The 121,675-nt window shown below is 43.6% G+C and overlaps 14 protein-coding genes and 2 long non-coding RNA genes across 16 annotated transcripts; 11 read left to right on the forward strand and 5 right to left on the reverse strand.

Annotated features, from left to right (window-relative positions):
• Positions 1 to 255: 255 nt before the first annotated feature.
• On the forward strand, positions 256 to 10,788 carry LOC114428819 (brain-enriched guanylate kinase-associated protein-like). The gene is made up of 6 exons (XM_028397542.1): positions 256 to 385; positions 1,944 to 2,105; positions 4,098 to 4,164; positions 5,171 to 5,278; positions 5,515 to 5,595; positions 8,734 to 10,788. The coding sequence occupies exons 1-6, from the start codon at positions 288 to 290 to the stop codon at positions 10,144 to 10,146; spliced, it is 1,929 nt and encodes a 642-aa protein (XP_028253343.1). The 5' UTR covers positions 256 to 287; the 3' UTR covers positions 10,147 to 10,788.
• Positions 10,789 to 12,337: 1,549 nt separating this feature from the next.
• LOC114428843 (retinol dehydrogenase 14-like) lies at positions 12,338 to 23,205 on the reverse strand. The gene is made up of 2 exons (XM_028397576.1): positions 22,805 to 23,205; positions 12,338 to 13,140 (listed from the first exon to the last, which is right to left on the reverse strand). Exons 1-2 carry the CDS (start codon positions 23,156 to 23,158, stop codon positions 12,529 to 12,531), a joined length of 966 nt encoding a protein of 321 aa, XP_028253377.1. The 5' UTR covers positions 23,159 to 23,205; the 3' UTR covers positions 12,338 to 12,528.
• Positions 23,206 to 24,497: 1,292 nt separating this feature from the next.
• On the forward strand, positions 24,498 to 27,894 carry LOC114428849 (uncharacterized). Its single transcript, XM_028397581.1, has 7 exons — positions 24,498 to 24,685; positions 26,158 to 26,427; positions 26,543 to 26,675; positions 26,771 to 26,946; positions 27,031 to 27,146; positions 27,285 to 27,314; positions 27,512 to 27,894. The coding sequence occupies exons 1-7, from the start codon at positions 24,628 to 24,630 to the stop codon at positions 27,560 to 27,562; spliced, it is 834 nt and encodes a 277-aa protein (XP_028253382.1). The 5' UTR covers positions 24,498 to 24,627; the 3' UTR covers positions 27,563 to 27,894.
• Positions 27,563 to 29,923, forward strand: LOC114428832 (brain-enriched guanylate kinase-associated protein-like). Its single transcript, XM_028397563.1, has 2 exons — positions 27,563 to 27,602; positions 28,115 to 29,923. The coding sequence occupies exon 2, from the start codon at positions 28,170 to 28,172 to the stop codon at positions 29,277 to 29,279; it is 1,110 nt and encodes a 369-aa protein (XP_028253364.1). The 5' UTR covers positions 27,563 to 27,602; positions 28,115 to 28,169; the 3' UTR covers positions 29,280 to 29,923.
• A 1,554-nt stretch (positions 29,924 to 31,477) lies between these two features.
• Positions 31,478 to 42,316, reverse strand: LOC114428841 (retinol dehydrogenase 14-like). The gene is made up of 2 exons (XM_028397574.1): positions 41,916 to 42,316; positions 31,478 to 32,280 (listed from the first exon to the last, which is right to left on the reverse strand). Exons 1-2 carry the CDS (start codon positions 42,267 to 42,269, stop codon positions 31,669 to 31,671), a joined length of 966 nt encoding a protein of 321 aa, XP_028253375.1. The 5' UTR covers positions 42,270 to 42,316; the 3' UTR covers positions 31,478 to 31,668.
• Positions 42,317 to 43,468: 1,152 nt separating this feature from the next.
• LOC114428850 (uncharacterized) lies at positions 43,469 to 47,319 on the forward strand. The gene is made up of 9 exons (XM_028397582.1): positions 43,469 to 43,577; positions 43,732 to 43,798; positions 45,272 to 45,541; positions 45,657 to 45,789; positions 45,885 to 46,060; positions 46,145 to 46,260; positions 46,399 to 46,428; positions 46,626 to 46,716; positions 47,183 to 47,319. Exons 2-8 carry the CDS (start codon positions 43,741 to 43,743, stop codon positions 46,674 to 46,676), a joined length of 834 nt encoding a protein of 277 aa, XP_028253383.1. The 5' UTR covers positions 43,469 to 43,577; positions 43,732 to 43,740; the 3' UTR covers positions 46,677 to 46,716; positions 47,183 to 47,319.
• On the forward strand, positions 46,845 to 49,270 carry LOC114429032 (brain-enriched guanylate kinase-associated protein-like). Its single transcript, XM_028397879.1, has 2 exons — positions 46,845 to 46,851; positions 47,183 to 49,270. Exons 1-2 carry the CDS (start codon positions 46,845 to 46,847, stop codon positions 48,391 to 48,393), a joined length of 1,218 nt encoding a protein of 405 aa, XP_028253680.1. The 3' UTR covers positions 48,394 to 49,270.
• Positions 49,271 to 50,589: 1,319 nt separating this feature from the next.
• On the reverse strand, positions 50,590 to 58,159 carry LOC114428842 (retinol dehydrogenase 14-like). Its single transcript, XM_028397575.1, has 2 exons — positions 57,806 to 58,159; positions 50,590 to 51,392 (listed from the first exon to the last, which is right to left on the reverse strand). Exons 1-2 carry the CDS (start codon positions 58,157 to 58,159, stop codon positions 50,781 to 50,783), a joined length of 966 nt encoding a protein of 321 aa, XP_028253376.1. The 3' UTR covers positions 50,590 to 50,780.
• Positions 58,160 to 59,446: 1,287 nt separating this feature from the next.
• LOC114428857 (uncharacterized) lies at positions 59,447 to 59,985 on the forward strand. The gene is made up of 3 exons (XR_003669614.1): positions 59,447 to 59,458; positions 59,584 to 59,672; positions 59,772 to 59,985. It is a non-coding gene; the product is annotated as an uncharacterized LOC114428857 (long non-coding RNA).
• Positions 59,986 to 59,989: 4 nt separating this feature from the next.
• On the forward strand, positions 59,990 to 69,852 carry LOC114428847 (uncharacterized). The gene is made up of 8 exons (XM_028397580.1): positions 59,990 to 60,051; positions 66,643 to 66,709; positions 68,182 to 68,451; positions 68,567 to 68,699; positions 68,795 to 68,970; positions 69,055 to 69,170; positions 69,357 to 69,386; positions 69,584 to 69,852. The coding sequence occupies exons 2-8, from the start codon at positions 66,652 to 66,654 to the stop codon at positions 69,632 to 69,634; spliced, it is 834 nt and encodes a 277-aa protein (XP_028253381.1). The 5' UTR covers positions 59,990 to 60,051; positions 66,643 to 66,651; the 3' UTR covers positions 69,635 to 69,852.
• Positions 69,853 to 75,448: 5,596 nt separating this feature from the next.
• Positions 75,449 to 78,007, forward strand: LOC114429033 (brain-enriched guanylate kinase-associated protein-like). The gene is made up of 2 exons (XM_028397880.1): positions 75,449 to 75,533; positions 76,688 to 78,007. The coding sequence occupies exons 1-2, from the start codon at positions 75,449 to 75,451 to the stop codon at positions 77,875 to 77,877; spliced, it is 1,275 nt and encodes a 424-aa protein (XP_028253681.1). The 3' UTR covers positions 77,878 to 78,007.
• Positions 78,008 to 80,065: 2,058 nt separating this feature from the next.
• LOC114428856 (retinol dehydrogenase 14-like) lies at positions 80,066 to 88,297 on the reverse strand. The gene is made up of 2 exons (XM_028397589.1): positions 87,886 to 88,297; positions 80,066 to 80,868 (listed from the first exon to the last, which is right to left on the reverse strand). The coding sequence occupies exons 1-2, from the start codon at positions 88,249 to 88,251 to the stop codon at positions 80,257 to 80,259; spliced, it is 978 nt and encodes a 325-aa protein (XP_028253390.1). The 5' UTR covers positions 88,252 to 88,297; the 3' UTR covers positions 80,066 to 80,256.
• Positions 88,298 to 89,475: 1,178 nt separating this feature from the next.
• Positions 89,476 to 92,920, forward strand: LOC114428846 (uncharacterized). Its single transcript, XM_028397579.1, has 7 exons — positions 89,476 to 89,781; positions 91,251 to 91,520; positions 91,636 to 91,768; positions 91,864 to 92,039; positions 92,124 to 92,239; positions 92,426 to 92,455; positions 92,652 to 92,920. Exons 1-7 carry the CDS (start codon positions 89,724 to 89,726, stop codon positions 92,700 to 92,702), a joined length of 834 nt encoding a protein of 277 aa, XP_028253380.1. The 5' UTR covers positions 89,476 to 89,723; the 3' UTR covers positions 92,703 to 92,920.
• Positions 92,921 to 98,449: 5,529 nt separating this feature from the next.
• Positions 98,450 to 100,878, forward strand: LOC114429034 (brain-enriched guanylate kinase-associated protein-like). Its single transcript, XM_028397881.1, has 2 exons — positions 98,450 to 98,534; positions 99,689 to 100,878. The coding sequence occupies exons 1-2, from the start codon at positions 98,450 to 98,452 to the stop codon at positions 100,876 to 100,878; spliced, it is 1,275 nt and encodes a 424-aa protein (XP_028253682.1).
• Positions 100,879 to 102,850: 1,972 nt separating this feature from the next.
• Positions 102,851 to 110,360, reverse strand: rdh14b (retinol dehydrogenase 14b). Its single transcript, XM_028397572.1, has 2 exons — positions 109,960 to 110,360; positions 102,851 to 103,653 (listed from the first exon to the last, which is right to left on the reverse strand). Exons 1-2 carry the CDS (start codon positions 110,311 to 110,313, stop codon positions 103,042 to 103,044), a joined length of 966 nt encoding a protein of 321 aa, XP_028253373.1. The 5' UTR covers positions 110,314 to 110,360; the 3' UTR covers positions 102,851 to 103,041.
• A 3,656-nt stretch (positions 110,361 to 114,016) lies between these two features.
• Positions 114,017 to 114,531, forward strand: LOC114428858 (uncharacterized). The gene is made up of 3 exons (XR_003669615.1): positions 114,017 to 114,096; positions 114,181 to 114,296; positions 114,477 to 114,531. It is a non-coding gene; the product is annotated as an uncharacterized LOC114428858 (long non-coding RNA).
• Positions 114,532 to 121,675: the final 7,144 nt, after the last annotated feature.

A 121,675-nucleotide genomic window follows, 5' to 3' on the forward strand; every position in this document is an offset into this window, starting at 1 on the left:
AATGCTGTTTTAAGCTTTTCTTTTCCTGCCAAGGACAAACCTATCTGGGATTCTTGCCATTGAAACGTTGCAAAATGTCAGCAACATCAGCATTTTTATTATCGACTTTGCCCTTCAAACAGGATCCCTACCTGTAGTTACTAATAGTTACCAACCTGTCTGTTTGCTTTGTTTGGCAGGGTCTCCACAGATAGAGCATTCAGTAACTCCACAGGCCAGACTTAGCTGGTCTCCTTTGGAAAAACTAACATACATGCCGGCTCCTCGTGGTCAAGCCCTTTAAACACATGAGAGGGAAGGAACACAGGCAAACCATGAAAAAGATATACATTGGCAAAACCGCCTTAAAAGTCCCCCGAAATGGCGGCAAACATCCAAAAAAGAGGTAAGAGTGAATCTCTCAGACACCATCTTTCCATCCATCCTCGTTTTTATATCTGTTTGTCCGTTCGTCCGCCCACGAGGCGTCTCCTCTCACCGTCCGACGGTGCTAAAGCAGCCTCATCTCGCCTCTCAAAGCCCAGAAGTCATGCTGACTCGTCATCTCATCTCACCGGAATGAAAACACTCATTATGTCTGACTCAGCTCCTGTTCACAGAGGAGGTCACTAATGGGGGGGATTTTTTTTTCATCCTGGGAGCTACTTCACGTAAATTCATCCTCTACCACAACAAACACCTGTATTCCCCTGGTAATGCCTGCCAATCAGGAGGTGAGGAGGTGGGGGCTGCTGGATAATGCAGCACTCAAATGCCATTCAGTCAGTGGAGACATTCTCTGAATCACTCTGTAGGCAGGTATCTTTTTTTTACTCGCTTAGTTGTAGATAAAGAAGCAAAATATCAACATAATTCCAAATCCAGAATGATGTTGACATTTCTGATGTCCCTTTGCTTCAATATTCTTCATATTTAGCATTATTTAAAGGACTTGTACAAGAACACATGTAACAGAGCTGAGCTGGAGGCAAATATATTCAACAATAAAATCAAATCAACAGCATTTTGAGGAGGTTGGGGTGGATGGATGGGTTAAAACATCTAAGATAGGCAGGAAATGTTTATTTTACCAAACTAGTTTTGTAAAGTTTGGATTGACCTGGTCCACTTTTCATCTCATCAATATTGTCACACAGGCTAATGAGATGGAAACTGGGTGATACCTCTACTTACTGACCTGATAAAAAAAAAATCACTAAAAGGAATTTGTCCCTGATTTAGTTTCTGTCTGTCTCAGTCCCCACCTTCCATGTCTATGATCCTGTTAAAAGAGAGACAAAGAGAAGAAGTGAAAAGAGCAACGTGACCACATCTCCATCCACTCAGTGCTATCTGTTATCCGGCCTGCAGATAGAGTCATTACCCTCCTTCCTCCATCTGTCCGTCAATACAAGGTCCATTAAGCCCAGCCGCGCACACTCAGATCTATCATGGCAAACAGACATTTCCTCTTTTACCACTCACGCTTGCCCTTTTAGTAGATTGAAGCTCAGGTAATGCACATACGGTACTCTAAAAATAGTCGTCATTGTGCTGTCTTGCTGCATTACGCGTGGGGGATATCACTGTTGTGTAAATCTGAGCCTTCAGGGTCTATTGATATGATGTATTAAGAGTTCATTGGTGCATATTTCATCATAGATTATGCCCTGTCTTTTCTTTAATGGGACCAGTCTCACTGCTGATTGGGTTTCTGTGATGTCCTGCCCCACACTCAAAGGTCTAATGACTTAAACCAGCACCTTGCCTGCATTCGTAAATAGAGACCTGTGTTTTGGCCCCATGTTTTCTTCATACCAAGCACTTTTACTGCTTTTACCACCCTCTCATGTTGTTCTCATCACAGCCATTCCAGGGGTGCATTAACAAGATTTGTAGACCCTTATAAGACTTATAAGGCTCATTCCCGACCCAATCATCTGTTGCATGTGTATGTGTTGTAGCTCATTGCTGGAGCAAAAGGAGGACTTACGGAAGAGGCTTTCCTACACAACACACAAGCTGGAGCTTCTGCAGAGCGAGTTTGACTCCACGCGACAGTACCTGGAGACAGAGCTGCGGCGAGCACAGGAGGAGCTGGACAAATTTACTGATAAACTGCGCAGGTAGTGCACACTGTACAACACTCTGTGATAGGTTATTCTGGCTTCTTGTTTCACACAAAGAAAGAATGTAGAAGCACCTGAATGAAAAGCTGTCAAACTCACACAAATGTATCAATCACTCCTAAGAGCACATGATGTTCTGTCATACAAATTAATACAGTCAAGAAAAAATCTAATGGAATCAGACATTCAGGTTTTACATCCATTCTTTTCACATTATGTCTGTGGTGCAAAGTGCTGCAGTGATTTTTGGAAACTCTGCATTTACCCATGGGTGTCTGCAGTTAGCCAGACTGGAGTTCTGGTCTACTGAACAGAAGCTTTAAAACTGTGCAGATGAAATATACTGAGGGTGTTTGGGCAGGCTACCCTTGTAGCTTTAATAAAAGCTGTTATGTAATAGCTCTCTTGCTGCTAATGAGGATCAGCTGACTATTTCATACAGATTCATCTTTAAAAGCAAATTGATAAACCAAATACTGACTAACAGCTCAAAGAAATCAAAGGACATAGTTTTCCTATAATTAGCCTGATATGAAAATAATTCCAGAAAACATCACTTGTGAGTACTGGTAGAAAAGAGGAAGCATGCTGGGAAACTTTGGTTCAAATGTCTTACGAGCATTTGGTTACTAGGACGTCCAGGAGGGTGTAGTGGTTTTTGAAAAACATGCTTACACTGCTAGAACTGAAGAGATGGAAAATAACTTCAGGCCATTTAACCAAAGAGAAAAAAAACACATGGATCAAGAACAGTACCTTGGGGTACTCTGTGAAAGTCTTAAAACAATGTTGTGCTTGTTGTTACTTCACCTAATGATGGACTGTATAAAATAACATTGAGTACTGAGATGTCAAATGAGTGAAAGTCATCTACACACACCTCACAGCACGAGGAGTACCTGTGGAATCTTATGACTTCTCTGCATGAAGCCAGCTTTTAAAGACAGACTCAAAACTGGAGGAATAAACTTTGCCAAAGAACATGAAAGGAGGCCAGATAAATATTGGCTGCAGAGTCTTTGGTCAGATGAAACCAAAACAAATGTGTTTGGATAAGATCAGGTCCAGACTGTTTGATATGGATTTGGCCAAGACAAGCAGAGACCTGTAAGTGTATATTGAGAAATATGATCCCAAGTCCAGCCTCTGCAGATCCCCTGACTTCAAGGGGGGGAAACCCTGCTGCAGAGAGTAGCTGAAAATCTGCTTCTCCATAACCAAACTGTGTGTGCAGTTATCAGACATATTCATGAAGTGTGGATGTATGCAAATATTTCCATTTTCATAGATGAGGGAAGATTTTTAAGGTAGAGTATTAGAAAAAAAAACACATCAATTTTATGAGTCATCGTGGAGCAGTTTTATATGTCATTAAACTTGTCTGGAGGGGGTCTTCACATAATTATAATTAGGATTATATCGAGACCGTCAATACACATATAAACCTGTGGAGAATAAGATAATCCAGTTCATGACAATGTAATTTATCAGGTCAGCAGCAGAGGAATACATTATTTCTCAACTGATTATAAAACTGTATCATTTTGTTGTTTCTTGTAATTTTGAGGCTTGTAAGCTCAAAACATCAGTCTAATTAGATTCTTTAGAGGGATGTTTTCAGACCTCAAGAACTATCTGAATTTAAAAAGACAGTTTTTTTTTTACATTAATTAATTGTGATCCTTCAGACTTATCTCAGGACCCCAGGCTTTGGAAGTGTTGCATTATGTGTCTCTTCCTCATGGACAATAACAACACACTGTTATGATATCAGCAGAGTGAGGGTCCGTGTATAAAAATATATGACAAGCAACGCTCATAACTCGGATTAACTAAAACAGCAGCATGCAACTCACATGTATACTGCTGAGCCTGCTTATTTTAAGTCTTCTGTAACTGTATATATTATATATAATGTTATATAAATATATGTATGTATTTACCCACCATTATCTGCAAGTGAGCAGTGTGGTTTATTGTGTTGTTCAGAATACAAAGCGGCTACTCAGCACTGCAGAGGATCAACCAAGATCTGGAGGAAAAAATTCACAGAAATGTAAGTTTCTGTCTCTGTGTGTGTGTGCACATAAGTGTGCGGTTAAGTACCTGTAGACGCAGGACGAAAGAAGCATGTAAGCAAGTCATGGGGTTTAGAGATGGTACAGAACACTGGGAGAGCCACTTTGAATATGAATGCCCTGCTGTTGGTTCCACTGACGTTAATTATGGCTTATTACAATTGGCTGTCCTCCTTCCAGTGGCAGACTGATAGCAAACCCATTGTTCCTCAGTGCACGGCACCTCACTTCATTTGTCAGACATGGCTTTCACTGTTGGAAAGATACAATTAACTAGTCTGCCGAAGAACACTGTATGACCATCAGGTGTCTTTGGTGTTGAATAGACGGTTGAAAACTCTCATCGAATAGGTTTGTTACATCACAGGATAATAATCATTGCCATGATTACAATGTGAGATACCAGGTACAGATAATAAGGAGCTGAAGGTCACCCTGCTTTTTGCGTAAAGAAAATTTTTTAAATAAAGCCTGACAGCTGCTTTTTCCCCTCGTGAAGTGTTCTCATCAGCTGTTATTGATTCATCTCACGTAAACCCTCCTCAAGGGTGAGAGAGGTGCTGAGTAAGTCTCTCTGTAATCGTAAGGCTTGTTTACTCCAGAGGTGCCACAGACCCATCTGACCCCGTGGCCCACACAACTACAGAGAATGTAATTACAAGACAGATAAAAATGGTTTAGCGTCTGCGCCTTTACTCACACCATTTTTCCAAACAGTCAAACTTTTGCACAGCTGCTATGTATCCAAAGAGCACGGCCAAAGTTGGTTTTACTGACTGACAGAACCTCTGATGTCATGGTTTCTCACTGGCCAAAACAACACATACAGCATTTTTTGATACCATGTATCACTACTGGCCTGCTTACTCTGAAATTGTTTTACTGTCTCCAACACCAACAGTGTGTAATAATATAAAAATGTGATTTGATCAATTTTAATTTTGTCTTAATGCTTGTAATGTCTAAAACTCCTGCTGTGGTCAGACGCAGCACCATGATGATGAAAAGCGAGCTCTCAGCAGAGAGATCATCGTCCTCAATAACCACCTGATGGAGGCAAAGCTCACCATCGAGAAGCTACAAGAGGACAACGTAAGTAGGAGCACAGTGAGAGTCACGCTGCTCGTGCTGGTGTTTCCTCATTTCTGTTAAGCCAAACTGTCCTTCACACCATTAAAAAAGTTGTAAATTTTCTGCTCATAAATTGCTGAATGGTTGCTGTTTGACTATTCTCACCTTGGTGCAAATAGTATTTAGTAATAACTGATAATCATCATCATTATCATCATCATCAAATTTCTTGTCTTATCTTTTTTTTGTTTCCTCAGGATGTGTACAGAAAAGACTGTAATCTGGCTGCTCAGCTTCTCCAGTGCAACAAGTCTCTTTACAGTCCCCAGCTCTCTGAGGTGAGCTTTTATGCTTTCACTGGATATAATCCTACTTTTTCCTCTTGAATTCGCTGCTGCTCTTTACCCTCTCTAAAAACATAGTTCTACTCCAGTTTTTGGGGAGTTTTCATTTCTATCCCTGGCAGTTGAAATAAAGCAAGAACCATAAAAGCTTCAGGCTTTTTGTGCTGACATTTGAACCCAAAAAAAGCTGATAATTTTTCAATATAGCTGTAGCAAGGTAAAAAAGGGAGAAAGCTCTGGTGAAACAGCAGTGTGGATAAGTGGTGAAGGTGTGACTGGTGTCTGAGAGGCTGAATTTTCAGGTCATGATGTGAGAAAGAAGAAGAAATGTCTGTCTCGACTGTAACAGGAAGGTCATCTTGCCCTTTGTGAGTCAGAAAAGAAGAGACAAGACTTCCTGCACTGTGGGTCACTGCAGGAAGGACTGAGATTGAAGAATTAAAGTTTTTTGGGGGGAGCTCCATAACCTTCACCTGAGTAAAATGTAAGAGGAGGCAGGTTACACAAAGTTGGCGGATCTAAGCCTAACAGGCCTGTTGAAATATCTCCAGTCTGGACATGCATACTAACTTTATCTGCACTAGTCACCTCTGTGATCAGCATTGGTTCAGGTTGAAACTAACAAGTGTACAATAGGCTCAGCAGATAGATCCACTGATGATCAGATGACTAACGGAGAAGGAAGACAGCTCTTATCTCTTATCCTTTGTCTCCGATCTTTGATGATGTTGATGATGATGATGATGATGATGATGATGATGATGATGATGAGTTGAACATTGATGAGACATTTCGAAAAATCACTGTTTGGTGGAGGTGTTAACAGGTCAGATGGTTCTGAAATGTGAGTGCACTGATGTATGTAGGGTGTCAGAGTAGGTCAGAAACCAAATGCTCAGTCTTGTGGTTTAAGGGTTTGTTGTTTAACGTCATATTTAACAACACACCTAATCTATCAGGCTGTCACATGATTTTGCTTCCACACAATGTGTTTCTCTCCTTAGATGTATGGTTGTGGTTATCACCACTAAGATGCATTACTGCCACCTGCTGCTGTAGTCACACTGCACCAGGTTTGGTCATAATAAAAGTTCGATTAAGCATGAAGCAGCTTTAAAACTACTTCAAAGCACATGGTGAACAAATGTGAAGGACACTCAGAGGAGGTAAAACTACAGTGTGTGGCAAAATGTAAATGAAAGCTCCACTGCGACCTCATCTTACCATCCTTTCTGCTGCCTGTGAAAAGAATGCATGGGGATATTGATGAGTGTTTTAACACTAAGCCAGCTTGGTGCCACTTTCCGCTGCATCAGCTGTGGCAGGCCCATGTGTCAAGAGTAGATTTTAAAGCTGGAAATCATCCATGAGGTCAAAAAAAAGTCATGAAAGGAAATATCAATGCTAACTGCATTTGGTTGCGCAGGACGCTAAAATATCTATACACATATGCAGCACAAACAACGCATGCATGGCCGCCCTGTGTGCCGTATAGGATCAATTATAGAGTGCAAAACTGCTCTGCCAAACATAATGGAGGTCAGAGGCTATACATGCACTCCTTGTATGTCCAGCAGTCTGCTGGTGCTGTGGGAGGGGGCAGATCGAAGGCATATTGATGAATGGTGCTGCAGCATTTTGAAAGGTGCACTGGCTCTCCAGCGTCTGCTGAAGTGCTTCAGTTGTTTGTTGTTGCTGCAAAACAAGCAGAGAGGAGACATAGTGACAGCACATTTAAACACTAACTCAGGGCGATCCTACAATGTGTGGACAGTAATTAAGTGGCATTTAGTTTGGCCTAAGTTGTAATAAAAACTGTTACGATAACATGTCTGTTCATGTTCTCTATAGTGTCTGTTCCCCATCTACAAAGTTATAATTAGCTTCTCTTTCATTGCCAATTAGGAACAACTGGCTAGATTCCTGTTGATTATGTGCTGCAGTTAGCTTACTGCTTGTTGCTATGGAGAAGCAGATAGTGGTTGGAGGCTCTTTTATTGAGAAAGTCTCGAAATAGAACAACGTCTTTCATATCTGAAGAAGGCAGCTCAGTTTGCCGTCTTCTTCACACTCACGTTCCTGTCCTTTGTTGAGATTTTCATCTCGTAAAATGACACTTTTTACTGTAAATGTGAACACTATTATTGTACTGAAAACAGGTACATACAATATTTGCATGTATGTGTGTACATTTATAGGCTCCCCTAGAGTAGTAAGTGACACACTGACACACATATTGCAGTGAGGAGAGGCAAAATCAAAGATATGAAGCCACATACATTACATTAAATGAACTGTAGTGTAATGGGAGTACACCGTTCTCTGCTAATTAAAATGTTTACACTGTGCAATTTTGGGCTAGTGTAATGCAGACGCTGTCAGTCCTGAGCGAAGTGTGGTCCTGGCTCACGCTGTGAGACACCAGCAGCCGATTCGTATCATCTGTGACTGAAAACAGCCTGTGGCGAAATACTGTCAGAGTCAGAAGACCAAATTCTCACAATGTGGCTGCTTCCACCAGCATGATTTATTTATAACCAAGTCAAGTTTACATCCATGTCTGTCCAGACTCATGAAATGTAGTGAAGTCTTTGGAGCAATTTAATGAAAGATTGTTATTGCATATCAATATGACAACATAGTGAGATTGACTATGACGATGATGAGCGTGTAAGATTTTGTCATTGTCATTCAGTTTATCTACAGTATTCTTTGGTTTTGTTTTGGCCTTTGACCAACAAATTCTGCTCAGTTTATCCCTGATACAAGTGAAAATCTGCATCTTATTCAGCCTTTCTAGTGAACCACATCCATGAGTATGGGCTGTATGGACAGACATATAACCACAAAAACAGTACATGGTCTGCACTTAATTCCTTCACTTTTCTTCCTCTCCTACTGGTGCTCAATTTACTTCACAGTATTTGTCATTTACCCACTTACACTCAACAAACTTCTGGTTCATCGTCACTGTTGTCCATGGACAGAGAAGTGTTCAATCTAAATCATTATGCATTGTTAGTACACTATACAGCAAACTGATACATGACACAGATGATTTTATTAAACCTAAGTGTAACATGCTATAAACTCAATTGTACACATTTTCTCTATGTTCTCCAACACTTCTAGCTGCCTGCTGATTTCCAGGAGCGACTGACCATGCACCTGGAGGAGTCTCCTCTCTGTCACACCTACACTGACTCTGTCCCAGCCTCTCTCATTGCCAAAGTGCTCGAGAAGCCAGACGAGGCTTGCAGCAGCAGCCAGGCCTCGCGCTCCCCGAGCCCGCAAGCCCAGGAACATGCTTTTATTTTGGAGAGCCTGGGTCCAGGAGAGCGTCTGGGGCTCCGCGCCACCTACAAATCTGACCTGTACAGCAGTGACACGGCGCTGTACTGCCCCGATGACCGCCACCGTGAGAGGAGGCCCAGCATGGATCTTCATGGTCAGAGGAAGCTGCTGTACGGGCCACAGAACTCCACTGACAGCAACCCGGAGGAGGGCTCAGTGGGGTTGAGGGCTGGTTTCTCGCAAGAGCACTTTGCCAAGTTTCAAGCCACACTGGGTGGAGGCTCCAGCTCCTACTCCAGCTTCAGTGGAGGGGGCTCTGAGGACAAAGGCAACGGCCCACCTAGCAGTGCAGCCTCGTCCCCACGTCATCACACCCTCTACATGGACTGGAGAGATTCAGGGGACTATGAGAGAAAGAGTGACTCATCCTGGGAGAGGGACAGTCCAGGGGTCTTTTCCAACGCTCATCCCTTCCAACAGACGGAGATGAGCCACCACCAGAATGGCAGCTCGCCGGTCTACAGCCGCACCATGTCCTCCTGCTTCAGTGAGCCCTATGAGCCGCTCCCTCCATCTTCTTCTCCCAGTGTGGCCTATGGAGACAGCCGGCGAGGCAGCACGTTAGCCCCTGAAGAGGAGGAGCTGATTGGCAGATGGAGACAGCTCAGTGTGGAGGACTTGAGTGCCCACACCTACCGCAGCCCAGGACGGGCCTCACCTTACAGTTTCTCAGAGCAGCACTTCTCGGTCCGTCCTGCCAAGATCCGGCTCGGGCCGCTCTACAGCAGTTTCCAGGAAGGAGCTGACTACTACCACCAGGGAGCAGGTGTCATGGACCCGGTGTGGGTGGCTGCCAGTCCTAGCCCCGAGTGCAGCCCAGGGCTCAGGCAGGCGCACAGCCAAGCCCACCTGTACCGGGCCGAGGACAGCCAGGGGTCAGAGCATAGCCTCTACCACTCAGGGAGCTCCAAAGACAGGGAAGGCAGTGTCGCAGCTGGAGGCCAGAGCACGGAGTATGTAGACCCGAGCCCCAACAGCTCCACAGAGTCTCTCAACCAGAGGTCCCTGGAGATGGCCGCGGAGCTGCAGCACTATCAGGTGGAGATGCACAGCCTGCCCGCACAGGCAAGCCAGTCACCACCACCAGCCCCGCCCCCACCTCCTCCATACAACCAAAAATTTGGCTCTCTAGGACTTTCCAGGAAGGACAGTCTGACGAAAGCCCAGCTGTACGGAACACTTCTGAACTGAAGGACCGTCCGATCAGGTGAAACGTTTGATAGGGTTGTAGAGGCCCTGGTGTGTGTCCAGCTACACCTTCTGTTAGTGCAGCCATTTTAAAGAGAAAATGGTCTGAATAGCAGCCAAGAGCCAACAGGTTAAGTATCATGAACATGTAAGTATGGCATCATTTAAAGGCATCGATTGTATGGCAGTGGATGGCAACTGTTTACAAATACAAATGTCCAGAGGAAATAAGTCATAGTAAGTGTTGGTTGTGGGGTCATGCAGAGCTCAAGGAGCCCTTGAAATTTGTAAGAATGTGTATGCATTAAAATTACAGATGTACAAATATATACTAACTTAAAATTGAGTGATATATTTTGTATGTAGCTGTTCAAACAAATCATACAAGTAAAAATCTTCTCAATAATCCTGTATATAAATTCAAATCTGCCAATGCTGTATTGGAGAACTCAAGAGAGGTATTTGAATTTAATTTGACACTTCAAACTGCACATACATTTTGTTATTTTAATTGGCTTTCGGAGATTATACATGAGTATATAAAGTGGAGGGGAAAAACAATCAAATCCCTTAAATGATGAGTGAGAAACATTTTGTTTTTCTTCTGTTAGCTGAATTTGACAGTATTGATGGGTGTGTTTTTATTGTTATTGATGGAACGTTTTGAGGTGTAAACCGTCAGTATTACTTTATTTTATTCTCTCTCTCCCTCTGAGAGGTTTTCCTGCCCCCGCCTCACCTCACCCCACCCTCCCTGTTCTACCTCAGACTTGGACACCCCCCCCCCAAACCAAGCTGCTGTAACCCTGTTTCTTTGACTGCGATGCATGTTTATATATTTTGTTTGTTTTGTTCACATAATAAAGCACAAATTATAACTTTAAGCACCTAGCCTTTGTTTTAATTTTTCCATGTTTTCATGGTGTGACCGCATCCTGACCAAACAGAATGTCGGTTTGGGAGTGAGACCACCCCTGGTTGTGTTGTTTACAGTTGTTGCTACTGTCTGCTGATCCACAGCATTGAGATGACTGTCTGAGCTGAGAGGCAGACCTTTCATCATTGAGATTGCTGCGGTGTGTACCTGCTGAGTCACTATGAAGCACTGTGCTCTGAATTTAAAAATAGGTTAGTAGAGAAGGGTTTTTGCAAAGATCAGCACACAGGGAGAATGTTTGCTTGTGTCATCACTAAGGAAATACTACAGTAGTTGTATTTGTGACATTACAGACACGCATTATCAGTCTTATGCAATAAAAAAACACTGCAAATGCCATTTTTTTTGAAAAATGACTGAGAGACCTGGTATTCTCTTTTTTATGTCAAAATTAGTGCCGTACCGTACTTCAGCCTTTAAAATATGTTTTTCAGTTAACAGAAATGTTGTTTTTTTTCTATTGTTTGGGAAAAAACTTTATTGTACTGTTTTCTTATTATTTATAGAGCAGAAAATAAACTGATTATATATGAGAATATGTTCTCATTCACTCCTACGCATCTGAATGTAACGCCAAATGCTTTGTCTCCTCTCTCCTTCCTGAGCTATACTTGTCAAAGATCTGGCCACAGGGGGGAGCCACAGCACTGCAGAGAAGGTTCACTGATCTGCAACGTCAGTCTTATTGTTGTAGCTCATCCAGACACAGCAGCAGCAAGCATTTACACTTCAAACACATCAAAGTGAGGAAGCTCCAATGTACCACCTGTCATCCCTTTACACTGCAAAACACATGCTAAAGTATGCACAAATTTTGGCTGCAATGCACAAGCAATGATGTGCCTGCAGCACCTGTGGCAGAGTGCACATCATGGCTAAACAGGCTACGGTGCAAGATTTAGCTGTGTTTTCATTGGAAGGCCAACAAGCTGCAGGAACTATAAAAAACTATGACTTGAGCCTAAAATATTCACTGCCATTTTGGTGCTATAAATGGTTCTGCCATGTGTCCAGGACATTCACCATAAGCCTAAACACCAAATTAGCAAACTTTTAATGATAAATTTCTTGTGTCTTTGCAATGAAATGTTACTAAACTCTATTTAGTGATGAGGTGAAATTAGTTTTACACATCTTACAAGATCAGTGCCTTTTTATACACCTATACCACCAGTTCCACACATACTATATACATACTATATGTATACTGAGTGAATTTCTTAAATGTTGTGCAAAACAAAGACTCGTGTTTCAAGGTTGTAGGATGAGGGAAATCTGGAGATTTACTGAATGTCATATTGTGATGTCTCAACCATCATCTTTACAGGCACGTGCTGATACAATCTCAAATCATCTCACTGCAATGTAGCACTCTTTCTCACAGACACCTCAGAATCAAACTTGGCACAATTCATCACTCAGTTAATAAACAACATTTCACCAACTATCTAGAGTCCAACCATCCTCCTGCTTATGTCCCACAGTTTCTTGGCTGCCTGCTCATCTGTAGCTTTAGGCATTAGCTCCTCCTCTGTGCAGTTAGCGAAGCACTTCCCTGACACTCCCTCCACCTCAGGGGAGCAGGCCAGATAGAGAGGAGTCTGGGCCCCCTCCAGTGGACTCTTGAAAAAGACAAATGATGCGAGGTGGAACAGGGGCTTTGCCAGGAAGGGGATTTGAACATGCCTGCCTAGTCTGGTCCTCACGATGCCTGGTGTTAGAGCGTTAACTGTGACCCCCGAGCCCTCGAGCTGACGGGCCAGCTCGAGTGTGAACAGCAGGTTGGCCAACTTGCTCTGGCTGTAGCAGGCAGCCTTGTCATAGTTATTCTCGCTGTTCAGGTCGTCGAAGTTGATTTGGCCGTGCTTGTAAAGTTTGGAGGAAACCACGACGATGCGGCTAGGAGCTGATGCTTTTAGGATGTCTAGCAGAAGGTGAGTGAGGAGGAAGTGCCCAAGGTGATTGACACCGAGCTGCATCTCAAAGCCATCCTTTGTCTTTGTGTAGGGACACTGGTAGATGCCTGCGTTGTTGATGAGCACATCAATCTTCGATTCCTCCTAAGAAAAACACACAGTAAGTAACAGTGTAAGAGAGGTTTCATTTAAAATTCAGCCACATGTATCACTTCAAATATTCTATCTTTGTCTTATATCATGTTTTATTTATTGTCTTGAACAGCTGACGACATATTCACAGCAGCTGAAGAACTTAACTAAATTCTGGCACATCATTCACTGGTAGGACATTGCAGCACCTAAATGACCTGTCATGACCTCCTCTGTATCAGAAAAGGCTTGAATGAACTTGTCACCTCTCATGTGAAATGACCAGAGCTGAACAGCAGCCTGTAAACAAACCAGCTAACACACATCAGAGCTCTAAAGTCTGACACATTGAAAGTGAGACACGCTCACACACCACACATGACATTTCTCATGTGGAGAAATGATAAACTTTGCTGCACAGAGGGTCGCTACCATTATGTTTGTAAGGGAGCGACAGGACACAAGGGTGCGTTATACTAACAGGGAAACACTGTTGTAGTAAGGGGAATAAGAAAATAATCTTAAGTGTGCTGTTACTGTCCTCATCCTTATTAGTTTACGCTTACCCTGCATCATTATTATGAGGGAGATTTGCCAGTCCTTTGTCTCTGTACATGCTTTTGTAATCCGTTTCTAATCTGATCTGTTTTGTGTAGTCTTTCCCCTAAAATCTGAAGTCCAGCTGATGGTGTAATTGGGAATACAGTGACGCAGTGTGGTAATAGATATAAAGCTATTTTGTTATAATAATCTGTTAGTGTCAGCCTCTTAGCAAGCACCTTACCCATGATTTTGGTCTCTGCTGGTAACAGATACAGGGCGATATGAAGAGACTAAAATAAGGGATCTCGACCAGGCTTTGGGATGACACTGATGTTAGCGTTATAGAGGGACGGTGGTAACATTGGAGCATTCTGGAGCTCTCACAAAGCACGTCTACGTCACTTGCACCCCCTGCAGGCCTCCTCGCATATAAAAAAATGAATACAAGGTTACATTTTAATAGTGTTTTAATGGTGTCTATGGACGACAAGTCCTTTGTGCGTGAAGTCTTTGAAGGGGCGGAGACACATGTTGCCAACATGCCTTCGATGATCTCATGATCCGATACTCTATGACAGGGGTTCTCAAAGTTTTGATAGCTGAGGGCCAATTTATGAACCCAACATTGGACTGAGGGCCGCCAAAGAAGAACAAATGGAAAAAAATTAAAAAAAATACATGTGTAATCATTTAAATGACCAGGTTGCATCTCTGCAGTTTACATTTATTGGTCTGTATCCAGTAATGTGCAAAAAAAGCATATGGGGCTAAACCTGAGAAACACTGTAATGCACCAAAAATTCCTCCTGATTAGGGCTGGGCGGTATGACCAAAATTCTATTATCAGGGTATTTTTGCATGCATGACGTGTTAACTGCATTGATTGTGAGAAGAATTACTGCAATAGAGTGGTTACTCTATTCCAGGTCATGAGAATTGAAAAAAAAATCCACATTAGTGTACAGCAGGGCTGTGGGTTATTACTTAATATCAAGTAGCATCGTGATTACTTGAGGTTTTTCCTCAATTACGATTAAAGAACGATCATTTTTATTGTTTTAAAAATAATTACAAATAATTGGGGGGGGGGGGGGTAGTTAAGTTATACTCTGCTTCACTCGTGGCTTCGAGTAAACGCAGACTAGATGGAGACGGAGTGACGTGACAGAAGCTTGTTAAATACTCCACAAGGACAGAAAAAGTCTGTTTGTGTTCCTGAAGTGGCAGAAACATACTTTATGAGAAACGAGTGTGCAGAACCGCTCATACGGCTCCACTGCAACGGACGCAGCGTCACACACACACACACACATACAGGCTTTGATGCTGTTTCGCTGCCAATTATCGGCAGAAGCAGCAGTTCAGGTGAACATGTATGAAGCGGAAATATTTGTTAAACAGACAAAGCCGTGAAATACCAAACAGTAGCAACATCGTCCTCCTCCGCGTCAAACATGTTTGTTCAAGTGTTTTAACCACTGCTTCAGCCGCTGTTCAGCGTCTCCAAAAGTCTCCAAAACCTGTATGTGTGTGTGGCCGCGATGTGCGCTGAGAGCCGTGTGACGTCCCCTCACCAACAACTCCACTAATACCTGTGCTCTGCCCATGCGCAACAATTTACAACCGTGCTGAGTTCCGGACTATTTAGGCCTGTGTCGTCAGTATATGAAAAAATCATATCATAACACAAATTCACATCATTCCGCACATTGAGAACCTATGCTCTATGATGTCTATGATGTCAAACTCGACGAGTTTGTCATAATCACCTGGGCAACCACAAACAAGCAGCAGTGTTCGAGAGAATTCACACAGCACGAAGGTCAGTTCAAAAAATTATTATTATTATTATAGTCAGAGGACCGGTTCTACTCCAGTTAGAAGAATGCTGCTAGAGAAAGGATACCAACTAACATCGATTTCTTCAAACTACACAGTGGATAAAATGCTTGGAGAAGGCACTTATGGATATGTAGTTAAATGCCTGAAGTCAGCAACAAATCAGATGGTGGCTGTGAAAGTAGCAAAATTCAACAAAGGGGCACAGAATGAAGAAACCATTTTGAGAAAGCTGCAGGCTTTTGACGAATACTTCAATGGGATTGAAAACTCATTTATCCACCAGGACTATATCTGTCAGGAATTTGAACTGCTAGATATTAGCCTGAGAGAGTTCATCAGGACAAGGTCACGAGTTTCGCTGCCAGAGATTCGGAAGATTCTACACCAGGCAGCTAGTGCTCTTCAGATTCTGAAGAACTTAGGGATCATTCATGCAGATCTCAAGCCCGATAATATCATGATGGTAGACCAAGCCAAGCAGCCCTTGAGGATAAAAATAATCGATTTTGGCATTTCTTTAGAAACGTCAAAAGCAAAGCAGGGTTGGCTCATTCAGTCCTTGTGGTACAGGGCCCCAGAGATCATGTTGGCATGCCCCTTTAGTAATGATGTGGACATGTGGTCTCTTGGCTGCATAGCTGCTGAGATGTTTTTGGGCTTTGCACTTTATAATGGGAACACTGAGTATGACATGCTTTGGCAGATAACCCAAAGTCACGGTCCATTTCCAAAGGCTTTCCTATCCAATGGATGGAAGACAAACACATTTTACAAGCTGGATTTGTGTGACTCTTTAAATCTTATGTCACCAGTAGAATTTGGAAACAATTTAACTTGTTTATTCGATGGCCACAAGTTCCTGGTGAACCCAAGAAGACACAAACTAGCCACCAAAGCAGAACTCTGTGATGCGACAGCCTTTCTGGACTTGCTCAGTAGCATGCTAACAATAGATCCCAGTACAAGAATTCATCCAGCACAGGTTTTGGAGCATTCATTTATCACTATGAAACAACTGATAGCCACATTTGAGACAAGTCCATATGTGAAGTGTAGTGCTCTCCTAATGGGCGCATCCTTGACAGCAATGACAAAAATGTGGAAAGATGCTACTTCTTCTGCGAATGTATCCGAGCCATGTGCTATTCTAATGGGTGCATCCTCAGATCAAAACAAAATGCATAAGAGCAGAGACAAGAGATCAGAGACCTCCACAAACAGCAAGTTCTCTTTAAAAAGAAAGATGCCATCCACAATTAGAGAGGAGAAAACCTCTAAAAAGGCACCTGTCTGCCTGCACAAGCCTGGCAGAAATATGTCAGAGTTCTCCCCAAAGGCGAAGAAGAAGAGGATGTCTACAGAGGCAGAGGAGAGAAGGTTGACAGCAATGACAAAAACGTGGAAAGATGCTACTTCTTCTGCGAATGTATCCGAGCCATGTGCTATGCTAATGGGTGCATCCTCAGATCAAAACAAAATGCATAAGAGCAGAGACAAGAGATCAGAGACCTCCACAAACAGCAAGTTCTCTTTAAAAAGAAAGATGCCATCCACAATTAGAGAGGAGAAAACCTCTAAAAAGGCACCTGTCTGCCTGCACAAGCCTGGCAGAAATATGCCAGAGTTCTCCCCAAAGGCGAAGAAGAAGAGGATGTCTACAGAGGCAGAGGAGAGAAGGTTGACAGCAATGCCAAAAATGTGGAAAGTATCTGCGAATGTATCCGAATGTCAAAGCCAGACATGTCTTTGACATATCATTTTTGGCATTGCTGTCAACCTTCTCTCCTCTGCAGAATGTCAAAGACATGTCTGGCTTTGACATTGTTTATAAGGTTAGATGTTTATTAGATGTCCATCTACAGTCTATTAAACTTCATCTACTAAACTCGCATCTGTCAAATTTTAATGTGTTTTTTTTTTTTTTTTTTTAAAATTGGTCCAAGAGACACTTTTGCGCATCTTGGGGTGATACATATGTGTGCCAATTTTTATGATCCTACTCAAAACAGGACAAGGGGGCAGGCAGAATTTGAATTTGGAATGTATGGTATACAACAGTGTAAGGCAGAACATTTCAGTAGCTGTGGTTTATCATCCACCATCAGATCCCGTCACTATTTAAAGTCAATGTAAACAGACTACTTTAATTGCTCGAACCTTTAAGTATAAGACAGTAGCCATTGTGGGAGATTTTAACAGACAGTACTGACTACATTTTTTAGTGACCACGAGGGTATTTTGTGTACTTTTACAAATGCAGATCTGTAAAAAGAGCAGTGATAGTATGGTTTATGTGTTCGTGTGTTAAGCTGTCAGTTGACGAGGATAGTTGATAGGGTTTGACAATAGGGTTGGGCGGTATTAAGGTATTAAGGTATACCGGCAGGGCACACAGGTAGTGACTTACCACTTATATCTTATATAAGTAATTACAAAATGCTGCTCTCTTAACATGATAAAATTGCAAAAACAAACAGAAACACATCGGGACTGGCTCATACCAGTTTAATACCACGGTGAAATTTGAAAAAAGTCTGTTCGCTATATGCGTTTGTAGATAGCCGAACAAGAGTTGTCCAGAGCTGCAAGAATCAAACAAACATCTTCCTCTTGTGTCACCACGGTTATGGAATAGATCAATAGAGATATAAAATTAAACTGTGACTTGTAATATAAATGAACCTTCTCCTATATACTAATTATAACTGACTGCTGCAATAATACGTTAGATTCTTAATGTACAAATATACAAAGGACAGCACATGTAAAAGAAATGAGTGTGTTGACAAAATGACAAAACAGACAAATATCAGGGTTTTTGATATCATAGAAAATTTGAAAATACATGTTTACTAACCTACACTAGCTTTATATGAGTCTTAGCTTCCTTTTAATGCACAGACTCCTCACTCGATCCCAGTTAGGTTCCATTGCTGGAGTATTAAATGGGCAGTTTCACCTCTTTAAGGCAGGGTTATATGAAGTGTGATTGCAGATTGTTATGTTATGGGGGGAGTTTGGACCCAAATGCAGACGCGGAGACTGAGGTGAACTAAAAGTGAGCTTTTAATAAAGCCGAAATGGCAAACAACATAAAATTCTAGAATGCAAAGTACAAATCAAAGGTGTAAAAAGCAACTAACTAAACCAACAAGAAGAAACAAGTAAAAAACAAACCAAACCTAACAGAGAGCCAAAAGGGATGATGGGAACACACACACAACACGCCATGGATAAACGGACGGACTAACAAGAACAAAGGGGAGCACAGGACTTAAATACAGAAGGGTAACAAGACACAGGTGAGACACATCAGGGTGGGGCAAGCAATCCTAAAGGCGGGAAACACAAGGAAGTAAAACACACAGGAACACAAGGGGAAACATGGACTTTCAAAATAAAACAGGAAACACAAGACACAACTGCAAACACACAGATCACAGACTCAGGGCAGGAATGAAAACTAAACAGAAAACATATCAAGAAACACAGAATCCTAACAGTACCCCCCCCCCCCCCCCCCCCCCCCCTTCAAGGGACGGATCCCAGACGTCCCAGGGAAAAAAAAACAAGTCACAGCTGAGCCGGGAGGGAGGGGGGAGGTCCGGAGGAGGGATCAAAACAAAACCACAAGGATCAGAGTTCAAACAAAAGGGGACCCAATGGGCAGAAGTTCAGGAAGAGGGAAACGAAGTTCAAAGTGGCCACTGTGAGACCACAGAGTCAAAAACGGCCAGGGGGCCAAAACAGTCAGGGGCCTGGGACTCTCTGGGTCCCGGCAGAAGCCCAACAGAGGCAGGGAGAAGGGCAAAAGGGCCAGTGGTGGCAAAGTTATGGGCCCTCCAGGGTCCGGTCGGAAGACCAGCAGGGACAGGGAGGTGAACCCTCCAGGGTCCGGGCGAAAGACCAGCAGGGACAGAGAGCTGAACCCTCTGGGGTCCGGTCGGAAGACCAGCAGGGACAGAGATCTGAACCCTCCGGGGTCCGGGCGGAAAACCACCAGAGATGGAGACGCGCACCCTCCAGGGTCCGGGCAGAACACCAGCGAAGACGAGGAGGCTGGCCCTCCAGGGTCAGGGCAGAAGGCCGGCAGAGACGAGGAGGCTGGCCCTCCAGGGTCAGGGCAGAAGGCCGGCAGAGACGAGGAGGCTGGCCCTCCAGGGTCAGGGCAGAAGGCCGGTAGAGACGAGGAGGCTGGCCCACCAGGGTCAGGGCAGAAGGCCGGCAGAGAGGAGGAGGACCCTCCAGGGTCCAGGCAGGAGACCAGAGCCGAGGACCCTCTAGGGTCCGGACAGGAAACCAGAACCGAAGACCCTCCAGGGTCCGGACAGGAAACCAGGGACGAGGACCCTCCGGGGTCCGGACAGGAAGCCGGGGGCGGAACCCCACCAGGCTCAGGGCTGGGACCCTGAGCTGAGGGTTCATCGAGGCCTGGGCTGGAACCCAGGGTGGAAGACCCTCTAGAGTTTAGAAAAGACACCCCCACAGTCAGTGTCAATGCTGCAAATGTTCCAAAGTATAAAAAATCCACATTCTCGGCGGATAAATCCTTGGAGGCAGCACCGAAACACCCACCCTCAGGTGGTGCAGGAGTAGGCAACGTCATTTGGAGTCCGCCCTCTGATGGAGCGGGGAGGAGCGACGTCGTCTGAAGTCCGCCCTCTGGCGGAGCGGGGAGGAGCGACGTCGTCTGAAGTCCGCCCTCTGGCGGAGCGGGGAGGAGCTCTGACGGAGCAGGGAGGAGCGACGTCTTCTGGAGTCCAGCTGGCTCCACTGAGGGTGAGGATGTGAGACTACCAACTTCTGCAGAAACCCACGAAGGAGGAAGTCCAGTTGGCTCCATAGAGAATGGGGGGCGAGCCCCCGTGGGACCAGGGGATGAGGAGACGGAGGCCACGGCTGGAGATGCAGAAGACGCTGGTGATGGCGAGGATGTCGGATCACCAGCTGACACAGGAACACACAGTGTAGACCCAACCGGCTCCATAGAAGGCTCAGGATCACCGGCTGGCACGGGAACTAACGGGAGGAGTTCAGCTGGCAATGGCGTAGACTTCAGCCCACCAGCTGACACTGGGACAGGCGGGGAAGGGAGTCCAGCTGGCTCCGCTGAAGACGAGGAGGGAGCCTCAACAGGGTCAGGGGAAGAGGTGGCGGAGAATTCAGCTGGAGCAGGAACAGACAGGGAGGAGTGAACTGGTGGACATGAAGATGTCAGACTACCAGCTGCTGCAGAAACCCATGAGGACGGTAATCCAACTGCCTCCGTTGAGGACGAGGGGTAAACCTCGACAGGGTCAGGGGATGAGGAGACGGAGACTGCAGCTGGAGCCGGAGCAGGAACAGACAGGGATGGACCGGCTGGTTTGAATACAGGCTGGGTGAACCAGGGGGGAAGCATTGGGGCCACTGGCGTGGGGAACCTCTCCATTTCCTCATATGCAGGTAGGAGCAGGTCAATAAGCCAAGGCTTATCCTCCAAAGTATCGATTATCCGGGTAGATAGTCTCTCCTTTTCGAGGCATAGGTCCCCCAGCAACTGTAAAACCGAAATCCGGTAGGAGACCCACTGCCGGGTCTCCTGACTGGGGGAGGGATCAAGGAGTCCACCTCGTCCACCTCAGCTTGGAGGAATCTCCACTGTCTTTTGACAGCCTTCCAGGCTGAAACACAGTCTGCTGGGTCCATTTTATGGTTAGTCCGTTCTGTTATGTTATGGGGGGAGTTTGGACCCAAATGCAGACGTGGAGACTGAGATGAACTAAAAGTGAGCTTTTAATAAAGCCGAAATGGCAAACAACATAAAATTCTAGAATGCAAAGTACAAATCAAAGGTGTAAAAAGCAACTAACTAAACCAACAAGAAGAAACAAGTAAAAAACAAACCAAACCTAACAGAGAGCCAAAAGGGATGATGGGAACACACACACAACACGCCATGGATAAACGGACGGACTAACAAGAACAAAGGGGAGCACAGGACTTAAATACAGAAGGGTAACAAGACACAGGTGAGACACATCAGGGTGGGGCAAGCAATCCTAAAGGCGGGAAACACAAGGAAGTAAAACACACAGGAACACAAGGGGAAACATGGACTTTCAAAATAAAACAGGAAACACAAGACACAACTGCAAACACACAGATCACAGACAGGCAGGAATGAAAACTAAACAGAAAACATATCAAGAAACACAGAATCCTAACAGTGATTTTCAAAAAACTGTGCTGCTCCCAACGTCTGTAGCAGCAATCTGACCTTAACGTACAAACTATAGTGACAGCAAGCTGAAAATACCTTATGCAGCAAAAGTTCTTTAAAATGGATTCATGTACTAAATTAGTCATGGTGACAGTGATACGGAGCCCCTCTGATGACATGGTCAAAAAGTAAATAAATCGTGGCCACGAAATATGTATAACATGCACACGAAATACTAATTTGTGGCCATGAATTAGTGTTGTTATTGACGGGGTGCATGGGAGCAGGCTGCCCGGCCAGGGAGCACCCTCCCCGGGCAGCAGGGAGCAATCAGTGTCCCTCTCTGGGGAAATGTGCTGGAGCACTGGGCAGCTCCAGCACATCCAGGAGCTCCAAGAGCGCAGGGGAGCGGGGTCCCCAGCCAGGACGCACCCTCCCCGGGCAGCAGGGAGCGAACTAGTATTTCGTGGCCACAATTTATTTATTTTTTGACCATGTCATCAGAGGAGCTGCGTACAATGATGAAAATGCTGAGCAACTTAAAAAGTTTACTGTAGTAGTGCCTTGCTGTGTCAGACGCAACCTAGACTTCAATATCTAGCTGTTGACATGTACGACTGTAATGCACTGGAGCAGGTATGTTTGCTTAATGATAGTGATATCCTGATTTTTCTCTCACACAAGTTATTTTCAGTAGTTAACTACTTCTAACACTTCCGTGTGTATCTTTTCTTAGGCCACATGGTTAGTTGTCTGTGAGACATCCTATTAGTTTGTATGTGAAACATCTCCGCATGTGACTAATAAACAGGTCTAGAAACAAGAAAGATGCACACACACAGTAATGTGTTGGAACTGATGGCATGCAACTGTCTAACAAACCTAGTTTTTCCTTAAATGTTATTTTTAGAGTACTTACTTTGTACTTTTATACTTTAAAGCATCTTTCAAACCCCATGCTTCTGTACTTCAACATGAGTAGAAATGTTTAAATTTTTAAATCCCTGTGTCTATAGGCTACTTCCAGCTTTTTTAAGAAGCTAGTTTCGGGGATGGGCCGCACACCCGCGCCCCTTCCCATTCACTGACTTTGTTAATTTCCTCACAGAACTCTCGGACAGATTTTAAAGAAGCGAGGTCCAGGTGTTTGATGACCACCTGTCCGTGCTCTGGCCCCGCTTCCTTCTTGATGTCCTGGGCTGCTTCTTCGGCGCTCCGCAGGTCCCGACAGGCCATGATGACCCTGGCTTGGAGCTTCACCAGCTCGGCGGACACGGCTTTCCCTATCCCGCTGTTAGCCCCGGTCACGATGACCGTCTTTCCTCGCATTGTGTCGGCTGGGTACTGGAGCAGCTTGACGGCTTTCTGTTGAGGGAATAAACGGCGCAAAAACAGCAGGACCCCACCGCCGACTACAGCGGCGATTAGCACCGCAATAGACATGGAAGCGGGGACTGGAGACAGGTCAGCAGCTCGCTGTGTTGACAAGTTCCAGACGTACCCCGGAAATAGTTATTGCGCAGACTCGTTAGCTAAACAGTCTGCACTGCATTATTAACTGTGTTTTTTAAATGACGGCGAATGTTTGAAACGAGCACGACTATCATTGTTGAGTATCATAAGCACAGAGAGCAGTTTAATGGTGAAATAACAAGCTAATAAGGCTAAGCTAGTAACAGCACAAAACTACTTCCGGGGCGGCATATTTCCATAAGAGAACCGTAATACACGATGTGCCAACAGAAACATTACACCCTTAATTAAGCCAATAAAAAGTGTTAATGCTTTTGGATATTTGCTCCTAGTAGCGAGTTACTAATTTTTAGATAATATAATTTTAATTGTATCTACGGCTGCTTTGATTTTCATCGCTGATCTACTTTTGTTCTTCTTTCTTATTCCTCTAAATTATAAACATTGACCACTAGGTGGCGCTATAAAAAACCCCACAAGAGAAGAGCACCAAGGCTACAACAGGTTTAGTTTCCCATCATCTATGGGCTTACAAAGGCAAAGTGTTCCAGAGGGAGGTTAAATAGCTTTTGCGATATGGAGTCTTGGTTGTTAAATAATAAATTCCCGTACATGTTTATTAACTGATTAATTCAAGGAAGAGGAAGAATATGAAGAAGTAGGATTAATATATCTTGTCAGAAAGTCATAGATTAATTTAAAATATGCACAAAGACGGACAGGAAAAAATATATATAGTTATAGTTACCCTAAAGTCTTTAGTCTTTAGGGTTTCCTCGTTAGAATCAATTTACTGTAATAGAAATGAACTCATTCACTGAATTATTCAGAGTATTCACTCCTCCAAAGCCTTCTTAAAGAGGCAGTTTAACCAAAATCAAATATTTCTTGTGTGTGTGTGTGTGTATGTGCGCGCTGCAGTGCTATGTATATATCTGTATGCTTTTAAAGATACGGTGTTTGTCAGAGTTTTATTGAATGTACAGAGAGACTTAATCTAATATTACACAGTAACATTCCCCGGAAATCTGATGCACACTGAAATATTCCCGTATGCATTAGCTACCTGCTGAGAGCTCATGCTTTCTCTGCACTGAAACGTGCGTCATTGATTAGTATTTCTTGCCTGCTTGTAGTGAGCCGCGTCAGTAGAGCTTTCGTGCTGCATTCACGTCTCTGCGGTAATAAACAGACTCGAACCAAAGTTTGCAGCCTTGCCGATGAATTTCTTCATTTCCCCCTTTTTTCCGTTTTTCTTCTTGTTGCTGTGTTTCCAGTTGAGTAATACCACCCGTTTATTTCAGGCTGTGCTTCCAGTTCCAGCGTCTGCCGTTACAGACTCAGGCTTTATTTGACGTTATGTGCAGATGAATATCTCGCAGCTCCAAATGTATTTTAAAGGACCGTTTCTTCTTCTGTTTTGATTATAGGGTTTAAGAATGTCTATTTTCTTAGTCCTGTGTGTCCTGGCTACAGTCTCATCCTGCTGTGCGGACGGTAAGCAGATCTTTGACACAATTCACGTCTCTTGAAATGTGATAGAAAGTATACTGTGAATTATGCATTCTTACTTTTTGGTTTTTTCATTTTCTGGTTTTGGTTTCATTTAGGAGCTCAACTCACCAACAACAAGCACTTTAAACATATTATAAGTTATTCTAACCACCACCACCAAAACTCCTTCAACATCTATACTACAAATGTGCATTTTATTCATTATTAATACTTCATACGCCGTGTGGTAATTTAACAGTGATTTTAAAATAATGTATATATAATAACTGTCCTATCTGAGACTAAGGACTTTGCTCTGTAAACATGCACCTAACCTGGAGATAGTCTCTTTGTTTCTATTTTAAATATCATTATATCTTTTAAAATCATTGTTTGTCGTTGTTATTGTATGACTGGACTTATGTTGCACAAAGGGGGATGAGGTAGAGAGTGGTAGGAAGAGGGCTGCTCGACAATCAGAAAAAATAGATTATTGAACAAAAATAGTGAGAATAGTGGTCAAAGTGTAAGTGATGGAGAGAGCAGAGCAGCAGGAATAATTCAGCATGGAGACAGAGCGTGAGTGAACAGGTTTCACTACTACAGACAGACAGACACTTTGACTTGTTACAGCAGGAACATCAGCAATGGTAGTATTAACAACATAACACCACATTCCAGTTAGGTGAGCCGGTGATGCAGGATACCTTAATTACTCACTGTCTGCTGAGGCTCTGTGGGAAACATTAACCTAACATTAACCCCAATACATGTCACACATCAAATAATGAATATATGCTATTTCCTTCCAGGGAAAAGTTTTACATTTACGATGTGGTACATGTTCTGATTGAGTGATTCTAATGACTCCCAGAAACTCTGCCGGTTTTTGGATGGGTGAGCAGTGCAACATTTCCAGTAAAGAAAAACAACATGGGAGAGTGTGTTTAGTAACATTACTGCTGCTGAGAATATGTGGATTAACCTTTAATTAACCTAGTAAAATGAGCTTCATCGATGGTGGCTAGACGATAAGTAGAAGAAGAAGAAGATAAGATGTTAGCACAGGAACAGAAAGCCACACATCATTGCAAGATACAGTTTACATGGCAGTTACATACATGCTGTAAAAACCTTTTTTGTTTACTTTTTTTTACATCAGACATTTTGTTGAGGTCAGCATTTAAATCTCGAACATGTTAAGTTGTTAAACCACATCATCGGTATTTCTGTAATGTCTCTAACTGCCAAAAGGGGGAGACATTAGGGAGACTTTACTGTTTAAAGGTCTTCCTTCATACCCAACAAATCTCACTCAAGACCTAACTTCCCAATTAAATTCTAAAAGGGAAGGAAACACGAGACAGCTATGTCACATGACTCCTTTTGTTTCCAGTGTTCAAGCTAAGCTAACACGCACAATTCTCTGTATGTTAAGCTGCTACACCATTGAATAAACACATCATTGTCTGCAGGCAATCATTCCAGCACCTGCAACGTTGTCCCTAAAGATCAGTACATTGACTTCGGCTCCAGCATAGACATCATGTGCCAGACTTCATGTGTAAATGGCAAAATCTACTGGACGCTGAACAGCAGCCCCATCAACGAAACCCTGTCTGTCCGAGTCAACTCCACACACACACTGCTGTCGCTGAGAAACTTCAGGCAACAGAAGGCAACAGTGCAGTGTCACAGTGAAGACACCAAACAAATCCTCGGAGGCACCATCATCAAAAGCATCCGTATGAAGTCACTTTCTTGCAGTCACAGAACTGGCTGACACTATTGTACATAATATGGAAATAAATCCATATCATGTTTAACAGTATGTGACACGTTTTTGCTTTTTTTTCACAGCGAAACCCACAAATATATCATGCCTATTACATTATGGATATCAGTCTTCTTCCAATCTGCTCCCACCGTTTCTAAATTGCAGCTGGAAACATCAGGACCCTCCTTCACTGAAAGTGAACTACACTGTGCTGTGGTAGGGTTTTCTTTTCTTTTGCTTTCTTCACAAATGCATGCATCATTTTCTCATTTGGCTGTAATTATTCTATCAAACGTGTTCATTTCTTTCAGTGTCTCTCGTTCAGGCAGTTCAAGAAAGACAGTTCATGACGCTCATGACATACAGTTCATTCGCAGTGAAGGCCAATACGTATTTATCAATCAGAATTTTACCGTTACTGTGAGAGCTAAAACTGCAGCCTGGGAGACTGAATCCAAGTCATATTCATTTGATCCATATCACATATGTAAGTATAACATTGTATAGAAACACATGTTTCCTATTGATCTCTTTGTGTTTTAATGATGATGCCATGATTTTATTCCCTCAGTTAAATTGAGCCGTCCAAAGTTAGAAGCAGTAGCTGCCTCCTCTTCTAGTGTGCTGGTTAAGTGGAGAAAAGGGTTTCTTCCAAAGACGTGCCACTGTCAAGTCAAATACAGCAAGGTATGTGGACAACATCTACCTGCCTGCTGGTCTGTCTGCCTGTCTGTCTGCCTGTCTGTCTGCCTGCCTGCCTGTCTGTCTGTCTTTACGCTCCTCTCAGCTGATTTAGGTCATGTCTGTTTGCTTTTTCTCTTCCAGGTTCTGTCAGCAGTTGAAGGACCTCCAGAGGTGAAGAGACATTTTTTTATTCCCTGGCAGATGTGTGGGAGTGTGAACGTGCAACACATGATAGCCCGGCTGGATTAATGGATAGAGTGCTTAGCAGTGAAATGAAGCACAAATTGATTTATATGTAATATCATCCTAGGTATTGACTTGTATCTGAACTGACTCTTCTCTCTGATATCTTTGTTTTTTTTTTATAGTGGCTTCTCAATAAAATGCTGAACTGCGAACTGAAGAGAATGCAAATGTAACTATTGAGCCAGGAGAAGACTGTACTGACCAAACTCAACAGTAAGCACAATCAAAGCTGAAAAACTCTGCACAAGCTGAGACTGAACATTTAAGATATTTGAATTTCATGCTATAAATATATTCTTAAAAAGTGCACTGAATAATTTCTATGCATGACTTACATAGACATGACAAGTGCAGAGATAATAGTGTTATATTGACTTGATAGAGTCATATTTCCCACCTAACTCGTAACAGTCTACGAGTACTCGTTTACGGGGCATAATGAAACCACAGAATCATGTCTTTATCAGTGATGACTAATAGGACTGTGAGCACATGTTTTCAGTTCATACTATACGATGCAGGCTGTTTTTCTTTAGTTCTGGGTGTGAGCAGTCATTTTGGCTCCAGATTTTCACTCAGTATTCATGGTGAAAATAATTCATTATTGTTACAATATCTATAGAAAAATGAGAAAAGAAATTTTAGAAACTTTATTACTTTATCCAATGATGATGTGTAGGAGAGCGTCTGGGGCTCCGCGCCACCTACAAATCTGACCTGTACAGCAGTGACACGGCGCTGTACTGCCCTGATGACCGTCACCATGAGAGGAGGCCCAGCATGGATCTTCATGGTCAGAGGAAGCTGCTGTACGGGCCACAGAACTCCACTGACAGCAACCCGGAGGAGGGCTCGGTGGGGTTGAGGGCTGGTTTCTCGCAGGAGCACTTTGCCAAGTTTCAAGCCACACTGGGTGGAGGCTCCAGCTCCTACTCCAGCTTTAGTGGAGGGGGCTCCGAGGACAAAGGCAACGGCCCACCTAGCAGTGCAGCCTCGTCCCCACGTCATCACTCCCTCTACATGGACTGGAGAGATTCAGGGGACTATGAGAGAAAGAGTGACTCATCCTGGGAGAGGGACAGTCCAGGGGTCTTTGCCAATGCTCATCCCTTCCAACAGACGGAGATGAGCTACCACCAGAATGGCAGCTCACCGGTCTACAGCCGCACCATGTCCTCCTGCTTCAGTGAGCCCTATGAGCCGCTCCCTCCATCTTCTTCTCCCAGTGTGGCCTATGGAGACAGCCGGCGAGGCAGCACGTTAGCCCCTGAAGAGGAGGAGCTGATTGGCAGATGGAGACAGCTCAGTGTGGAGGACTTGAGTGCCCACACCTACCGCAGCCCAGGTCGGGCCTCACCTTACAGTTTCTCAGAGCAGCACTTCTCGGTCCGTCCTGCCAAGATCCGGCTCGGGCCGCTCTACAGCAGTTTCCAGGAAGGAGCTGACTACTACCACCAGGGAGCAGGTGTCATGGACCCGGTGTGGGTGGCTGCCAGTCCTAGCCCCGAGTGCAGCCCAGGGCTCAGGCAGGCGCACAGCCAAGCCCACCTGTACCGGGCCGAGGACAGCCAGGGGTCAGAGCATAGCCTCTACCACTCAGGGAGCTCCAAAGACAGGGAAGGCAGTGTCGCAGCTGGAGGCCAGAGCACGGAGTATGTAGACCCGAGCCCCAACAGCTCCACAGAGTCTCTCAACCAGAGGTCCCTGGAGATGGCCGCGGAGCTGCAGCACTATCAGGTGGAGATGCACAGCCTGCCCGCACAGGCAAGCCAGTCACCACCACCAGCCCCACCCCCACCTCCTCCATACAACCAAAAATTTGGCTCTCTAGGACTTTCCAGGAAGGACAGTCTGACGAAAGCCCAGCTGTACGGAACACTTCTGAACTGAAGGACCGTCCGATCAGGTGAAACGTTTGATAGGGTTGTAGAGGCCCTGGTGTGTGTCCAGCTACACCTTCTGTTAGTGCAGCCATTTTAAAGAGAAAATGGTCTGAATAGCAGCCAAGAGCCAACAGGTTAAGTATCATGAACATGTAAGTATGGCTGATCATTTAAAGGCATCTATTGTATGGCAGTGGATGGCAACTGTTTACAAATACAAATGTCCAGAGGAAATAAGTCATAGTAAGTGTTGGTTGTGGGGTCATGCAGAGCTCAAGGAGCCCTTGAAATTTGTAAGAATGTGTATGCATTAAAATTACAGATGTACAAATATATACTAACTTAAAATTGAGTGATATATTTTGTATGTAGCTGTTCAAACAAATCATACAAGTAAAAATCTTCTCAATAATCCTGTATATAAATTCAAATCTGCCAATGCTGTATTGGAGAACTCAAGAGAGGTATTTGAATTTAATTTGACACTTCAAACTGCACATACATTTTGTTATTTTAATTGGCTTTCGGAGATTATACATGAGTATATAAAGTGGAGGGGAAAAACAATCAAATCCCTTAAATGATGAGTGAGAAACATTTTGTTTTTCTTCTGTTAGCTGAATTTGACAGTATTGATGGGTGTGTTTTTATTGTTATTGATGGAACGTTTTGAGGTGTCAGTATTACTTTATTTTATTCTCTCTCTCCCTCTGAGAGGTTTTCCTGCCCCCGCCTCACCTCACCCCCCCCTCCCTGTTCTACCTCAGACTTGGACACCCCCCCCCCCCCCAAACCAAGCTGCTGTAACCCTGTTTCTTTGACTGCGATGCATGTTTATATATTTTGTTTGTTTTGTTCACATAATAAAGCACAAATTATAACTTTAAGCACCTAGCCTTTGTTTTAATTTTTCCATGTTTTCATGGTGTGACCGCATCCTGACCAAACAGAATGTCGGTTTGGGAGTGAGACCACCCCTGGTTGTGTTGTTTACAGTTGTTGCTACTGTCTGCTGATCCACAGCATTGAGATGACTGTCTGAGCTGAGAGGCAGACCTTTCATCATTGAGATTGCTGCGGTGTGTACCTGCTGAGTCACTATGAAGCACTGTGCTCTGAATTTAAAAATAGGTTAGTAGAGAAGGGTTTTTGCAAAGATCAGCACACAGGGAGAATGTTTGCTTGTGTCATCACTAAGGAAATACTACAGTAGTTGTATTTGTGACATTACAGACACGCATTATCAGTCTTATGCAATAAAAAAACACTGCAAATGCCATTTTTTTTTGAAAAATGACTGAGAGACCTGGTATTCTCTTTTTTATGTCAAAATTAGTGCCGTACCGTACTTCAGCCTTTAAAATATGTTTTTCAGTTAACAGAAATGTTTTTTTTCTATTGTTTGGGAAAAAAACTTTATTGTACTGTTTTCTTATTATTTATAGAGCAGAAAATAAACTGATTATATATGAGAATATGTTCTCATTCACTCCTACGCATCTGAATTTCACACTGTAAACGCCAAATGCTTTGTCTCCTCTCTCCTTCCTGAGCTATACTTGTCAAAGATCTGGCCACAGGGGGGAGCCACAGCACTGCAGAGAAGGTTCACTGATCTGCAACGTCAGTCTTATTGTTGTAGCTCATCCAGACACAGCAGCAGCAAGCATTTACACTTCAAACACATCAAAGTGAGGAAGCTCCAATGTACCACCTGTCATCCCTTTACACTGCAAAACACATGCTAAAGTATGCACAAATTTTGGCTGCAATGCACAAGCAATGATGTGCCTGCAGCACCTGTGGCAGAGTGCACATCATGGCTAAACAGGCTACGGTGCAAGATTTAGCTGTGTTTTCATTGGAAGGCCAACAAGCTGCAGGAACTATAAAAAACTATGACTTGAGCCTAAAATATTCACTGCCATTTTGGTGCTATAAATGGTTCTGCCATGTGTCCAGGACATTCACCATAAGCCTAAACACCAAATTAGCAAACTTTTAATGATAAATTTCTTGTGTCTTTGCAATGAAATGTTACTAAACTCTATTTAGTGATGAGGTGAAATTAGTTTTACACATCTTACAAGATCAGTGCCTTTTTATACACCTATACCACCAGTTCCACACATACTATATACATACTATATGTATACTGAGTGAATTTCTTAAATGTTGTGCAAAACAAAGACTCGTGTTTCAAGGTTGTAGGATGAGGGAAATCTGGAGATTTACTGAATGTCATATTGTGATGTCTCAACCATCATCTTTACAGGCACGTGCTGATACAATCTCAAATCATCTCACTGCAATGTAGCACTCTTTCTCACAGACACCTCAGAATCAAACTTGGCACAATTCATCACTCAGTTAATAAACAACATTTCACCAACTATCTAGAGTCCAACCATCCTCCTGCTTATGTCCCACAGTTTCTTGGCTGCCTGCTCATCTGTAGCTTTAGGCATTAGCTCCTCCTCTGTGCAGTTAGCGAAGCACTTCCCTGACACTCCCTCCACCTCAGGGGAGCAGGCCAGATAGAGAGGAGTCTGGGCCCCCTCCAGTGGACTCTTGAAAAAGACAAATGATGCGAGGTGGAACAGGGGCTTTGCCAGGAAGGGGATTTGAACATGCCTGCCTAGTCTGGTCCTCACGATGCCTGGTGTTAGAGCGTTAACTGTGACCCCCGAGCCCTCGAGCTGACGGGCCAGCTCGAGTGTGAACAGCAGGTTGGCCAACTTGCTCTGGCTGTAGCAGGCAGCCTTGTCATAGTTATTCTCGCTGTTCAGGTCGTCGAAGTTGATTTGGCCGTGCTTGTAAAGTTTGGAGGAAACCACGACGATGCGGCTAGGAGCTGATGCTTTTAGGATGTCTAGCAGAAGGTGAGTGAGGAGGAAGTGCCCAAGGTGATTGACACCGAGCTGCATCTCAAAGCCATCCTTTGTCTTTGTGTAGGGACACTGGTAGATGCCTGCGTTGTTGATGAGCACATCAATCTTCGATTCCTCCTAAGAAAAACACACAGTAAGTAACAGTGTAAGAGAGGTTTCATTTAAAATTCAGCCACATGTATCACTTCAAATATTCTATCTTTGTCTTATATCATGTTTTATTTATTGTCTTGAACAGCTGACGACATATTCACAGCAGCTGAAGAACTTAACTAAATTCTGGCACATTATTCACTGGTAGGACATTGCAGCACCTAAATGACCTGTCATGACCTCCTCTGTATCAGAAAAGGCTTGAATGAACTTGTCACCTCTCATGTGAAATGACCAGAGCTGAACAGCAGCCTGTAAACAAACCAGCTAACACACATCAGAGCTCTAAAGTCTGACACATTGAAAGTGAGACACGCTCACACACCACACATGACATTTCTCATGTGGAGAAATGATAAACTTTGCTGCACAGAGGGTCGCTACCATTATGTTTGTAAGGGAGCGACAGGACACAAGGGTGCGTTATACTAACAGGGAAACACTGTTGTAGTAAGGGGAATAAGAAAATAATCTTAAGTGTGCTGTTACTGTCCTCATCCTTATTAGTTTACGCTTACCCTGCATCATTATTATGAGGGAGATTTGCCAGTCCTTTGTCTCTGTACATGCTTTTGTAATCCGTTTCTAATCTGATCTGTTTTGTGTAGTCTTTCCCCTAAAATCTGAAGTCCAGCTGATGGTGTAATTGGGAATACAGTGACGCAGTGTGGTAATAGATATAAAGCTATTTTGTTATAATAATCTGTTAGTGTCAGCCTCTTAGCAAGCACCTTACCCATGATTTTGGTCTCTGCTGGTAACAGATACAGGGCGATATGAAGAGACTAAAATAAGGGATCTCGACCAGGCTTTGGGATGACACTGATGTTAGCGTTATAGAGGGACGGTGGTAACATTGGAGCATTCTGGAGCTCTCACAAAGCACGTCTACGTCACTTGCACCCCCTGCAGGCCTCCTCGCATATAAAAAAATGAATACAAGGTTACATTTTAATAGTGTTTTAATGGTGTCTATGGACGACAAGTCCTTTGTGCGTGAAGTCTTTGAAGGGGCGGAGACACATGTTGCCAACATGCCTTCGATGATCTCATGATCCGATACTCTATGACAGGGGTTCTCAAAGTTTTGATAGCTGAGGGCCAATTTATGAACCCAACATTGGACTGAGGGCCGCCAAAGAAGAACAAATGGAAAAAAATAAAAAAAAATACATGTGTAATCATTTAAATGACCAGGTTGCATCTCTGCAGTTTACATTTATTGGTCTGTATCCAGTAATGTGCAAAAAAAGCATATGGGGCTAAACCTGAGAAACACTGTAATGCACCAAAAATTCCTCCTGATTAGGGCTGGGCGGTATGACCAAAATTCTATATCAGGGTATTTTTGCATGCATGACGTGTTAACTGCATTGATTGTGAGAAGAATTACTGCAATAGAGTGGTTACTCTATTCCAGGTCATGAGAATTGAAAAAAAAATCCACATTAGTGTACAGCAGGGCTGTGGGTTATTACTTAATATCAAGTAGCATCGTGATTACTTGAGGTTTTTCCTCAATTACGATTAAAGAACGATCATTTTTATTGTTTTAAAAATAATTACAAATAATTGGGGGGGGGGGGGGTAGTTAAGTTATACTCTGCTTCACTCGTGGCTTCGAGTAAACGCAGACTAGATGGAGACGGAGTGACGTGACAGAAGCTCGTTAAATACTCCACAAGGACAGAAAAAGTCTGTTTGTGTTCCTGAAGTGGCAGAAACATACTTTATGAGAAACGAGTGTGCAGAACCGCTCATACGGCTCCACTGCAACGGACGCAGCGTCACACACATACAGGCTTTGATGCTGTTTCGCTGCCAATTATCGGCAGAAGCAGCAGTTCAGGTGAACATGTATGAAGCGGAAATATTTGTTAAACAGACAAAGCCGTGAAATACCAAACAGTAGCAACATCGTCCTCCTCCGCGTCAAACATGTTTGTTCAAGTGTTTTAACCACTGCTTCAGCCGCTGTTCAGCGTCTCCAAAAGTCTCCAAAACCTGTATGTGTGTGTGGCCGCGATGTGCGCTGAGAGCCGTGTGACGTCCCCTCACCAACAACTCCACTAATACCTGTGCTCTGCCCATGCGCAACAATTTACAACCGTGCTGAGTTCCGGACTATTTAGGCCCGTGTCGTCAGTATATGAAAAAATCATATCATAACACAAATTCACATAATTCCGCACATTGAGAACCTATGCTCTATGATGTCTATGATGTCAAACTCGACGAGTTTGTCATAATCACCTGGGCAACCACAAACAAGCAGCAGTGTTCGAGAGAATTCACACAGCACGAAGGTCAGTTCAAAAAATTATTATTATTATTATAGTCAGAGGACCGGTTCTACTCCAGTTAGAAGAATGCTGCTAGAGAAAGGATACCAACTAACATCGATTTCTTCAAACTACACAGTGGATAAAATGCTTGGAGAAGGCACTTATGGATATGTAGTTAAATGCCTGAAGTCAGCAACAAATCAGATGGTGGCTGTGAAAGTAGCAAAATTCAACAAAGGGGCACAGAATGAAGAAACCATTTTGAGAAAGCTGCAGGCTTTTGACGAATACTTCAATGGGATTGAAAACTCATTTATCCACCAGGACTATATCTGTCAGGAATTTGAACTGCTAGATATTAGCCTGAGAGAGTTCATCAGGACAAGGTCACGAGTTTTGCTGCCAGAGATTCGGAAGATTCTACACCAGGCAGCTAGTGCTCTTCAGATTCTGAAGAACTTAGGGATCATTCATGCAGATCTCAAGCCCGATAATATCATGATGGTAGACCAAGCCAAGCAGCCCTTGAGGATAAAAATAATCGATTTTGGCATTTCTTTAGAAACGTCAAAAGCAAAGCAGGGTTGGCTCATTCAGTCCTTGTGGTACAGGGCCCCAGAGATCATGTTGGCATGCCCCTTTAGTAATGATGTGGACATGTGGTCTCTTGGCTGCATAGCTGCTGAGATGTTTTTGGGCTTTGCACTTTATAATGGGAACACTGAGTATGACATGCTTTGGCAGATAACCCAAAGTCACGGTCCATTTCCAAAGGCTTTCCTATCCAATGGATGGAAGACAAACACATTTTACAAGCTGGATTTGTGTGACTCTTTAAATCTTATGTCACCAGTAGAATTTGGAAACAATTTAACTTGTTTATTCGATGGCCACAAGTTCCTGGTGAACCCAAGAAGACACAAACTAGCCACCAAAGCAGAACTCTGTGATGCGACAGCCTTTCTGGACTTGCTCAGTAGCATGCTAACAATAGATCCCAGTACAAGAATTCATCCAGCACAGGTTTTGGAGCATTCATTTATCACTATGAAACAACTGATAGCCACATTTGAGACAAGTCCATATGTGAAGTGTAGTGCTCTTCTAATGGGCGCATCCTTGACAGCAATGACAAAAATGTGGAAAGATGCTACTTCTTCTGCGAATGTATCCGAGCCATGTGCTATTCTAATGGGTGCATCCTCAGATCAAAACAAAATGCATAAGAGCAGAGACAAGAGATCAGAGACCTCCACAAACAGCAAGTTCTCTTTAAAAAGAAAGATGCCATCCACAATTAGAGAGGAGAAAACCTCTAAAAAGGCACCTGTCTGCCTGCACAAGCCTGGCAGAAATATGTCAGAGTTCTCCCCAAAGGCGAAGAAGAAGAGGATGTCTACAGAGGCAGAGGAGAGAAGGTTGACAGCAATGACAAAAACGTGGAAAGATGCTACTTCTTCTGCGAATGTATCCGAGCCATGTGCTATGCTAATGGGTGCATCCTCAGATCAAAACAAAATGCATAAGAGCAGAGACAAGAGATCAGAGACCTCCACAAACAGCAAGTTCTCTTTAAAAAGAAAGATGCCATCCACAATTAGAGAGGAGAAAACCTCTAAAAAGGCACCTGTCTGCCTGCACAAGCCTGGCAGAAATATGCCAGAGTTCTCCCCAAAGGCGAAGAAGAAGAGGATGTCTACAGAGGCAGAGGAGAAAAAATGTGGAAAGTATCTGCGAATGTATCCGAATGTCAAAGCCAGACATGTCTTTGACATATCATTTTTGGCATTGCTGTCAACCTTCTCTCCTCTGCAGAATGTCAAAGACATGTCTGGCTTTGACATTGTTTATAAGGTTAGATGTTTATTAGATGTCCATCTACAGTCTATTAAACTTCATCTACTAAACTCGCATCTGTCAAATTTTAATGTGTTTTTTTTTTTTTTTTTTTTAAAATTGGTCCAAGAGACACTTTTGCGCATCTTGGGGTGATACATATGTGTGCCAATTTTTATGATCCTACTCAAAACAGGACAAGGGGGCAGGCAGAATTTGAATTTGGAATGTATGGTATACAACAGTGTAAGGCAGAACATTTCAGTAGCTGTGGTTTATCATCCACCATCAGATCCCGTCACTATTTAAAGTCAATGTAAACAGACTACTTTAATTGCTCGAACCTTTAAGTATAAGACAGTAGCCATTGTGGGAGATTTTAACAGACAGTACTGACTACATTTTTTAGTGACCACGAGGGTATTTTGTGTACTTTTACAAATGCAGATCTGTAAAAAGAGCAGTGATAGTATGGTTTATGTGTTCGTGTGTTAAGCTGTCAGTTGACGAGGATAGTTGATAGGGTTTGACAATAGGGTTGGGCGGTATTAAGGTATTAAGGTATACCGGCAGGGCACACAGGTAGTGACTTACCACTTATATCTATATAAGTAATTACAAAATGCTGCTCTCTTAACATGATAAAATTGCAAAAACAAACAGAAACACATCGGGACTGGCTCATACCAGTTTAATACCACGGTGAAATTTGAAAAAAGTCTGTTCGCTATATGCGTTTGTAGATAGCCGAACAAGAGTTGTCCAGAGCTGCAAGAATCAAACAAACATCTTCCTCTTGTGTCACCACGGTTATGGAATAGATCAATAGAGATATAAAATTAAACTGTGACTTGTAATATAAATGAACCTTCTCCTATATACTAATTATAACTGACTGCTGCAATAATACGTTAGATTCTTAATGTACAAATATACAAAGGACAGCACATGTAAAAGAAATGAGTGTGTTGACAAAATGACAAAACAGACAAATATCAGGGTTTTTGATATCATAGAAAATTTGAAAATACATGTTTACTAACCTACACTAGCTTTATATGAGTCTTAGCTTCCTTTTAATGCACAGACTCCTCACTCGATCCCAGTTAGGTTCCATTGCTGGAGTATTAAATGGGCAGTTTCACCTCTTTAAGGCAGGGTTATATGAAGTGTGATTGCAGATTGTTATGTTATGGGGGGAGTTTGGACCCAAATGCAGACGCGGAGACTGAGGTGAACTAAAAGTGAGCTTTTAATAAAGCCGAAATGGCAAACAACATAAAATTCTAGAATGCAAAGTACAAATCAAAGGTGTAAAAAGCAACTAACTAAACCAACAAGAAGAAACAAGTAAAAAACAAACCAAACCTAACAGAGAGCCAAAAGGGATGATGGGAACACACACACAACACGCCATGGATAAACGGACGGACTAACAAGAACAAAGGGGAGCACAGGACTTAAATACAGAAGGGTAACAAGACACAGGTGAGACACATCAGGGTGGGGCAAGCAATCCTAAAGGCGGGAAACACAAGGAAGTAAAACACACAGGAACACAAGGGGAAACATGGACTTTCAAAATAAAACAGGAAACACAAGACACAACTGCAAACACACAGATCACAGACTCAGGGCAGGAATGAAAACTAAACAGAAAACATATCAAGAAACACAGAATCCTAACAGTAACCCCCCCCCCCCCCCCCCCCCCCCCTTCAAGGGACGGATCCCAGACGTCCCAGGGAAAAAAAAACAAGTCACAGCTGAGCCGGGAGGGAGGGGGGAGGTCCGGAGGAGGGATCAAAACAAAACCACAAGGATCAGAGTTCAAACAAAAGGGGACCCAATGGGCAGAAGTTCAGGAAGAGGGAAACGAAGTTCAAAGTGGCCACTGTGAGACCACAGAGTCAAAAACGGCCAGGGGGCCAAAACAGTCAGGGGCCTGGGACTCTCTGGGTCCCGGCAGAAGCCCAACAGAGGCAGGGAGAAGGGCAAAAGGGCCAGTGGTGGCAAAGTTATGGGCCCTCCAGGGTCCGGTCGGAAGACCAGCAGGGACAGGGAGGTGAACCCTCCAGGGTCCGGGCGAAAGACCAGCAGGGACAGAGAGCTGAACCCTCTGGGGTCCGGTCGGAAGACCAGCAGGGACAGAGATCTGAACCCTCCGGGGTCCGGGCGGAAAACCACCAGAGATGGAGACGCGCACCCTCCAGGGTCCGGGCAGAACACCAGCGAAGATGAGGAGGCTGGCCCTCCAGGGTCAGGGCAGAAGGCCGGCAGAGACGAGGAGGCTGGCCCTCCAGGGTCAGGGCAGAAGGCCGGCAGAGACGAGGAGGCTGGCCCTCCAGGGTCAGGGCAGAAGGCCGGTAGAGACGAGGAGGCTGGCCCACCAGGGTCAGGGCAGAAGGCCGGCAGAGAGGAGGAGGACCCTCCAGGGTCCAGGCAGGAGACCAGAGCCGAGGACCCTCTAGGGTCCGGACAGGAAACCAGAACCGAAGACCCTCCAGGGTCCGGACAGGAAACCAGGGACGAGGACCCTCCGGGGTCCGGACAGGAAGCCGGGGGCGGAACCCCACCAGGCTCAGGGCTGGGACCCTGAGCTGAGGGTTCATCGAGGCCTGGGCTGGAACCCAGGGTGGAAGACCCTCTAGAGTTTAGAAAAGACACCCCCACAGTCAGTGTCAATGCTGCAAATGTTCCAAAGTATTAAAAATCCACATTCTCGGCGGATAAATCCTTGGAGGCAGCACCGAAACACCCACCCTCAGGTGGTGCAGGAGTAGGCAACGTCATTTGGAGTCCGCCCTCTGATGGAGCGGGGAAGAGCGACGTCGTCTGAAGTCCGCCCTCTGGCGGAGCGGGGAGGAGCGACGTCGTCTGAAGTCCGCCCTCTGGCGGAGCGGGGAGGAGCTCTGACGGAGCAGGGAGGAGCGACGTCTTCTGGAGTCCAGCTGGCTCCACTGAGGGTGAGGATGTGAGACTACCAACTTCTGCAGAAACCCACGAAGGAGGAAGTCCAGTTGGCTCCATAGAGAATGGGGGGCGAGCCCCCGTGGGACCAGGGGATGAGGAGACGGAGGCCACGGCTGGAGATGCAGAAGACGCTGGTGATGGCGAGGATGTCGGATCACCAGCTGACACAGGAACACACAGTGTAGACCCAACCGGCTCCATAGAAGGCTCAGGATCACCGGCTGGCACGGGAACTAACGGGAGGAGTTCAGCTGGCAATGGCGTAGACTTCAGCCCACCAGCTGACACTGGGACAGGCGGGGAAGGGAGTCCAGCTGGCTCCGCTGAAGACGAGGAGGGAGCCTCAACAGGGTCAGGGGAAGAGGTGGCGGAGAATTCAGCTGGAGCAGGAACAGACAGGGAGGAGTGAACTGGTGGACATGAAGATGTCAGACTACCAGCTGCTGCAGAAACCCATGAGGACGGTAATCCAACTGCCTCCGTTGAGGACGAGGGGTAAACCTCGACAGGGTCAGGGGATGAGGAGACGGAGACTGCAGCTGGAGCCGGAGCAGGAACAGACAGGGATGGACCGGCTGGTTTGAATACAGGCTGGGTGAACCAGGGGGGAAGCATTGGGGCCACTGGCGTGGGGAACCTCTCCATTTCCTCATATGCAGGTAGGAGCAGGTCAATAAGCCAAGGCTTATCCTCCAAAGTATCGATTATCCGGGTAGATAGTCTCTCCTTTTCGAGGCATAGGTCCCCCAGCAACTGTAAAACCGAAATCCGGTAGGAGACCCACTGCCGGGTCTCCTGACTGGGGGAGGGATCAAGGAGTCCACCTCGTCCACCTCAGCTTGGAGGAATCTCCACTGTCTTTTGACAGCCTTCCAGGCTGAAACACAGTCTGCTGGGTCCATTTTATGGTTAGTCCGTTCTGTTATGTTATGGGGGGAGTTTGGACCCAAATGCAGACGTGGAGACTGAGATGAACTAAAAGTGAGCTTTTAATAAAGCCGAAATGGCAAACAACATAAAATTCTAGAATGCAAAGTACAAATCAAAGGTGTAAAAAGCAACTAACTAAACCAACAAGAAGAAACAAGTAAAAAACAAACCAAACCTAACAGAGAGCCAAAAGGGATGATGGGAACACACACACAACACGCCATGGATAAACGGACGGACTAACAAGAACAAAGGGGAGCACAGGACTTAAATACAGAAGGGTAACAAGACACAGGTGAGACACATCAGGGTGGGGCAAGCAATCCTAAAGGCGGGAAACACAAGGAAGTAAAACACACAGGAACACAAGGGGAAACATGGACTTTCAAAATAAAACAGGAAACACAAGACACAACTGCAAACACACAGATCACAGACAGGCAGGAATGAAAACTAAACAGAAAACATATCAAGAAACACAGAATCCTAACAGTGATTTTCAAAAAACTGTGCTGCTCCCAACGTCTGTAGCAGCAATCTGACCTTAACGTACAAACTATAGTGACAGCAAGCTGAAAATACCTTATGCAGCAAAAGTTCTTTAAAATGGATTCATGTACTAAATTAGTCATGGTGACAGTGATACGGAGCCCCTCTGATGACATGGTCAAAAAGTAAATAAATCGTGGCCACGAAATATGTATAACATGCACACGAAATACTAATTTGTGGCCATGAATTAGTGTTGTTATTGACGGGGTGCATGGGAGCAGGCTGCCCGGCCAGGGAGCACCCTCCCCGGGCAGCAGGGAGCAATCAGTGTCCCTCTCTGGGGAAATGTGCTGGAGCACTGGGCAGCTCCAGCACATCCAGGAGCTCCAAGAGCGCAGGGGAGCGGGGTCCCCAGCCAGGACGCACCCTCCCCGGGCAGCAGGGAGCGAACTAGTATTTCGTGGCCACAATTTATTTATTTTTTGACCATGTCATCAGAGGAGCTGCGTACAATGATGAAAATGCTGAGCAACTTAAAAAGTTTACTGTAGTAGTGCCTTGCTGTGTCAGACGCAACCTAGACTTCAATATCTAGCTGTTGACATGTACGACTGTAATGCACTGGAGCAGGTATGTTTGCTTAATGATAGTGATATCCTGATTTTTCTCTCACACAAGTTATTTTCAGTAGTTAACTACTTCTAACACTTCCGTGTGTATCTTTTCTTAGGCCACATGGTTAGTTGTCTGTGAGACATCCTATTAGTTTGTATGTGAAACATCTCCGCATGTGACTAATAAACAGGTCTAGAAACAAGAAAGATGCACACACACAGTAATGTGTTGGAACTGATGGCATGCAACTGTCTAACAAACCTAGTTTTTCCTTAAATGTTATTTTTAGAGTACTTACTTTGTACTTTTATACTTTAAAGCATCTTTCAAACCCCATGCTTCTGTACTTCAACATGAGTAGAAATGTTTAAATTTTTAAATCCCTGTGTCTATAGGCTACTTCCAGCTTTTTTAAGAAGCTAGTTTCGGGGATGGGCCGCACACCCGCGCCCCTTCCCATTCACTGACTTTGTTAATTTCCTCACAGAACTCTCGGACAGATTTTAAAGAAGCGAGGTCCAGGTGTTTGATGACCACCTGCCCGTGCTCTGGCCCCGCTTCCTTCTTGATGTCCTGGGCTGCTTCTTCGGCGCTCCGCAGGTCCCGACAGGCCATGATGACCCTGGCTTGGAGCTTCACCAGCTCGGCGGACACGGCTTTCCCTATCCCGCTGTTAGCCCCGGTCACGATGACCGTCTTTCCTCGCATTGTGTCGGCTGGGTACTGGAGCAGCTTGACGGCTTTCTGTTGAGGGAATAAACGGCGCAAAAACAGCAGGACCCCACCGCCGACTACAGCGGCGATTAGCACCGCAATAGACATGGAAGCGGGGACTGGAGACAGGTCAGCAGCTCGCTGTGTTGACAAGTTCCAGACGTACCCCGGAAATAGTTATTGCGCAGACTCGTTAGCTAAACAGTCTGCACTGCATTATTAACTGTGTTTTTTAAATGACGGCGAATGTTTGAAACGAGCACGACTATCATTGTTGAGTATCATAAGCACAGAGAGCAGTTTAATGGTGAAATAACAAGCTAATAAGGCTAAGCTAGTAACAGCACAAAACTACTTCCGGGGCGGCATATTTCCATAAGAGAACCGTAATACACGATGTGCCAACAGAAACATTACACCCTTAATTAAGCCAATAAAAAGTGTTAATGCTTTTGGATATTTGCTCCTAGTAGCGAGTTACTAATTTTTAGATAATATAATTTTAATTGTATCTACGGCTGCTTTGATTTTCATCGCTGATCTACTTTTGTTCTTCTTTCTTATTCCTCTAAATTATAAACATTGACCACTAGGTGGCGCTATAAAAAACCCCACAAGAGAAGAGCACCAAGGCTACAACAGGTTTAGTTTCCCATCATCTATGGGCTTACAAAGGCAAAGTGTTCCAGAGGGAGGTTAAATAGCTTTTGCGATATGGAGTCTTGGTTGTTAAATAATAAATTCCCGTACATGTTTATTAACTGATTAATTCAAGGAAGAGGAAGAATATGAAGAAGTAGGATTAATATATCTTGTCAGAAAGTCATAGATTAATTTAAAATATGCACAAAGACGGACAGGAAAAAATATATATAGTTATAGTTACCCTAAAGTCTTTAGTCTTTAGGGTTTCCTCGTTAGAATCAATTTACTGTAATAGAAATGAACTCATTCACTGAATTATTCAGAGTATTCACTCCTCCAAAGCCTTCTTAAAGAGGCAGTTTAACCAAAATCAAATATTTCTTGTGTGTGTGTGTGTGTGTATGTGCGCGCTGCAGTGCTATGTATATATCTGTATGCTTTTAAAGATACGGTGTTTGTCAGAGTTTTATTGAATGTACAGAGAGACTTAATCTAATATTACACAGTAACATTCCCCGGAAATCTGATGCACACTGAAATATTCCCGTATGCATTAGCTACCTGCTGAGAGCTCATGCTTTCTCTGCACTGAAACGTGCGTCATTGATTAGTATTTATTGCCTGCTTGTAGTGAGCCGCGTCAGTAGAGCTTTCGTGCTGCATTCACGTCTCTGCGGTAATAAACAGACTCGAACCAAAGTTTGCAGCCTTGCCGACGAATTTCTTCATTTCCCCCTTTTTTCCGTTTTTCTTCTTGTTGCTGTGTTTCCAGTTGAGTAATACCACCCGTTTATTTCAGGCTGTGCTTCCAGTTCCAGCGTCTGCCGTTACAGACTCAGGCTTTATTTGACGTTATGTGCAGATGAATATCTCGCAGCTCCAAATGTATTTTAAAGGACCGTTTCTTCTTCTGTTTTGATTATAGGGTTTAAGAATGTCTATTTTCTTAGTCCTGTGTGTCCTGGCTACAGTCTCATCCTGCTGTGCGGACGGTAAGCAGATCTTTGACACAATTCACGTCTCTTGAAATGTGATAGAAAGTATACTGTGAATTATGCATTCTTACTTTTTGGTTTTTTTCATTTTCTGGTTTTGGTTTCATTTAGGAGCTCAACTCACCAACAACAAGCACTTTAAACATATTATAAGTTATTCTAACCACCACCACCAAAACTCCTTCAACATCTATACTACAAATGTGCATTTTATTCATTATTAATACTTCATACGCCGTGTGGTAATTTAACAGTGATTTTAAAATAATGTATATATAATAACTGTCCTATCTGAGACTAAGGACTTTGCTCTGTAAACATGCACCTAACCTGGAGATAGTCTCTTTGTTTCTATTTTAAATATCATTATATCTTTTAAAATCATTGTTTGTCGTTGTTATTGTATGACTGGACTTATGTTGCACAAAGGGGGATGAGGTAGAGAGTGGTAGGAAGAGGGCTGCTCGACAATCAGAAAAAATAGATTATTGAACAAAAATAGTGAGAATAGTGGTCAAAGTGTAAGTGATGGAGAGAGCAGAGCAGCAGGAATAATTCAGCATGGAGACAGAGCGTGAGTGAACAGGTTTCACTACTACAGACAGACAGACACTTTGACTTGTTACAGCAGGAACATCAGCAATGGTAGTATTAACAACATAACACCACATTCCAGTTAGGTGAGCCGGTGATGCAGGATACCTTAATTACTCACTGTCTGCTGAGGCTCTGTGGGAAACATTAACCTAACATTAACCCCAATACATGTCACACATCAAATAATGAATATATGCTATTTCCTTCCAGGGAAAAGTTTTACATTTACGATGTGGTACATGTTCTGATTGAGTGATTCTAATGACTCCCAGAAACTCTGCCGGTTTTTGGATGGGTGAGCAGTGCAACATTTCCAGTAAAGAAAAACAACATGGGAGAGTGTGTTTAGTAACATTACTGCTGCTGAGAATATGTGGATTAACCTTTAATTAACCTAGTAAAATGAGCTTCATCGATGGTGGCTAGACGATAAGTAGAAGAAGAAGAAGATAAGATGTTAGCACAGGAACAGAAAGCCACACATCATTGCAAGATACAGTTTACATGGCAGTTACATACATGCTGTAAAAACCTTTTTTGTTTACTTTTTTTTACATCAGACATTTTGTTGAGGTCAGCATTTAAATCTCGAACATGTTAAGTTGTTAAACCACATCATCGGTATTTCTGTAATGTCTCTAACTGCCAAAAGGGGGAGACATTAGGGAGACTTTACTGTTTAAAGGTCTTCCTTCATACCCAACAAATCTCACTCAAGACCTAACTTCCCAATTAAATTCTAAAAGGGAAGGAAACACGAGACAGCTATGTCACATGACTCCTTTTGTTTCCAGTGTTCAAGCTAAGCTAACACGCACAATTCTCTGTATGTTAAGCTGCTACACCATTGAATAAACACATCATTGTCTGCAGGCAATCATTCCAGCACCTGCAACGTTGTCCCTAAAGATCAGTACATTGACTTCGGCTCCAGCATAGACATCATGTGCCAGACTTCATGTGTAAATGGCAAAATCTACTGGACGCTGAACAGCAGCCCCATCAACGAAACCCTGTCTGTCCGAGTCAACTCCACACACACACTGCTGTCGCTGAGAAACTTCAGGCAACAGAAGGCAACAGTGCAGTGTCACAGTGAAGACACCAAACAAATCCTCGGAGGCACCATCATCAAAAGCATCCGTATGAAGTCACTTTCTTGCAGTCACAGAACTGGCTGACACTATTGTACATAATATGGAAATAAATCCATATCATGTTTAACAGTATGTGACACGTTTTTGCTTTTTTTTCACAGCGAAACCCACAAATATATCATGCCTATTACATTATGGATATCAGTCTTCTTCCAATCTGCTCCCACCGTTTCTAAATTGCAGCTGGAAACATCAGGACCCTCCTTCACTGAAAGTGAACTACACTGTGCTGTGGTAGGGTTTTCTTTTCTTTTGCTTTCTTCACAAATGCATGCATCATTTTCTCATTTGGCTGTAATTATTCTATCAAACGTGTTCATTTCTTTCAGTGTCTCTCGTTCAGGCAGTTCAAGAAAGACAGTTCATGACACTCATGACATACAGTTCATTCGCAGTGAAGGCCAATACGTATTTATCAATCAGAATTTTACCGTTACTGTGAGAGCTAAAACTGCAGCCTGGGAGACTGAATCCAAGTCATATTCATTTGATCCATATCACATATGTAAGTATAACATTGTATAGAAACACATGTTTCCTATTGATCTCTTTGTGTTTTAATGATGATGCCATGATTTTATTCCCTCAGTTAAATTGAGCCGTCCAAAGTTAGAAGCAGTAGCTGCCTCCTCTTCTAGTGTGCTGGTTAAGTGGAGAAAAGGGTTTCTTCCAAAGACGTGCCACTGTCAAGTCAAATACAGCAAGGTATGTGGACAACATCTACCTGCCTGCTGGTCTGTCTGCCTGTCTGTCTGCCTGTCTGTCTGCCTGCCTGCCTGTCTGTCTGTCTTTACGCTCCTCTCAGCTGATTTAGGTCATGTCTGTTTGCTTTTTCTCTTCCAGGTTCTGTCAGCAGTTGAAGGACCTCCAGAGGTGAAGAGACATTTTTTTATTCCCTGGCAGATGTGTGGGAGTGTGAACGTGCAACACATGATAGCCTGGCTGGATTAATGGATAGAGTGCTTAGCAGTGAAATGAAGCACAAATTGATTTATATGTAATATCATCCTAGGTATTGACTTGTATCTGAACTGACTCTTCTCTCTGATATCTTTGTTTTTTTTTTATAGTGGCTTCTCAATAAAATGCTGAACTGCGAACTGAAGAGAATGCAAATGTAACTATTGAGCCAGGAGAAGACTGTACTGACCAAACTCAACAGTAAGCACAATCAAAGCTGAAAAACTCTGCACAAGCTGAGACTGAACATTTAAGATATTTGAATTTCATGGTATAAATATATTCTTAAAAAGTGCACTGAATAATTTCTATGCATGACTTACATAGACATGACAAGTGCAGAGATAATAGTGTTATATTGACTTGATAGAGTCATATTTCCCACCTAACTCGTAACAGTCTACGAGTACTCGTTTACGGGGCATAATGAAACCACAGAATCATGTCTTTATCAGTGATGACTAATAGGACTGTGAGCACATGTTTTCAGTTCATACTATACGATGCAGGCTGTTTTTCTTTAGTTCTGGGTGTGAGCAGTCATTTTGGCTCCAGATTTTCACTTAGTATTCATGGTGAAAATAATTCATTATTGTTACAATATCTATAGAAAAATGAGAAAAGAAATTTTAGAAACTTTATTACTTTATCCAATGATGATGTGTAGGAGAGCGTCTGGGGCTCCGCGCCACCTACAAATCTGACCTGTACAGCAGTGACACGGCGCTGTACTGCCCTGATGACTGTCACCGTGAGAGGGTGCCCAGCATGGATCTTCATGGTCAGAGGAAGCTGCTGTACGGGCCACAGAACTCCACTGACAGCAACCCGGAGGAGGGCTCGGTGGGGTTGAGGGCTGGTTTCTCGCAGGAGCACTTTGCCAAGTTTCAAGCCACACTGGGTGGAGGCTCCAGCTCCTACTCCAGCTTTAGTGGAGGGGGCTCCGAGGACAAAGGCAACGGCCCACCTAGCAGTGCAGCCTCGTCCCCACGTCATCACTCCCTCTACATGGACTGGAGAGATTCAGGGGACTATGAGAGAAAGAGTGACTCATCCTGGGAGAGGGACAGTCCAGGGGTCTTTGCCAATGCTCATCCCTTCCAACAGACGGAGATGAGCTACCACCAGAATGGCAGCTCACCGGTCTACAGCCGCACCATGTCCTCCTGCTTCAGTGAGCCCTATGAGCTGCTCCCTCCATCTTCTTCTCCCAGTGTGGCCTATGGAGACAGCCGGCGAGGCAGCACGTTAGCCCCTGAAGAGGAGGAGCTGATTGGCAGATGGAGACAGCTCAGTGTGGAGGACTTGAGTGCCCACACCTACCGCAGCCCAGGTCGGGCCTCACCTTACAGTTTCTCAGAGCAGCACTTCTCGGTCCGTCCTGCCAAGATCCGGCTCGGGCCGCTCTACAGCAGTTTCCAGGAAGGAGCTGACTACTACCACCAGGGAGCAGGTGTCATGGACCCGGTGTGGGTGGCTGCCAGTCCTAGCCCCGAGTGCAGCCCAGGGCTCAGGCAGGCGCACAGCCAAGCCCACCTGTACCGGGCCGAGGACAGCCAGGGGTCAGAGCATAGCCTCTACCACTCAGGGAGCTCCAAAGACAGGGAAGGCAGTGTCACAGCTGGAGGCCAGAGCACGGAGTATGTAGACCCGAGCCCCAACAGCTCCACAGAGTCTCTCAACCAGAGGTCCCTGGAGATGGCCGCGGAGCTGCAGCACTATCAGGTGGAGATGCACAGCCTGCCCGCACAGGCAAGCCAGTCACCACCACCAGCCCCACCCCCACCTCCTCCATACAACCAAAAATTTGGCTCTCTAGGACTTTCCAGGAAGGACAGTCTGACGAAAGCCCAGCTGTACGGAACACTTCTGAACTGAAGGACCGTCCGATCAGGTGAAACGTTTGATAGGGTTGTAGAGGCCCTGGTGTGTGTCCAGCTACACCTTCTGTTAGTGCAGCCATTTTAAAGAGAAAATGGTCTGAATAGCAGCCAAGAGCCAACAGGTTAAGTATCATGAACATGTAAGTATGGCTGATCATTTAAAGGCATCTATTGTATGGCAGTGGATGGCAACTGTTTACAAATACAAATGTCCAGAGGAAATAAGTCATAGTAAGTGTTGGTTGTGGGGTCATGCAGAGCTCAAGGAGCCCTTGAAATTTGTAAGAATGTGTATGCATTAAAATTACAGATGTACAAATATATACTAACTTAAAATTGAGTGATATATTTTGTATGTAGCTGTTCAAACAAATCATACAAGTAAAAATCTTCTCAATAATCCTGTATATAAATTCAAATCTGCCAATGCTGTATTGGAGAACTCAAGAGAGGTATTTGAATTTAATTTGACACTTCAAACTGCACATACATTTTGTTATTTTAATTGGCTTTCGGAGATTATACATGAGTATATAAAGTGGAGGGGAAAAACAATCAAATCCCTTAAATGATGAGTGAGAAACATTTTGTTTTTCTTCTGTTAGCTGAATTTGACAGTATTGATGGGTGTGTTTTTATTGTTATTGATGGAACGTTTTGAGGTGTCAGTATTACTTTATTTTATTCTCTCTCTCCCTCTGAGAGGTTTTCCTGCCCCCGCCTCACCTCACCCCACCCTCCCTGTTCTACCTCAGACTTGGACACCCCCCCCCCCCAAACCAAGCTGCTGTAACCCTGTTTCTTTGACTGCGATGCATGTTTATATATTTTGTTTGTTTTGTTCACATAATAAAGCACAAATTATAACTTTAAGCACCTAGCCTTTGTTTTAATTTTTCCATGTTTTCATGGTGTGACCGCATCCTGACCAAACAGAATGTCGGTTTGGGAGTGAGACCACCCCTGGTTGTGTTGTTTACAGTTGTTGCTACTGTCTGCTGATCCACAGCATTGAGATGACTGTCTGAGCTGAGAGGCAGACCTTTCATCATTGAGATTGCTGCGGTGTGTACCTGCTGAGTCACTATGAAGCACTGTGCTCTGAATTTAAAAATAGGTTAGTAGAGAAGGGTTTTTGCAAAGATCAGCACACAGGGAGAATGTTTGCTTGTGTCATCACTAAGGAAATACTACAGTAGTTGTATTTGTGACATTACAGACACGCATTATCAGTCTTATGCAATAAAAAAACACTGCAAATGCCATTTTTTTTTGAAAAATGACTGAGAGACCTGGTATTCTCTTTTTTATGTCAAAATTAGTGCCGTACCGTACTTCAGCCTTTAAAATATGTTTTTCAGTTAACAGAAATGTTTTTTTTCTATTGTTTGGGAAAAAAACTTTATTGTACTGTTTTCTTATTATTTATAGAGCAGAAAATAAACTGATTATATATGAGAATATGTTCTCATTCACTCCTACGCATCTGAATTTCACACTGTAAACGCCAAATGCTTTGTCTCCTCTCTCCTTCCTGAGCTATACTTGTCAAAGATCTGGCCACAGGGGGGAGCCACAGCACTGCAGAGAAGGTTCACTGATCTGCAACGTCAGTCTTATTGTTGTAGCTCATCCAGACACAGCAGCAGCAAGCATTTACACTTCAAACACATCAAAGTGAGGAAGCTCCAATGTACCACCTGTCATCCCTTTACACTGCAAAACACATGCTAAAGTATGCACACATTTTGGCTGCAATGCACAAGCAATGATGTGCCTGCAGCACCTGTGGCAGAGTGCACATCATGGCTAAACAGGCTACGGTGCAAGATTTAGCTGTGTTTTCATTGGAAGGCCAACAAGCTGCAGGAACTATAAAAAACTATGACTTGAGCCTAAAATATTCACTGCCATTTTGGTGCTATAAATGGTTCTGCCATGTGTCCAGGACATTCACCATAAGCCTAAACACCAAATTAGCAAACTTTTAATGATAAATTTCTTGTGTCTTTGCAATGAAATGTTACTAAACTCTATTTAGTGATGAGGTGAAATTAGTTTTACACATCTTACAAGATCAGTGCCTTTTTATACACCTATACCACCAGTTCCACACATACTATATACATACTATATGTATACTGAGTGAATTTCTTAAATGTTGTGCAAAACAAAGACTCGTGTTTCAAGGTTGTAGGATGAGGGAAATCTGGAGATTTACTGAATGTCATATTGTGATGTCTCAACCATCATCTTTACAGGCACGTGCTGATACAATCTCAAATCATCTCACTGCAATGTAGCACTCTTTCTCACAGACACCTCAGAATCAAACTTGGCACAATTCATCACTCAGTTAATAAACAACATTTCACCAACTATCTAGAGTCCAACCATCCTCCTGCTTATGTCCCACAGTTTCTTGGCTGCCTGCTCATCTGTAGCTTTAGGCATTAGCTCCTCCTCTGTGCAGTTAGCGAAGCACTTCCCTGACACTCCCTCCACCTCAGGGGAGCAGGCCAGATAGAGAGGAGTCTGGGCCCCCTCCAGTGGACTCTTGAAAAAGACAAATGATGCGAGGTGGAACAGGGGCTTTGCCAGGAAGGGGATTTGAACATGCCTGCCTAGTCTGGTCCTCACGATGCCTGGTGTTAGAGCGTTAACTGTGACCCCCGAGCCCTCGAGCTGACGGGCCAGCTCGAGTGTGAACAGCAGGTTGGCCAACTTGCTCTGGCTGTAGCAGGCAGCCTTGTCATAGTTATTCTCGCTGTTCAGGTCGTCGAAGTTGATTTGGCCGTGCTTGTAAAGTTTGGAGGAAACCACGACGATGCGGCTAGGAGCTGATGCTTTTAGGATGTCTAGCAGAAGGTGAGTGAGGAGGAAGTGCCCAAGGTGATTGACACCGAGCTGCATCTCAAAGCCATCCTTTGTCTTTGTGTAGGGACACTGGTAGATGCCTGCGTTGTTGATGAGCACATCAATCTTCGATTCCTCCTAAGAAAAACACACAGTAAGTAACAGTGTAAGAGAGGTTTCATTTAAAATTCAGCCACATGTATCACTTCAAATATTCTATCTTTGTCTTATATCATGTTTTATTTATTGTCTTGAACAGCTGACGACATATTCACAGCAGCTGAAGAACTAAATTCTGGCACATCATTCACTGGTAGGACATTGCAGCACCTAAATGACCTGTCATGACCTCCTCTGTATCAGAAAAGGCTTGAATGAACTTGTCACCTCTCATGTGAAATGACCAGAGCTGAACAGCAGCCTGTAAACAAACCAGCTAACACACATCAGAGCTCTAAAGTCTGACACATTGAAAGTGAGACACGCTCACACACCACACATGACATTTCTCATGTGGAGAAATGATAAACTTTGCTGCACAGAGGGTCGCTACCATTATGTTTGTAAGGGAGCGACAGGACACAAGGGTGCGTTATACTAACAGGGAAACACTGTTGTAGTAAGGGGAATAAGAAAATAATCTTAAGTGTGCTGTTACTGTCCTCATCCTTATTAGTTTACGCTTACCCTGCATCATTATTATGAGGGAGATTTGCCAGTCCTTTGTCTCTGTACATGCTTTTGTAATCCGTTTCTAATCTGATCTGTTTTGTGTAGTCTTTCCCCTAAAATCTGAAGTCCAGCTGATGGTGTAATTGGGAATACAGTGACGCAGTGTGGTAATAGATATAAAGCTATTTTGTTATAATAATCTGTTAGTGTCAGCCTCTTAGCAAGCACCTTACCCATGATTTTGGTCTCTGCTGGTAACAGATACAGGGCGATATGAAGAGACTAAAATAAGGGATCTCGACCAGGCTTTGGGATGACACTGATGTTAGCGTTATAGAGGGACGGTGGTAACATTGGAGCATTCTGGAGCTCTCACAAAGCACGTCTACGTCACTTGCACCCCCTGCAGGCCTCCTCGCATATAAAAAAATGAATACAAGGTTACATTTTAATAGTGTTTTAATGGTGTCTATGGACGACAAGTCCTTTGTGCGTGAAGTCTTTGAAGGGGCGGAGACACATGTTGCCAACATGCCTTCGATGATCTCATGATCTGATACTCTATGACAGGGGTTCTCAAAGTTTTGATAGCTGAGGGCCAATTTATGAACCCAACATTGGACTGAGGGCCGCCAAAGAAGAACAAATGGAAAAAAATAAAAAAAAATACATGTGTAATCATTTAAATGACCAGGTTGCATCTCTGCAGTTTACATTTATTGGTCTGTATCCAGTAATGTGCAAAAAAAGCATATGGGGCTAAACCTGAGAAACACTGTAATGCACCAAAACATTCCTCCTGATTAGGGCTGGGCGGTATGACCAAAATTCTATATCAGGGTATTTTTGCATGCATGACGTGTTAACTGCATTGATTGTGAGAAGAATTACTGCAATAGAGTGGTTACTCTATTCCAGGTCATGAGAATTGAAAAAAAAATCCACATTAGTGTACAGCAGGGCTGTGGGTTATTACTTAATATCAAGTAGCATCGTGATTACTTGAGGTTTTTCCTCAATTACGATTAAAGAACGATCATTTTTATTGTTTTAAAAATAATTACAAATAATTGGGGGGGGGGGGTAGTTAAGTTATACTCTGCTTCACTCGTGGCTTCGAGTAAACGCAGACTAGATGGAGACGGAGTGACGTGACAGAAGCTTGTTAAATACTCCACAAGGACAGAAAAATCTGTTTGTGTTCCTGAAGTGGCAGAAACATACTTTAAGAGAAACGGGTGTGCAGAACCGCTCATACGGCTCCACTGCAACGGACGCAGCGTCACACACACACACACACATACAGGCTTTGATGCTGTTTCGCTGCCAATTATCGGCAGAAGCAGCAGTTCAGGTGAACATGTATGAAGCGGAAATATTTGTTAAACAGACAAAGCCGTGAAATACCAAACAGTAGCAACATCGTCCTCCTCCGCGTCAAACATGTTTGTTCAAGTGTTTTAACCACTGCTTCGGCCGCTGTTCAGCGTCTCCAAAAGTCTCCAAAACCTGTATGTGTGTGTGGCCGCGATGTGCGCTGAGAGCCGTGTGACGTCCCCTCACCAACAACTCCACTAATACCTGTGCTCTGCCCATGCGCAACAATTTACAACCGTGCTGAGTTCCGGACTATTTAGGCCTGTGTCGTCAGTATATGAAAAAATCATATCATAACACAAATTCACATAATTCCGCACATTGAGAACCTATGCTCTATGATGTCTATGATGTCAAACTCGACGAGTTTGTCATAATCACCTGGGCAACCACAAACAAGCAGCAGTGTTCGAGAGAATTCACACAGCACGAAGGTCAGTTCAAAAAATTATTATTATTATTATAGTCAGAGGACCGGTTCTACTCCAGTTAGAAGAATGCTGCTAGAGAAAGGATACCAACTAACATCGATTTCTTCAAACTACACAGTGGATAAAATGCTTGGAGAAGGCACTTATGGATATGTAGTTAAATGCCTGAAGTCAGCAACAAATCAGATGGTGGCTGTGAAAGTAGCAAAATTCAACAAAGGGGCACAGAATGAAGAAACCATTTTGAGAAAGCTGCAGGCTTTTGACGAATACTTCAATGGGATTGAAAACTCATTTATCCACCAGGACTATATCTGTCAGGAATTTGAACTGCTAGATATTAGCCTGAGAGAGTTCATCAGGACAAGGTCACGAGTTTCGCTGCCAGAGATTCGGAAGATTCTACACCAGGCAGCTAGTGCTCTTCAGATTCTGAAGAACTTAGGGATCATTCATGCAGATCTCAAGCCCGATAATATCATGATGGTAGACCAAGCCAAGCAGCCCTTGAGGATAAAAATAATCGATTTTGGCATTTCTTTAGAAACGTCAAAAGCAAAGCAGGGTTGGCTCATTCAGTCCTTGTGGTACAGGGCCCCAGAGATCATGTTGGCATGCCCCTTTAGTAATGATGTGGACATGTGGTCTCTTGGCTGCATAGCTGCTGAGATGTTTTTGGGCTTTGCACTTTATAATGGGAACACTGAGTATGACATGCTTTGGCAGATAACCCAAAGTCACGGTCCATTTCCAAAGGCTTTCCTATCCAATGGATGGAAGACAAACACATTTTACAAGCTGGATTTGTGTGACTCTTTAAATCTTATGTCACCAGTAGAATTTGGAAACAATTTAACTTGTTTATTCGATGGCCACAAGTTCCTGGTGAACCCAAGAAGACACAAACTAGCCACCAAAGCAGAACTCTGTGATGCGACAGCCTTTCTGGACTTGCTCAGTAGCATGCTAACAATAGATCCCAGTACAAGAATTCATCCAGCACAGGTTTTGGAGCATTCATTTATCACTATGAAACAACTGATAGCCACATTTGAGACAAGTCCATATGTGAAGTGTAGTGCTCTTCTAATGGGCGCATCCTTGACAGCAATGACAAAAATGTGGAAAGATGCTACTTCTTCTGCGAATGTATCCGAGCCATGTGCTATTCTAATGGGTGCATCCTCAGATCAAAACAAAATGCATAAGAGCAGAGACAAGAGATCAGAGACCTCCACAAACAGCAAGTTCTCTTTAAAAAGAAAGATGCCATCCACAATTAGAGAGGAGAAAACCTCTAAAAAGGCACCTGTCTGCCTGCACAAGCCTGGCAGAAATATGTCAGAGTTCTCCCCAAAGGCGAAGAAGAAGAGGATGTCTACAGAGGCAGAGGAGAGAAGGTTGACAGCAATGAGAAAAACGTGGAAAGATGCTACTTTTTCTGCGAATGTATCCGAGCCATGTGCTATTCTAATGGGTGCATCCTCAGATCAAAACAAAATGCATAAGAGCAGAGACAAGAGATCAGAGACCTCCACAAACAGCAAGTTCTCTTTAAAAAGAAAGATGCCATCCACAAGTAGAGAGGAGAAAACCTCTAAAAAGGCACCTGTCTGCCTGCACAAGCCTGGCAGAAATATGCCAGAGTTCTCCCCAAAGGCGAAGAAGAAGAGGATGTCTACAGAGGCAGAGGAGAGAAGGTTGACAGCAATGCCAAAAATGTGGAAAGTATCTGCGAATGTATCCGAATGTCAAAGCCAGACATGTCTTTGACATATCATTTTTGGCATTGCTGTCAACCTTCTCTCCTCTGCAGAATGTCAAAGACATGTCTGGCTTTGACATTGTTTATAAGGTTAGATGTTTATAAGATGTCCATCTACCGTCTATTAAACTTCATCTACTAAACTCGCATCTGTCAAATTTTAATGTGTTTTTTTTTTTTTTTTTAAATTGGTCCAAGAGACACTTTTGCGCATCTTGGGGTGATACATATGTGTGCCAATTTTTATGATCCTACTCAAAACAGGACAAGGGGGCAGGCAGAATTTGAATTTGGAATGTATGGTATACAACAGTGTAAGGCAGAACATTTCAGTAGCTGTGGTTTATCATCCACCATCAGATCCCGTCACTATTTAAAGTCAATGTAAACAGACTACTTTAATTGCTCGAACCTTTAAGTATAAGACAGTAGCCATTGTGGGAGATTTTAACAGACAGTACTGACTACATTTTTTAGTGACCACGAGGGTATTTTGTGTACTTTTACAAATGCAGATCTGTAAAAAGAGCAGTGATAGTATGGTTTATGTGTTCGTGTGTTAAGCTGTCAGTTGACGAGGATAGTTGATAGGGTTTGACAATAGGGTTGGGCGGTATTAAGGTATTAAGGTATACCGGCAGGGCACACAGGTAGTGACTTACCACTTATATCTATATAAGTAATTACAAAATGCTGCTCTCATAACATGATAAAATTGCAAAAACAAACAGAAACACATCGGGACTGGCTCATACCAGTTTAATACCACGGTGAAATTTGAAAAAAGTCTGTTCGCTATATGCGTTTGTAGATACCCGAACAAGAGTTGTCCAGAGCTGCAAGAATCAAACAAACATCTTCCTCTTGTGTCACCACGGTTATGGAATAGATCAATAGAGATATAAAATTAAACTGTGACTTGTAATATAAATGAACCTTCTCCTATATACTAATTATAACTGACTGCTGCAATAATACGTTAGATTCTTAATGTACAAATATACAAAGGACAGCACATGTAAAAGAAATGAGTGTGTTGACAAAATGACAAAACAGACAAATATCAGGGTTTTTGATATCATAGAAAATTTGAAAATACATGTTTACTAACCTACACTAGCTTTATATGAGTCTTAGCTTCCTTTTAATGCACAGACTCCTCACTCGATCCCAGTTAGGTTCCATTGCTGGAGTATTAAATGGGCAGTTTCACCTCTTTAAGGCAGGGTTATATGAAGTGTGATTGCAGTGTGATTTTCAAAAAACTGTGCTGCTCCCAACGTCTGTAGCAGCAATCTGACCTTAACGTACAAACTATAGTGACAGCAAGCTGAAAATACCTTATGCAGCAAAAGTTCTTTAAAATGGATTCATGTACTAAATTAGTCATGGTGACAATGATACGGAGCCCCTCTGATGACATGGTCAAAAAGTAAATAAATCGTGGCCACGAAATATGTATAACGTGCACACGAAATACTAATTTGTGGCCATGAATTAGTGTTGCTATTGACGGGGTGCATGGGAGCAGGCTGCCCGGCCAGGGAGCACCCTCCCCGGGCAGAAGGGAGCAATCAGTGTCCCTCTCTGGGGAAATGTGCTGGAGCACTGGGCAGCTCCAGCACATCCAGGAGCTCCAAGAGCGCAGGGGAGCGGGGTCCCCAGCCTTGACGCACCCTCCCCGGGCAGCAGGGAGCGAACTAGTATTTCGTGGCCACAATTTATTTGTTTTTTGACCATGTCATCAGAGGAGCTGCGTACAATGAAGACAATGCTGAGCAACTTAAAAAGTTTCCTGTAGTAGTGCCTTGCTGTGTCAGACACAACCTAGACTTCAATATCTAGCTGTTGACATGTACGACTGTAATGCACTGGAGCAGGTATGTTTTCTCTCACACAAGTTATTTTCAGTAGTTAACTACTTCTAACACTTCCGTGTGTATCTTTTCTTAGGCCACATGGTTAGTTGTCTGTGAGACATCCTATTAGTTTGTATGTGAAACATCTCCGCATGTGACTAATAAACAGGTCTAGAAACAAGAAAGATGCACACACACAGTAATGTGTTGGAACTGATGGCATGCAACTGTCTAACAAACCTAGTTTTTCCTTAAATGTTATTTTTAGAGTACTTACTTTGTACTTTTATACTTTAAAGCATCTTTCAAACCCCATGCTTCTGTACTTCAACATGAGTAGAAATGTTTAAATTTTTAAATCCCTGTGTCTATAGGCTACTTCCAGCTTTTTTAAGAAGCTAGTTTCGGGGATGGGCCGCACACCCGCGCCCCTTCCCATTCACTGACTTTGTTAATTTCCTCACAGAACTCTCGGACAGATTTTAAAGAAGCGAGGTCCAGGTGTTTGATGACCACCTGCCCCTGCTCTGGCCCCGCTTCCTTCTTGATGTCCTGGGCTGCTTCTTCGGCGCTCCGCCGATCCCGACAGGCCATGATGACCCTGGCTTGGAGCTTCACCAGCTCGGCGGACACGGCTTTCCCTATCCCGCTGTTAGCCCCGGTCACGATGACCGTCTTTCCTCGCATTGTGTCGGCTGGGTACTGGAGCAGCTTGACGGCTTTCTGTTGAGGGAATAAACGGCGCAAAAACAGCAGGACCCCACCGCCGACTACAGCGGCGATTAGCACCGCAATAAACATGGAAGCAGGGAACGGGAGACAGGTCAGCAGCTCACTGTGTTGACAAGTTCCAGACGTACCCCGGAAATAGTTATTGCGCAGACTCGTTAGCTAAACAGTCTGCACTGCATTATTAACTGTGTTTTTTAAATGACGGCGAATGTTTGAAACGAGCACGACTATCATTGTTGAGTATCATAAGCACAGAGAGCAGTTTAATGGTGAAATAACAAGCTAATAAGGCTAAGCTAGTAACAGCACAAAACTACTTCCGGGGCGGCATATTTCCATAAGAGAACCGTAATACACGATGTGCCAACAGAAACATTACACCCTTAATTAAGCCAATAAAAAAGTGTTAATGCTTTTGGATATTTGCTCCTAGTAGCGAGTTACTAATTTTTAGATAATATAATTTTAATTGTATCTACGGCTGCTTTGATTTTCATCGCTGATCTACTTTTGTTCTTCTTTCTTATTCCTCTAAATTATAAACACCACTAGGTGGCGCTATAAAAAACCCCACAAGAGAAGAGCACCAAGGCTACAACGGGTTTAGTTTCCCATCATCTATGGGCTTACAAAGGCAAAGTGTTCCAGAGGGAGGTTAAATAGCTTTTGCGATATGGAGTCTTGGTTGTTAAATAATAAATTCCCGTACATGTTTATTAACTGATTAATTCAAGGAAGAGGAAGAATATGAAGAAGTAGGATTAATATATCTTGTCAGAAAGTCATAGATTAATTTAAAATATGCACAAAGACGGACAGGAAAAAATATATATAGTTATAGTTACCCTAAAGTCTTTAGTCTTTAGGGTTTCCTCGTTAGAATCAATTTACTGTAATAGAAATGAACTCATTCACTGAATTATTCAGAGTATTCACTCCTCCAAAGCCTTCTTAAAGAGGCAGTTTAACCAAAATCAAATATTTCTTGTGTGTGTGTGTGTGTGTATGCGCGCGCTGCAGTGCTATGTATATATCTGTATGCTTTTAAAGATACGGTGTTTGTCAGAGTTTTATTGAATGTACAGAGAGACTTAAATCTAATATTACACAGTAACATTCCCCGGAAATCTGATGCACACTGAAATATTCCCGTATGCATTAGCTACCTGCTGAGAGCTCATGCTTTCTCTGCACTGAAACGTGCGTCATTGATTAGTATTTATTGTAAATGACCGTAAACAGTCTGTATTTTGGTCAGTAAAATAATTGTAGTATCATGGGGATACAGTGCCACCTTGTGGCGGAGTTCGCATTATAAATAGCGTTTGTTTCCTTTCCCCATTGCATTTTTATGGTTTCTCCTGCACGGTAAGACACACGGAGACAGCGGATGTTAGTTGTTTAACTTTACATATTCACATACAGTCAGGAGAAAATATGTGATTTACCTTGTTCTCATCTTTATCTGTTTCCTAAACATTGCTCTGTGGTAGGAAAGCTTTGAGCAGAGGAAAAGGACGAGCAATCTGAATTCTGACGTAGAGTTCTTGTTTAAGCTAGCGCCCTTTGGAAGCGGGATGAGGTAACTTTAAATATTTGATTGTTTATGTCTGTGTACAACGGGAGTTTGGCGTATCTGTGTGTATTGTGTTGTTTATTTTGTATTTGTGTGAAACTGTAGCATGGTTTGTGTTATTTCTGCAGTTTTCACGGTGCTTATGGTGCTGTTAGTGCTAATGGCGGCTGTAGTACTTTCACGGAGCCACGCCAATAAACTCCATACACCCGTCGAGGCTGTGTCTCGTTCTTCAAGTCCAAGGGGACCGCTACAGTGAAAACTCTCCGGTGAATCCCCACGAAGGCTCTTCGCTTCATATTCCCAGCCATCCGTGAGGGACTGCTATCATCGCCCCACGCACGTCAGCTCCTGGTCTCCTAACTATCACTGCAAGTACACTGACGTGAGTTAAATGAAGTCACATGGTCGGAGAGAGCCTATAAAGTGCTGAGAAACGGAATACAAAATAATAATAATAGCAAATGTATGTAAATACAATTGTGGTTCCATAAGTGGCATAATTCAGGTTTCTGTTAATAGATTAAGGTGTGAGGTGATGTAACAATTGATGTACAGCACCAACTTCTGATACTGTTTTTTGCAATTAACCCTTTGATTGCATAACTTGTAAGGTCTGATAAATAGCATTTTTCAGAGAACTGAAATCTTAAATTCAGACATAACACAATCATAGGTGAGACTCGACTTAAAACAGTAACTTGAAAATGTCACACCCAGTTAAAGAAACAGATAACCCAACTGACAGAACAGTTAGATCCAGTTCTCGAGAGAGAACCCTAACAGAAAAGGGCCACGAAGTGCACGATCAAAACATCAAAAAACATAAGAAGAACTTCAGCCAGAGCTATGACTCGTGGAAAGAAGATGCAAGAGAAACAAGGTCCAAATTGAAAACCCTCTGCTCAAGAGATGATCTCAATAAGCTACAAAATAACATCAAAACAAAACATGAGTCAGTAAGCCTGCAGTATGAAGCAATTTTACGCAACTGTGCTACCACACCAGAGATTGTAAAGAAAATGGATGCTTGTGTTACACTCACTGAAGAGATTGGGGATCTCATAAAGAAATGGCTGGAGACAGTTTGTGAAGATTACAATGACCAGCTTGAAAAGGAAAGAGTGAGAGCAATATTGAACAAAGATGAATACGGCTCTGTCTTTGGTCACACAAAGACTGAAACTGTGCTCTCAGAAGCATCACAAAAATCAAGTAACCCCTCAGGTGTCTCCAGTAAACGGGCTGATGCTCAAGCAGAACTTGCAGCCAAGTTAAGGCAATCAAAGGCCTTACAAGAAATTCATGCTCAACAAGCACATGTCCATCAATTGGATGCTGAATGGAAACTTAAACAGGCAAAAATGGAAGCAGAAATGAGTCTCCAGCTGGAGCAAGAGAAAACAAAACTGCAGCAGTTACAAGTAAAAGGAGAAGTTGATGTAGCAGCAGCTCGCGTTAGAGCATATGAAAGCTTTGGAAGCTCTGAGAGCTCAGAAGAAGAGCTGGATAATGACAATAACTTTGCCTTCCAAGCTGCTGTGCCTAAAGTCCATTTAAATCCAGATGCTGCATCCTTCCAGCCTCAGAGAGCAACCTCTGAAATAATTTCAACTCAAGAATCCTCCAGTCTGGCTCAAGCAATTGCCAGCTCATTAACAATGAGCCGCTTACCTGTCCCGGAACCAACTATCTTTAGTGGTGACCCCTTAAAATTCTTGGATTGGAAAATGTCATTCATGACTCTCATTGACAACAAACCCCTTCCAGTAGGTGAAAAAATGTTTTATCTAAAAAATTACCTTGCTGGGGAGGCTCGAAAGGCAGTTGAAGGTTTCTTTTACAGAGACTCTGAAAATGCATATCAAGGAGCATGGAAGCTTCTACAAGAGAGATACGGAAATCCATTTATTATTCAGAAAGCCTTCCGTGATAAGCTCATGCGATGGCCTAAAATCAGCACAAGCGAACCTTTAGCACTTAGAGAGTTTGCAGATTTCCTCCAAGGCTGTGCTGAAGCAATCCCACATGTTAAAGGACTAGCCATCCTCAATGATTGTGAGGAAAATCATAAGCTGCTCAAAAAATTACCAGAGTGGATTGTGCACAAGTGGAGTCGTATTGTTGTAGAGGAACTTGACACATCAGGAAACTATCCAGATCTTACACGCTTCACTGAATTCCTGAATAAAGAAGCACGGATCGCTTGCAATCCTGTTGCATCGCCACTCATGATAAACTCCAAGAATCCAGATGAAAGGCTGCCAAGACGAGCCAGAGCATTTAACACAAACATAAACATGAAAAGTCACATTCAAGAGAGACAAGAAACACTAAGTAACAAACCAAGGCTACCATGTTGTGTCTGCAAAGATGAAAATCATAACATTGCAAAATGCCCCACCTTTGCAACAAAGTCAATTGAGGACAAAAGAACTTTCATCCGTGAAAATCACCTGTGCTTTGGATGTTTAAAGAAAGGACATACAAGTAAAGACTGCAAAAGGAGACATACATGCAGTACTTGCAGCCGTCGACATCCAACCTGTCTGCATGAAGAAGGAAAACATAGGTCTGCAGAAGCAACAAATGATTCTGCTTCCACAGAACAACATACAAACCAGGAAACGCACAAGGTCACATCCCATACATCAACACAACATGTCTTTGCTACTTCAAGTATTGTTCCAGTCTTTGTTTCTTCAGTCAAAGAGCCAGACAGAGAAGTACTCACCTATGCAATACTTGACACACAGAGTGACTCAACATTTGTCCTAGATGATGTAGTCAGCAAACTGAATGTAGATGCACGATCAGTAAAGTTAAAACTTAGCACTATGACAGCAATGGACACAATTATAACCAGCAAAAATGTCCACGGCTTACAAGTTAGAGGACTTAAATCTGACAAGCACATTCAGTTACAACACACCTACACTCGTGATTTCATCCCTGTTGACAAGTCGTATATTCCCACCAAACAAACAGCGTCACAATGGCCTCACCTGAGACACTTGGCAGACAAATTGCCCCCCCTTCAAGACTGTGATGTTGGGCTCTTAATTGGATATGATTGTCCATCAGCGCTCGCTCCTCTTGAAGTCGTTTTAGGTGGAACAAATGAACCATTTGCACAGCGGTCAGAGCTTGGATGGAGTATAATCGGCTCCTCCAATCCCCACCTGGACAGGCAGGGAAACCAGAGTTTTGTGCATCGCATCACAGCCAAAGAAATGTCACAACCCACAGCTTCTGATATTCTAAAGGCTTTAGAATCAGATTTCATTGAAAAAATGTATGAAGATAAACACGTGTCCCAAGAAGACGTTCACTTCATACAGTTCCTTAGTGACAACATCACACAGAAAGACAGTGGCCACCTTGAGATGCCCCTTCCCTTTAAGAGCAATAAGCCACCTGAACTACCAAACAACAAGAGGCTAGCCACATTTCGCCTTCAGTGCCTCAAAAGCAGTGTTAATTTTGTTGACGAATCATTTTCGTCATAGTTTTCGTTAACAACCTTTTTTGCTGATAAAAACGAGCCGATAACTAAATAAAAACTAACACACGGTGCCAAAAACGAAGACGAAATGGATTGACACTTTCGTCAACGAATAAAAACGAGACGAAATTATTGATGGAGACGAGATCCAATCAGAGCAAATTTTGTTTGTGGAAAGGGAGGGACGAATCAGGAGACGGCGGCAGAGAGCCAATCAGAAGTGATCTCTCTGTGTAAGGACGTTGCGCCGCGATGCTGGAAGAAGGCGTACTCATGCATGGTCACACAAAACAGGAGAACAGACACACAGACACGTTTAATTTCAAGACAATCAAGACGGTTTACAAACCGTGCGGAGCGACTATCAGCGGTAAAAACAATAAACCTGAAGCGACATTTGCAGACGAGTCATCTTAACTTCCGTTCAAAGATACACGTGACAAAATCTATAAATGAAGACACCGCTGCGGATGGTTTTACAGCATGCAACCTGTTTCTAAGTTGTCACTGAAGTGTTTTGCTGTAGTTATGGAGTATTCATGAAGAAGGTCATGACTGAACAGTGTATTCAGGGAGAGCAGCTCACTGTTCACTGGGTCTTTGTGAAAAGGTCATAGCAATTAAATAAAGAGATGTTTGTTTCAAATAACACAAGTTAAAGCTGTGCCTGTTTTTATTGCACAATCAAACCTTAAATATTTCATGAAAAATATATATCATAGAATTTTAGTCGACTAAATCCACGGCAGATTTAGTCGACTAAAATTATTTGATATTTAGTCGACTAAAACTAGACTAAAACTTTAAAAATGTTGATGACTAAAACGTGACTAAAATCAAATGACATTTTAGTCACAAGACTAAAATAAAAACTAAATCCGAAATTGCTGCCAAAATTAACACTGCTCAAAAGGAAATTAAAGGCCAACAAACAATATCACGATCAGTACAAAACCTTTATGGAAGAAATAATCAGTAAAGGTGACGCAGAGTTAGCACCTGCAACACGAGAAGATGAGACTGAGTGGTATGTACCCCACCATGGTGTTTACCACCCTAGAAAGCCAGATAAGTTGAGAGTGGTATTCGACTGCTCAGCCAGGTTTCATGGGGTTTCCCTCAATGACACTCTACTAACTGGACCTGACTTGATTAATCCTTTAGTAGGAGTGCTTTGTCGGTTCAGAAAGGAGGCTGTAGCCATCACATGCGACATTGAAAGGATGTTTCACCAGTTCTTTGTCTCCTCTGAGTCCAGGAACTATCTGAAATTCCTCTGGTGGGAAGGAGGAGAGCTGGAAAGGGAACCACAAGAATACAGAATGGCTGTTCACCTCTTTGGAGCTGCCTCATCTCCAGGGTGTGCTAACTTTGGCTTGAAGCACCTGGCACGGCAACAGAGAAATGACTTTCCATTAGCCTCAACCTTCATAGAGAAAAACTTTTATGTTGATGACGGGTTGGCCAGTGTTTCAACTGTGGAAGATGCTAAAACCCTAATCAGAGAGTCACAGGATCTTTGCAGAAGAGGAGGTCTGCGTCTTCATAAGTTTAACTCAAACCAAGAAGCAGCTCTTGACTGCATAGACTCCTCAGAAAGAGCTACCACCACTGAACCTCAAGAACTAGATCTTTTCCCTGCCGAACGAGTGCTTGGCATCCAGTGGTCAACAAAGAATGACACCTTCAGCTTTAATATCAGTTTACAGAACCAGCCTTCAACACGCCGTGGTGCCTTGTCTGTCATTGCTTCTGTGTACGATCCACTTGGTTTCATCGCTCCATTCATCCTAAGTGGAAGGTGCATACTTCAAGAACTGTGTCACAGAAACATTGAGTGGGATGATTCTCTTCCTGAGGACTTAAAGCCACGGTGGGAGGAGTGGATAAACGGTCTCCACAAGCTGAAAGAGGTCACGATTCCAAGATGTTACCACCCACATGACTTTCAGAACATTGTCAGAACAGAGTTGCATCATTTTTCTGATGCTAGCAACATAGGGTATGGTGCATGTTCGTACCTTAGGTACATTAACAGCGACAATGAAGTCCACTGTAGCCTTGTAATGGCCAAAGCACAAGTCGTTCCTTTAAAAATCATTAGCATTCCAAGACTAGAGCTTGCTGCAGCAGTGGTGTCTGCAAAAGTCAGTGTCATGCTAAAAGGTGAACTTGACATTAAAATTGACCAAGAGTTTTTCTGGACGGACTCACAAGTAGTGCTAGGCTACATAAATAATGAGGCACGAAGATTTCACACATTCGTTGCAAACCGTGTTCAGCTGATAAGAGATAACACAGATCCATCTCAATGGTATTATGTAGAGACATCAGAGAACCCAGCTGATCACGCATCCAGAGGTCTTAATGCTTCGCACATTTGCACAACAAACTGGTTGTCAGGACCCAGATTTCTTTGGGAGACAGAACTACGTCACACACCCAGCTCCACCACAGAGCTACTTGTTGGTGATCCAGAAGTGAAGACAATCCAGACATTTGCAGTAAAGACCAAAACCTATAAAGACATCCTCGAACATCTGGATCAGTTTTCCTCATGGACAACACTTATTAAAGTGGTTGCAAGAATTAAAAGGTTAGGATCCAGACAAAGGCAACACAGTGAACATGTGACTGTAGAGGAGCGTGAAAGAGCTGCCGATGAGGTAATTCGTCTTGTTCAGCAGGAAGCTTTTCACCATGAGATTAAAACTCTTGAGAGTGGAAAGAATCTTTCAAGCTCAAGCTCGCTCTTCCCCCTCGATCCTGTGTGGACTGAAGGACTCCTTCGTGTTGGTGGAAGATTAAAGCATTCATCCCTCAGTCGAGAGTTTAAACATCCTGTCATTCTTCCGAAAAACAGTAATATCACTAGGTTGATTTTGTCACACTATCATGCAAAGATTTGTCATCAAGGCAGAAGCCAAACTCATATGGAGATAAGAGCTAATGGATTTTGGATCACCAGCGCCAGCAAGCTGGTTGCTAAGCTGATATACAACTGTGTTCAATGCAGAAAACTGCGTCGTCCCACAGAGAAGCAGAAAATGGCTGGTTAGTGCTAATGGCGGCTGTAGTACTTTCACGGAGCCACGCCAATAAACTCCATACACCCGTCGAGGCTGTGTCTCGTTCTTCAAGTCCAAGGGGACTGCTACATTTATTGCCTGCTTGTAGTGAGCCGCGTCAGTAGAGCTTTCGTGCTGCATTCACGTCTCTGCGGTAATAAACAGACTCGAACCAAAGTTTGCAGCCTTGCCGACGAATTTCTTCATTTCCCCCTTTTTTCCGTTTTTCTTCTTGTTGCTGTGTTTCCAGTTGAGTAATACCACCCGTTTATTTCAGGCTGTGCTTCCAGTTCCAGCGTCTGCCGTTACAGACTCAGGCTTTATTTGATGTTATGTGCAGATGAATATCTCGCAGCTCCAAATGTATTTTAAAGGACCGTTTCTTCTTCTGTTTTGATTATAGGGTTTAAGAATGTCTATTTTCTTAGTCCTGTGTGTCCTGGCTACAGTCTCATCCTGCTGTGCGGACGGTAAGCAGATCTTTGACACAATTCACGTCTCTTGAAATGTGATAGAAAGTATACTGTGAATTATGCATTCTTACTTTTTGGTTTTTTCATTTTCTGGTTTTGGTTTCATTTAGGAGCTCAACTCACCAACAACAAGCACTTTAAACATATTATAAGTTATTCTAACCACCACCACCAAAACTCCTTCAACATCTATACTACAAATGTGCATTTTATTCATTATTAATACTTCATACGCCGTGTGGTAATTTAACAGTGATTTTAAAATAATGTATATATAATAACTGTCCTATCTGAGACTAAGGACTTTGCTCTGTAAACATGCACCTAACCTGGAGATAGTCTCTTTGTTTCTATTTTAAATATCATTATATCTTTTAAAATCATTGTTTGTCGTTGTTATTGTATGACTGGACTTATGTTGCACAAAGGGGGATGAGGTAGAGAGTGGTAGGAAGAGGGCTGCTCGACAATCAGAAAAAATAGATTATTGAACAAAAATAGTGAGAATAGTGGTCAAAGTGTAAGTGATGGAGAGAGCAGAGCAGCAGGAATAATTCAGCATGGAGACAGAGCTTGAGTGAACAGGTTTCACTACTACAGACAGACAGACACTTTGACTTGTTACAGCAGGAACATCAGCAATGGTAGTATTAACAAAATAACACCACATTCCAGTTAGGTGAGCCGGTGATGCAGGATACCTTAATTACTCACTGTCTGCTGAGGCTCTGTGGGAAACATTAACCTAACATTAACCCCAATACATGTCACACATCAAATAATGAATATATGCTATTTCCTTCCAGGGAAAAGTTTTACATTTACGATGTGGTACATGTTCTGATTGAGTGATTCTAATGACTCCCAGAAACTCTGCCGGTTTTTGGATGGGTGAGCAGTGCAACATTTCCAGTAAAGAAAAACAACATGGGAGAGTGTGTTTAGTAACATTACTGCTGCTGAGATTATGTGAATTAACCTTTATTTAACCTAGTAAAATGAGCTTCATCGATGGTGGCTAGACGATAAGTAGAAGAAGAAGAAGATAAGATGTTAGCACAGGAACAGAAAGCCACACATCATTGCAAGATACAGTTTACATGGCAGTTACATACATGCTGTAAAAACCTTTTTTGTTTACTTTTTTTTACATCAGACATTTTGTTGAGGTCAGCATTTAAATCTCGAACATGTTAAGTTGTTAAACCACATCATCGGTATTTCTGTAATGTCTCTAACTGCCAAAAGGGGGAGACATTAGGGAGACTTTACTGTTTAAAGGTCTTCCTTCATACCCAACAAATCTCACTCAAGACCTAACTTCCCAATTAAATTCTAAAAGGGAAGGAAACACGAGACAGCTATGTCACATGACTCCTTTTGTTTCCAGTGTTCAAGCTAAGCTAACACGCACAATTCTCTGCATGTTGAGCTGCTACACCATTGAATAAACACATCATTGTCTGCAGGCAATCATTCCAGCACCTGCAACGTTGTCCCTAAAGATCAGTACATTGACTTCGGCTCCAGCATAGACATCATGTGCCAGACTTCATGTGTAAATGGCAAAATCTACTGGACGCTGAACAGCAGCCCCATCAACGAAACCCTGTCTGTCCGAGTCAACTCCACACACACACTGCTGTCGCTGAGAAACTTCAGGCAACAGAAGGCAACAGTGCAGTGTCACAGTGAAGACACCAAACAAATCCTCGGAGGCACCATCATCAAAAGCATCCGTATGAAGTCACTTTCTTGCAGTCACAGAACTGGCTGACACTATTGTACATAATATGGAAATAAATCCATATCATGTTTAACAGTATGTGACACGTTTTTGCTTTTTTTTCACAGCGAAACCCACAAATATATCATGCCTATTACATTATGGATATCAGTCTTCTTCCAATCTGCTCCCACCGTTTCTAAATTGCAGCTGGAAACATCAGGACCCTCCTTCACTGAAAGTGAACTACACTGTGCTGTGGTAGGGTTTTCTTTTCTTTTGCTTTCTTCACAAATGCATGCATCATTTTCTCATTTGGCTGTAATTATTCTATCAAACGTGTTCATTTCTTTCAGTGTCTCTCGTTCAGGCAGTTCAAGAAAGACAGTTCATGACGCTCATGACATACAGTTCATTCGCAGTGAAGGCCAATACGTATTTATCAATCAGAATTTTACCGTTACTGTGAGAGCTAAAACTGCAGCCTGGGAGACTGAATCCAAGTCATATTCATTTGATCCATATCACATATGTAAGTATAACATTGTATAGAAACACATGTTTCCTATTGATCTCTTTGTGTTTTAATGATGATGCCATGATTTTATTCCCTCAGTTAAATTGAGCCGTCCAAAGTTAGAAGCAGTAGCTGCCTCCTCTTCTAGTGTGCTGGTTAAGTGGAGAAAAGGGTTTCTTCCAAAGACGTGCCACTGTCAAGTCAAATACAGCAAGGTATGTGGACAACATCTACCTGCCTGCTGGTCTGTCTGTCTGTCTGTCTGTCTGTCTGCCTGCCTGCCTGTCTGTCTGCCTGTCTGTCTGCCTGTCTGCCTGCCTGCCTGCCTGTCTGTCTGTCTGTCTGTCTTTACGCTCCTCTCAGCTGATTTAGGTCATGTCTGTTTGCTTTTTCTCTTCCAGGTTCTGTCAGCAGTTGAAGGACCTCCAGAGGTGAAGAGACATTTTTTTATTCCCTGGCAGATGTGTGGGAGTGTGAACGTGCAACGCATGATAGCCTGGCTGGATTAATGGATAGAGTGCTTAGCAGTGAAATGAAGCACAAATTGATTTATATGTAATATCATCCTAGGTATTGACTTGTATCTGAACTGACTCTTCTCTCTGATATCTTTGTTTTTTTTTTATAGTGGCTTCTCAATAAAACGCTGAACTGCGAACTGAAGAGAATGCAAATGTAACTATTGAGCCAGGAGAAGACTGTACTGACCAAACTCAACAGTAAGCACAATCAAAGCTGAAAAACTCTGCACAAGCTGAGACTGAACATTTAAGATATTTGAATTTCATGCTATAAATATATTCTTAAAAAGTGCACTGAATAATTTCTATGCATGACTTACATAGACATGACAAGTGCAGAGATAATAGTGTTATATTGACTTGATAGAGTCATATTTCCCACCTAACTCGTAACAGTCTACGAGTACTCGTTTATGGGGCATAATGAAACCACAGAATCATGTCTTTATCAGTGATGACTAATAGGACTGTGAGCACATTTCAGTTCATACTATATGATGCAGGCTGTTTTTCTTTAGTTCTGGGTGTGAGCAGTCATTTTGGCTCCAGATTTTCACTCAGTATTCATGGTGAAAATAATTCATTATTGTTACAATATCTATAGAAAAATGAGAAAAGAAATTTTAGAAACTTTATTACTTTATGTAGCTCTCAGCGTAAGTTCAGTCATGAAGACTCTATTCCACATCATTCACCTCTTATCTCTATCCCCTTCCCTCTTCACCATCCTAGCACTCTCCTTCACTGCACTGCACTCTGTCTAGTGACCTCCCACATAGTCAGGTGTTTAATAGATGGCACCTCCCTCACCAATCAGCTGTCGATCTGTCCCTCTCCTGCCCAATCATAACGTAGCAAGAGATTTAAAAGTCTCTGTCTCTTCTCCAGCTGTCTCCCGATCGAATCCGGCAACGATTCTGCGCTGCTCTATGCCGCAATCAACTGGCATTATTCCTCCTCCGGAACTCTCTCAATCCAACTTCAGATCCAATCCCATCTCCCCTGCCCCGCGCCGCAGTGGCTACCCGCGGCCTGTAAAAGGAGCAAGAAGTCAGCCTCCTCTGCTCCCAGGGCTACACGAGGGAACGCTTCTCGCTCTCCCGCTGCCGCTGCTCCGCTTTTCCCCCCGACACGCTCAATCAAACACTTCGGTGCCGGTCGTTGTTTCTTCGGTCAGTCGACCTCCACCTGAGTCCATGTCTCCTGCTCCTGTAGTCTCTGCCGATCCAGCCGCTTGCTCTCAGCCGCTGATCTCCCGTTCTCCTCCGCCATCTTCCGCCGCTACACTCTGGCATCTGCTCGGCCTGTCCCTCCTACAGGTAGGCCCTTCATTCGCAATCCACTAAAATATGAGGGCTTACTTCTGCAGGCAGAGACAATATTTTAGTAAACCTCATCCTGTAATCTCCTCAGCGTCATAAATTTGTGGCCAAGAATGGTCTATCTAGCTCTAACCGGAGACCTCCATCCCAATAGCCGGAAAACATATTCAATCAATATCACTAGCACTTCCAGTAAGCAGCGCTTATTCTCACTATTCGGCTACTAGCCTGGCCTGGTCTGTGGACTCCGAATTTGGCCTTGATCGCCGGGGTCCCAAATGATCTCAGCAAAAATGTGGCGCTCGCGGGCTCACTGCTCCGTGTCCCTCTGTGCTTCAGCCTACTTTTCTCAATCTGCACGGATATACAAGGCCGTCAGGCGTGCAATAAAAAAAAAAAAAAAAAAAAAATCGTAGCGCCTACAAGGCAAGCCATACGCAATACTCCTGCAGAATGGAATGGCATTATTCGATCTGTCCGCTCCTCACTCCGGCCTATTTCGGCAATTAGTCTTATTACGCCCGAACCTCTGTCCCCTCTTTATGCCAGTGGACAGCGCTTTAAACTTATTTATTCATGGACCAGGGAGCCGACTTCTCTGCATTTAGATTCCTCCATTCACCTGTTGCTATGGTATCTTTCGGCATTAAGTGGGATTTAAAATATATTTCTCTGTTCGTCTTTGCATTAGTACCTGCATCTTCAATCTCGCGTCAAACTCCTTATGCCAGATTCTGCTGAAGAAGCTAGTGTTCCCTCTATGCTCACATGCTGGATGATTTCCCCCTCAGACATCCCTGCTTAGTCATCTTCGATCGTGCTGCATGGAGCTTACTGCCTGATGCGCGTATTGATAACGTGAGTCGATCCCTGTACAACGCTATCACGACGATGACGTAGTCGAATTGTCTGCATATTAAGTAGCCATGTGCTTGTGTTTACATGCATTAGACGGTGAGTTCGCTATTCTGTCGTTATAGCTATTGTGCTACGTTTAAATTCATATGGTTCGATAGGACAAACGGTTAGATATTACTAATAATTAAAATAGTTAAATACTGGTTTAAAAAAAAAAAAAAAAAAAAAAAAAAAAAAAAAAAAAAAAAAAAAAAAAAAAAAAAAAAAAAAAAAAAAAACTCCCACCCGGAGTTCCTCAGCATACGCTCATCCCTTCCGACATGAAACCATCTCTCCCCGTTAGAAATGCTGATATAATTTAATAAATAAAAATAAATGAATAAATAAATTTAGAGCGCTTCAAAATCTGCATTCAGATATCTCCAAGCAGCAACTATACCATTCATAAGGCCAACCTTTCACAGCTCCCTTTGGACGGTCCTCCACAGTTCCTAACTTCTGTGTCCATGTTGCCTCGAACCAAGGCTGCAGCATGATCGGTGGACCCGGTCTCTCCTGCTATGAGCTCGCAACATGGTGTTCTTTTAATGATGACGTAGTGCATTCATCCAATTTTCTCAGGTTGTTTACAGATGGTGCACATCCGTGGGTTTTGGGGGGTTCTTTCCTCCAAGGGCAGTGGTCTGCTAGATGCCGGCCTTTAAATTCTCATTGCTTCATTCGAAACACATTTGGTTTAGATAAGGGTGCTCATACTACCTTTCATCAGAACCGTGGCAGCTCACATTCAATTCAATCTCAGGTTATTTATCAAACCATACTATTTAAAGGCATTCGAAGGCTTCTCCCTCTCCTCTAGACTTCCCGTGGCCTATAACCCTTTCAATTCTCCACTAATTGGTTTCAACCCAGATCGGGCGTATTTCTCCTTCCGTTGATCCTCTCCCGGAATCCCTCTTCGCGTAGCTTTTGGTTTTCTTAGAGGAGGCCTCCCATTCCTTCAATCCCTCTAGAAGTCACCTTCGCAGAACTAGTATTCCATCGAACTACTACAAGCTGTTGCAACACCCTAAATGCAGTGGCGCATGTTCAGTAGTCATAGCCTGCACAATTCGTCCTTATGTCCTTTTAAATACATGAGTGGTTCTCTACAGCAGTGGTCCCCAACCACCGGGCCGGGGACCGGTACCGGTCCGTGGGTCATTTGTACCGGGCCGCACAGAAAGACTGAGCAAAACATATATTTTTCATTATCTGAGTCTGAAAGCTGTTTCATTTATAAATCGATCAGATTCATCCGCCTGTGCCTTTAAGCACCTGCCCAGACGCTTGTCTCGGTCACGGGATACGGCCCCAAAATTAAGCCCACAAGCAAAAACGAATAAAAAACAAACGTCTTTGGAGAGCTTCTCCGGAAAGGGGAAAAGGCCTAACGAGGAGACAGAAGAAGAGGAGCCTACCCCTTCAAAGAAAAAGAAACCCGCATTTAAAAGACTATATCAGGAGTCCTATTTAAAATACGGATTTATTGCAACAGGTGATTCTCACACACCAAGTCCGCTCTGAGTGATATGTGGCGACAGACTCGCAAATGAGGCAACGAAGCCTTCAAAACTGCGAGACCGAGCACCCTGCATTAAAAGACGAGCCATGGAAGAAAACATGAACAAGAACGACTGAAGCAATTAATGACGGCCAAAACAAAATTACGGAGTGGACTGGACATAAGAAACACACTTCGGGTGTCATGTCTCCCATTATCCCCAGATAGGACCCCCTCATTGCTGAGAAAGCTCAAAGGCTCCCACTAATTAAGCATAAGAGTAAGTTGTCTCTTTATGCACTTTTTTTTCTGTGCCGGTCCGTGAAAGTATTGTTTTACATGATACCGGTCCGTGGTGCAAAAAAGGTTGGGGACCGCTGCTCTACAGGTTCGTCCCATTCAGATCCTCAAGTCCCTCTGTGACCACAGGAATCTCTCCCTCTGTCTAGGAACTGGTCTTTGCTCATACAACCTCTCGTCAGATCCCCATTGTCCCTTAATCATTATTCGGGTCATCCCTTTAGAATAGGTGCAACTACTTCAGCAGCAACTCAGCGGCTCTGGTTCATGCAAGGCCCTTTAGCTATACTATCACAGCAGTGGGTTCTTTTCATGCAGGCCACATAACCAATGAATTCCTGCTAATCGGCACGCTCGGTCATCTTCTCTCTTCACATTCGTCTTCAGGCCCACCTGGCCTAGCTGGTAGGATTGTTAATAATATTTCATCATTGTGAGTTTTTCATCATATTACTGGTGGTGGTGTAATGCTCGAATCATGCATGTTATCTCCATGCCCTCCTTTTCTCTATCCTCTCAGCTTTCCCTCAAGCTTTATAATTAATGTACTGTCAGCCGACGGGCTTCGTTTTATTCAAGGCAATGCATCTCAGCCAGTGGGCTTCATTCTGTCAGCTCAAGGTATCCCCTTCATCTCTGCAATCACTTGGTCGATGGTCTTCACTTCCTGTATTGGCCAAAACACCGGACACATGCTCGCATCTCAGAAATCTCTCCGTCCCTGGTGAGTTTCACCTATTATTGCTGTATCGTCAATTCATGTCTGCTAACTTAACTCTCACGGCATTCTCTAGGCCTCATATCAATGCACCAATGCTGGTGGGCTTCATCACGCAAGGCCTTAAACCATCGCATCCATAGCCAGTGGGTTTCGCTCATGCAAGGCCGTAATTCAATGCATCCATAGCCAGTGGGCTTCGTTCACGCTACCCTAAAAATCAGTGCATCCATAGCCAGTGGGCTTCGTTCATGCTACCCCAAAAAATGTATGCATCTATAGTCAGCGGGCCTAGATTCACGTAACCATATCCCCTTATTCACAGCTAGTAGGCTTCGATTCATGCAGACCATACCCCCATGTATTTATAGCCAGTGGGCGTCGATCCATGCAGACCATACCTCCATCCATTCATAGCCAGCAGGCTTCGATTCATGCAACCATATCCCCTTTATTAACAGCCAGCGGGCTTCGATTCATGCAACCATATACCCTTCATTCACAGCCAGTGGGCTTCGATTCATGCAACCATATCCCCTTTATTAACAGCCAGCGGGCTTCGATTCATGCAACCATATCCCCTTTACTAACAGCCAGCGGGCTTTGATTCATGCAACCATATCCCCTTTATTCTCAGCCAGCGGGCTTCGATTCATGCAGACCATACCCCCATGTATTCGTAGTCAGCGGGCCTAGATTCATGCAACCATATCCCCTTTATTCACAGCCAGTGGGCTTCGATTCATGCAACCATATCCCCTTTATTAACAGCCAGCGGGCTTCGATTCATGCAACCATATCCCCTTTATTAAGAGCCAGCGGGCTTCGATTCATGCAACCATATCCCCTTTTTTCTCAGCCAGTGGGCTTCGATTCATGCAACCATATCCCCTTTATTATCAGCCAGTGGGCTTCGATTCATGCAACCATATCCCCTTTATTCACAGCCAGTGGGCTTCGATTCATGCAGACCATACTCCCATGTATTCGTAGTCAGCGGGCCTAGATTCATGCAACCATATCCTTCTTATTCACAGCCAGTGGGCTTCGATTCATACAACCATATCCCCTTTATTATCAGCCAGTGGGCTTCGATTCATGCAACCATATCCCCTTTATTATCAGCCAGTGGGCTTCAATTCACGCAACCCTATCCCCCATTATTCACAGCCAGTGGGCTTCGATTCACGCAACCATATCCCCTTTATTAACAGCCAGTGGGCTTCGATTCATGCCGACCTATCCCCACGTAGTCACAGTCAGCTGCCTTCTTTCATGCAAAGTCTTCTTCCACGCCTTCCCTGCTTCCAGCTCAAGTATATGCTTGCTAAACTGTCTCTATAAATTTTCCCTACTTGAGCGGCACTCGCTAAACTCTCTCCACTCTCCCCTTGGCTTGAGCGCATGCTCGCCAAATCCTCTCTACTTTCCATAGCTCGAGCGCATGCTCGCTAAACCTCTATTCCTCCCCTAGCTTGAGCACTTGCTTGCTAAACACTCTCCCTACATTCCGCAGCTTTAGCGCACGCTCGCTAAAATCCCTATACCTTCTTCGGCTTGAGCGCATGCTCGCTAAACTCTCTCTATACTTAGCTATCCTTAGCTCAAGCATTCGCTCCCTAAGCTCTCTATTCTCCTCTCTGTGCTTCGAATCCAACTGCATCTGATTGTCGTAATTTCATTTTGCATGCTGCCTCTAACAATTGTCTTTTCATGCTACATGGTATCTGTTAGTGCCCAAATCATGTAAGTATCAAACTCAATTTTCATCTCCTTCTCTTTTGGGGGGGTCTTCGGATCAGCGGCCTCTCCGCTCGAGCTTTCCCCCCTTTCGGACGTGGTCCTCACGACGGGGTCTAGGACGCCAATGCACATTCACAATTATTGTATTAATAAATTCTTTCTCATTCAGTTCGCTGAGTCTCTCATGATTGAAATGTAGCTCTCAGCGTAAGTTCAGTCATGAAGACTCTATTCCACATCATTCACCTCTTATCTCTATCCCCTTCCCTCTTCACCATCCTAGCACTCTCCTTCACTGCACTGCACTCTGTCTAGTGACCTCCCACATAGTCAGGTGTTTAATAGATGGCACCTCCCTCACCAATCAGCTGTCGATCTGTCCCTCTCCTGCCCAATCATAACGTAGCAAGAGATTTAAAAGTCTCTGTCTCTTCTCCAGCTGTCTCCCGATCGAATCCGGCAACCCTCCTCCACCCCAAGCACCTCCCCATCCTCGCAGTTCAAGGTCTCCCCTCTCCTGCTCTCCTGCTTCTACACCACCACCAGGTCTAGACCCGGGGGGTCTTCGGATCAGCGGCCTCTCCGCTCGAGCTTTCCCCCCTTTCGGACGTGGTCCTCACGACGGGGTCTAGGACGCCAATGCACATTCACAATTATTGTATTAATAAATTCTTTCTCATTCAGTTCGCTGAGTCTCTCATGATTGAAATCCAATGATGATGTGTAGGAGAGCGTCTGGGGCTCCGCGCCACCTACAAATCTGACCTGTACAGCAGTGACACGGCGCTGTACTGCCCTGATGACCGTCACCGTGAGAGGGTGCCCAGCATGGATCTTCATGGTCAGAGGAAGCTGCTGTACGGGCCACAGAACTCCACTGACAGCAACCCGGAGGAGGGCTCGGTGGGGTTGAGGGCTGGTTTCTCGCAGGAGCACTTTGCCAAGTTTCAAGCCACACTGGGTGGAGGCTCCTACTCCAGCTTTAGTGGAGGGGGCTCCGAGGACAAAGGCAACGGCCCACCTAGCAGTGCAGCCTCGTCCCCATGTCATCACTCCCTCAACATGGACTGGAGAGATTCAGGGGGCTATGAGAGAACGAGTGACTCATCCTGGGAGAGGGACAGTCCAGGGGTCTTTGCCAACACTCATCCCTTCCAACAGACGGAGATGAGCTACCACCAGAATGGCAGCTCACCGGTCTACAGCCGCACCATGTCCTCCTGCTTCAGTGAGCCCTATGAGCCGCTCCCTCCATCTTCTTCTCCCAGTGTGGCCTATGGAGGCACGTTAGCCCCTGAAGAGGAGGAGCTGATTGGCAGATGGAGACAGCTCAGTGTGGAGGACTTGAGTGCCCACACCTACCGCAGCCCAGGTCGGGCCTCACCTTACAGTTTCTCAGAGCAGCACTTCTCGGTCCGTCCTGCCAAGATCCGGCTCGGGCCGCTCTACAGCAGTTTCCAGGAAGGAGCTGACTACTACCACCAGGGAGCAGGTGTCATGGACCCGGTGTGGGTGGCTGCCAGTCCTAGCCCCGAGTGCAGCCCAGGGCTCAGGCAGGCGCACAGCCAAGCCCACCTGTACCGGGCCGAGGACAGCCAGGGGTCAGAGCATAGCCTCTACCACTCAGGGAGCTCCAAAGACAGGGAAGGCAGTGTCGCAGCTGGAGGCCAGAGCACGGAGTATGTAGACCCGAGCCCCAACAGCTCCACAGAGTCTCTCAACCAGAGGTCCCTGGAGATGGCCGCGGAGCTGCAGCACTATCAGGTGGAGATGCACAGCCTGCCCGCACAGGCAAGCCAGTCACCACCACCAGCCCCACCCCCCCCCCCCCCCTACAACCAAAAATTTGGCTCTCTAGGACTTTCCAGGAAGGACAGTCTGACGAAAGCCCAGCTGTACGGAACACTTCTGAACTGAAGGACCGTCCGATCAGGTGAAACGTTTGATAGGGTTGTAGAGGCCCTGGTGTGTGTCCAGCTACACCTTCTGTTAGTGCAGCCATTTTAAAGAGAAAATGGTCTGAATAGCAGCCAAGAGCCAACAGGTTAAGTATCATGAACATGTAAGTATGGCTGATCATTTAAAGGCATCGATTGTATGGCAGTGGATGGCAACTGTTTACAAATACAAATGTCCAGAGGAAATAAGTCATAGTAAGTGTTGGTTGTGGGGTCATGCAGAGCTCAAGGAGCCCTTGAAATTTGTAAGAATGTGTATGCATTAAAATTACAGATGTACAAATATATACTAACTTAAAATTGAGTGATATATTTTGTGTGTAGCTGTTCAAACAAATCATACAAGTAAAAATCTTCTCAATAATCCTGTATATAAATTCAAATCTGCCAATGCTGTATTGGAGAACTCAAGAGAGGTATTTGAATTTAATTTGACACTTCAAACTGCACATACATTTTGTTATTTTAATTGGCTTTCGGAGATTATACATGAGTATATAAAGTGGAGGGGAAAAAACAATCAAATCCCTTAAATGATGAGTGAGAAACATTTTGTTTTTCTTCTATTAGCTGAATTTGACAGTATTGATGGGTGTGTTTTTATTGTTATTGATGGAACGTTTTGAGGTGTAAACCGTCAGTATTACTTTATTTTATTCTCTCTTTCCCTCTGAGAGGTTTTCCTGCCCCCGCCTCACCTCACCCCACCCTCCCTGTTCTACCTCAGACTTGGACACCCCCCCCTCCCAACCAAGCTGCTGTAACCCTGTTTCTTTGACTGCGATGCATGTTTATATATTTTGTTTGTTTTGTTCACATAATAAAGCACAAATTATAACTTTAAGCACCTAGCCTTTGTTTTAATTTTTCCATGTTTTCATGGTGTGACCGCATCCTGACCAAACAGAATGTCGGTTTGGGAGTGAGACCACCCCTGGTTGTGTCGTTTACAGTTGTTGCTACTGTCTGCTGATCCACAGCATTGAGATGACTGTCTGAGCTGAGAGGCAGACCTTTCATCATTGAGATTGCTGCGGTGTGTACCTGCTGAGTCACTATGAAGCACTGTGCTCTGAATTTAAAAATAGGTTAGTAGAGAAGGGTTTTCGCAACGATCAGCACACAGGGAGAATGTTTGCTTGTGTCATCACTAAGGAAATACTACAGTAGTTGTATTTGTGACATTACAGACACGCATTATCAGTCTTATGCAATAAAAAAACACTGCAAATGCCATTTTTTTTGAAAAATGACTGAGAGACCTGGTATTCTCTTTTTTTATGTCAAAATTAGTGCCGTACCGTACTTCAGCCTTTAAAATATGTTTTTCAGTTAACAGAAATGTTGTTTTTTTTCTATTGTTTGGGAAAAAACTTTATTGTACTGTTTTCTTATTATTTATAGAGCAGAAAATAAACTGATTATATATGAGAATATGTTCTCATTCACTCTTACGCATCTGAATTTCACACTGTAAACGCCAAATGCTTTGTCTCCTCTCTCCTTCCTGAGCTATACTTGTCAGAGATCTGGCCACAGGGGGGAGCCACAGCACTGCAGAGAAGGTTTCACTGATCTGCAACGTCAGTCTTATTGTTGTAGCTCATCCAGACACAGCAGCAGCAAGCATTTGCACTTCAAACACATCAAAGTGAGGAAGCTCCAATGTACCACCTGTCATCCCTTTACACTGCAAAACACATGCTAAAGTATGCACACATTTTGGCTGCAATGCACAAGCAATGATGTGCCTGCAGCACCTGTGGCAGAGTGCACATCATGGCTAAACAGGCTACGGTGCAAGATTTAGCTGTGTTTTCATTGGAAGGCCAACAAGCTGCAGGAACTATAAAAAACTATGACTTGAGCCTAAAATATTCACTGCCATTTTGGTGCTATAAATGGTTCTGCCATGTGTCCAGGACATTCACCATAAGCCTAAACACCAAATTAGCAAACTTTTAATGATAAATTTCTTGTGTCTTTGCAATGAAATGTTACTAAACTCTATTTAGTGATGAGGTGAAATTAGTTTTGCACATCTTACAAGATCAGTGCCTTTTTATACACCTATACCACCAGTTCCACACATGTATACTGAGTGAATTTCTTAAATGTTGTGCAAAACAAAGACTCGTGTTTCAAGGTTGTAGGATGAGGGAAATCTGGAGATTTACTGAATGTCATATTGTGATGTCTCAACCATCATCTTTACAGGCACGTGCTGATACAATCTCAAATCATCTCACTGCAATGTAGCACTCTTTCTCACAGACACCTCAGAATCAAACTTGGCACAATTCATCACTCAGTTAATAAACAACATTTCACCAACTATCTAGAGTCCAACCATCCTCCTGCTTATGTCCCACAGTTTCTTGGCTGCCTGCTCATCTGTAGCTTTAGGCATTAGCTCCTCCTCTGTGCAGTTAGCGAAGCACTTCCCTGACACTCCCTCCACCTCAGGGGAGCAGGCCAGATAGAGAGGAGTCTGGGCCCCCTCCAGTGGACTCTTGAAAAAGACAAATGATGCGAGGTGGAACAGGGGCTTTGCCAGGAAGGGGATTTGAACATGCCTGCCTAGTCTGGTCCTCACGATGCCTGGTGTTAGAGCGTTAACTGTGACCCCCGAGCCCTCGAGCTGACGGGCCAGCTCGAGTGTGAACAGCAGGTTGGCCAACTTGCTCTGGCTGTAGCAGGCAGCCTTGTCATAGTTATTCTCGCTGTTCAGGTCGTCGAAGTTGATTTGGCCGTGCTTGTAAAGTTTGGAGGAAACCACGACGATGCGGCTAGGAGCTGATGCTTTTAGGATGTCTAGCAGAAGGTGAGTGAGGAGGAAGTGCCCAAGGTGATTGACACCGAGCTGCATCTCAAAGCCATCCTCTGTCTTTGTGTAGGGACACTGGTAGATGCCTGCGTTGTTGATGAGCACATCAATCTTCGATTCCTCCTAAGAAAAACACACAGTAAGTAACAGTGTAAGAGAGGTTTCATTTAAAATTCAGCCACATGTATCACTTCAAATATTCTATCTTTGTCTTATATCATGTTTTATTTATTGTCTTGAACAGCTGACGACATATTCACAGCAGCTGAAGAACTAAATTCTGGCACATCATTCACTGGTAGGACATTGCAGCACCTAAATGACCTGTCATGACCTCCTCTGTATCAGAAAAGGCTTGAATGAACTTGTCACCTCTCATGTGAAATGACCAGAGCTGAACAGCAGCCTGTAAACAAACCAGCTAACACACATCAGAGCTCTAAAGTCTGACACATTGAAAGTGAGACACGCTCACACACCACACATGACATTTCTCATGTGGAGAAATGATAAACTTTGCTGCACAGAGGGTCGCTACCATTATGTTTGTAAGGGAGCGACAGGACACAAGGGTGCGTTATACTAACAGGGAAACACTGTTGTAGTAAGGGGAATAAGAAAATAATCTTAAGTGTGCTGTTACTGTCCTCATCCTTATTAGTTTACGCTTACCCTGCATCATTATTATGAGGGAGATTTGCCAGTCCTTTGTCTCTGTACATGCTTTTGTAATCCGTTTCTAATCTGATCTGTTTTGTGTAGTCTTTCCCCTAAAATCTGAAGTCCAGCTGATGGTGTAATTGGGAATACAGTGACGCAGTGTGGTAATAGATATAAAGCTATTTTGTTATAATAATCTGTTAGTGTCAGCCTCTTAGCAAGCACCTTACCCATGATTTTGGTCTCTGCTGGTAACAGATACAGGGCGATATGAAGAGACTAAAATAAGGGATCTCGACCAGGCTTTGGGATGACACTGATGTTAGCGTTATAGAGGGACGGTGGTAACATTGGAGCATTCTGGAGCTCTCACAAAGCACGTCTACGTCACTTGCACCCCCTGCAGGCCTCCTCGCATATAAAAAAATGAATACAAGGTTACATTTTAATAGTGTTTTAATGGTGTCTATGGACGACAAGTCCTTTGTGCGTGAAGTCTTTGAAGGGGCGGAGACACATGTTGCCAACATGCCTTCGATGATCTCATGATCCGATACTCTATGACAGGGGTTCTCAAAGTTTTGATAGCTGAGGGCCAATTTATGAACCCAACATTGGACTGAGGGCCGCCAAAGAAGAACAAATGGAAAAAAAGAAAAAAAATACATGTGTAATCATTTAAATCAGTGGTCCCCAACCACCGGGCCGGGGACCGGTACCGGTCCGTGGGTCATTTGGTACCGGGCCGCACAGAAAGACTGAGCAAAACATATATTATTCATTATCTGAGTCTGACAGCTGTTTCATTTATAAATCGATCAGATTCAGATCAGATTCGATCAGAAAAGGTTGGGGACCGCTGATTTAAATGACCAGGTTGCATCTCTGCAGTTTACATTTATTGGTCTGTATCCAGTAATGTGCAAAAAAAGCATATGGGGCTAAACCTGAGAAACACTGTAATGCACCAAAACATTCCTCCTGATTAGGGCTGGGCGGTATGACCAAAATTCTATATCAGGGTATTTTTGCATGCATGACGTGTTAACTGCATTGATTGTGAGAAGAATTACTGCAATAGAGTGGTTACTCTATTCCAGGTCATGAGAATTGAAAAAAAAATCCACATTAGTGTACAGCAGGGCTGTGGGTTATTACTTAATATCAAGTAGCATCGTGATTACTTGAGGTTTTTCCTCAATTACGATTAAAGAACGATCATTTTTATTGTTTTAAAAATAATTACAAATAATTGGGGGGGGGGGGGGTAGTTAAGTTATACTCTGCTTCACTCGTGGCTTCGAGTAAACGCAGACTAGATGGAGACGGAGTGACGTGACAGAAGCTTGTTAAATACTCCACAAGGACAGAAAAATCTGTTTGTGTTCCTGAAGTGGCAGAAACATACTTTAAGAGAAACGGGTGTGCAGAACCGCTCATACGGCTCCACTGCAACGGACGCAGCGTCACACACACACACACACATACATACAGGCTTTGATGCTGTTTCGCTGCCAATTATCGGCAGAAGCAGCAGTTCAGGTGAACATGTATGAAGCGGAAATATTTGTTAAACAGACAAAGCCGTGAAATACCAAACAGTAGCAACATCGTCCTCCTCCGCGTCAAACATGTTTGTTCAAGTGTTTTAACCACTGCTTCGGCCGCTGTTCAGCGTCTCCAAAAGTCTCCAAAACCTGTATGTGTGTGTGGCCGCGATGTGCGCTGAGAGCCGTGTGACGTCCCCTCACCAACAACTCCACTAATACCTGTGCTCTGCCCATGCGCAACAATTTACAACCGTGCTGAGTTCCGGACTATTTAGGCCTGTGTCGTCAGTATATGAAAAAATCATATCATAACACAAATTCACATAATTCCGCACATTGAGAACCTATGCTCTATGATGTCTATGATGTCAAACTCGACGAGTTTGTCATAATCACCTGGGCAACCACAAACAAGCAGCAGTGTTCGAGAGAATTCACACAGCACGAAGGTCAGTTCAAAAAATTATTATTATTATTATAGTCAGAGGACCGGTTCTACTCCAGTTAGAAGAATGCTGCTAGAGAAAGGATACCAACTAACATCGATTTCTTCAAACTACACAGTGGATAAAATGCTTGGAGAAGGCACTTATGGATATGTAGTTAAATGCCTGAAGTCAGCAACAAATCAGATGGTGGCTGTGAAAGTAGCAAAATTCAACAAAGGGGCACAGAATGAAGAAACCATTTTGAGAAAGCTGCAGGCTTTTGACGAATACTTCAATGGGATTGAAAACTCATTTATCCACCAGGACTATATCTGTCAGGAATTTGAACTGCTAGATATTAGCCTGAGAGAGTTCATCAGGACAAGGTCACGAGTTTCGCTGCCAGAGATTCGGAAGATTCTACACCAGGCAGCTAGTGCTCTTCAGATTCTGAAGAACTTAGGGATCATTCATGCAGATCTCAAGCCCGATAATATCATGATGGTAGACCAAGCCAAGCAGCCCTTGAGGATAAAAATAATCGATTTTGGCATTTCTTTAGAAACGTCAAAAGCAAAGCAGGGTTGGCTCATTCAGTCCTTGTGGTACAGGGCCCCAGAGATCATGTTGGCATGCCCCTTTAGTAATGATGTGGACATGTGGTCTCTTGGCTGCATAGCTGCTGAGATGTTTTTGGGCTTTGCACTTTATAATGGGAACACTGAGTATGACATGCTTTGGCAGATAACCCAAAGTCACGGTCCATTTCCAAAGGCTTTCCTATCCAATGGATGGAAGACAAACACATTTTACAAGCTGGATTTGTGTGACTCTTTAAATCTTATGTCACCAGTAGAATTTGGAAACAATTTAACTTGTTTATTCGATGGCCACAAGTTCCTGGTGAACCCAAGAAGACACAAACTAGCCACCAAAGCAGAACTCTGTGATGCGACAGCCTTTCTGGACTTGCTCAGTAGCATGCTAACAATAGATCCCAGTACAAGAATTCATCCAGCACAGGTTTTGGAGCATTCATTTATCACTATGAAACAACTGATAGCCACATTTGAGACAAGTCCATATGTGAAGTGTAGTGCTCTTCTAATGGGCGCATCCTTGACAGCAATGACAAAAATGTGGAAAGATGCTACTTCTTCTGCGAATGTATCCGAGCCATGTGCTATTCTAATGGGTGCATCCTCAGATCAAAACAAAATGCATAAGAGCAGAGACAAGAGATCAGAGACCTCCACAAACAGCAAGTTCTCTTTAAAAAGAAAGATGCCATCCACAATTAGAGAGGAGAAAACCTCTAAAAAGGCACCTGTCTGCCTGCACAAGCCTGGCAGAAATATGTCAGAGTTCTCCCCAAAGGCGAAGAAGAAGAGGATGTCTACAGAGGCAGAGGAGAGAAGGTTGACAGCAATGACAAAAACGTGGAAAGATGCTACTTCTTCTGCGAATGTATCCGAGCCATGTGCTATGCTAATGGGTGCATCCTCAGATCAAAACAAAATGCATAAGAGCAGCGACAAGAGATCAGAGACCTCCACAAACAGCAAGTTCTCTTTAAAAAGAAAGATGCCATCCACAATTAGAGAGGAGAAAACCTCTAAAAAGGCACCTGTCTGCCTGCACAAGCCTGGCAGAAATATGCCAGAGTTCTCCCCAAAGGCGAAGAAGAAGAGGATGTCTACAGAGGCAGAGGAGAGAAGGTTGACAGCAATGCCAAAAATGTGGAAAGTATCTGCGAATGTATCCGAATGTCAAAGCCAGACATGTCTTTGACATATCATTTTTGGCATTGCTGTCAACCTTCTCTCCTCTGCAGAATGTCAAAGACATGTCTGGCTTTGACATTGTTTATAAGGTTAGATGTTTATTAGATGTCCATCTACAGTCTATTAAACTTCATCTACTAAACTCGCATCTGTCAAATTTTAATGTGTTTTTTTTTTTAAAAAAAAAATTGGTTTTGCGCATCTTGGGGTGATACATATGTGTGCCAATTTTTATGATCCTACTCAAAACAGGACAAGGGGGCAGGCAGAATTTGAATTTGGAATGTATGGTATACAACAGTGTAAGGCAGAACATTTCAGTAGCTGTGGTTTATCATCCACCATCAGATCCCGTCACTATTTAAAGTCAATGTAAACAGACTACTTTAATTGCTCGAACCTTTAAGTATAAGACAGTAGCCATTGTGGGAGATTTTAACAGACAGTACTGACTACATTTTTTAGTGACCACGAGGGTATTTTGTGTACTTTTACAAATGCAGATCTGTAAAAAGAGCAGTGATAGTATGGTTTATGTGTTCGTGTGTTAAGCTGTCAGTTGACGAGGATAGTTGATAGGGTTTGACAATAGGGTTGGGCGGTATTAAGGTATTAAGGTATACCGGCAGGGCACACAGGTAGTGACTTACCACTTATATCTATATAAGTAATTACAAAATGCTGCTCTCTTAACATGATAAAATTGCAAAAACAAACAGAAACACATCGGGACTGGCTCATACCAGTTTAATACCACGGTGAAATTTGAAAAAAGTCTGTTCGCTATATGCGTTTGTAGATAGCCGAACAAGAGTTGTCCAGAGCTGCAAGAATCAAACAAACATCTTCCTCTTGTGTCACCACGGTTATGGAATAGATCAATAGAGATATAAAATTAAACTGTGACTTGTAATATAAATGAACCTTCTCCTATATACTAATTATAACTGACTGCTGCAATAATACGTTAGATTCTTAATGTACAAATGTACAAAGGACAGCACATGTAAAAGAAATGAGTGTGTTGACAAAATGACAAAACAGACAAATATCAGGGTTTTTGATATCATAGAAAATTTGAAAATACATGTTTACTAACCTACACTAGCTTTATATGAGTCTTAGCTTCCTTTTAATGCACAGACTCCTCACTCGATCCCAGTTAGGTTCCATTGCTGGAGTATTAAATGGGCAGTTTCACCTCTTTAAGGCAGGGTTATATGAAGTGTGATTGCAGATTGTTATGTTATGGGGGGAGTTTGGACCCAAATGCAGACGCGGAGACTGAGGTGAACTAAAAGTGAGCTTTTAATAAAGCCGAAATGGCAAACAACATAAAATTCTAGAATGCAAAGTACAAATCAAAGGTGTAAAAAGCAACTAACTAAACCAACAAGAAGAAACAAGTAAAAAACAAACCAAACCTAACAGAGAGCCAAAAGGGATGATGGGAACACACACACAACACGCCATGGATAAACGGACGGACTAACAAGAACAAAGGGGAGCACAGGACTTAAATACAGAAGGGTAACAAGACACAGGTGAGACACATCAGGGTGGGGCAAGCAATCCTAAAGGCAGGAAACACAAGGAAGTAAAACACACAGGAACACAAGGGGAAACATGGACTTTCAAAATAAAACAGGAAACACAAGACACAACTGCAAACACACAGATCACAGACTCAGGGCAGGAATGAAAACTAAACAGAAAACATATCAAGAAACACAGAATCCTAACAGTGATTTTCAAAAAACTGTGCTGCTCCCAACGTCTGTAGCAGCAATCTGACCTTAACGTACAAACTATAGTGACAGCAAGCTGAAAATACCTTATGCGGCAAAAGTTCTTTAAAATGGATTCATGTACTAAATTAGTCATGGTGACAGTGATACGGAGCCCCTCTGATAACATGGTCAAAAAGCAAATAAATCGTGGCCACGAAATATGTATAACATGCACACGAAATACTAATTTGTGGCCATGAATTAGTGTTGTTATTGACGGGGTGCATGGGAGCAGGCTGCCCGGCCAGGGAGCACCCTCCCCGGGCAGCAGGGAGCAATCAGTGTCCCTCTCTGGGGAAATGTGCTGGAGCACTGGGCAGCTCCAGCACATCCAGGAGCTCCAAGAGCGCAGGGGAGCGGGGTCCCCAGCCAGGACGCACCCTCCCCGGGCAGCAGGGAGCGAACTAGTATTTCGTGGCCACAATTTATTTATTTTTTGACCATGTCATCAGAGGAGCTGCGTACAATGATGAAAATGCTGAGCAACTTAAAAAGTTTACTGTAGTAGTGCCTTGCTGTGTCAGACGCAACCTAGACTTCAATATCTAGCTGTTGACATGTACGACTGTAATGCACTGGAGCAGGTATGTTTGCTTAATGATAGTGATATCCTGATTTTTCTCTCACACAAGTTATTTTCAGTAGTTAACTACTTCTAACACGTGTGTATCTGTGTGTATCTTTTCTTAGGCCACATGGTTAGTTGTCTGTGAGACATCCTATTAGTTTGTATGTGAAACATGTCCGCATGTGACTAATAAACAGGTCTAGAAACAAGAAAGATGCACACACACAGTAATGTGTTGGAACTGATGGCATGCAACTGTCTAACAAACCTAGTTTTTCCTTAAATGTTATTTTTAGAGTACTTACTTTGTACTTTTATACTTTAAAGCATCTTTCAAACCCCATGCTTCTGTACTTCAACATGAGTAGAAATGTTTAAATTTTTCTCACAGAACTCTCGGACAGATTTTAAAGAAGCGAGGTCCAGGTGTTTGATGACCACCTGCCCGTGCTCTGGCCCCGCTTCCTTCTTGATGTCCTGGGCTGCTTCTTCGGCGCTCCGCAGGTCCCGACAGGCCATGATGACCCTGGCTTGGAGCTTCACCAGCTCGGCGGACACGGCTTTCCCTATCCCGCTGTTAGCCCCGGTCACGATGACCGTCTTTCCTCGCATTGTGTCGGCTGGGTACTGGAGCAGCTTGACGGCTTTCTGTTGAGGGAATAAACGGCGCAAAAACAGCAGGACCCCACCGCCGACTACAGCGGCGATTAGCACCGCAATAGACATGGAAGCGGGGACTGGAGACAGGTCAGCAGCTCGCTGTGTTGACAAGTTCCAGACGTACCCCGGAAATAGTTTTTGCGCAGACTCGTTAGCTAAACAGTCTGCACTGCATTATTAACTGTGTTTTTTAAATGACGGCGAATGTTTGAAACGAGCACGACTATCATTGTTGAGTATCATAAGCACAGAGAGCAGTTTAATGGTGAAATAACAAGCTAATAAGGCTAAGCTAGTAACAGCACAAAACTACTTCCGGGGCGGCATATTTCCATAAGAGAACCGTAATACACGATGTGCCAACAGAAACATTACACCCTTAATTAAGCCAATAAAAAAGTGTTAATGCTTTTGGATATTTGCTCCTAGTAGCGAGTTACTAATTTTTAGATAATATAATTTTAATTGTATCTACGGCTGCTTTGATTTTCATCGCTGATCTACTTTTGTTCTTCTTTCTTATTCCTCTAAATTATAAACATTGACCACTAGGTGGCGCTATAAAAAACCCCACAAGAGAAGAGCACCAAGGCTACAACAGGTTTAGTTTCCCATCATCTATGGGCTTACAAAGGCAAAGTGTTCCAGAGGGAGGTTAAATAGCTTTTGCGATATGGAGTCTTGGTTGTTAAATAATAAATTCCCGTACATGTTTATTAACTGATTAATTCAAGGAAGAGGAAGAATATGAAGAAGTAGGATTAATATATCTTGTCAGAAAGTCATAGATTAATTTAAAATATGCACAAAGACGGACAGGAAAAAATATATATAGTTATAGTTACCCTAAAGTCTTTAGTCTTTAGGGTTTCCTCGTTAGAATCAATTTACTGTAATAGAAATGAACTCATTCACTGAATTATTCAGAGTATTCACTCCTCCAAAGCCTTCTTAAAGAGGCAGTTTAACCAAAATCAAATATTTCTTGTGTGTGTGTGTGTGTGTATGTGCGCGCTGCAGTGCTATGTATATATCTGTATGCTTTTAAAGATACGGTGTTTGTCAGAGTTTTATTGAATGTACAGAGAGACTTAATCTAATATTACACAGTAACATTCCCCGGAAATCTGATGCACACTGAAATATTCCCGTATGCATTAGCTACCTGCTGAGAGCTCATGCTTTCTCTGCACTGAAACGTGCGTCATTGATTAGTATTTATTGCCTGCTTGTAGTGAGCCGCGTCAGTAGAGCTTTCGTGCTGCATTCACGTCTCTGCGGTAATAAACAGACTCGAACCAAAGTTTGCAGCCTTGCCGACGAATTTCTTCATTTCCCCCTTTTTTCCGTTTTTCTTCTTGTTGCTGTGTTTCCAGTTGAGTAATACCACCCGTTTATTTCAGGCTGTGCTTCCAGTTCCAGCGTCTGCCGTTACAGACTCAGGCTTTATTTGACGTTATGTGCAGATGAATATCTCGCAGCTCCAAATGTATTTTAAAGGACCGTTTCTTCTTCTGTTTTGATTATAGGGTTTAAGAATGTCTATTTTCTTAGTCCTGTGTGTCCTGGCTACAGTCTCATCCTGCTGTGCGGACGGTAAGCAGATCTTTGACACAATTCACGTCTCTTGAAATGTGATAGAAAGTATACTGTGAATTATGCATTCTTACTTTTTGGTTTTTTCATTTTCTGGTTTTGGTTTCATTTAGGAGCTCAACTCACCAACAACAAGCACTTTAAACATATTATAAGTTATTCTAACCACCACCACCAAAACTCCTTCAACATCTATACTACAAATGTGCATTTTATTCATTATTAATACTTCATACGCCGTGTGGTAATTTAACAGTGATTTTAAAATAATGTATATATAATAACTGTCCTATCTGAGACTAAGGACTTTGCTCTGTAAACATGCACCTAACCTGGAGATAGTCTCTTTGTTTCTATTTTAAATATCATTATATCTTTTAAAATCATTGTTTGTCGTTGTTATTGTATGACTGGACTTATGTTGCACAAAGGGGGATGAGGTAGAGAGTGGTAGGAAGAGGGCTGCTCGACAATCAGAAAAAATAGATTATTGAACAAAAATAGTGAGAATAGTGGTCAAAGTGTAAGTGATGGAGAGAGCAGAGCAGCAGGAATAATTCAGCATGGAGACAGAGCGTGAGTGAACAGGTTTCACTACTACAGACAGACAGACACTTTGACTTGTTACAGCAGGAACATCAGCAATGGTAGTATTAACAACATAACACCACATTCCAGTTAGGTGAGCCGGTGATGCAGGATACCTTAATTACTCACTGTCTGCTGAGGCTCTGTGGGAAACATTAACCTAACATTAACCCCAATACATGTCACACATCAAATAATGAATATATGCTATTTCCTTCCAGGGAAAAGTTTTACATTTACGATGTGGTACATGTTCTGATTGAGTGATTCTAATGACTCCCAGAAACTCTGCCGGTTTTTGGATGGGTGAGCAGTGCAACATTTCCAGTAAAGAAAAACAACATGGGAGAGTGTGTTTAGTAACATTACTGCTGCTGAGAATATGTGGATTAACCTTTAATTAACCTAGTAAAATGAGCTTCATCGATGGCGGCTAGACGATAAGTAGAAGAAGAAGAAGATAAGATGTTAGCACAGGAACAGAAAGCCACACATCATTGCAAGATACAGTTTACATGGCAGTTACATACATGCTGTAACCTTTTTTGTTTACTTTTTTTTACATCAGACATTTTGTTGAGGTCAGCATTTAAATCTCGAACATGTTAAGTTGTTAAACCACATCATCGGTATTTCTGTAATGTCTCTAACTGCCAAAAGGGGGAGACATTAGGGAGACTTTACTGTTTAAAGGTCTTCCTTCATACCCAACAAATCTCACTCAAGACCTAACTTCCCAATTAAATTCTAAAAGGGAAGGAAACACGAGACAGCTATGTCACATGACTCCTTTTGTTTCCAGTGTTCAAGCTAAGCTAACACGCACAATTCTCTGCATGTTGAGCTGCTACACCATTGAATAAACACATCATTGTCTGCAGGCAATCATTCCAGCACCTGCAACGTTGTCCCTAAAGATCAGTACATTGACTTCGGCTCCAGCATAGACATCATGTGCCAGACTTCATGTGTAAATGGCAAAATCTACTGGACGCTGAACAGCAGCCCCATCAACGAAACCCTGTCTGTCCGAGTCAACTCCACACACACACTGCTGTCGCTGAGAAACTTCAGGCAACAGAAGGCAACAGTGCAGTGTCACAGTGAAGACACCAAACAAATCCTCGGAGGCACCATCATCAAAAGCATCCGTATGAAGTCACTTTCTTGCAGTCACAGAACTGGCTGACACTATTGTACATAATATGGAAATAAATCCATATCATGTTTAACAGTATGTGACACGTTTTTGCTTTTTTTTCACAGCGAAACCCACAAATATATCATGCCTATTACATTATGGATATCAGTCTTCTTCCAATCTGCTCCCACCGTTTCTAAATTGCAGCTGGAAACATCAGGACCCTCCTTCACTGAAAGTGAACTACACTGTGCTGTGGTAGGGTTTTCTTTTCTTTTGCTTTCTTCACAAATGCATGCATCATTTTCTCATTTGGCTGTAATTATTCTATCAAACGTGTTCATTTCTTTCAGTGTCTCTCGTTCAGGCAGTTCAAGAAAGACAGTTCATGACGCTCATGACATACAGTTCATTCGCAGTGAAGGCCAATACGTATTTATCAATCAGAATTTTACCGTTACTGTGAGAGCTAAAACTGCAGCCTGGGAGACTGAATCCAAGTCATATTCATTTGATCCATATCACATATGTAAGTATAACATTGTATAGAAACACATGTTTCCTATTGATCTCTTTGTGTTTTAATGATGATGCCATGATTTTATTCCCTCAGTTAAATTGAGCCGTCCAAAGTTAGAAGCAGTAGCTGCCTCCTCTTCTAGTGTGCTGGTTAAGTGGAGAAAAGGGTTTCTTCCAAAGACGTGCCACTGTCAAGTCAAATACAGCAAGGTATGTGGACAACATCTACCTGCCTGCTGGTCTGTCTGTCTGTCTGTCTGTCTGTCTGCCTGCCTGCCTGTCTGTCTGCCTGTCTGTCTGCCTGTCTGCCTGCCTGCCTGCCTGCCTGTCTGTCTGTCTGTCTTTACGCTCCTCTCAGCTGATTTAGGTCATGTCTGTTTGCTTTTTCTCTTCCAGGTTCTGTCAGCAGTTGAAGGACCTCCAGAGGTGAAGAGACATTTTTTTATTCCCTGGCAGATGTGTGGGAGTGTGAACGTGCAACACATGATAGCCTGGCTGGATTAATGGATAGAGTGCTTAGCAGTGAAATGAAGCACAAATTGATTTATATGTAATATCATCCTAGGTATTGACTTGTATCTGAACTGACTCTTCTCTCTGATATCTTTGTTTTTTTTTATAGTGGCTTCTCAATAAAACGCTGAACTGCGAACTGAAGAGAATGCAAATGTAACTATTGAGCCAGGAGAAGACTGTACTGACCAAACTCAACAGTAAGCACAATCAAAGCTGAAAAACTCTGCACAAGCTGAGACTGAACATTTAAGATATTTGAATTTCATGCTATAAATATATTCTTAAAAAGTGCACTGAATAATTTCTATGCATGACTTACATAGACATGACAAGTGCAGAGATAATAGTGTTATATTGACTTGATAGAGTCATATTTCCCACCTAACTCGTAACAGTCTACGAGTACTCGTTTATGGGGCATAATGAAACCACAGAATCATGTCTTTATCAGTGATGACTAATAGGACTGTGAGCACATTTCAGTTCATACTATATGATGCAGGCTGTTTTTCTTTAGTTCTGGGTGTGAGCAGTCATTTTGGCTCCAGATTTTCACTCAGTATTCATGGTGAAAATAATTCATTATTGTTACAATATCTATAGAAAAATGAGAAAAGAAATTTTAGAAACTTTATTACTTTATAGCTCTCAGCGTAAGTTCAGTCATGAAGACTCTATTCCACATCATTCACCTCTTATCTCTATCCCCTTCCCTCTTCACCATCCTAGCACTCTCCTTCACTGCACTGCACTCTGTCTAGTGACCTCCCACATAGTCAGGTGTTTAATAGATGGCACCTCCCTCACCAATCAGCTGTCGATCTGCCCCTCTCCTGCCCAATCATAACGTAGCAAGAGATTTAAAAGTCTCTGTCTCTTCTCCAGCTGTCTCCCGATCGAATCCGGCAACGATTCTGCGCTGCTCTATGCCGCAATCAACTGGCATTATTCCTCCTCCGGAACTCTCTCAATCCAACTTCAGATCCAATCCCATCTCCCCTGCCCCGCGCCGCAGTGGCTACCCGCGGCCTGTAAAAGGAGCAAGAAGTCAGCCTCCTCTGCTCCCAGGGCTACACGAGGGAACGCTTCTCGCTCTCCCGCTGCCGCTGCTCCGCTTTTCCCCCCGACACGCTCAATCAAACACTTCGGTGCCGGTCGTTGTTTCTTCGGTCAGTCGACCTCCACCTGAGTCCATGTCTCCTGCTCCTGTAGTCTCTGCCGATCCAGCCGCTTGCTCTCAGCCGCTGATCTCCCGTTCTCCTCCGCCATCTTCCGCCGCTACACTCTGGCATCTGCTCGGCCTGTCCCTCCTACAGGTAGGCCCTTCATTCGCAATCCACTAAAATATGAGGGCTTACTTCTGCAGGCAGAGACAATATTTTAGTAAACCTCATCCTGTAATCTCCTCAGCGTCATAAATTTGTGGCCAAGAATGGTCTATCTAGCTCTAACCGGAGACCTCCATCCCAATAGCCGGAAAACATATTCAATCAATATCACTAGCACTTCCAGTAAGCAGCGCTTATTCTCACTATTCGGCTACTAGCCTGGCCTGGTCTGTGGACTCCGAATTTGGCCTTGATCGCCGGGGTCCCAAATGATCTCAGCAAAAATGTGGCGCTCGCGGGCTCACTGCTCCGTGTCCCTCTGTGCTTCAGCCTACTTTTCTCAATCTGCACGGATATACAAGGCCGTCAGGCGTGCAAAAAAAAAAAAAAAAAAAAAAAAAAAATCGTAGCGCCTACAAGGCAAGCCATACGCAATACTCCTGCAGAATGGAATGGCATTATTCGATCTGTCCGCTCCTCACTCCGGCCTATTTCGGCAATTAGTCTTATTACGCCCGAACCTCTGTCCCCTCTTTATGCCAGTGGACAGCGCTTTAAACTTATTTATTCATGGACCAGGGAGCCGACTTCTCTGATGCATTTAGATTCCTCCATTCACCTGTTGCTATGGTATCTTTCGGCATTAAGTGGGATTTAAAATATATTTCTCTGTTCGTCTCATTTGCATTAGTACCTGCATCTTCAATCTCGCGTCAAACTCCTTATGCCAGATTCTGCTGAAGAAGCTAGTGTTCCCTCTATGCTCACATGCTGGATGATTTCCCCCTCAGACATCCCTGCTTAGTCATCTTCGATCGTGCTGCATGGAGCTTACTGCCTGATGCGCGTATTGATAACGTGAGTCGATCCCGGTACAACGCTATCACGACGATGACGTAGTCGAATTGTCTGCATATTAAGTAGCCATGTGCTTGTGTTTACATGCATTAGACGGTGAGTTCGCTATTCTGTCGTTATAGCTATTGTGCTACGTTTAAATTCATATGGTTCGATAGGACAAACGGTTAGATATTACTAATAATTAAAATAGTTAAATACTGGTTTAAAAAAAAAAAAAAAAAAAAAAAAAAAAAAACTCCCACCCGGAGTTCCTCAGCATACGCTCATCCCTTCCGACATGAAACCATCTCTCCCCGTTAGAAATGCTGATATAATTTAATAAATAAAAATAAATGAATAAATAAATTTAGAGCGCTTCAAAATCTGCATTCAGATATCTCCAAGCAGCAACTATACCATTCATAAGGCCAACCTTTCACAGCTCCCTTTGGACGGTCCTCCACAGTTCCTAACTTCTGTGTCCATGTTGCCTCGAACCAAGGCTGCAGCATGATCGGTGGACCCGGTCTCTCCTGCTATGAGCTCGCAACATGGTGTTCTTTTAATGATGACGTAGTGCATTCATCCAATTTTCTCAGGTTGTTTACAGATGGTGCACATCCGTGGGTTTTGGGGGGTTCTTTCCTCCAAGGGCAGTGGTCTGCTAGATGCCGGCCTTTAAATTCTCATTGCTTCATTGGAAACACATTTGGTTTAGATAAGGGTGCTCATACTACCTTTCATCAGAACCGTGGCAGCTCACATTCAATTCAATCTCAGGTTATTTATCAAACCATACTATTTAAAGGCATTCGAAGGCTTCTCCCTCTCCTCTAGACTTCCCGTGGCCTATAACCCTTTCAATTCTCCACTAATTGGTTTCAACCCAGATCGGGCGTATTTCTCCTTCCGTTGATCCTCTCCCGGAATCCCTCTTCGCGTAGCTTTTGGTTTTCTTAGAGGAGGCCTCCCATTCCTTCAATCCCTCTAGAAGTCACCTTCGCAGAACTAGTATTCCATCGAACTACTACAAGCTGTTGCAACACCCTAAATGCAGTGGCGCATGTTCAGTAGTCATAGCCTGCACAATTCGTCCTTATGTCCTTTTAAATACATGAGTGGTTCTCTACAGCAGTGGTCCCCAACCACCGGGCCGGGGACCGGTACCGGTCCGTGGGTCATTTGGTACCGGGCCGCACAGAAAGACTGAGCAAAACATATATTTTTCATTATCTGAGTCTGAAAGCTGTTTCATTTATAAATCGATCAGATTCATCCGCCTGTGCCTTTAAGCACCTGCCCAGACGCTTGTCTCGGTCACGGGATACGGCCCCAAAATTAAGCCCACAAGCAAAAACGAATAAAAAACAAACGTCTTTGGAGAGCTTCTTCGGAAAGGGGAAAAGGCCTAACGAGGAGACAGAAGAAGAGGAGCCTACCCCTTCAAAGAAAAAGAAACCCGCATTTAAAAGACTATATCAGGAGTCCTATTTAAAATACGGATTTATTGCAACAGGTGATTCTCACACACCAAGTCCGCTCTGAGTGATATGTGGCGACAGACTCGCAAATGAGGCAACGAAGCCTTCAAAACTGCGAGACCGAGCACCCTGCATTAAAAGACGAGCCATGGAAGAAAACATGAACAAGAACGACTGAAGCAATTAATGACGGCCAAAACAAAATTACGGAGTGGACTGGACATAAGAAACACACTTCGGGTGTCATGTCTCCCATTATCCCCAGATAGGACCCCCTCATTGCTGAGAAAGCTCAAAGGCTCCCACTAATTAAGCATAAGAGTAAGTTGTCTCTTTATGCACTTTTTTTTCTGTGCCAGTCCGTGAAAGTATTGTTTTACATGATACCGGTCCGTGGTGCAAAAAAGGTTGGGGACCGCTGCTCTACAGGTTCGTCCCATTCAGATCCTCAAGTCCCTCTGTGACCACAGGAATCTCTCCCTCTGTCTAGGAACTGGTCTTTGCTCATACAACCTCTCGTCAGATCCCCATTGTCCCTTAATCATTATTCGGGTCATCCCTTTAGAATAGGTGCAACTACTTCAGCAGCAACTCAGCGGCTCTGGTTCATGCAAGGCCCTTTAGCTATACTATCACAGCAGTGGGTTCTTTTCATGCAGGCCACATAACCAATGAATTCCTGCTAATCGGCACGCTCGGTCATCTTCTCTCTTCACATTCATCTTCAGGCCCACCTGGCCTAGCTGGTAGGATTGTTAATAATATTACCGTGATTTCATCATTGTGAGTTTTTCATCATATTACTGGTGGTGGTGTAATGCTCGAATCATGCATGTTATCTCCATGCCCTCCTTTTCTCTATCCTCTCAGCTTTCCCTCAAGCTTTATAATTAATGTACTGTCAGCCGACGGGCTTCGTTTTATTCAAGGCAATGCATCTCAGCCAGTGGGCTTCATTCTGTCAGCTCAAGGTATCCCCTTCATCTCTGCAATCACTTGGTCGATGGTCTTCACTTCCTGTATTGGCCAAAACACCGGACACATGCTCGCATCTCAGAAATCTCTCCGTCCCTGGTGAGTTTCACCTATTATTGCTGTATCGTCAATTCATGTCTGCTAACTTAACTCTCACGGCATTCTCTAGGCCTCATATCAATGCACCAATGCTGGTGGGCTTCATCACGCAAGGCCTTAAACCATCGCATCCATAGCCAGTGGGTTTCGCTCATGCAAGGCCGTAATTCAATGCATCCATAGCCAGTGGGCTTCGTTCACGCTACCCTAAAAATCAGTGCATCCATAGCCAGTGGGCTTCGTTCATGCTACCCCAAAAAATGTATGCATCTATAGTCAGCGGGCCTAGATTCACGTAACCATATCCCCTTATTCACAGCTAGTAGGCTTCGATTCATGCAGACCATACCCCCATGTATTTATAGCCAGTGGGCGTCGATCCATGCAGACCATACCTCCATCCATTCATAGCCAGCAGGCTTCGATTCATGCAACCATATCCCCTTTATTAACAGCCAGCGGGCTTCGATTCATGCAACCATATACCCTTCATTCACAGCCAGTGGGCTTCGATTCATGCAACCATATCCCCTTTATTAACAGCCAGCGGGCTTCGATTCATGCAACCATATCCCCTTTACTAACAGCCAGCGGGCTTTGATTCATGCAACCATATCCCCTTTATTCTCAGCCAGCGGGCTTCGATTCATGCAGACCATACCCCCATGTATTCGTAGTCAGCGGGCCTAGATTCATGCAACCATATCCCCTTTATTCACAGCCAGTGGGCTTCGATTCATGCAACCATATCCCCTTTATTAACAGCCAGCGGGCTTCGATTCATGCAACCATATCCCCTTTATTAAGAGCCAGCGGGCTTCGATTCATGCAACCATATCCCCTTTTTTCTCAGCCAGTGGGCTTCGATTCATGCAACCATATCCCCTTTATTATCAGCCAGTGGGCTTCGATTCATGCAACCATATCCCCTTTATTCACAGCCAGTGGGCTTCGTTTCATGCAGACCATACTCCCATGTATTCGTAGTCAGCGGGCCTAGATTCATGCAACCATATCCTTCTTATTCACAGCCAGTGGGCTTCGATTCATACAACCATATCCCCTTTATTATCAGCCAGTGGGCTTCAATTCACGCAACCCTATCCCCCATTATTCACAGCCAGTGGGCTTCGATTCACGCAACCATATCCCCTTTATTAACAGCCAGTGGGCTTCGATTCATGCCGACCTATCCCCACGTAGTCACAGTCAGCTGCCTTCTTTCATGCAAAGTCTTCTTCCACGCCTTCCCTGCTTCCAGCTCAAGTATATGCTTGCTAAACTGTCTCTATAAATTTTCCCTACTTGAGCGGCACTCGCTAAACTCTCTCCACTCTCCCCTTGGCTTGAGCGCATGCTCGCCAAATCCTCTCTACTTTCCATAGCTCGAGCGCATGCTCGCTAAACCTCTATTCCTCCCCTAGCTTGAGCACTTGCTTGCTAAACACTCTCCCTACATTCCGCAGCTTTAGCGCACGCTCGCTAAAATCCCTATACCTTCTTCGGCTTGAGCGCATGCTCGCTAAACTCTCTCTATACTTAGCTATCCTTAGCTCAAGCATTCGCTCCCTAAGCTCTCTATTTTCCTCTCTATGCTTCGAATCCAACTGCATCTGATTGTCGTAATTTCATTTTGCATGCTGCCTCTAACAATTGTCTTTTCATGCTACATGGTATCTGTTAGTGCCCAAATCATGTAAGTATCAAACTCAATTTTCATCTCCTTCTCTTTTGGGGGGGTCTTCGGATCAGCGGCCTCTCCGCTCGAGCTTTCCCCCCTTTCGGACGTGGTCCTCACGACGGGGTCTAGGACGCCAATGCACATTCACAATTATTGTATTAATAAATTCTTTCTCATTCAGTTCGCTGAGTCTCTCATGATTGAAATGTAGCTCTCAGCGTAAGTTCAGTCATGAAGACTCTATTCCACATCATTCACCTCTTATCTCTATCCCCTTCCCTCTTCACCATCCTAGCACTCTCCTTCACTGCACTGCACTCTGTCTAGTGACCTCCCACATAGTCAGGTGTTTAATAGATGGCACCTCCCTCACCAATCAGCTGTCGATCTGTCCCTCTCCTGCCCAATCATAACGTAGCAAGAGATTTAAAAGTCTCTGTCTCTTCTCCAGCTGTCTCCCGATCGAATCCGGCAACCCTCCTCCACCCCAAGCACCTCCCCATCCTCGCAGTTCAAGGTCTCCCCTCTCCTGCTCTCCTGCTTCTACACCACCACCAGGTCTAGACCCGGGGGGTCTTCGGATCAGCGGCCTCTCCGCTTGAGCTTTCCCCCCTTTCGGACGTGGTCCTCACGACGGGGTCTAGGACGCCAATGCACATTCACAATTATTGTATTAATAAATTCTTTCTCATTCAGTTCGCTGAGTCTCTCATGATTGAAATCCAATGATGATGTGTAGGAGAGCGTCTGGGGCTCCGCGCCACCTACAAATCTGACCTGTACAGCAGTGACACGGCGCTGTACTGCCCTGATGACCGTCACCGTGAGAGGGTGCCCAGCATGGATCTTCATGGTCAGAGGAAGCTGCTGTACGGGCCACAGAACTCCACTGACAGCAACCCGGAGGAGGGCTCGGTGGGGTTGAGGGCTGGTTTCTCGCAGGAGCACTTTGCCAAGTTTCAAGCCACACTGGGTGGAGGCTCCTACTCCAGCTTTAGTGGAGGGGGCTCCGAGGACAAAGGCAACGGCCCACCTAGCAGTGCAGCCTCGTCCCCATGTCATCACTCCCTCTACATGGACTGGAGAGATTCAGGGGACTATGAGAGAACGAGTGACTCATCCTGGGAGAGGGACAGTCCAGGGGTCTTTGCCAACACTCATCCCTTCCAACAGACGGAGATGAGCTACCACCAGAATGGCAGCTCACCGGTCTACAGCCGCACCATGTCCTCCTGCTTCAGTGAGCCCTATGAGCCGCTCCCTCCATCTTCTTCTCCCAGTGTGGCCTATGGAGGCACGTTAGCCCCTGAAGAGGAGGAGCTGATTGGCAGATGGAGACAGCTCAGTGTGGAGGACTTGAGTGCCCACACCTACCGCAGCCCAGGTCGGGCCTCACCTTACAGTTTCTCAGAGCAGCACTTCTCGGTCCGTCCTGCCAAGATCCGGCTCGGGCCGCTCTACAGCAGTTTCCAGGAAGGAGCTGACTACTACCACCAGGGAGCAGGTGTCATGGACCCGGTGTGGGTGGCTGCCAGTCCTAGCCCCGAGTGCAGCCCAGGGCTCAGGCAGGCGCACAGCCAAGCCCACCTGTACCGGGCCGAGGACAGCCAGGGGTCAGAGCATAGCCTCTACCACTCAGGGAGCTCCAAAGACAGGGAAGGCAGTGTCGCAGCTGGAGGCCAGAGCACGGAGTATGTAGACCCGAGCCCCAACAGCTCCACAGAGTCTCTCAACCAGAGGTCCCTGGAGATGGCCGCGGAGCTGCAGCACTATCAGGTGGAGATGCACAGCCTGCCCGCACAGGCAAGCCAGTCACCACCACCAGCCCCACCCCCACCTCCTCCATACAACCAAAAATTTGGCTCTCTAGGACTTTCCAGGAAGGACAGTCTGACGAAAGCCCAGCTGTACGAAACACTTCTGAACTGAAGGACCGTCCGATCAGGTGAAACGTTTGATAGGGTTGTAGAGGCCCTGGTGTGTGTCCAGCTACACCTTCTGTTAGTGCAGCCATTTTAAAGAGAAAATGGTCTGAATAGCAGCCAAGAGCCAACAGGTTAAGTATCATGAACATGTAAGTATGGCATCATTTAAAGGCATCGATTGTATGGCAGTGGATGGCAACTGTTTACAAATACAAATGTCCAGAGGAAATAAGTCATAGTAAGTGTTGGTTGTGGGGTCATGCAGAGCTCAAGGAGCCCTTGAAATTTGTAAGAATGTGTATGCATTAAAATTACAGATGTACAAATATATACTAACTTAAAAAAATCAAATCCCTTAAATGATGAGTGAGAAACATTTTGTTTTTCTTCTGTTAGCTGAATTTGACAGTATTGATGGGTGTGTTTTTATTGTTATTGATGGAACGTTTTGAGGTGTAAACCGTCAGTATTACTTTATTTTATTCTCTCTTTCCCTCTGAGAGGTTTTCCTGCCCCCGCCTCACCTCACCCCACCCTCCCTGTTCTACCTCAGACTTGGACACCCCCCCCCCCTCCCAACCAAGCTGCTGTAACCCTGTTTCTTTGACTGCGATGCATGTTTATATATTTTGTTTGTTTTGTTCACATAATAAAGCACAAATTATAACTTTAAGCACCTAGCCTTTGTTTTAATTTTTCCATGTTTTCATGGTGTGACCGCATCCTGACCAAACAGAATGTCGGTTTGGGAGTGAGACCACCCCTGGTTGTGTTGTTTACAGTTGTTGCTACTGTCTGCTGATCCACAGCATTGAGATGACTGTCTGAGCTGAGAGGCAGACCTTTCATCATTGAGATTGCTGCGGTGTGTACCTGCTGAGTCACTATGAAGCACTGTGCTCTGAATTTAAAAATAGGTTAGTAGAGAAGGGTTTTTGCAAAGATCAGCACACAGGGAGAATGTTTGCTTGTGTCATCACTAAGGAAATACTACAGTAGTTGTATTTGTGATATTACAGACACGCATTATCAGTCTTATGCAATAAAAAAACACTGCAAATGCCATTTTTTTTTTAAAAATGACTGAGAGACCTGGTATTCTCTTTTTTATGTCAAAATTAGTGCCTTACCGTACTTCAGCCTTTAAAATATGTTTTTCAGTTAACAGAAATGTTGTTTTTTTTCTATTGTTTGGGAAAAAACTTTATTGTACTGTTTTCTTATTATTTATAGAGCAGAAAATAAACTGATTATATATGAGAATATGTTCTCATTCACTCTTACGCATCTGAATTTCACACTGTAAACGCCAAATGCTTTGTCTCCTCTCTCCTTCCTGAGCTATACTTGTCAGAGATCTGGCCACAGGGGGGAGCCACAGCACTGCAGAGAAGGTTTCACTGATCTGCAACGTCAGTCTTATTGTTGTAGCTCATCCAGACACAGCAGCAGCAAGCATTTACACTTCAAACACATCAAAGTGAGGAAGCTCCAATGTACCACCTGTCATCCCTTTACACTGCAAAACACATGCTAAAGTATGCACAAATTTTGGCTGCAATGCACAAGCAATGATGTGCCTGCAGCACCTGTTGCAGAGTGCACATCATGGCTAAACAGGCTACGGTGCAAGATTTAGCTGTGTTTTCATTGGAAGGCCAACAAGCTGCAGGAACTATAAAAAACTATGACTTGAGCCTAAAATATTCACTGCCATTTTGGTGCTATAAATGGTTCTGCCATGTGTCCAGGACATTCACCATAAGCCTAAACACCAAATTAGCAAACTTTTAATGATAAATTTCTTGTGTCTTTGCAATGAAATGTTACTAAACTCTATTTAGTGATGAGGTGAAATTAGTTTTACACATCTTACAAGATCAGTGCCTTTTTATACACCTATACCACCAGTTCCACACATGTATACTGAGTGAATTTCTTAAATGTTGTGCAAAACAAAGACTCGTGTTTCAAGGTTGTAGGATGAGGGAAATCTGGAGATTTACTGAATGTCATATTGTGATGTCTCAACCATCATCTTTACAGGCACGTGCTGATACAATCTCAAATCATCTCACTGCAATGTAGCACTCTTTCTCACAGACACCTCAGAATCAAACTTGGCACAATTCATCACTCAGTTAATAAACAACATTTCACCAACTATCTAGAGTCCAACCATCCTCCTGCTTATGTCCCACAGTTTCTTGGCTGCCTGCTCATCTGTAGCTTTAGGCATTAGCTCCTCCTCTGTGCAGTTAGCGAAGCACTTCCCTGACACTCCCTCCACCTCAGGGGAGCAGGCCAGATAGAGAGGAGTCTGGGCCCCCTCCAGTGGACTCTTGAAAAAGACAAATGATGCGAGGTGGAACAGGGGCTTTGCCAGGAAGGGGATTTGAACATGCCTGCCTAGTCTGGTCCTCACGATGCCTGGTGTTAGAGCGTTAACTGTGACCCCTGAGCCCTCGAGCTGACGGGCCAGCTCGAGTGTGAACAGCAGGTTGGCCAACTTGCTCTGGCTGTAGCAGGCAGCCTTGTCATAGTTATTCTCGCTGTTCAGGTCGTCGAAGTTGATTTGGCCGTGCTTGTAAAGTTTGGAGGAAACCACGACGATGCGGCTAGGAGCTGATGCTTTTAGGATGTCTAGCAGAAGGTGAGTGAGGAGGAAGTGCCCAAGGTGATTGACACCGAGCTGCATCTCAAAGCCATCCTCTGTCTTTGTGTAGGGACACTGGTAGATGCCTGCGTTGTTGATGAGCACATCAATCTTCGATTCCTCCTAAGAAAAACACACAGTAAGTAACAGTGTAAGAGAGGTTTCATTTAAAATTCAGCCACATGTATCACTTCAAATATTCTATCTTTGTCTTATATCATGTCTTATTTATTGTCTTGAACAGCTGACGACATATTCACAGCAGCTGAAGAACTTAACTAAATTCTGGCACATCATTCACTGGTAGGACATTGCAGCACCTAAATGACCTGTCATGACCTCCTCTGTATCAGAAAAGGCTTGAATGAACTTGTCACCTCTCATGTGAAATGACCAGAGCTGAACAGCAGCCTGTAAACAAACCAGCTAACACACATCAGAGCTCTAAAGTCTGACACATTGAAAGTGAGACACGCTCACACACCACACATGACATTTCTCATGTGGAGAAATGATAAACTTTGCTGCACAGAGGGTCGCTACCATTATGTTTGTAAGGGAGCGACAGGACACAAGGGTGCGTTATACTAACAGGGAAACACTGTTGTAGTAAGGGGAATAAGAAAATAATCTTAAGTGTGCTGTTACTGTCCTCATCCTTATTAGTTTACGCTTACCCTGCATCATTATTATGAGGGAGATTTGCCAGTCCTTTGTCTCTGTACATGCTTTTGTAATCCGTTTCTAATCTGATCTGTTTTGTGTAGTCTTTCCCCTAAAATCTGAAGTCCAGCTGATGGTGTAATTGGGAATACAGTGACGCAGTGTGGTAATAGATATAAAGCTATTTTGTTATAATAATCTGTTAGTGTCAGCCTCTTAGCAAGCACCTTACCCATGATTTTGGTCTCTGCTGGTAACAGATACAGGGCGATATGAAGAGACTAAAATAAGGGATCTCGACCAGGCTTTGGGATGACACTGATGTTAGCGTTATAGAGGGACGGTGGTAACATTGGAGCATTCTGGAGCTCTCACAAAGCACGTCTACGTCACTTGCACCCCCTGCAGGCCTCCTCGCATATAAAAAAATGAATACAAGGTTACATTTTAATAGTGTTTTAATGGTGTCTATGGACGACAAGTCCTTTGTGCGTGAAGTCTTTGAAGGGGCGGAGACACATGTTGCCAACATGCCTTCGATGATCTCATGATCCGATACTCTATGACAGGGGTTCTCAAAGTTTTGATAGCTGAGGGCCAATTTATGAACCCAACATTGGACTGAGGGCCGCCAAAGAAGAACAAATGGAAAAAAATAAAAAAAATAAATGTGTAATCATTTAAATGACCAGGTTGCATCTCTGCAGTTTACATTTATTGGTCTGTATCCAGTAATGTGCAAAAAAAGCATATGGGGCTAAACCTGAGAAACACTGTAATGCACCAAAACATTCCTCCTGATTAGGGCTGGGCGGTATGACCAAAATTCTATATCAGGGTATTTTTGCATGCATGACGTGTTAACTGCATTGATTGTGAGAAGAATTACTGCAATAGAGTGGTTACTCTATTCCAGGTCATGAGAATTGAAAAAAAAAATCCACATTAGTGTACAGCAGGGCTGTGGGTTATTACTTAATATCAAGTAGCATCGTGATTACTTGAGGTTTTTCCTCAATTACGATTAAAGAACGATCATTTTTATTGTTTTAAAAAATAATTACAAATAATTGGGGGGGGGGTAGTTAAGTTATACTCTGCTTCACTCGTGGCTTCGAGTAAACGCAGACTAGATGGAGACGGAGTGACGTGACAGAAGCTTGTTAAATACTCCACAAGGACAGAAAAAGTCTGTTTGTGTTCCTGAAGTGGCAGAAACATACTTTATGAGAAACGAGTGTGCAGAACCGCTCATACGGCTCCACTGCAACGGACGCAGCGTCACACACACACACACACACATACAGGCTTTGATGCTGTTTCGCTGCCAATTATCGGCAGAAGCAGCAGTTCAGGTGAACATGTATGAAGCGGAAATATTTGTTAAACAGACAAAGCCGTGAAATACCAAACAGTAGCAACATCGTCCTCCTCCGCGTCAAACATGTTTGTTCAAGTGTTTTAACCACTGCTTCGGCCGCTGTTCAGCGTCTCCAAAAGTCTCCAAAACCTGTATGTGTGTGTGGCCGCGATGTGCGCTGAGAGCCGTGTGACGTCCCCTCACCAACAACTCCACTAATACCTGTGCTCTGCCCATGCGCAACAATTTACAACCGTGCTGAGTTCCGGACTATTTAGGCCTGTGTCGTCAGTATATGAAAAAATCATATCATAACACAAATTCACATAATTCCGCACATTGAGAACCTATGCTCTATGATGTCTATGATGTCAAACTCGACGAGTTTGTCATAATCACCTGGGCAACCACAAACAAGCAGCAGTGTTCGAGAGAATTCACACAGCACGAAGGTCAGTTCAAAAAATTATTATTATTATTATAGTCAGAGGACCGGTTCTACTCCAGTTAGAAGAATGCTGCTAGAGAAAGGATACCAACTAACATCGATTTCTTCAAACTACACAGTGGATAAAATGCTTGGAGAAGGCACTTATGGATATGTAGTTAAATGCCTGAAGTCAGCAACAAATCAGATGGTGGCTGTGAAAGTAGCAAAATTCAACAAAGGGGCACAGAATGAAGAAACCATTTTGAGAAAGCTGCAGGCTTTTGACGAATACTTCAATGGGATTGAAAACTCATTTATCCACCAGGACTATATCTGTCAGGAATTTGAACTGCTAGATATTAGCCTGAGAGAGTTCATCAGGACAAGGTCACGAGTTTCGCTGCCAGAGATTCGGAAGATTCTACACCAGGCAGCTAGTGCTCTTCAGATTCTGAAGAACTTAGGGATCATTCATGCAGATCTCAAGCCCGATAATATCATGATGGTAGACCAAGCCAAGCAGCCCTTGAGGATAAAAATAATCGATTTTGGCATTTCTTTAGAAACGTCAAAAGCAAAGCAGGGTTGGCTCATTCAGTCCTTGTGGTACAGGGCCCCAGAGATCATGTTGGCATGCCCCTTTAGTAATGATGTGGACATGTGGTCTCTTGGCTGCATAGCTGCTGAGATGTTTTTGGGCTTTGCACTTTATAATGGGAACACTGAGTATGACATGCTTTGGCAGATAACCCAAAGTCACGGTCCATTTCCAAAGGCTTTCCTATCCAATGGATGGAAGACAAACACATTTTACAAGCTGGATTTGTGTGACTCTTTAAATCTTATGTCACCAGTAGAATTTGGAAACAATTTAACTTGTTTATTCGATGGCCACAAGTTCCTGGTGAACCCAAGAAGACACAAACTAGCCACCAAAGCAGAACTCTGTGATGCGACAGCCTTTCTGGACTTGCTCAGTAGCATGCTAACAATAGATCCCAGTACAAGAATTCATCCAGCACAGGTTTTGGAGCATTCATTTATCACTATGAAACAACTGATAGCCACATTTGAGACAAGTCCATATGTGAAGTGTAGTGCTCTTCTAATGGGCGCATCCTTGACAGCAATGACAAAAATGTGGAAAGATGCTACTTCTTCTGCGAATGTATCCGAGCCATGTGCTATTCTAATGGGTGCATCCTCAGATCAAAACAAAATGCATAAGAGCAGAGACAAGAGATCAGAGACCTCCACAAACAGCAAGTTCTCTTTAAAAAGAAAGATGCCATCCACAATTAGAGAGGAGAAAACCTCTAAAAAGGCACCTGTCTGCCTGCACAAGCCTGGCAGAAATATGTCAGAGTTCTCCCCAAAGGCGAAGAAGAAGAGGATGTCTACAGAGGCAGAGGAGAGAAGGTTGACAGCAATGACAAAAACGTGGAAAGATGCTACTTCTTCTGCGAATGTATCCGAGCCATGTGCTATGCTAATGGGTGCATCCTCAGATCAAAACAAAATGCATAAGAGCAGAGACAAGAGATCAGAGACCTCCACAAACAGCAAGTTCTCTTTAAAAAGAAAGATGCCATCCACAAGTAGAGAGGAGAAAACCTCTAAAAAGGCACCTGTCTGCCTGCACAAGCCTGGCAGAAATATGCCAGAGTTCTCCCCAAAGGCGAAGAAGAAGAGGATGTCTACAGAGGCAGAGGAGAGAAGGTTGACAGCAATGCCAAAAATGTGGAAAGTATCTGCGAATGTATCCGAATGTCAAAGCCAGACATGTCTTTAACATATCATTTTTGGCATTGCTGTCAACCTCTCCTCTGCAGAATGTCAAAGACATGTCTGGCTTTGACATTGTTTATAAGGTTAGATGTTTATTAGATGTCCATCTACAGTCTATTAAACTTCATCTACTAAACTCGCATCTGTCAAATTTTAATGTGTTTTTTTTTTTTTTTTTTAAATTGGTCCAAGAGACACTTTTGCGCATCTTGGGGTGATACATATGTGTGCCAATTTTTATGATCCTACTCAAAACAGGACAAGGGGCAGGCAGAATTTGAATTTGGAATGTATGGTATACAACAGTGTAAGGCAGAACATTTCAGTAGCTGTGGTTTATCATCCACCATCAGATCCCGTCACTATTTAAAGTCAATGTAAACAGACTACTTTAATTGCTCGAACCTTTAAGTATAAGACAGTAGCCATTGTGGGAGATTTTAACAGACAGTACTGACTACATTTTTTAGTGACCACGAGGGTATTTTGTGTACTTTTACAAATGCAGATCTGTAAAAAGAGCAGTGATAGTATGGTTTATGTGTTCGTGTGTTAAGCTGTCAGTTGACGAGGATAGTTGATAGGGTTTGACAATAGGGTTGGGCGGTATTAAGGTATTAAGGTATACCGGCAGGGCACACAGGTAGTGACTTACCACTTATATCTATATAAGTAATTACAAAATGCTGCTCTCTAACATGATAAAATTGCAAAAACAAACAGAAACACATCGGGACTGGCTCATACCAGTTTAATACCACGGTGAAATTGAAAAAAGTCTGTTCGCTATATGCGTTTGTAGATAGCCGAACAAGAGTTGTCCAGAGCTGCAAGAATCAAACAAACACCTTGCTCTTGTGTCACCACGGTTATGGAATAGATCAATAGAGATATAAATTAAACTGTGACTTGTAATATAAATGAACCTTCTTCTATATACTAATTATAACTGACTGCTGCAATAATACGTTAGATTCTTAATGTACAAATATACAAAGGACAGCACATGTAAAAGAAATGAGTGTGTTGACAAAATGACAAAACAGACAAATATCAGGGTTTTTGATATCATAGAAAATTTGAAAATACATGTTTACTAACCTACACTAGCTTATATGAGTCTTAGCTTCCTTTTAATGCACAGACTCCTCACTCGATCCCAGTTAGGTTCCATTGCTGGAGTATTAAATGGGCAGTTTCACCTCTTTAAGGCAGGTTATATGAAGTGTGATTGCAGTGTGATTTTCAAAAAACTGTGCTGCTCCCAACGTCTGTAGCAGCAATCTGACCTTAACGTACAAACTATAGTGACAGCAAGCTGAAAATACCTTATGCAGCAAAAGTTCTTTAAAATGGATTCATGTACTAAATTAGTCATGGTGACAATGTTACGGAGCCCCTCTGATGACATGGTCAAAAAGTAAATAAATCGTGGCCACGAAATATGTATAACGTGCACACGAAATACTAATTTGTGGCCATGAATTAGTGTTGTTATTGACGGGGTGCATGGGAGCAGGCTGCCCGGCCAGGGAGCACCCTCCCCGGGCAGCAGGGAGCGAACTAGTATTTCGTGGCCACAATTTATTTATTTTTTGACCATGTCATCAGAGGAGCTGCGTACAATGATGACAATGCTGAGCAACTTAAAGAGTTTCCTGTAGTAGTGCCTTGCTGTGTCAGACACAACCTAGACTTCAATATCTAGCTGTTGACATGTACGACTGTAATGCACTGGAGCAGGTATGTTTGCTTAATGATAGTGATATCCTGATTTTTCTCTCGCACAAGTTATTTTCAGTAGTTAACTACTTCTAACACTTCCGTGTGTATCTTTTCTTAGGCCACATGGTTAGTTGTCTGTGAGACATCCTATTAGTTTGTATGTGAAACATCTCCGCATGTGACTAATAAACAGGTCTAGAAACAAGAAAGATGCACACACACAGTAATGTGTTGGAACTGATGGCATGCAACTGTCTAACAAACCTAGTTTTTCCTTAAATGTTATTTTTAGAGTACTTACTTTGTACTTTTATACTTTAAAGCATCTTTCAAACCCCATGCTTCTGTACTTCAACATGAGTAGAAATGTTTAAATCCCTGTGTCTATAGGCTACTTCCAGCTTTTTTAAGAAGCTAGTTTCGGGGATGGGCCGCACACCCGCGCCCCTTCCCATTCACTGACTTTGTTAATTTCCTCACAGAACTCTCGGACAGATTTTAAAGAAGCGAGGTCCAGGTGTTTGATGACCACCTGCCCCTGCTCTGGCCCCGCTTCCTTCTTGATGTCCTGGGCTGCTTCTTCGGCGCTCCGCCGGTCCCGACAGGCCATGATGACCCTGGGTTGGAGCTTCACCAGCTCGGCGGACACGGCTTTCCCTATCCCGCTGTTAGCCCCGGTCACGATGACCGTCTTTCCTCGCATTGTGTCGGCTGGGTACTGGAGCAGCTTGACGGCTTTCTGTTGAGGGAATAAACGGCGCAAAAACAGCAGGACCCCACCGCCGACTACAGCGGCGATTAGCACCGCAATAGACATGGAAGCGGGGACTGGAGACAGGTCAGCAGCTCGCTGTGTTGACAAGTTCCAGACGTACCCCGGAAATAGTTATTGCGCAGACTCGTTAGCTAAACAGTCTGCACTGCATTATTAACTGTGTTTTTTAAATGACGGCGAATGTTTGAAACGAGCACGACTATCATTGTTGAGTATCATAAGCACAGAGAGCAGTTTAATGGTGAAATAACAAGCTAATAAGGCTAAGCTAGTAACAGCACAAAACTACTTCCGGGGCGGCATATTTCCATAAGAGAACCGTAATACACGATGTGCCAACAGAAACATTACACCCTTAATTAAGCCAATAAAAAAGTGTTAATGCTTTTGGATATTTGCTCCTAGTAGCGAGTTACTAATTTTTAGATAATATAATTTTAATTGTATCTACGGCTGCTTTGATTTTCATCGCTGATCTACTTTTGTTCTTCTTTCTTATTCCTCTAAATTATAAACATTGACCACTAGGTGGCGCTATAAAAAACCCCACAAGAGAAGAGCACCAAGGCAAAAAAGGGGTTAGTTTCCCATCATCTATGGGCTTACAAAGGCAAAGTGTTCCAGAGGGAGGTTAAATAGCTTTTGCGATATGGAGTCTTGGTTGTTAAATAATAAATTCCCGTACATGTTTATTAACTGATTAATTCAAGAAAGAGGAAGAATATGAAGAAGTAGGATTAATATATCTTGTCAGAAAGTCATAGATTAATTTAAAATATGCACAAAGACGGACAGGAAAAAATATATATAGTTATAGTTACCCTAAAGTCTTTAGTCTTTAGGGTTTCCCTCGTTAGAATCAATTTACTGTAATAGAAATGAACTCATTCACTGAATTATTCAGAGTATTCACTCCTCCAAAGCCTTCTTAAAGAGGCAGTTTAACCAAAATCAAATATTTCTTGTGTGTGTGTGTGTGTGTGTATGCGCGCGCTGCAGTGCTATGTATATATCTGTATGCTTTTAAAGATACGGTGTTTGTCAGAGTTTTATTGAATGTACAGAGAGACTTAAATCTAATATTACACAGTAACATTCCCCGGAAATCTGATGCACACTGAAATATTCCCGTATGCATTAGCTACCTGCTGAGAGCTCATGCTTTCTCTGCACTGAAACGTGCGTCATTGATTAGTATTTCTTGCCTGCTTGTAGTGAGCCGCGTCAGTAGAGCTTTCGTGCTGCATTCACGTCTCTGCCGGTAATAAACAGACTCGAACCAAAGTTTGCAGCCTTGCCGATGAATTTCTTCATTCTTCTCCCCCTTTTTTTTCCGTTTTTCTTCTGTTGCTGTGTTTCCAGTTGAGTAATACACCCGTTTATTTCAGGCTGTGCTTCCAGTTCCAGCGTCTGCCGTTACAGACTCAGGCTTTATTTGACGTTATGTGCAGATGAATATCTCGCAGCTCCAAATGTATTTAAGGACCGTTTCTTCTTCTGTTTGATTATAGGGTTTAAGAATGTCTATTTTCTTAGTCCTGTGTGTCCTGGCTACAGTCTCATCCTGCTGTGCGGACGGTAAGCAAGATCTTTGACACAATTCACGTCTCTTGAATGTGATAGAAAGTATACTGTGAATATGCATTCTTACTTTTGGTTTTTTCATTTTCTGGTTTTGGTTTCATTTAGGAGCTCAACTCACCAACAACAAGCACTTTAAACATATTATAAGTTATTCTAACCACCACCACCAAAACTCCTTCAACATCTATACTACAAATGTGCATTTTATTCATTATTAATACTTCATACGCCGTGTGGTAATTTAACAGTGATTTTAAAATAATGTATATATAATAACTGTCCTATCTGAGACTAAGGACTTTGCTCTGTAAACATGCACCTAACCTGGAGATAGTCTCTTGTTTCTATTTTAAATATCATTATATCTTTTAAAATCATTGTTTGTCGTTGTTATTGTATGACTGGACTTATGTTGCACAAAGGGGGATGAGGGTAGAGAGTGGTAGGAAGAGGGCTGCTCGACAATCAGAAAAAATAGATTATTGAACAAAAATAGTGAGAATAGTGGTCAAAGTGTAAGTGATGGAGAGAGCAGAGCAGCAGGAATAATTCAGCATGGAGACAGAGCTGTGAGTGAACAGTTTCACTACTACAGACAGACAGACACTTTGACTTGTTACAGCAGGAACATCAGCATGGTAGTATTAACAAATAACACCACATTCCAGTTAGGTAGCCGGTGATGCAGGATACCTTAATTACTCACTGTCTGCTGAGGCTCTGTGGGAAACATTAACCTAACATTAACCCCAATACATGTCACACATCAAATAATGAATATATGCTATTTCCTTCCAGGGAAAAGTTTTACATTTACGATGTGGTACATGTTCTGATTGAGTGATTCTAATGACTCCCAGAAACTCTGCCGGTTTTTGGATGGGTGAGCAGTGCAACATTTCCAGTAAAGAAAAAACAACATGGGAGTGTGTTTAGTAACATTACTGCTGCTGAGATTATGTGAATTAACCTTTATTTACCTAGTAAATGAGCTTCATCGATGGTGGCTAGACGATAAGTAGAAGAAGAAGAAGATAAGATGTTAGCACAGGAACAGAAAGCCACACATCATTGCAAGATACAGTTTACATGGCAGTTACATACATGCTGTAAAAACCTTTTTGTTACTTTTTTTACATCAGACATTTTGTTGAGGTCAGCATTTAAATCTCGAACATGTTAAGTTGTTAAACCACATCATCGGTATTTCTGTAATGTCTCTAACTGCCAAAAGGGGGAGACATTAGGGAGACTTTACTGTTTAAAGGTCTTCCTTCATACCCAACAAATCTCACTCAAGACCTAACTTCCCAATTAAATTCTAAAAGGGAAGGAAACACGAGACAGCTATGTCACATGACTCCTTTTGTTTCCAGTGTTCAGCTAAGCTAACACGCACATTCTCTGTATGTTAAGCTGCTACACCATTGAATAAACACATCATTGTCTGCAGGCAATCATTCCAGCACCTGCAACGTTGTCCCTAAAGATCAGTACATTGACTTCGGCTCCAGCATAGACATCATGTGCCAGACTTCATGTGTAAATGGCAAAATCTACTGGACGCTGAACAGCAGCCCCATCAACGAAACCCTGTCTGTCCGAGTCAACTCCACACACACACTGCTGTCGCTGAGAAACTTCAGGCAACAGAAGGCAACAGTGCAGTGTCACAGTGAAGACACCAAACAAATCCTCGGAGGCACCATCATCAAAAGCATCCGTATGAAGTCACTTTCTTGCAGTCACAGAACTGGCTGACACTATTGTACATAATATGGAAATAAATCCATATCATGTTTAACAGTATGTGACACGTTTTTGCTTTTTTTCACAGCGAAACCCACAAATATATCATGCCTATTACATTATGGATAATCAGTCTTCTTCCAATCTGCTCCCACCGTTTCTAAATTGCAGCTGGAAACATCAGGACCCTCCTTCACTGAAAGTGAACTACACTGTGCTGTGGTAGGGTTTTCTTTTCTTTTGCTTTCTTCACAAATGCATGCATCATTTTCTCATTTGGCTGTAATTATTCTATCAAACGTGTTCATTTCTTTCAGTGTCTCTCGTTCAGGCAGTTCAAGAAAGACAGTTCATGACGCTCATGACATACAGTTCATTCGCAGTGAAGGCCAATACGTATTTATCAATCAGAATTTACCGTTACTGTGAGAGCTAAAACTGCAGCCTGGGAGACTGAATCCAAGTCATATTCATTTGATCCATATCACATATGTAAGTATAACATTGTATAGAAACACATGTTTCCTATTGATCTCTTTGTGTTTTAATGATGATGCCATGATTTTATTCCCTCAGTTAAATTGAGCCGTCCAAAGTTAGAAGCAGTAGCTGCCTCCTCTTCTAGTGTGCTGGTTAAGTGGAGAAAAGGGTTTCTTCCAAAGACGTGCCACTGTCAAGTCAAATACAGCAAGGTATGTGGACAACATCTACCTGCCTGCTGGTCTGTCTGTCTGTCTGTCTGTCTGTCTGCCTGCCTGCCTGTCTGTCTGCCTGTCTGTCTGTCTGTCTGCCTCCTGCCTGTCTGTCTGTCTGTCTGTCTTTACGCTCCTCTCAGCTGATTAGGTCATGTCTGTTGCTTTTTCTCTTTCCAGGTTCTGTCAGCAGTTGAAGGACCTCCAGAGGTGAAGAGACATTTTTTTATTCCCTGGCAGATGTGTGGGAGTGTGAACGTGCAACGCATGATAGCCTGGCTGGATTAATGGATAGGTGCTTAGCAGTGAAATGAAGCACAAATTGATTATATGTAATATCATCCTAGGTATTCTTGTATCTGACTGACTCTTCTCTCTGATAGCTTGTTTTTTTTTTATAGTGGCTCTCAATAAAACGCTGAACTGCTGAACTGAAGAGAATGCAAATGTAACTATTGAGCCAGGAGAAGACTGTACTGACCAAACTCAACAGTAAGCACAATCAAAGCTGAAAAACTCTGCACAAGCTGAGACTGAACATTTAAGATATTTGAATTCATGCTATAAATATATTCTTAAAAAGTGCCACTGAATAATTTCTATGCATGACTTACATAGACATGACAAGTGCAGAGATAATAGTGTTATATTGACTTGATAGAGTCATATTTCCCACCTAACTCGTAACAGTCTACGAGTACTCGTTTATGGGGCATAATGAAACCACAGAATCATGTCTTTATCAGTGATGACTAATAGGACTGTGAGCACATTTCAGTTCATACTATACGATGCAGGCTGTTTTTTCTTTAGTTCTGGGTGTGAGCAGTCATTTCGGCTCCAGATTTTCACTCAGTATTCATGGTGAAAATAATTCATTATTGTTACAATATCTATAGAAAAATGAGAAAAGAAATTTTAGAAACTTTATTACTTTATGTAGCTCTCAGCGTAAGTTCAGTCATGAAGACTCTATTCCACATCATTCACCTCTTATCTCTATCCCCTTCCCTCTTCACCATCCTAGCACTCTCCTTCACTGCACTGCACTCTGTCTAGTGACCTCCCACATAGTCAGGTGTTTAATAGATGGCACCTCCCTCACCAATCAGCTGTCGATCTGTCCCTCTCCTGCCCAATCATAACGTAGCAAGAGATTTAAAAGTCTCTGTCTCTTCTCCAGCTGTCTCCCGATCGAATCCGGCAACGATTCTGCGCTGCTCTATGCCGCAATCAACTGGCATTATTCCTCCTCCGGAACTCTCTCAATCCAACTTCAGATCCAATCCCATCTCCCCTGCCCCGCGCCGCAGTGGCTACCCGCGGCCTGTAAAAGGAGCAAGAAGTCAGCCTCCTCTGCTCCCAGGGCTACACGAGGGAACGCTTCTCGCTCTCCCGCTGCCGCTGCTCCGCTTTTCCCCCCGACACGCTCAATCAAACACTTCGGTGCCGGTCGTTGTTTCTTCGGTCAGTCGACCTCCACCTGAGTCCATGTCTCCTGCTCCTGTAGTCTCTGCCGATCCAGCCGCTTGCTCTCAGCCGCTGATCTCCCGTTCTCCTCCGCCATCTTCCGCCGCTACACTCTGGCATCTGCTCGGCCTGTCCCTCCTACAGGTAGGCCCTTCATTCGCAATCCACTAAAATATGAGGGCTTACTTCTGCAGGCAGAGACAATATTTTAGTAAACCTCATCCTGTAATCTCCTCAGCGTCATAAATTTGTGGCCAAGAATGGTCTATCTAGCTCTAACCGGAGACCTCCATCCCAATAGCCGGAAAACATATTCAATCAATATCACTAGCACTTCCAGTAAGCAGCGCTTATTCTCACTATTCGGCTACTAGCCTGGCCTGGTCTGTGGACTCCGAATTTGGCCTTGATCGCCGGGGTCCCAAATGATCTCAGCAAAAATGTGGCGCTCGCGGGCTCACTGCTCCGTGTCCCTCTGTGCTTCAGCCTACTTTTCTCAATCTGCACGGATATACAAGGCCGTCAGGCGTGCAATAAAAAAAAAAAAAAAAAAAAATCGTAGCGCCTACAAGGCAAGCCATACGCAATACTCCTGCAGAATGGAATGGCATTATTCGATCTGTCCGCTCCTCACTCCGGCCTATTTCGGCAATTAGTCTTATTACGCCCGAACCTCTGTCCCCTCTTTATGCCAGTGGACAGCGCTTTAAACTTATTTATTCATGGACCAGGGAGCCGACTTCTCTGCATTTAGATTCCTCCATTCACCTGTTGCTATGGTATCTTTCGGCATTAAGTGGGATTTAAAATATATTTCTCTGTTCGTCTTTGCATTAGTACCTGCATCTTCAATCTCGCGTCAAACTCCTTATGCCAGATTCTGCTGAAGAAGCTAGTGTTCCCTCTATGCTCACATGCTGGATGATTTCCCCCTCAGACATCCCTGCTTAGTCATCTTCGATCGTGCTGCATGGAGCTTACTGCCTGATGCGCGTATTGATAACGTGAGTCGATCCCTGTACAACGCTATCACGACGATGACGTAGTCGAATTGTCTGCATATTAAGTAGCCATGTGCTTGTGTTTACATGCATTAGACGGTGAGTTCGCTATTCTGTCGTTATAGCTATTGTGCTACGTTTAAATTCATATGGTTCGATAGGACAAACGGTTAGATATTACTAATAATTAAAATAGTTAAATACTGGTTTAAAAAAAAAAAAAAAAAAAAAAAAAAAAAAAAAAAAAAAAAAAAAAAAAAAAAAAAACTCCCACCCGGAGTTCCTCAGCATACGCTCATCCCTTCCGACATGAAACCATCTCTCCCCGTTAGAAATGCTGATATAATTTAATAAATAAAATAATGAATAAAAAATTTAGAGCGCTTCAAAATCTGCATTCAGATATCTCCAAGCAGCAACTATACCATTCATAAGGCCAACCTTTCACAGCTCCCTTTGGACGGTCCTCCACAGTTCCTAACTTCTGTGTCCATGTTGCCTCGAACCAAGGCTGCAGCATGATCGGTGGACCCGGTCTCTCCTGCTATGAGCTCGCAACATGGTGTTCTTTTAATGATGACGTAGTGCATTCATCCAATTTTCTCAGGTTGTTTACAGATGGTGCACATCCGTGGGTTTTGGGGGGTTCTTTCCTCCAAGGGCAGTGGTCTGCTAGATGCCGGCCTTTAAATTCTCATTGCTTCATTCGAAACACATTTGGTTTAGATAAGGGTGCTCATACTACCTTTCATCAGAACCGTGGCAGCTCACATTCAATTCAATCTCAGGTTATTTATCAAACCATACTATTTAAAGGCATTCGAAGGCTTCTCCCTCTCCTCTAGACTTCCCGTGGCCTATAACCCTTTCAATTCTCCACTAATTGGTTTCAACCCAGATCGGGCGTATTTCTCCTTCCGTTGATCCTCTCCCGGAATCCCTCTTCGCGTAGCTTTTGGTTTTCTTAGAGGAGGCCTCCCATTCCTTCAATCCCTCTAGAAGTCACCTTCGCAGAACTAGTATTCCATCGAACTACTACAAGCTGTTGCAACACCCTAAATGCAGTGGCGCATGTTCAGTAGTCATAGCCTGCACAATTCGTCCTTATGTCCTTTTAAATACATGAGTGGTTCTCTACAGCAGTGGTCCCCAACCACCGGGCCGGGGACCGGTACCGGTCCGTGGGTCATTTGTACCGGGCCGCACAGAAAGACTGAGCAAAACATATATTTTTCATTATCTGAGTCTGAAAGCTGTTTCATTTATAAATCGATCAGATTCATCCGCCTGTGCCTTTAAGCACCTGCCCAGACGCTTGTCTCGGTCACGGGATACGGCCCCAAAATTAAGCCCACAAGCAAAAACGAATAAAAAACAAACGTCTTTGGAGAGCTTCTCCGGAAAGGGGAAAAGGCCTAACGAGGAGACAGAAGAAGAGGAGCCTACCCCTTCAAAGAAAAAGAAACCCGCATTTAAAAGACTATATCAGGAGTCCTATTTAAAATACGGATTTATTGCAACAGGTGATTCTCACACACCAAGTCCGCTCTGAGTGATATGTGGCGACAGACTCGCAAATGAGGCAACGAAGCCTTCAAAACTGCGAGACCGAGCACCCTGCATTAAAAGACGAGCCATGGAAGAAAACATGAACAAGAACGACTGAAGCAATTAATGACGGCCAAAACAAATTACGGAGTGGACTGGACATAAAACACACTTCGGGTGTCATGTCTCCCATTATCCCCAGATAGGACCCCCTCATTGCTGAGAAAGCTCAAAGGCTCCCACTAATTAAGCATAAGAGTAAGTTGTCTCTTTATGCACTTTTTTTTCTGTGCCGGTCCGTGAAAGTATTGTTTTACATGATACCGTCCGTGGTGCAAAAAAGGTTGGGGACCGCTGCTCTACAGGTTCGTCCCATTCAGATCCTCAAGTCCCTCTGTGACCACAGGAATCTCTCCCTCTGTCTAGGAACTGGTCTTTGCTCATACAACCTCTCGTCAGATCCCCATTGTCCCTTAATCATTATTCGGGTCATCCCTTTAGAATAGGTGCAACTACTTCAGCAGCAACTCAGCGGCTCTGGTTCATGCAAGGCCCTTTAGCTATACTATCACAGCAGTGGGTTCTTTTCATGCAGGCCACATAACCAATGAATTCCTGCTAATCGGCACGCTCGGTCATCTTCTCTCTTCACATTCGTCTTCAGGCCCACCTGGCCTAGCTGGTAGGATTGTTAATAATATTTCATCATCATTGTGAGTTTTTCATCATATTACTGGTGGTGGTGTAATGCTCGAATCATGCATGTTATCTCCATGCCCTCCTTTTCTCTATCCTCTCAGCTTTCCCTCAAGCTTTATAATTAATGTACTGTCAGCCGACGGGCTTCGTTTTATTCAAGGCAATGCATCTCAGCCAGTGGGCTTCATTCTGTCAGCTCAAGGTATCCCCTTCATCTCTGCAATCACTTGGTCGATGGTCTTCACTTCCTGTATTGGCCAAAACACCGGACACATGCTCGCATCTCAGAAATCTCTCCGTCCCTGGTGAGTTTCACCTATTATTGCTGTATCGTCAATTCATGTCTGCTAACTTAACTCTCACGGCATTCTCTAGGCCTCATATCAATGCACCAATGCTGGTGGGCTTCATCACGCAAGGCCTTAAACCATCGCATCCATAGCCAGTGGGTTTCGCTCATGCAAGGCCGTAATTCAATGCATCCATAGCCAGTGGGCTTACGTTCACAGCTACCCTAAAAATCAGTGCATCCATAGCCAGTGGCTTCGTTCATGCTACCCCAAAAAATGTATGCATCTATAGTCAGCGGGCCTAGATTCACGTAACCATATCCCTTATTCACAGCTAGTAGCTTCGATTCATGCGACCATACCCCCATGTATTTATAGCATGTGGGCGTCGATCCAATGCAGACCATACCTCCATCCATTCATAAGCCAGCAGGCTTCGATTCATGCAACCATATCCCCTTTATTAACAGCCAGCGGGCTTCGATTCATGCAACCATATACCCTTCATTCCAGCCAGTGGGCTTCGATTCATGCAACCATATCCCCTTTATTAACAGCCAGCGGGCTTCGATTCATGCAACCATATCCCCTTTACTAACAGCCAGCGGGCTTTGATTCATGCAACCATATCCCCCTTTATTCTCAGCCAGCGGGCTTCGATTCATGCAGACCATACCCATGTATCGTAGTCAGCGGGCCTAGATTCATGCAACCATATCCCCTTTATTCACAGCCAGTGGGCTCGATTCATTCAACCATATCCCCTTTATTAACAGCAGCGGCTTCGATTCATGCAACCATATCCCCTTATTAAGAGCCAGCGGGCTTCGATTCATGCAACCATATCCCCTTTTTCTCAGCCAGTGGGCTTCGATTCATGCAACCATATCCCCTTTATTATCAGCCAGTGGGCTTCGCTTTCATGCAACCATATCCCCTTTATTCACAGCCAGTGGCTTCGATTCATGCAACCATATCCCCATGTATTCGTAGTCAGCGGGCCTAGATTCATGCAACCATATCCTTCTTATTCACAGCCAGTGGGCTTCGATTCATACAACCATATCCCCTTTATTATCAGCCAGTGGGCTTCGATTCATGCAACCATATCCCCTTTATTATCAGCCAGTGGGCTTCATTCACGCAACCCTATCCCCCATTATTCACAGCCAGTGGGCTTCGATTCACGCAACCATATCCCCTTTATTAACAGCCAGTGGGCTTCGATTCATGCCGACCTATCCCCACGTAGTCACAGTCAGCTCCCTTCTTTCATGCAAAGTCTTCTTCCACGCCTTCCCTGCTTCCAGCTCAAGTATATGCTTGCTAAACTGTCTCTATAAATTTTCCCTACTTGAGCGGCACTCGCTAAACTCTCTCCACTCTCCCCTTGGCTTGAGCGCATGCTCGCCAAATCCTCTCTACTTTCCATAGCTCGAGCGCATGCTCGCTAAACCTCTATTCCTCCCCTAGCTTGAGCACTTGCTTGCTAAACACTCTCCCTACATTCCGCAGCTTTAGCGCACACTCGCTAAAATCCCTATACCTTCTTCGGCTTGAGCGCATGCTCGCTAAACTCTCTCTATACTTAGCTATCCTTAGCTCAAGCATTCGCTCCCTAAGCTCTCTATTCTCCTCTCTATGCTTCGAATCCAACTGCATCTGATTGTCGTAATTTCATTTTGCATGCTGCCTCTAACAATTGTCTTTTCATGCTACATGGTATCTGTTAGTGCCCAAATCATGTAATTATCAAACTCAATTTTCATCTCCTTCTCTTTGGGGGGGGTCTTCGGATCAGCGGCCTCTCCGCTCGAGCTTTCCCCCCTTTCGGACGTGGTCCTCACGACGGGGTCTAGGACGCCAATGCACATTCACAATTATTGTATTAATAAATTCTTTCTCATTCAGTTCGCTGAGTCTCTCATGATTGAAATGTAGCTCTCAGCGTAAGTTCAGTCATGAAGACTCTATTCCACACATTCACCTCTTATCTCTATCCCCTTCCCTCTTCACCATCCTAGCACTCTCCTTCACTGCACTGCACTCTGTCTAGTGACCTCCCACATAGTCAGGTGTTTAATAGATGGCACCTCCCTCACCAATCAGCTGTCGATCTGTCCCTCTCCTGCCCAATCATAACGTAGCAAGAGATTTAAAAGTCTCTGTCCTCTTCTCCAGCTGTCTCCCGATCGAATCCGGCAACCCTCCTCCACCCCAAGCACCTCCCCATCCTCGCAGTTCAGGTCTCCCCTCTCCTGCTCTCCTGCTTCTACACCACCACCAGGTCTAGACCCGGGGGGTCTTCGGATCAGCGGCCTCTCCGCTCGAGCTTTCCCCCCTTTCGGACGTGGTCCTCACGACGGGGTCT

The sequence above is a fragment of the Parambassis ranga genome, chromosome 24 (assembly GCF_900634625.1).
Source record: "Parambassis ranga chromosome 24, fParRan2.1, whole genome shotgun sequence".
Lineage (NCBI taxonomy): Eukaryota > Metazoa > Chordata > Actinopteri > Ambassidae > Parambassis > Parambassis ranga.

Excerpts from the sequence above, each read along its gene's own strand:
- LOC114428849 (XM_028397581.1), top strand. The coding sequence starts at position 24,628 with ATGTCTATTTTCTTAGTCCTGTGTGTCCTGGCTACAGTCTCATCCTGC. Across the intron at positions 26,428-26,542 it reads CACCATCATCAAAAGCATCC|CGAAACCCACAAATATATCA; the intron begins GTATGAAGTCAC and ends TTTTTTTCACAG. Across the intron at positions 27,315-27,511 it reads CAGTTGAAGGACCTCCAGAG|TGGCTTCTCAATAAAATGCT; the intron begins GTGAAGAGACAT and ends TTTTTTTTATAG.
- LOC114428846 (XM_028397579.1), top strand. The coding sequence starts at position 89,724 with ATGTCTATTTTCTTAGTCCTGTGTGTCCTGGCTACAGTCTCATCCTGC. Across the intron at positions 91,769-91,863 it reads GTGAACTACACTGTGCTGTG|TGTCTCTCGTTCAGGCAGTT; the intron begins GTAGGGTTTTCT and ends CATTTCTTTCAG. Across the intron at positions 92,240-92,425 it reads GTCAAGTCAAATACAGCAAG|GTTCTGTCAGCAGTTGAAGG; the intron begins GTATGTGGACAA and ends TTTCTCTTCCAG.
- LOC114429033 (XM_028397880.1), top strand. The coding sequence starts at position 75,449 with ATGCCGACCTATCCCCACGTAGTCACAGTCAGCTGCCTTCTTTCATGC. Across the intron at positions 75,534-76,687 it reads CTTCCCTGCTTCCAGCTCAA|GAGAGCGTCTGGGGCTCCGC; the intron begins GTATATGCTTGC and ends GATGATGTGTAG.
- LOC114428847 (XM_028397580.1), top strand. The coding sequence starts at position 66,652 with ATGTCTATTTTCTTAGTCCTGTGTGTCCTGGCTACAGTCTCATCCTGC. Across the intron at positions 68,452-68,566 it reads CACCATCATCAAAAGCATCC|CGAAACCCACAAATATATCA; the intron begins GTATGAAGTCAC and ends TTTTTTTCACAG. Across the intron at positions 68,700-68,794 it reads GTGAACTACACTGTGCTGTG|TGTCTCTCGTTCAGGCAGTT; the intron begins GTAGGGTTTTCT and ends CATTTCTTTCAG.
- LOC114428856 (XM_028397589.1), bottom strand. The coding sequence starts at position 88,251 with ATGTCTATTGCGGTGCTAATCGCCGCTGTAGTCGGCGGTGGGGTCCTG. Across the intron at positions 80,869-87,885 it reads ATTTAAACATTTCTACTCAT|GAGGAATCGAAGATTGATGT; the intron begins GTTGAAGTACAG and ends TGTTTTTCTTAG.
- LOC114428832 (XM_028397563.1), top strand. The coding sequence starts at position 28,170 with ATGGATCTTCATGGTCAGAGGAAGCTGCTGTACGGGCCACAGAACTCC.
- LOC114428841 (XM_028397574.1), bottom strand. The coding sequence starts at position 42,269 with ATGTCTATTGCGGTGCTAATCGCCGCTGTAGTCGGCGGTGGGGTCCTG. Across the intron at positions 32,281-41,915 it reads TCTGTGAGGAAATTAACAAA|GAGGAATCGAAGATTGATGT; the intron begins GTCAGTGAATGG and ends TGTTTTTCTTAG.
- LOC114428842 (XM_028397575.1), bottom strand. The coding sequence starts at position 58,159 with ATGTTTATTGCGGTGCTAATCGCCGCTGTAGTCGGCGGTGGGGTCCTG. Across the intron at positions 51,393-57,805 it reads TCTGTGAGGAAATTAACAAA|GAGGAATCGAAGATTGATGT; the intron begins GTCAGTGAATGG and ends TGTTTTTCTTAG.
- LOC114429034 (XM_028397881.1), top strand. The coding sequence starts at position 98,450 with ATGCCGACCTATCCCCACGTAGTCACAGTCAGCTGCCTTCTTTCATGC. Across the intron at positions 98,535-99,688 it reads CTTCCCTGCTTCCAGCTCAA|GAGAGCGTCTGGGGCTCCGC; the intron begins GTATATGCTTGC and ends GATGATGTGTAG.
- LOC114428850 (XM_028397582.1), top strand. The coding sequence starts at position 43,741 with ATGTCTATTTTCTTAGTCCTGTGTGTCCTGGCTACAGTCTCATCCTGC. Across the intron at positions 45,790-45,884 it reads GTGAACTACACTGTGCTGTG|TGTCTCTCGTTCAGGCAGTT; the intron begins GTAGGGTTTTCT and ends CATTTCTTTCAG. Across the intron at positions 46,429-46,625 it reads CAGTTGAAGGACCTCCAGAG|TGGCTTCTCAATAAAATGCT; the intron begins GTGAAGAGACAT and ends TTTTTTTTATAG.
- LOC114428843 (XM_028397576.1), bottom strand. The coding sequence starts at position 23,158 with ATGTCTATTGCGGTGCTAATCGCCGCTGTAGTCGGCGGTGGGGTCCTG. Across the intron at positions 13,141-22,804 it reads TCTGTGAGGAAATTAACAAA|GAGGAATCGAAGATTGATGT; the intron begins GTCAGTGAATGG and ends TGTTTTTCTTAG.
- LOC114428819 (XM_028397542.1), top strand. The coding sequence starts at position 288 with ATGAGAGGGAAGGAACACAGGCAAACCATGAAAAAGATATACATTGGC. Across the intron at positions 386-1,943 it reads GGCAAACATCCAAAAAAGAG|CTCATTGCTGGAGCAAAAGG; the intron begins GTAAGAGTGAAT and ends TATGTGTTGTAG. Across the intron at positions 2,106-4,097 it reads TTTACTGATAAACTGCGCAG|AATACAAAGCGGCTACTCAG; the intron begins GTAGTGCACACT and ends TGTGTTGTTCAG.
- rdh14b (XM_028397572.1), bottom strand. The coding sequence starts at position 110,313 with ATGTCTATTGCGGTGCTAATCGCCGCTGTAGTCGGCGGTGGGGTCCTG. Across the intron at positions 103,654-109,959 it reads TCTGTGAGGAAATTAACAAA|GAGGAATCGAAGATTGATGT; the intron begins GTCAGTGAATGG and ends TGTTTTTCTTAG.